The 144,179-nt window shown below is 40.8% G+C and overlaps 2 protein-coding genes across 5 annotated transcripts; one reads left to right on the top strand and one right to left on the bottom strand.

Annotated features, from left to right (window-relative positions):
• Positions 1-23,009: 23,009 nt before the first annotated feature.
• On the top strand, positions 23,010-111,043 carry NRPC1 (nuclear RNA polymerase C1). Of its 4 annotated transcripts, XR_015693542.1 has the most exons (28): positions 23,011-23,218; positions 23,294-23,426; positions 36,152-36,307; positions 36,689-36,848; positions 39,917-40,119; positions 40,223-40,335; positions 40,425-40,524; positions 40,657-40,875; positions 41,917-42,062; positions 42,197-42,341; positions 42,428-42,568; positions 42,670-42,858; positions 61,601-61,799; positions 95,180-95,273; positions 101,252-101,486; positions 102,376-102,567; positions 102,663-102,761; positions 102,849-103,052; positions 103,200-103,475; positions 103,629-103,776; positions 105,371-105,522; positions 105,644-105,799; positions 105,890-106,006; positions 106,188-106,255; positions 106,458-106,662; positions 109,627-109,829; positions 110,041-110,784; positions 110,857-111,043. XR_015693542.1 is itself a non-coding variant. In XM_087695706.1 (27 exons), the coding sequence occupies exons 1-27, from the start codon at positions 23,106-23,108 to the stop codon at positions 110,090-110,092; spliced, it is 4,218 nt and encodes a 1,405-aa protein (XP_087551832.1). In that variant the 5' UTR covers positions 23,011-23,105; the 3' UTR covers positions 110,093-111,043. The 4 variants fall into 4 exon arrangements, 3 of the variants coding, with proteins under 3 accessions (XP_087551833.1, XP_087551832.1, XP_087551835.1); XM_087695706.1 differs by having other exon boundaries at positions 110,041-111,043; XM_087695707.1 differs by lacking the exons at positions 110,041-110,784; positions 110,857-111,043 and having other exon boundaries at positions 23,010-23,218; positions 109,627-109,833.
• Positions 111,044-136,147: 25,104 nt separating this feature from the next.
• LOC148022774 (pentatricopeptide repeat-containing protein At2g33680-like) lies at positions 136,148-139,628 on the bottom strand. The gene is made up of 4 exons (XM_087695259.1): positions 137,339-139,628; positions 137,006-137,076; positions 136,385-136,459; positions 136,148-136,339 (listed from the first exon to the last, which is right to left on the bottom strand). Exons 1-4 carry the CDS (start codon positions 139,626-139,628, stop codon positions 136,148-136,150), a joined length of 2,628 nt encoding a protein of 875 aa, XP_087551385.1.
• Between the last annotated feature and the right edge of the window lie 4,551 nt (positions 139,629-144,179).

Here is a 144,179-nt window from a genome sequence, read left to right as displayed (position 1 = left end):
CATGAGCACTGGGGCTGAAGTAGAGGATGTGACTATGTATAGGCAGATGGTTGGCAGACTGATTTACTTGACCATCACTAGGCCTAACTTGAGCTATGCTATAGGGCTCATAAGCCAGTTTATGCAGAAGCCCAGAAAGCAGCATTTGGATGTAGTTAGATGCATTATGAGATATGTTAAGGCCATTATAAATTATGGGCTGATCTATGTCAGAGATAAGCCCTTGAAACTGATTGGATATACAGATGCAGATTGGGCAGGATGCTCATATGATCTACTTGGGTTCTCATCCAGTGGCATTTCCATCATGGCTTTTGTTTCTTGGTATTCTTGTCACTTTCTCCATAATGGTTCTTTGTGGGGTTGGTGGTTTTGTGGTGACTTGGATATTAAACGCTTCTAGACCTTGACCTGTGTCATTCTACATCCACTTGTCACTTTGTGAGAGTATATGCTCGCTTGCGTTAAGTACATCGGACAATCATGTTAAGACATAATTTTTTCAGAATGCCAAGATGCCTATCCCATTACTTGTTAAGGTCGCATACATTAACGGTAGGTGAAGGAAGTGTGTGTACAAGTGGGGATCGTCCCCCTTTACCTACAAAAACAAAAAGTTATGGCATGATGACTTGCCAAGCTACTTGTACATCATAGGGGCTTAGTCGATAGGTACTAGGCGGGGTGAGTCCAGTTGGCTAGGCGACTGGGGATGTGCTAGTGAAGGGTTCATGTGAGGTTGGGCAGGGAACATGACGGCCGGGACATGAATGGTGTAGTCCCGGGCCGCGACTGTTTTCAAAATGTCCTTAAATAGTTCATTAAAATCTTCCCTATCCCGGGCTGCCCTTTCTGCCCTTGAACATCTGGTGCCCGAGCGTGCGTTGGGGGTCTGTGCAATTGGCGTTGCCACATTTTGTGTGCCTCTCTGACCGTCTGCTCCCCTGGCCCACGGATTTTTCGGCCTTTGTCCGGGTCGGTGTCATTTGGGGCCGCGTTTCTTGGCGTACCTTTGAAGAGTGGGCACGTAGCGCTCCGGTGGAGGGGCGCATGCCACATGCTCCCGTTGTTTGCGAAGAGCATCTTTGCATGCTAGCTGCCCTTGGTTCTCCATGCTTTCCTCGCAGGGAGACCTGTAAGATGCGAATCAAGGATTAGGATTTGTTACATGACAAGACCATTCATATGTAAGGGATTATAGTGCAGGTTATCAAGCGCATAGGACGAGAAGGGTGAGGTGGGACATGCAGTGCTGTTGTAGAGGGATGGCCCCCGTGATGTATATTTAGCCTCATGCCATTAGCGGATCTTGGTTCATGCTGAGTTATGTTGGCTGGCGGTCATGGATTTAGGCAAGGCTCCTCCTCGGAAGGATAGACCGGAAAGGGAAGAAGGTGTATAGAGAAGGGACTACACCCTGTCTACACCATGTTGTTGGTCAAGGCTTCCTATGGCGGTCATGTGGGTTGCATGCCCTTCACTTGGAGGTGGGGATGGTTACACGACTTTTAACCACGTGATGAGAGGAGGACTTGAGGAGCTTAGTCCGTCAGACCCAACTCTTCTCCCTGCGCTTGACTATCATTACTTGTGTGTGTTGATATTGTTTATACACAGTGACCCAAAAATTAGTGTTTATTTATATACATAGTTATGAATCTATGTCACTTCACGGGGATAAAAACCAAGTGTAGAACTCGGGGTTGTACCGGAGCGTGGCACATGCATCTAGTATTCGTGGCAACTTACTTAGTACCAATAGATATTTTGCCACATCGAGTAGCATGGACCCTTGTCCGAGTCTACTGGCAACATGTAACTCCTCCTTAGTGAGAACCTTATCAAACAGAGAGTTTTCTTGGCTGGGTTCAGCCAAGTCCCTACCCCGAATGGCAGTCAGTACCTCGAAGGGAAGTTGGTGCCACATATGTTGGGTCCCTTTGGGATCGCCATTTGGCCAATCGCTCCTTAGAGACTGTCATGATCTAAGCTCCTAGTTCGGCCATTGCAACGCGGCGTTCACACCAACGCTGCCCAAATTGACTTCGGCCCTCTGTTAGTCGCTCTAGTTGCTCTATGTCTATGAGATTTGGTCGGTAGAGCACTTCATTGAACGTGACGGTTAAGCGCAGTTTGTTAGCCTCCTCGTCAGAGATGAGTTGCATGCGTTCATGTAAGAGCTTGTTATAGTGCTCGTCAAGATGTTCTTTCTCTTCCCAAGATAAGGGGAATGGCAACTATTCTTCAAGCTGCTCCTTAGGGCATGCGCCCATGTCCGCAAGGACGTAGATACATGCGAACACTTTGAGCTTAGCATCCAACTCAATTAAGCATTCTGCGACACTTCTATGTTCAGCGAGGGCTTGCTCGGTTGCCATCTCATGCAAGGTTCTAGGAGTTTGCCTGGGCTTTAGCATAGCTGGGGGCTCAGGCCTAGATGAGCAAGATTGGTCAACGTTGGGATTGCTCATGCCCTTGGGGTTCTCACGTTTCTCCTGAGGTTTTGCTGCTATTTTGTCATGGTCCTTCTCGGATGTGACTGGTATGACCTTGTTACCCTATTGTGACAGCGTTGTATCCACTCTTAATTGATCAATGTAAGTTCTATTGTCAGTGGATAGAGTGTTGCAAGCAACTGTTGATGGCAACGGTTGCTTTGGTTTTTCAGAGCACACGAATGTGTTTGAGGGTTCACCGCTATGAGGAGAGGCATTAATGGGTTCATTGGTGGATGGACTTGATGCTTTATTCCCCAGCTCTCCCTCGCTCTTGGTCTCAATGCTCTTGGGGTTCACAACCACCTGCAACAGTTGTTGTTTTCGCTGTTTTCTCCTCTTTTTCTTGGTCAGCGCGGGTGCATCTAATGGCTCATGACCCTGGGCTAGGTCGACCGCTGATGTGCTTGGTTGGGCCTCAGCATTCTCCTTCTCTAGAGTATCCTTACGGGACATGGCCGTGGCCTGCTGAATAGCCTTGCTAGGTTGTGAGAGCACAACTACCTCTCTTTTCGGCGAGTCTAGCTCTTCAGCCAACTCCCTTGTGTTTAACTCCTCCAGCCTAGGCTTTAGGCACTTTGAGAGTGCTGGAGTTGTCGAGAAAGTTGGTTGTGACACCTCCTCCATAGGTAAACTACTAAGGACACGTTCCACAAGGGACGTTGTCACAGCCAAGGGCTGTGACTGTTGTGAGGAAGTAGTGGCAGCTAGTTTAGTGGGCTGGCTACCCTTGGTGGATTGCGGTGTCAAGTCCCTAAGGCGATTGGAAGTGGCTGTGTCTTTTGTTGCCCTTTGAGCACTCATATGTGTAGATCGAGCATGAGTTGATCTAGTCACATTAGGTTGCTTAGGCATATCCTCGTGTCGAGAGCTACAGAGGGTGTCATGTCCCACTTCTTGGACATTTGGAAGCTTAGATGGAGATAGAGATTGGGGTTGAGCAGTCGCCATTGACGACCGCTGTTGTGCTTCATGTGTTCGTTTAGGGGAAGAGGGTGTAGGAGACTTGGGACTCCTAAGTGGCTTTGACACTGGCTTGGAGATTTGCTCATGGCTGTTAGATGATTTTGCTATTTGCTTTGTTGAGCATTTAACCTTGCCATGAGCAATGTTGTGCCTACGATGCCTGCTATCCTCTTGGGGAATCAAAGGCTCCTTGGGCACTAGTGGCTTTTGCGTATCCTCAACGATTACATCTGATGTCTGCTTGTCAAGCACACTAGGCTGAGGATCTACCCTCCAATTGGTCCCGTTGGGTTTCTTGATTTCGACCATGAGGGGCTCGGTCACTCCACTGTTTTTGACTCGGGGCTTGGTTTTTCGTTTAGATCTCCTCCTACGCTTCTTTGCTCTTGATACGTCCTGGCCTTCAGTCGACAAAGGAGGTTTAACACGGGGTTTTGGTACCCAAATCCATCGGTTGCCTGCATAATACCCTTGAGCACGTAGCAACGCTTTGGTTATGCATCGCGGCATTGTGTTGACCCTCCATCGATGCCTGCATCTATAAGGCTTGGGCTTCTTTTGGGTCTTCTACAATATTTGTAAGTCCAAAGCCCGTCCTTGGCATTGTCTCTTGACCTTCTTGTTTCAGGCATGGCCTCACTCACTGGTTCTCATTGTTCGACCTGTGCTTGTATCAACTCTTTCAACAAGTCCTTGCCCTTGTTTGTAGGCTTGACTATCATGTCATAACCTTCCTTGCCTTTCCCTCGAGGTTTGATGAGGTCACCCTTGCTAAAGGTGGTGACTATCCTCACACCTGGTAGTGTCAAGTGTATCCTTTGTGTTACATAGTCGGCCTCACACTTGGTAGCCTTTTTGAAGGGTCTTCCTAGGAGGGTTTCTTTACTGCAGCTAGCACTTTTTGAAGGAACATGAAATAGGATAGCCAAGTTTTCCGTTTCAATTGTCGCAAGGATTTTGCACTTCCCTATGAGTGCTTGTGGATGTCTCCCATAAGGGCTAAGAGTTGCACTAGTCGGTGTGAGCTCTGGTTGGCCTAGTAGGGTCCATGATTCATAGGTCAAGATATTAAAATCTGCTCCTTCATCAATTAGAGCATCGATAGTATGCTCTCTTTTCACGGTGAGCTTGACCCTAAGATAAGCAGGTGGTACTATGTCTTCATCTTCCAGGTCTTGGCTTGTAAATTTAAGCCTTCTGATAGATGCCCTTGAGTCCCTAACTGCACAGTCAGATGTGGATTCTCTAATGAGGTCTTGGGTTGTTTGTGCAGCACTGCTCAAGGTACATCTCTCGTCAAGAGTGTCATGTCTAGTCATCTTGGCATTTGAAGCTTGCTGATGTTGCATTTCGCTCTGACTAGACATGGTATGAACACAATGTCTTTGTGTTCTCGTGGCGTGGCCTTTTTGCCCTTGATGGCTAGATTGGCCCATTGATGTTCTAGGGTCTCTGTCTCTCTCTGTTTGGGTATGAGCTTTTGGTTACTCTTTTGCAAGTGAGAATCCATGCTCATGTAGATCCATTACTACACTAGGGTCCAATTTGGAGGACCTGTCACGGTGCGCGTTTTCTCTCCAACCTACTCGGGGGAGGTGCGGAGGGGGCAGGGAGAGCCCCCTCTGCAGGGGTCCGGGGGGCAGTCCCTGCAGGGCCGTTACGGTAAAAGCCATGCACAATTTGGAGGACCGTTTATAGCCAAATTTTGAACTACTTGCTCTAAGTTTCAGCCCAGTGATGGATCTGTGATGTGCATTTAGCTCTACGTGATCTTTGGGGTCAATTTCGGGGTTTAGATGCGTCAGAATTTGTGTTTTGGATACCTATCCGATTTTGACAGTTTTTGGTCCGATTCTAAGGTGTCCAATTTTTAGGAGTCCGATTATCAGAATCGGACATCAGATTTTGGGTTGGTCCGATTGGACCAATGGTCCGATTTTGGTCATGTCTAATTCTGGGAGTCGGATCAAAGCAGTGGTCCGATTTTCAAAGTGGTCCGATCCTGAGAATCGGATCGGACAGGGTGGTTCGATTCTAGCTGGTCCGATTTCGAACTGGTCCAAGTGTCCGAGTGTCCGAGTCGGACGGGTTGGTCTGAATCCGAGTGGTCCGATTCTAAAGGTAGTTAGAGTGCCACGTGGCACGTCGGGTCGGGCTGGTCCGATTCTGGTAATTGAACCAGATTTTCTGGTCCGATTCACTCTCAGTCGGACGGTCTGACTCCAGAGCATGAGTGGTCCGATTTAGGGTTTCAGACCACTGCGAGTTGGTCCGACTGTGTCGGCGGCGGGCGCGATTCCCGCGCGTTTGAACCGCAATTCCGATGCGTTTGAACCCTCCTTACTCTCTGCTGCACACAATCACCACAGACTTTCTAGATCTGATTAGAGCACTATTGGAGGACACCGGACTCACCTGGAGCAGCACGAATCGCTGGCGCCTAGAAATCGTAGCGCTTCCTCGCCTTGTGAACCAGAAGCTCTCTCTCTCTCTCTCTCTCTCTCTCCCACAAAGACCACCGAGGAAATGGGATCTGCCCTGGCCTCCCCTGTCCCTTAAGGTCCTTACCCAGCACTGACAACCCAATAAGGGTCTTGTGGCTACATAATTGTTAACAGAATTTGAATGTCGATTTGAGCAGTTGGATCTTGCAAAACAACATGCTCTTGTAAGTCAGAAAATTGAATTATTTCTACAGGCAACTGATCTTGAGCTTCAAGAGAAGCTCGATGATTTGCTGGAGGATCAGACTATAGAGACATGTCTTAAAATAGAGTGGAGACATGTCAAGGAAGCTGTTACTGCACTTGTGAAGAAGCATAGAAGAAGAGAAAGATTGCATGTCTCTAGCCTGCCCAATGTTACGGGCAAGACAGTTGATGTATCCAATAAGCCACCCACTTCTGTGGGTAACCCTATGGTTGTATCTGCTATTGTTCCCTCTGTTAGGGAAGATGTCTTAGATGAATTGGTCAAAGGGATGCGAGATCTTCAATTGAAGGTTGCAAATTTGGATGAAAAAGGACAAGAGGAAAGGGGACGGGTAGCAGCCTCTAAGCTAAGAAAAAGATGTATGTGGTATGATAGTTTGTAGCATGAGAGAAAGGATTGTGCTGCCTATTAGGAGGCCTTGGCACGACAGCTCATCTTTTGGAAAGATGGCAAGATCCATGCACAAGAAATGGGATTGCCTCTTGCTTTGAATTTTGGAAAGGGAGGTATGCAAAAGTTGTTGGAAGATTTGGCTGTTCGAAATGCTTATGCGGCAGTACATGCTTCTACTTTTGGTCTATAGTTGGGTAGAATGCATGGCCAAGTGATGGTTGGAGATATGGACACATGCTTTACATGTAGCTGAAAAGAGAAAGGTTATTGATTGTGAAATGTCTCATGTAGGGCAAGACATTTGTGACATAACTGGTTGGGAATCACCGGTAGATGGATATTCAGTGTATCCATATTTAGCAAAGGTACAAAACACGGATGTACTTGTGGAAGAGAAACAAAAGAGAGATGAAGATAATGCAGGGACATCTAAAAGAATGACAAGAAGAAGTGTGGATAAGCCTAAAGCTACAAATCAGCCACCCCCCGAGCATGTTGTGGAAGAGATCAGTCAGGAGCAAAAACATGATAGCAAACAAGAGGGCAAAAAGAAGGGTAAGCAGCCAGAAAAACCTCACAGAATCCACCGTGGCACGGAATCCACCGTGGAATATGCCTCCTGGCATCATAACCCCGGGGTGGGATAGCAATTGACCTCAATTGCTATTAGCTCAATGTGGAGCTAACAGAGTGGGGAAAGCATTTAAGTCTCTAGCGTGCATCCATTGTGCTTCCTCGACAGGATGGTTCTTAAATTTTACTAGATATCTAGAATACCTTCGGCTAGTTCTAGTGGTCATATAGTCAGTGTCTATGATGGCTTCTGGTTCAAGTATTTCAGTCTCTTCCTCTAATAAAGGTGGGTTTTCATAAACAGGGTGGATAGGTAATTGGCCTCTAAATGGTCTCAATAAACTAATGTGAAATGTATTGTGAATTTTTCAATGAGATGGTAATTCTAACTTGAATGCATTATCATTAATCTTATGAATGATTCTAAATGGTCCATAGAATCTAGGAGCTAATTTGACAACTGGATGTCTATCTACACTTTGCAGTCTACGTTTTTCTATTCTCAGCCAAACATAATCATCAACTTTAAAATTCATAGCTTGTCTTTTCTTGTTGGCTTGTTTGGTATATGATTGTTGGGCTTTAGCAATCATATCCTTAACCTCATCAAATATACTGTTATGCATACTAGCAATATCATCAGCACTCTGAATTCTATTAAACAAAGATGCAACGGGTGTAGATAATCTATATCCATAAATGACTTCAAACGGTGCTTTCTTTGTAGATGTGTGCGGTGTATTGTTATATGCAAACTGTAATAAATGCAAATGAGTGTCCCATGTCTGACGTTTAGAGATAGTATATGCACGTAAAATATCTAGAATGGGGCTGTTTGTGGCTTCTGTTTGTCCATTTGTTTCTGGATGAAATGCAGATGAGAAATCAATCTTTGTGCTTAGATTAGCAAACAGGGTAATCCAAAAATTGTTACAAAATCTAGAATCACGATCTGAAATGATAACTTTTGGCAATCCATGGTTAGTAAAAACAGTTTTCAAAAATAACTGTGATGCTTGTGATGCTGTTAAAGTTTTCTTACATGGAATGAAATATGCTTGCTTACTAAATCTATCTACAACTGTCCAAATCATATCATGGTTAGATTTAGTATTTGGTAAACCAGTAATGAAATCCATAGAAATTTGTTCCCAAGGTTTAGATGGAATAGACAAAGGCATTAGTAATCCATACTGTTTACCATGATGTCTCTTAACTCTTTGACAAATCAAACATTCAGAAACGAAATTAGATACATCTGCATCCATATGCGGCCAATAAAAATCTTCAGTTAACATACGTAATGTAGATATGATACCTCTATGACCTTGATATGGGGGACAATGAATTTCATTCAAAACAAAAGATCGGAATGGAATAGTAACACACAGTCTCTTTTCATAAAACATAAATCCATCATTATATGACAATGAATCAACAGGAATGAAATTATTTTGAACTAATTTATTCCAATCAGAATGAAAAGTAATATCCTGGTGGTATGTATCTTTCATAGCAATCAAAGAATCAAAAGATATGACAGAAATATTATGAACTGCAGGTCTTCTACTCAATGCATCAGCAACTACATTTTCTTTTCCAGGTTGGTATTGAATGATAGGATGAAAACTTTGAATAAAGGAAGCCCATTTGATATGACGGTCAGAAATTTGGGGTTGGCTAAGTAAATGTCTAATACTTTGCTGGTCGGTCTTTATCATGAATTCTGAACCCATTAAGTAGTGTTTCCACTGTCTTAATGCTTGTACAACTGCTAATAGTTCTTTGTCATATGTGGAATATTTCAGCTCAGAGGGTTTCAACTTAGAACTAGAATATGCTATTGGATGATTGTCTCATTCCTGATCCGCTAGCATCAGTCACAACTAGAAAGAATGGTCTATTAAAGTCAGGCAACTGTAGAACAGGGGCATTGGTTAATGCATGTTTCAGTAAGTCAAAGGATTTCTGTTGATTTTCGGTCCATTGATAAACAATTCCTTTCTTGAGAAGTTTGGTTAATGGTAAAGCAAGTAATGAAAAATTACGTACAAACTTCCTATAGAAACTAGCAAGACCAAGGAATGAGCGTAACTCATGCACATTTTCAGGAACAGGCCAATTCAATATTGCATCAATTTTCTTAGGATCAACTTTAATTCCTTCAGATGATACAATATGACCTAAATACTCAATTTCTGTCTTAAAGAATTCACTCTTTTCAGGATTTGCAAACAATTGATTTTCTTTCAATAATTGAAAAACTAATGACAAATGCCCATAATGCTCTTTCTCATTTTGACTAAACACCAAAATATCATCAAAGAAAACAATCACACAGTACTGATATTTCAAAAAGATACGGTTCATCATTCTACTGAAGGTAGCAGGTGCATTAGTCAATCCGAATGGCATGACTAAGAATTCGTAATGGCCAAACTGTGTTCTGAATGCAGTTTTAAATATGTCAGATTTATCTAGCCTCACCTGATGATATCCAGACTTAAGGTCAATTTTACTAAATATAGAATATCCTTGCAGTTTGTCCATAAGGTCATCAACTCTAGGTATAGGATACCTATTCTTTACAGTGATCTTATTTAAAGCTCGGTAGTCAATACACATACGATAGGTATTATTCTTTTTCTTAACTAAGAGTACAGGTGCACCGAATGGAGAACTGCTAGGTCGAATTTAGTAATTCTTCAACTTGACTCTGGATTTCTTTTTGCTCTATCTGGTTGTGCCTATATGGTGCTTTGCAAGGTGGTTGTGTGCCAGGGATCAAATCAATCTTATGGTCTTCTGGACGTGAAGGAGGTAAACCTGGTGGTAGGTCTTCTGCAAAACAATCCTTAAAATATGCAAGAAATTCCTTATGCCTAGGGTGCATATGATTTTTCTTTGCTTGCAATTCATTCACCCAAATGAGATATGATTTACTACTCTTGTGTAATGCACGTTTTGCTTGAGTATGCGAAAGAAAGCAGTGGAAAAACATTAGATGCATGCATACCATATAATATAATAGATTTTCCTTGAAAATTAATATTCATTGTGTGTGTGGAATAATCTATATCTGGATTATGCTGGTGTCGCCAAGGCATTCCTAAAATAATGTCACTCGACTGTAATGGAACAACTAAGAAATTTCTTCTTTCAGTGTATGAACCAATTTGAATCTCTAAATCTTGTACTTCTTGTGTACCATTATACCTAGTGCCTAAAAATGCAGCTTTTATGCGATAATGCGTAGGTACAGTCTGTAATTTCAATTCCTTTACCAATTTTGCTGAAATAAAGTCATGAGTACTACCGTCATCATGCAAGATAGTCTTTTCCTTTCCATGCACCAAACATTTCATAGTCAATAATGAATGTGGAGTAGGCATACCTGGTAAAGTGTCGGAAATAGTAGTAGTGTCATCTTCATCTTCAGTGAAATCAGGCATATTCTCATGCTCGTCTTCGTCCATGGCTCCAAGATAGTTGATATGTGCTGATGGCTTTTTTGAATGACAATTTGCTGCGAGATGCCCAGGCTGGTGACATTTATAGCATACTATTGGCTTGGCTTTGGTTACATTATTTGCAATAGCTGGAAGTCTGGGTACATTTGGATTTGCTTGTGGAATAGGCTTAGGATTTGGATTGACATTGGATGGTAATGCAGGTGATTTAGCCCAATTCTTGCGGAAAGATAGTGAAGAGAAACGACCTAGATTAAACCTTCTAAAATTGGAATTGAATTGTTTAGATCCATAATTACCATTGGCTTGGAATTGCTGTGGTCGTCTGTCTCTACCGCGTAACTTATCTTCAGTGTCGTGAGCTAGTGAGATGGCATCTTCAAGGGTAGTAGGCTTGAACATGTTCACTTCAGCGTAGTAATGTCCAAGAAGTCCAGACATATACTTCCGCTTATGTGTCGTCTCTGGTACGTCTTCAAGCATGCGTAGCTGTAGGAGTGCATTCCAAAAATGCTCTGTATACTGAGGTATAGGCTCACGATCCCGTTGTTGAAGTAGATCCCATTGCTTGATAGCCTTCTCATGAAATTGCGGTGGAATATGCCATTGAAAGTGCGAAATTTGAAACTTTGTTTACTTATCTTTGATTCCTTGCGAATGGTTTGAGCTTCAAGAGTGGCGTCGATGGTACGTCGAATCAAATCTTCAGCTTGAGGTTCTTCTTTGTCGGTAGACGCTTTTTGTAATTTTGTCAATTACGCTTGCAATGCTTGCCTAGCCCTTCGTTCTTCTTCCAATTGCATCATGATTAGGTCCAGCTTTTGTTCCATGGTAGGCTCAGGTAGGTCGTCTTCAGCCATAGGATCATCCATATGTGGTTCCGTCATCCTGTAAAACTCAAAAGACCTTTCTCACTCAAAATCAGGTTAGCGGGATGAGCGTAGCTCAAATTCGGGGTTACAAGGCTATGTGTTTTTGGGTATTTCTTTCTCAATTTTCAGAAAATCTGCGATATTTCCTTCTTCGTATGCTGAAAATACTTCAACGAGCCTGTGGATGGGTAGAACACTTTGCCACGAACAACTTTGCAGTTCAGAGTTTTTGTGCAGGAACAGCCCTTCTAAGAGTTTTGAGCACTAGTCAATTCTGACTCCAGTTGACTAGTCTGACTTGCAGAGTTGCAGACTTAGCCGACTTAGTGAACTTGCAGGACTTGATTACAGTCGACTTGCAGGACTTGATTTTGGAAGTGCAGGACCCGGAGTTTGTTAACTTGATTGTCTTGTCTGACTTGATGAAAGCTTAGTGTCTTAAGCTTAATAGCTTAAGCTTATGAAGGAGGGGCTAATCGTGGAAAAATGGCACAGTACATGAGGACGTGGGCAGCCGTTTGATGCCGTCGCGGAAATTTCGGGCCCCCTCTTATACCTCGATGTTAGATATTAAAGCTTATGAGGCTTCCCTTAAGCTTTTAAGCTATCTTACTAAGCTTTTGAAGAAGGTAGATATGGAAGATCTTACTGTATATCCACGACTTTGGTGAAGGAGATGATTGCGTGGTCCTCCGCCTGTATAGCCTAGTCCTTCGCGATCTGAAAGTAGAAACAGGGGTTCTTGATCGCCAGAAGTTTGCCTGTATTGACGGTTCGCGACGAGATTGACCGTAGAGCCCGATCGTTCCAGGAGCTCCGCCTTCGCACGAGATGGGTAGCGATTGGAAGCTCTTGATCTTAGCTCCGCTCTGATACCACTGGTGCGCAGATCGGTCGCAGTATGCTCACGTAGTGAAACCTGGAAGGTCCCCAAGAACAATGAACTCTACCTTTTTACACAAAAAACAATGTAAAAGCATGAACGACAAGAGGCAAGAGACCAATTGGGTTCAATCTCCCCCATGCCTTGTGTGAGCGCTTCACAAAGCATGTATTTTATGTATATTTCCATCTTCATGCTCAATAATAGCCCAATTTACAAAAATATGACAAGCTTTTAGCTTTTGAGTTTGCTTTCTACAAAAATAGGAAATAAAGCTAATGGACGGTGCCCATAGAGTCTGGCACGCCCAATCTCAATGTCCCAAATAGAAATAACATATCCGTGCGCATAGACGCATACAAAATAATAATCAATAATCGATGCCTCAATAGACATAACAAAATCAATGCCTCAATAGACATAACAAAATATAGGCGTGGCGCCTATCAAAATATAATCCATAGGTCGAATACTCGCTAGACTCCAATGCTTTCCTCCGCCACTGCTGCTATCTCTACACATCAACTGAAGCATTCACAATCGTTAGTAAAATAATACAATTAAACCGACAAAAGTGAATACCTAGCAGTCTTCAGCTACATAAATAAATCAACTGGTTAGAAATAAATCCTAACCTTAATTTATTACGAGTGCGCACTCTAAACTCATAAACGTTTATTAATTTAATATGTATTTTGCGGAATCACCCGCTATGGAATCACCCATGTACACACTAAATTAATGAAATGCCCGAAAAGGACAGGCGTTCCCATCAACTTCTCGCACAAAGAATCCTCTTTGTGTATGAGCCCCGGTCATCTAAGTTTACGGAATCCACCGTGGCACAGAATCCACTGTGGAATATGCCTCCTGGCATCACTAGCACTAGCAACTACACCATTGTAACATGGTCTTGCACTTAGACACACTTATTTAACTAATAGATTAGCTCCATCTTGTATTGAACCACCTTACACTTTAGAGCTCAGATGCACATCAATAAGAATATGTGCTTGCATTTTCATGTTCTCTTATAGTTGCACTAGTCGACATTGCAGTTATAGTACTATGCGCATTAGTGCTTGTACACCCATGCATTAATGCACAAAGTCTTGACATCTTACTTAGCTTGCAAATCGCCCACATGCATAGTGACCCACACATCCCTCCTAGGAGTCTTACCCTAGTGCATACCCACACCTTCACCTTGTATACACACTGACACACACATAGGCATAGGGTGGCATACAAGTTAGATCACACCATTGCATGTGCAAACATATTTGCACAAGTGAACTTTGAGGATTGAACATTGAATCAAAACCTAAAATACAAAAAATCGTGTGAACTAGAAGATGGAGCACAAGAGATAAGGAAAGTAAAAGGTAATACTCATTTGGACAATTGAAATGGCATTGATTGACTTATGCTTGGATCGTCTAGTGTGCTATAAGTTCCTTGATTGATGAATTCACGAGTTGTTGAAAAAAGAGAAAGCTTGCTTGTGCACTCAGCATCTGAATACACTGGAACATACTTGGAATTAAGGAAATGTGCAATCATTTCTTATGATGGTCCATGCATGTTTTAAAAATTGTCACAACAATTCATTGAACCTAATTGAGCAACAAAAAGAAAGAGACCTAGGGAGTAGGATAAGAATGGACTGAAAGGCCAAAAAACACTCAAAAGATCAAGAGGAGGTCTAGGACTTAAAGCTCTAATCCTAGATTCGAAATCTTGCCCCCCATCAAGAGCAAAGACCCTAGCCTTAAAAGGAAGCCTTGTCCTTCTTCAACACATTGCCAAATTGAATATCTTTATTATGACTGGAGATGCGATGGGACACAACCTTGTAGAATTAGTAAATATCAATGATGATACATGGTAGCAGCTTGCACACGTATAAGCTACAATGTCTAGTATCCATAAAATGATTTTGAATGTAGAAGCGTTAAATTTCTTGCGAGATTTGCCTTCAAACCTAGGTAGAACAGACAAAACTCAAAACCACTAGGACTAGGCCAAGGTTTCTTTGGAAGCTAAGAAAATTAGGAAAGATACTCTTAGCCGCTTGGGATTGAGCATGCATGTACTTGGTGACAATGACAATCTCAACTTTTTTAGAGAGCCAATACAAGCCTTAAAGCTAAGCTTAGGTGAGCATTTAATAGGAGCTAAGGATGCATGTCTAGGCACCATCGAGCAAACATATCTTGCAACTCTCAACAACCTCTCTATCAAACAATTTAAGGAAGTTGGACAAAAAGGTGAATGCCTTAGTCAACCAACTTACATAGAATGGTTGATTGAGGGTGCTACACCATCCAAACATGAGAGTGCTAAGGGCTTTGATGTTCCCTTAGCTGCATGTGAGAGCACTCTTAAATTTCAACAAGAAACCCCTATTTCTTCAATTGATCAAGTCTTGGAGAGAGCATACATGTTTAGAAATGCTAAAATTCTTATGCAACTTTACAAAGAGATGGTACAACTACAAAGTAGAATAGAGGATGTGTTTGAACAATTCCAAGGGAGAGTACAAAATATAGATATCTGAACAATCTGGAAACACAAGAGATGCAGAAAAGTCCTTAATCAAGGAGAAAGGCATACAAGAGAAGCGCAAATTAATGATCATGTAAAAGAGCGCAAGCCAGGATTTATTTTAAAGAGTGTCGAACTCTCACCCGTGCAAATTGTAAAGGTAGATGAGCGGTAGGAAGGAAGCTAGGAAGATAGGAGGGCAATGGGAAAAATGGCCTACATGTAAAAAAGGGGATAAGGGGATGACCGCCCAAAAGGGATTTAGGGTTTTGTATATAAAGTTGAAAAGTGAATGAGAAGCTCATTCTTCTTCTTCTTCTTCTTCTTCTTGCTAGCTTGAGCTTGTGCTTGAGAGAGGGAGTGTGAGAGTGTGAGGGAGTAAGTGTGTGAGAGTGAGGGACCGGGGAGGAGAAGCTTTCCATCTTCTCCTCTCTTATCTTATCTTATCTTATCTTATCTTATCTTATCTTATCTTCTCTTCTCTTATCTTATATTATCTTATCTTCTCTTCTCTTCTCTTCTCTTCTCTTCTCTTCTCTTGCTTGCGGCAATGGAACTTGGAGCATGGAGCTTGAGGATGGAGCTTGCTTGTAGCTTGCACTTGGGTCATGGAGCTACCAGAGCGCTCAGGAGAGGAGGAAACTCGATCGGGCATGGAGGTAAGCTCACTACACCCGTAGAGATGGATGGTGCGTCGTCTATGTGAGAGGTAGCCATTAGTGCTCGGCTTGGAACACTTGAAGCAATAAGCGGTCCGTGGGTCTTGGCGATTGAGCGAGAGATCCCACAGAATTTCTTGGTTAGATGGATCCGCACAGTTGAGCTTGAGGGGAAGTGTTGAGATGGTAAGCTCCACATGTGCAGACATTGATGATGGACTTTCTTGGTTAGATGGGTCCGCATATCTACACTTAGCACGTCGGTTATCATTATGATCCTTACATAGCCATTGAATTACCACTTATTATATTTGGTTTGCTGCACCTATCTATAGCTAGCATAGTTATAACGCCCATCTATTAGTATAGTTAGTTATGCACTGTTTGACTTAGCAAGCCACTTTGCTTTATGTTCTATTTTATGTATACTTTGTATACATTGTATTGTGTGTGAAAGAAGAAGAATAAACTAGCAAGAAAATGTTTTAGTCTCCATCTCTCTTTTTGTGTTCTTGAGTGAGATTTCTCTTATTGTATGGTGTGTGTTTGAGGTAGCAGCTCAAACAAGTCCCTCCACCATGTAATTCATGACAATGAATAGTGAAGCATGAGGACATTTATATGTATGTATCGATAAATGATAACTTGTCAGACAAGAGGAAATACTGGGTAACCAAAAAATTAAATGAAAATCAGCTCACAATGATTAATAATCGCAAAAACAATGTCTACATAAACTAATGAGCATATATAAGAGACTCTCCTAGTCTCTAAAGCCAAGCTCTATAATAAAATCTTAAAGTTATCTTACTAGAAGCTATCTTACTGTAACAATGACTTTTCATAGCTCATCCAAGAGAAAAGCAAGCTAAATACATTTATATTGTAATATCCAAAAGCCCAAAGATTACAAATCATACATCCTAGAGTATGTAAATAGCATAAGCATCCGAGCTCATAAATAAGAAATCACTAAACCATACGACCTCTGTAATATATGGATATAAGATAGCTTAGAATCAAAGCTCAAGTCTCAAAGGAGAGCATGTCCATACATGACTAGCAGTGTCAAAGCATATACATGATTAAAGAGCATTCCTAGATGGCATGTAAGCATAAATTACGCTGATATTCAAAGCATATGCTTGTTGTCCACTATTTATGATAGCAAAGATCCTTCCAATGGCTAAGCACAATGAGCGTTAATCAAACTGTAAAACATCCTCAAGTATCAATACATTATCCAACATTAAAATCTTAGTGAATAAGCATAAATATTCAAATGCTTGTGTTGAATGATGAAATGACTAGATTTTTTAGTTGATTTTTGTTGCTTTTGAGACATGAATGGTTGATTTTTGATGGATTTTCAGTGATGATTGATTGTTTTGGATGTGTTTGAAAGTGTTTTAGATGAGATTAATTATGTTTTGGAAGCTCATGATGATTCTCAATAGAGATACGAGGCTTTATGATGTTCTGATAAGTTATATTGATATTCTGATTGGTTCTGTTTAGCTTCTGTTTTGTTTTGATTTTCTTCTGTATGAAGCATGGATTGATGAAGTTGAGATATTTTGAAAGCTCATTGAATGGTTTTTGATAGTTTGGAATGGTTCTAGTATGAGTTATGTGGTTCTAATGCTTTCTGTTGACCTTCTGTAACCCTCTGTATGCCTTTGTTTTGTTCTATATGCCTTTGTAAGTGTTCTATAGAATGTATGTGTGACTTTGGGAAATTTTTCTAGCCTTGGAAGGCATCCACGACCAAATAAAGATTATTATGAGTGATTATAGAGTATTTTAGTAAGGATATGATGTGCTATTGATTGAGAGAGAAAGAGAGAGTCAGAGATAGCCAATTCTGTGCCAAACAATGTATCCATCTATGAAGGACTGTGAAAGAAAACTATGAAGACAATGAAAATGAATCATATGTGATAGTTTTTCCATTCAAAGTGGTGTTTCTTTTGTATTATCTTTGTTGGTTGATGAATTTTATGAAGAATATGAAGAGAATGATGAAGTTTGCTGAAGTTAAAGCTGTGGGAGGATTGTTTCTATGATGTTGCGTGATGATTTCTTACTAGTGGTATTCTTTTCCTTGTTGTGGTTCTCTAAAGAATGAAACAAAAGCTTGTTGATATTACAAGATAGATTTTCTTGTAGTAGAAACCCCTTTCCCTTGGTGTCTCTCTTGGGGCTCCATGCTTGCTATCCCAAAGTGTAAACAACAGGTCTATCCACAAATGATAATCAATTGCTAATGATTTCTTTCCTAAATGATACCAAAGATGAAGTTGAAAGTACCAAGAGAAGTGCCAAATAGTTGAATAATGACAAGAAGAAGTGTTAGAGCAAAATGACTGATGTAGGAAGAGTAGAATAGGCCCTTAAAGATGCATTGAAAATTGTGGGTTAGTGCCTAGAACCTTCTCGTACTACTACTAACCCTCTTAGTTCACTTGGCAATGACCAAAGGTCCTTGGGAGATTGAGTAACAAGCTAGGGAAGATGGAGAGCAGATCCTTATCTCAATGATTAAAGATATTACTACCATGGAAGCCTGGGTTGAAGCTCTATTTCCTAAGTTGAAGTGGAATAGTTGAAGCTCCTCAAATGCCCACTTTGAAACTGATTAAAAGGGTGAGTAGGATGAGACAGAAGAGCACAAGCAAAAGCAAGAGTTACTACAATGGAGGTTTGAACCAAAGAGAGAAAGAAGGGTATGTGGGAACTTCCAAGAGTCACAATGTGTCACTTGCCTTCCCTTACTCCAAGCCATAAGAAAAGGAAAGAGGAGGAGGAGGAGAAGAAGATTAAAAAATGGAGATGAGCTTCTCCAACCAGTCCCTCGCTCTATCTCTATCACTCAACCTCTTATCCTCTCAAGCTATGGAAACAAGAAGATAAGAAAGAGTTTCTCTCCCACTAGTCACTCACCCACTCACTCATACTCTCCCTCACTCTCAAGCGAAGGTGCAAGAAGAGAAATTAGAGAAGAAGAAGCTCAAGTTTGCATACACAAAAATACCTCTCTATTCATTTTTACACATTACATATGTAGAGTTTTCTTTTGGGTGGTACCCTCAATCCTTTGGTGATTCTTTAGCCCACTTATAATATCAGGCCTTTAAACTAGGCCTTATAGTTTGCATATGGAGGGGGTATTGAAATGTATGTACAAAGCTTTTCCAATTAGCTCATGAGGCATTTGGTATGTACATGAGCACTAGGACTTTCAGTTTTACTCCTAATTTTATATAATTTTTCCAAAATTGAGATTGACACCCAAATTTCACAATATACCCATCATTTACATGATGTAGGTATTTTACAACTTACTCCAAAATATAATCGACTAGATTCAATACTAGAAAATTACTAGAGATACACTTTTAAGAGACATCAATGCCTTGTATATCCTTACAAATTACTCTATTATTTTTCTAGGCCCCAACTTAGTCGCCTCTTTCTACTTTCAACTATCAACACAATCCCATGCTACTCTTACATGTAACTTTTATGGTAGTTTCCATTTGTAATAGTTCTTGAATTAGGTTAGCATTTGCCTCCTCCTAGATGAGTGCCATTCCCTTGGCAATTGATGTCAAAGGTAGCATGTTACAATATGCAACATAAATGTTGAATGTTAGGATTTGAGTGGTGTATTCCATTGGAGGAGCAATGGCTATGGTTGATGGACATGTAGTGACAAAAGTTTGGAATGCATTCTTCCTTTTAGATGGATGATGGTTAAAGTCATGCATGGCAAGGTTTTACAGAGGGCTATGTGTTTGTCAATTGTGGTATGCTCGACTACTGTATCCTTCCATAGGGATTGTGAGTTGGAGTGCTAGGAAGGATGAAATTCTCATAACAAAAGAATGAAGAACTCAAATTGTAAATAGAGATGAAGACCCAATGTTCTTCACAAGCTTCAATATATGCGAGCAAATAAGCTTGTCATTTCCTAAGGGGATCCCTAGTCTTCTTGTGCATAGGACGCATGTTTTTGGATTGGCACACTTGAAGACTATATTTGATTACGCTTGGTGGTGTAAGTAATATGTGAGTGCACATATCTACATAGGTTAAGTAGAATACAAATTCTCCGATTTCCTTTGATAGTCGTGGAGATGCTGGACCTGTCAATCTTAGAGACGATAAGAATTGGAACTTTTGGAGATGTGACCTATGTCTAGTGGTGTAGAACAAGCATACCCGTTGTGGAGATGCTCTAAATTAGGCTACAAAAATAACCTCATTATTTGACTTAGGACATGGAGCAATGAGAAGGGAAACATACAAAGGATTATGTGGCCAAAGAGCAAAGCCTATACAAGAGAATCCCACTCATTGAAAGCTAACCACACAAGCAATAATAAAGGCCTTCAAAAAAGGCATCCGAAATGAGAGAGTCTACAAGGTCATAATCAACAACTCCGATCCAATATCAATGAGGTGCTTAATGAGGAAATTAGGATAGGAAGCCCTCAATTAGCATTGTTACCTCCACCCAATCAAGGGGGCTGAGATTAATCCATGAGGGGTACCTAAACCTCTAGGTCCAATCATAACCTATCAACAAAAGCAATGATTAGTCTTTATGGAGGATCTCCATATTCCTTGTCCTAATGCCCATGGACAATGAAAGCTTAGTAACCATGTGCTACATGTTACTTGATTGTGAGAATGTAGGAAAGAAAGTCCTACTTGGAAGACCCTTCAAGTACACCACTGTGTGTCAACTACAAGGCACAACAAATACACTTAACAATACCAAATGTCAAAACCATCATGGCTTTCAATGCAAAGAATTTTCCAATTCCCAAGGAAAACATCATTTGCAGACTTGGAAAGAAATAAAAATTGACATTAGGCATGCTTCTTTTGTGATAGAATGGTTAGACTTATTACAAATGGCTTAAAAAATATGCAAGGAATGAAAATCAACATAAGATTATGACTATTTCCTTTAGAAATGGCAAGGATTGAGTATGTGCATTGAACATTAGGAGAAATGAATTGTTAATAGAAAAAGGGTAGAATGAACTACAATCCTTTATAGACTTGTAAAGATTGAAGGCTTGAGGCACTTCCTTTGTGACGGAATGGTTAGACTAATGACAAATGTATTTAAAAGTATGCAAGGATTGAAAATCAACATAAGATTATGACTATTCACTTTACATTGTAAGGACTAGCATTCTACGCGCGCTTCACGACCTCGAAGCGGTGAGCGAAGTTGCCTCAACGATCCATTTCTCATATTTCTCTCTCCTCTTTTTCCACTTTGTTTCTAATTTTTTAATTTACTCTCTCTCACTCTCTCCCCCCAAATTCCCTATGTCTAATTCTCTCTCTCTCTCTCTCTCTCTCTTTCTCTGCCTTCTATTTTAATTTATTTTTTCTCCTCCTGGTTCTCTCTCTCTCTCTCTCTCTCTCTCTTTTCTCTCCCTGCTTTTCTTCTCTCTCTCTCTATCTCCCCTTTTATTGTCCCTATCTCTTCTCTCTTTTCCTTCTCGCTCCCTCTCCTCTTTTTTCCCTTTTTTTCTTCTTCTCTCTCTCTCTCTCCCTCTCTTCATTCTCTTTTTAAATTTTTTCTTTTCTCTGTCTCTTTCTTCTTTTTCTTTCACTTTCTCCCTCCCTTTCTCTCTTAAAGTATGTAAATTTTATATTTTCTCTATATATAATTCTTTCTTTATGTTTATATATTCTCTCTCTCTCTCTCTCTCTCTCTCTGCCCCCTTTGCTTCTCCCCTTTCTCCTAGTTTTCCTTTTTTCCTTCTCGCCCTCTCTTTTAAATTTTATACTCTCTCTTCTCCCCTTTCTCCTAATTTTCTTTTTTTCATTCTCTCCCTCTCTTTTAAATTTTATACTCTCTCTCTCTCTCTCTCTCCTTGTCTCTCCCTTCCTCTCTCTCTCTAAAAAAATATTTAAATTAAAAAAATAATTTTCTCTTTTCTCTTTTTCCCAATTTCTCTTCCTCTTTTCATTTTTTCCTTTCTTCTTATTTTTCTTCTCTCTTTCTTTCTTTCTCTGTTTCTCTCCCCCTCTCTCCTCTCTTTTCCTTCTCTCTTCTCTTTTTTTCTTTTTTTTTCTTTTCTCTTTCTTTATCTTTTCTCTCTCTATAATTCTCTCTTTGTGTTCAAATTCTTTCTCTTCTTCTTATTATTTTCTCTCTCATTTTCTTCTCTTTGTCTCTCCCCCACTTTTCTTCTTTCCCCTCTCGTCTCTCTTTTCTTTTTTTCTTTTCCTCTCTCTCTTTCTCTCTCTCTCTCAAATTGTATATTTTCTCTCTCTATAAATATCTCTCTCTCTTTCCTCTCTCCCCCTTCGTCTTCTCTTCTTTCTTTTTTGTTCTTTGTATATTTCTTTCTCTCTCCTTATTTTAATTACAAAAATTTATATTAAAAAGTTTAATTTGAGAGAGAGAGAGAGAGAGAACCTAGGCCCTACACATGAGAGAGGGAGGAGGGGGAGAAAAAAAAAGTTAATTTAAAAAAGACTATTTTTTTTCCTATTTTTCTCCCTCATCTCTTCGTCTTCTTTTTTTTAATCCTTCTTCTTCATGATCAACATCATCATCATCCCAAGAAGCTTTTAAAGAGTTCCTACATAGGAAAACTCTTGGAATGTAAGAAATTCTCTAAGTTTTACTAGGTAGGTATATATGGATTCCCTATGGATAACTAGGAAACTACATTCCTTGCATCTCATGGTACAGAATCCTAGACATGCATATATCCCTTTCAAAGTGTGTGAAAATTTATGTTCGAAAAACTTTAAATTAAAAAAAGCTTTTAGAAATGTTTAATAAAAAAATTAAATAAAAAAGTTTAATTACAGAGAGAGAGAGAGAGAGAGAGAGAGAGAGAGAGAGAGGGAACGGGGTTTTATTTGAAAAATAGAGGTAATGAGAGGGACGGAGGTGGGGGAGGAAGCTTTAATGAAAAAAGAGAGAGGGAAGAGAAAATGAGAGATTATACGTGAGAAAGAGGGGAAAGGAGGGGGTTTTGATTTAAAAAAGGAGGTTTGAAAAATGGAGAACGGTTTGGGAAGCCCTCTAGAGGTTCCGAGCTTTCCGAACCTATAACGAAAATAATATAGTAGTAAGATTGAGAATGAGCACATTGAACATTAGGAGAAAGGAATTGCTAATAGAAAAAGGGTAAAATAAAAAGAAGGGATTTATCCTACCCGACCTAAAAACTCCTTTAGCTGAAGAGAGAAGTTATATGAGGAAGAAAATCGAACTTGAGTGTTGCATAATTTGAATGAAAGGCTGCATTCCATGGTATAAGTTGTACTGGGCAAAACTCATATCAAGAATTGAACCTGCGTCATTCGAAAAGTTTTGATACTTAGGGCTGTCGACATAAACCAGCACGCCGGTAGATTCCGGAAAGCATCTCCCATTCTACTCAATTTCAATTTAAGAGTTTCATTAAAACCCTTGAAAACCCTCGCATAGAATTTCCTGGTTCTGGCGCAGAGAAAGGAGGCCACATCGTTCGTCATCGCCATCAGCGATGGGGGCTGGAGGGGCAGCGCCTCAACCTTCTGCCTCCTCGGAGCAGCAGCGCATGTCTGCTATCAATTTCTCCAAGCAACCCTACATCGAAGATGTTGGCCCACGCAAAATGTACAGCTTTCCTCCTCTGTCGTGTGTCTGCTGTGCTGGAAAACTGGTTTCTGACTCTTCTCTCAATTTTTGCAGCAAAAGCATCCGTTTCAGTACCATGGCCGCAGAGGAAATATCCAAAGCTGCGGAGGTTCAGGTAGTTGAGCGGTCATTGTATCAGCTGCCAGAGCGGACTCCTGTTCCTTACGGCCCTTTGGATACTCGCATGGTAATTATGCCTTATTTTACTCTCTTTTAGTCGTGGAAAAGCTTCTGTAGTTGAATGCACTTTATAATCAAAGTGTGATCAGTCTTCTGAATTCAATAGGCTTTGCTACATCATTTAGAGTGAGAGCAATCATTTTGTTCACAGTCACTTGTCAATTGGAGCTAGAGCGATTATGTCTTTATAGTTATTCCCAAGATACATACGTTGAGCAAGTCCTAATATCAGCTAAATGAGGTATTCTAGAAGCACAAGAGTAGGCATGATGAGAGTATACTTAAAGAACAGGCCGTTTTCCTATAATGCCACCAGACTACTTGTGGATCCTCCAAGGATCGGTTTTCACTAAGTCTCTCGAGATCTCACTCTTGTAGACACGGGGATTAACATGATTTTTTGGGTTAAAGGTAGTGGACAACTATAAAAGCATATGAATTTGGAAATTTCTAGGGATGCATGATGCTCGAGTAAGAGGATTAGGATAATTGATCACCACATAGCGGGAGGTGGTTTGTTGGTCTAAACGTGATGTTGGTACTGCATTCAAAGACTTGGTGACTTATGGACTTAGGGGAGTGCTTCCTTCTATTGGATTCTTGTGGCACACACTTTACTCCTTATTTGGTTCATCCAAGGATGAGGATGTAGATAGATAGCACCATATATGGTGCATCAAAGGCATCAAAGCATTGTTTTCTATTTTATACACAACTTTTTTATAGAGATATTGAGGCATATTCTAGGACAATTTGCAGGCCTTGAAAGTGACCCTTTTTTGATTGACAGCTCACAAAGATGTCATTTCACTAGCATGGGGTTATCTTCTATCTTATTGATCCAAATATTGGCATTAGAGACATTGCATTTAGGATTACCTTGTAGCTCAAAAAAAGGCTCTAGTATCAAGAGGTGATAGTTGCTTCATTAATGAATGCATGACACTCTATATTTTGTATGAGTCCCAAGACTAAATAAAGCAATGCAACTATCAAAATTTTGATGTACTCTTTGGTTCTCTTAGAGTAGTTTGGGAGATTATTAACAATGTAGTGACTTTGGAATGTCTAGAGAGGGTGTGATAAAGTGAGATGATTATATATGAGAAGACTCCTCCAACAAAAACCATTTCACATTTGGTTATGCATTAAGGCACCCCTTGAGAGGTATATTCGTTAAGGAGACTATGAAAGGATGAAGGAAAGCTTCTTGTCTATGTCATTATGGTGCCTTTTCTGCTGTATTTTCTTTGGTGTACCCTACTCATTAGAGTTGCATAAAGGGGTATTGAAATGAATTGCTTGTCAGAATGGTGTGGAACAATGAAAGCAAAGAGATAGAGTTGAAAGTGTAAAGAAATGCTCTAAATGCAAAAAGCACAAAACCAATCGTACGACAAAGCACAAACTGATAAACTCAAAACACAATTAGGGTTAGGGTTAGGGTAGCACAAAGATAGTGAACACAATGAATAATAAAGTAAATAAATAATGAATATACAATGTTCATGCAACAAACACACTATGCAGTGACATTCTCGTATCTTTGGGATCAAGGTATAGGTTATGAGCTGTAGAGTGTGTTGTACTCTGAACGGATTCCAAATTGCAGCAAAGGCAGCCTCTTAGTGTCGAACACTAGCAAATACAGCCAACGAAGGTTGGATTTGATACAAATAATAATGCAAGAGAGAGAAATATTAAAAATGCAGATACCTGAGGAGAGATAAAATTTGAATGACATCTATTAGGTGCAAATGCAGCAGACAGAGATGAGAGAATGTTAGGGTGGCAGCCAAAAACTGCAAATGGAGCATTTAGAGGAGAGAGAAGATTGGGGTGACAGGTCCTAGTTGATGGCGACAATACCACCCAACTATAGGCAATAGCTCCTGGGACCTGGCGATAGCTACAAATAGGCGATGAAGGCTAGAATCAGGCGCTAGATGGTAGCAGATGGTTGATTGAAGCTTTGATTGCGATGTCCTCCGCGAATGGGGTGTGGGCAGCAGAGATACGGCTCTTAAAACTTGCAAAAATGAGATTGAGGAAGAGTAGTGGAATGCATGCCTATTTATAGAAAATTTGGGACACCGAAATTAGAGTTTTGTATGTGAGACATAGTAACTCTCTAGGATCGTGTTTCTTTTTAAAATAAGGGGTTTTCTTTATTAATTAAGCGTATTTTGGGGCTGTTTAAGTCAGGTTAATGCATTTTTAGCTCAACAGAAAGAACTCAAAAAAATCAATTAGAGGGACAAGAATACATGAACTTGGTAGGAAAGAATCATGAACTTGGAAAATGGAATCCATATACCAAGGCACAAGAGTGTCTATGAGCCCTTTTACCTAGGATTTGTACAATGTTAATACCCTGTCTCCAATCATGGGCGATCAGCATAGTCATGGCTGATCAATACAATAAAATATGCAATGATGAAAGGCACACCATTGTGCGCACAACAATGACATTGGACAATGATGAATGGCACAGCATTGTATACACGACAACATCAATTAGATAGAACTATGGACACCTAAATAATGGGTGATCAAGCCACCACCAATGTACCTTGGAAAGACACTATTATGGAGGTCGATTGTGACCAATCCTTGACCATAGAGAGTAGAAATAGCTCAATCTCGATGTTGTCATGAACCAATTCTATGGAGTTCACTATCATGACTGTCACGGGGACGTGAAATTTTGAGATGCTTTAATCTTGCTAGTAACATTTGATTAAGTTAATAATCAAATGTGCAAGGTTGTTTAGCACATGTGATGCACATGGCAGTTATTTCATGGGAACGGGCCAAGGACCCTAAGGATGCAGTGGATGTTAAATGCAAAAGTTGTGTTAAGTTATGCCAACTGGGTTTTGATGGTCAGTTGGTGCCAGGTTGGACCCTAGGACAATTGTTTGGCCATTAAGTGTTAGTGGTGACACTAGGGACTAGCATTAATTAATTAATTAATGCTAGTCTAAGGGTCAAGAGAGGTTGGGAACCACTCTACCAAGTTGCAAATGGCCTAGCCAATTTCATTACAGATGGGCATGTTTAGTTTTGGGTAGGGTCAAAAGGGCTGAAATTAATTTTCCGAATTAATTAATTCCGAAAAATTAATTTAATGGCTGGAAATGCATTAGGAAGGCTGCCACTTGGCAAAACTTTCCCATGCAACTAGGGAGAAGGCTGTTGGAGGGAGAGGAGGTGATCAGATTTGGCTCTGAGAGAGGCGACGATGACTGATCGTGTGCCGTGACAGGACAGGGGGCAACATGATTTCTCTTCCGCCTCAAGAGAGGCGGTGTTAGAAGAGGAGGGCTTGGCAGCTGAGCTGCTGTTTTACCCCCCTTTTGAAGCTGTCGGTGCCATCAGATTTGTCATCAGAGCTACGAATCAGAAGATACATTTCAGCTGATTTTCTCTCTTTCTACAGCATTCTCTCATCTCCTCCAGTCTATGCAGAAGTATTCTCAGCAATTCTCAGCCATGGGTAGCAGAGTATAGTCAAATTTGGTGGAAGCAGAGAGTTTAGTGCTGTAAACCCTAAATTACAGCAATAATTAGGGTTTACTAGCCACCTTGGGACCCGTGCCATCAATCAAAGGCATTGTACACTGAAATCAGCCCCAAAAATTCGTGGAATTGTGAGGAATTCAGATGCCAGCCCATCTATTGTGAATTTGGGGCAGCATTTGACCAGTTGGGGTTCCATTAGAGCAAGTCGTGGGTGAAAATCAAGGGGCAATTTGCCTGAATGCTTTGCTGATTTTTGGAACAGCAAGGGGCTTTTGAATCAGCCAAGGAGATCATGAAATCTCGGCTTGTAATTTATCCATCAGCAATTGAAATTAAAGAAATACCGAAAGGGGCGCCAGTTTTGGGGCCAACAGGGTGTCCACAGTCCAAGTTTATGAAGGTAAAGTGAGCATTTCAGTTTATGGTCATTTGCTAATTGCTGTAATTAAGTGCTTAATTAGGTTAAACCATCCTATCCGAGAAGGAAGGCTGGTTTAATGGTTCCATTGCCGGGATAATCACTCAATCTCTTGATTTGGTGAGCCCGAGTCACCTGATTGCAAGCCAAAGCTTTGTGCTAGTGCTGATTTTTGTGCTCAGCTGAGAAATTATAGTAATATGTCTTCATACAGTGAATAGGAGGGTCATATTGCCAAGAACTGCCCCAATAGACAGCAAGCTGCAAAATCAGAAAATTCAGGAGATCCTAAGGGTAAAAGACCCAAAACATCAGTGGGATTGGTACCCAATGGTTTTAGTGATCAGCCCAATGATGATGCTACTGAGTTGTGTAGAGCATGGGGCAAAATTAGGGATCAGCATGCGTTGATCTTCTTTGATAATGGCGCACGAGCCAACCTCATCGCTACTGACATGGCTACCCGTCTAGGTATCAAAAAGGATGAGAAGGGAGCCATGGGGGAAGTTGGAATGGCATGTAAGGGTCATGCAGAACCTGTCACACCACTCATTGGAAAGCTTCGGTTGCACATACAGGGATATGTGGACAGCGAAGAGTTTTACATTGCTCCACTTGAGGGTTGTGATGTGTTGCTTGGTATGCCATGGCGCCATCGTTGCAGTGATTGATTCATATGCAAAAGAGATCACTATTCAACATAAGGGAAAGACACTCACACTTGATGTAAAGTTGAAAGGGGAATTTGTCCCTGTTGTATCTGCAGCTGCTGTTTCTAAAGTAATGAAAAATCATCTTTCAGCGTATTTAGTTTTTGCTAAGGATAAGGATGATAGTGAGAATGTTGGGAATATGTCTAAATTAGAGAAGGATCGCATGTCATTTCTGAAAATGTATGTTGATTGTTTCTCTTAGTCACTTCCAGGGCAGCTACCACCTAAAAGACCCAAAGATCATGGCATAGACCTTATCCTTGGAAGTAGCCCTCCTAATAAACCACCCTATAGAGTCAGTGCAGCCCAACAGGAGGAGATTACGAGTTAGGTAAATGAGCTGTTAGAAAAAGGACCGATTCAGCCCAGCTCATCTTCTTTCTGTTCTCCAGTGCTTTTGGTGTAGAAAAAGGATGGTTCATGGCGTATGTGCATTGACTATCGTGCTCTGAACAAGATCACGATAAAGAACCGCTTTCCGATTCCTCGGATCAATGATGTTATGGATAGATTGCAGGGGGTAGCAATATTCAGCCGTATAGATTTGAAAAGTAGGTATCATCAGATACGCATTAGACTGGAGGATGTGCCTAAGACAGCTTTTAGGATATCTTTTGGGTTATATGAATTTCTTGTCATGCCTTTTGGACTTATGAATGCTCCTGCCACTTTTAATTGGATGATGGATCACATCTTTCGGCCACATAGAGCATTTGTGGGTACTTTCTTTTATGACATGATTGTCTATTCAAAGAATGAGACGGAGCATAGAAAGCACTTGGACATTGTTTTCAACGAGTTGCGTAAGCATAGGCTGGTTATCAATGACAAGAAGAGTGAATTCTTTTTGCATGAAATCCACTTCTTGGGACATATTGTATCGGCCGATGGTATTTGTATGGACCCTGCTAAGGTTGAAGCAATACATTCATGGCCAGCTTTGAAGAATGTTCATGAGATCCGCAGCTTCTTGGGTTTATGTTCTTACTCGAGGAAATATGTACACGGTTTTGCTGAAATTGCATCTCCATTGCATGCTTTGCAAAAGAAAGATGTGCCATTTAGATGGACAACAGTGGAAATTTCAGCATTTGAAAAGTTGAAGGAAAATATGACTTCAGATCCTGTGCTTGTGTTGCCTGATCTAAGGAAGTCATTTGTGGTTCAATGTGATGCATGTGGTTACAACATTGGGACTGTCCTTATACAAGATGATCGAGTTGTGGCTTATGAGAGCCGAATTCTCCATGATGCAGAGAGGAATTTACAGGTTTATGAGAAAGAGCTCTTGGCTGTAATTCATGCACTCTCTATGTGGAAATATTATTTGTTGGGGGCTGATTTTACAGTGTAGACAGACCATCAGACTTTGAGGTACTTTCTGACACAAACAAAGTTGTCAGAGAAGCATATGAGATGGGCAAATTTTCTCTCTATGTTTCATTTTCAGATTGTACACATTGATGGTAAAAAGAATATTGTGGCTGATGCACTGTCACGTAAGCCACAAATTTCAGCCGTCACTATGGTTTATCACACTGAGTTGGATGCCATGAAAGAGCAATATACTGCTGATTCGGACTTTGCTAATGTTTATGATTAGCTTTGCAATGGCCAAAGGCAAGAGCATTTTATGCGAAGAGATGGATTTTTGTTGATGCATGGACGACTGTGTGTCACAAGGCAATTGAGGCCTACAGTGATCATTGAAAGTCATGCTCCTTTATATGTAGGACACAGAGGTATTGATACCATAGTCAAGGCAGTGGAGCATTTCTTTTATTGGCTAGCTTTGAGGCATAATGTAGAGCAGTATGTTAGGGCATGCATCATATGTCAGAAGGTAAAGCATGATAGGCAAAAGATGCCGGGCTCGTTGCAACCCTTGCCTATTCCAGATAGGCCTTGGCAGAGCATTGCTATGGACTTCATCTTTGAGCTTCCTAGGAGGGGGAGGTCTGTCATGGGGACGTGAAATTTTTAGATGCTTTAATCTTGTTAGCAACATTTGATTAAGTTATTAATCAAATGTGCAAGGTTGTTTAGCACATGTGATACACATGGCAGTTATTTCATGGGAACGGGCCAAGGACCCTGAGGATGCAGTGGGTGTTAAAGGCAAAAGTTGTGTTAAGTTATGCCAACTGGGTTTTGGTGGTCAGTTGGTGCCAGGTTGGACCCTAGGACAATTGTTTGGCCATTAAGTGTTAGTGGTGACACTAGGGACTAGCATTAATTATTTAATTAATGCTAGTCTAAGGGTCAACAGAGGTTGGGAACCACTCCAAGTTGCAAATGGCTTAGCCAATTTCATTACAGATGACCCGTGCCATCAGTCAAAGGCATTCTACACTAAAATCAGCACCGGAAATTCGTGGAATTATGAGGATTTCAGATGCCAGCCCATCTATTGTGAATACTTACTTGGAGGTCTTGACTCCTTGAGCTCTTAAGATTGACATTGGCAAGATTAAGGAGCTTTATGGCAATCCTCTCCTTTTATAGGTGTTGGAGGGCACCTAAAAATCTTCTAGAATGTTCCATGATGACATCATTGATGATGTGCGTGATGACATGGCATATATTCTAGAATGTTCTATGATGACATGGCAAGGGTAGGTTCGCATGGTTGGCTTGAGGATATTCTGTTAAGGGTGCGTTCTCATGGGGTGTGGATTCATATGGCATGAGCAAGAATTAATCTGTACACTTGGTCATGGCATGTCTGTGACATCCCCCTCCTTCCTTTGGCTAGGCTGCCAAAGTGCCCCCTCATATTCATGCCTATGCTCACATAGGAGTGTCGGCGATCCGCAGTAGACTCAAAACGCAGCCTTCCTCCTTCTCGAACAACAAAAATCCGTAGTAGAATCAGTAACTTTGCTCCTTTCCTGCACCTCTAGGCTCACCTCAGCCTTGTTCCAATGTGGAGCCCTCTTGCTCACTCTCGAATGCTGAAAACACAACTTGGTGTTGTGCTGAAAACTCCTCTTGAGGACTACCCATGATCAATCAGTCTTTGTGCTGCTTTGATACCATGTTGTGGAGCGATGTGGAAGCGTATGACCGAGATTGAGAGATAGAGTGAACACAGAGAGAAGAGAAAGATGACAGAAGAACACAAATCTGCAATATGAAGAATGCTGAATAAAGAATACAGTTATGTACACGGGCACAATGTGTATGTGTGCGTATCTCCACCTTGATGTCACCTTGCTATACATCTAAAAGTCTGGAGCAGTCTCCATGAACTCAGCCTCGAAATCTGTGATTAGAAGTGTTTGAATGTGTGGGGGATGGCTGGAATATATAGCCCATAAAAAAAGAATAAATTTGCACAGGTCTTGGCTGTAGACTGTGCAGGGAAACTGTTCGACTGCAGAGCAGCCACTTGTCATCTTGTCCGACTGCTGATGTGGCACTCCAGCAATAAATGCGATGACTATACAGGCTGTACAAACTGCAGTACACAAACTCTTACAAAATGCTCTCAAATGCATGGACACATGCATGTCCAGATGACCATATCTCTTAACACTCATGGTTGATGGAGCCCGAACATACTGCGTGTTGCGAAGCTAATCGTAGTTCTGTGTCACTTGAAGAATGAATGAACGAATCATATTGCCCCCCTTGAAATGGAGGTTTTGTGGTTGACCGTAGAGGGTAGTAGCTCTCATGGTTGATTGAGCCTCGTGCATAAGTTAAAGCTTCTTCCACACTCTTGGGAGATGTCTTGCAAGAGGTAAGCATCTGTAAGAGTTTCCCCAAGGTGCATTGAAGCAGTGCTGAATATGCATTGGCATCATTGTTTTCCCAATCAAGGACTGCTTCCTCATAATTGTCTTCATCCCAATTGGATGGAGTAGGGGAGGGTTTTTGAGAACACAAGGTAAAACTTGAAACAGTGTACAAGAGTCGCTTTTGCACAAACCAGCCTTAAATCACCATACTCTAGGTTAGATATTCAGGGCCTTTAAGCTCATCATAAGTGCTGCAACATGGAGGAGCCATTTAGATTATATGCAAAGAAGATAAGTAGGGGTTTGAGAGAGAATAGGCACTTATGAATAACAGCCCAATATGAAGAGTTCTACAGTTCAAGAAAAAAAGAAAGGTTAGTTTCCAGACAACACAGAGGAACAGAATGTTATATGACTGAAGTGAGCAGAGGCAGGACAAGGTCACGTGTCATCCTTCCCTTGAATGTGTCAGTCAGGCTGAAAAGGAAGAGAGTGAAAATGCAGGCAAATGGAATCTGACACCTGCAAGAAAAAGTGAATATTGGCTGTGCAGTGAAAATGCAGGCTGCAGCAGACAAAACACAGGGTTAGCACTGAAAACGCAGAGAAATCAAGCTGCACAACTGTCGCAAAGTGCCATCGAGCTGCCAGATCAGTTGCCCAGACCAACTAGACTAGGACAGCAGCAAAACACAAACTTTAGTGCAGTCAGAAGACCTGAAACAGCAATCCAAAATAGCAACCAGTATCAAAACCAAGATACTTGGGGCTGACTAGTAGATGCATCATTATCGTTCAGCACTTTCTTCTTTCCTTTGTCTTTACTTGCAACACTTGTAGATCCACCTGAAGATGTGGGGTTACTCCTCAGTCTCCCAAACCAAGGGCAAACTGTAGATGTAGTACCTAATGATATTTTTAGTCCACTAAGGCTCCATGATTATTTCTTTTCTTTTTGCACATAACTATCGTGATCATTATCATCGTCATCATTAAATGCATCACCAGTAGATACATACCAACTGCTCATCTCATAAAAAATAACATCCCTGCTCTCTCTAATCTCACCTGTGACATGGTTATAACAAGGATATCCTTTCTACTCTAAAGAGTATTCAATAAAAATACACTTTTTTGGCCTTTGGGTCAAGCTTCTTTCACAGCTTATCTGGCACATGAACATATACAATACAGCAAAACACTTTTAAGTGTGACACATTGGGCTTCTTATCTATAAAGCATTCTCCAGGGGTCATCTCATGAACTATAGTTGTGGGAGCTTTATTCATAATATAGACAATAGTATGAACAACTTTAGACAAAAAATGTTTTGGGATATTCTTTTCTGCCACTATCCATGCCCGTGCAACTTCTACCATATGTCTGTTTTTTCTTTCTATGATCCCATTTTTCTATGGGATATACCTGTAAGTAAATTGTCTCTATCTCGTGAGACCTCAAGAAACCACAAAACTCATTAGAGAGGTACTCTTCCCCTCTATTTGATCTCAAGAACTTAACTTTCAAGCTTGCTGTTTCTATTTTAATAGCAACCTTGAAGGTTTTGAAGTGCTCAAATCTTTTTCTTCATGAAATATACCCATAGCTTTCTTGAATAATTATCAATAAACATGAAAAGTATTTGCTACCATGTTAGAATGGTGTGGAGCAACGGAAACAAAGAGATAGCTATACACACAAAGAATTGAACAAAGGAATAAGACACATGAACTCAAAGAGAGTGAACTGGGGAAATGGAATCCATATACCAAGGCGCGAGTTTGTACAAAGGCATGGGTTGTTGGCAACCGGTAGATGTGTTGCTAGTTGCCCTCTTTGTAGCAGGATATAGTGTGCTTGTAAGAATGAATGATGAATTTGGAGAAGAGTGTTAGGGATTGGATTTTGTCATCTATTTAGTACTATTTCATACCTTAGTACTTGTATGCATTTAGGTTTATGGTATTAGTATGTGTAAAGTGACTTTAGCTTTCATATGATGTTTCACCTGAAAGGCAGGTGCAGGTAAAAAACGTGAGGAAGTTGTATTCGTTGAGATCCTGTATATCAGGAATGAGAGATTCTTCAGGCAGAGCGTGTAGATGATTGATTCTATCTATCTGTGTCTATAGCTTGAATATTAATGCTGTCTACTTCAAGTTGTTTCATCAAGAATGGTTGTGATGATAGTAAACTGTGTGATATCTTTTTGGACAACAATTCTGCATTCATGAATATGATACGTGTTTCATCTCTGAGTATGTTTCCTGAATATTCTGTGCGTATAATGACTGTATATTCGTTTAAGAAGTTTCCTGCAGTATTAGGGTTATTTCAGGCAGACCGGTGCGTCCTGTGTTTCTGTTTAGGACTTGCGAAGCCAAAACACTTTGGCAATCCTGCCAATTTCGTGAGAAAAGTTCTCATGAATAGGCTTCAAGACTGGGAAGGAGAAAAGGGATATGGTTTGCCAATGAATCAAGAAATTATTCAAGGTTAGCTTGTCAATGAGGACAATACTGGCAGTTATGTAATTGCTGATCAGAGAAATCTGATCTTTTTCAAGAAGATGTGGGAGATATGGTTGCTTTTTTTATGGAAAATATAGCATGTTTTGTCAAAAATTCAAGGCGTTTTTGCATCTTTAGGCATTTTTTCGCACTTCTACAAGTTGCAGGTATCACGTCATCTCTGCGTAAGACACATCCTGCAGTCACATTGTTTGAAGGACATTTTGAAGTTCTTATTCTTGAAGAATTCGATTTCTTTAAAAGTTTTCAATGCTGTGGATTCAAGGTAGATTTTTTAGGTTTTATCTTCCAATTTGAAGTTTTTTCTTCTAATTCAGGTTGAAATTTTCAGATCTCTTATCATTTTGAGAGTTTCAAGATGAAGCCATCATATCAAGATTTTAGGATGGCATATTCATAAAGAAAGGCGGTCATGAAGTTGCTACAATCAAGTGCCACGGGCCCACCAATTCAAAGGATTGATGGTATCTTGGCAATGGAACCATGAAACCAGCCTTCCTTCCATGGATGGGTGGTAATACTCTGATTACAACTTAGTTACAACAACAACATTTATTACTAGAGACAGCTAGCAACATGGGTACAACTATCTGGAGGAGGTTATAAAAGTACATAAGCATCACGTAGTGTTTCGGGTACTCACAAATAACACATATGATATCCATATTAAAGAAGATGCTAGCTAGTTGTACCTATTTTTAGAAAAGAGAGAGTGCATAAACATCCTTCATTGCCTACAAATACATGTATTAGGTGTATGTGCACATGCTTCTCCAACCAAAGGAGAACATGGTCATACATCTGGCCAAGTGGCATTGTCCACTGCCCTGTCACCTGTGCTGCTTGCCTTGGCTGATTGCCGTGGGGCCTGCCTGCCCACTATTCAGCCTGGTGTTCAGACATGCCGTCTCTTATCCCATCTCTAGTTCATGCTTCAGCACACTTTTATGTTGTTTTTAAGTGCTGATCTATGTTCAGATGAGTCACATGCAGGAAACTGGCTCTAATTGAGACTTTAGCACACTTGTGTGTTGCTTTTGCATGTAGTTGCCTCATGTGCTGAGCTATGTTCAGGTAAGTTGCATGTATGAACTTTCCATATTTAGTGAAGCTGCTTCTTCAAGTGGGAGGGAGAATATCAGTGAAGTTGCTGCTAACAAACCAGGGTTTTGTTTCCATATTCATGGGCATTGGCATTGAAGCATGTGAGGCTTTAACTTGGACTGTGCTGGCATGTCTCTGAGGTTGGTGAAAGGCTTAACGTTCAGATGTCCAGTTGGTGCAAGGAAGAGCCCACAGCCTGCTGGTGACCACCTGCAAGGCATCTTGTTGCCATAATAACCACATGCTCAGAGAAAGGATTTTTGAAAATATTTGCTAGCTGCTGGGGAACAGGTGGAAGAAAGGTTCACACAACTGATGGGGTTTGCAGTGAGCTTCACTGTTTTTTAAAGTTCTGTCTCATCAGCCGAAATAAATTTCAAAAAAGTTGTTTTGCAATGAGATTGTATACAAACGTAAGTCCATTTTAAAAGAGGTGAGGTATATTAGTGAAGTTGAAGCATTGGAAACACCGTTGTTTTCTGGGTTGGTACACAAATGTAAGTCTGTTTTAAAAGAGGTGAGACATTAATGCAGTTGAAGCATTGGAAACACTGTTGTTCTTTGTTCTGTTTCATTTCATGGTCCTCCCCCCTCCCCACCTCTTCTTCTAATTTGTGCCCCGGTTGGAGGGGGGTGCCCCTTTGCTTTTACCACTATAAATGACATATTCCATGATTCTTATGCCATTGTACATGCAGGGTACCACAAGGAAGAAGAGGGATGCCCAATGCTCAACATGTTTTGGCACCTTGACAACATGCCCTGGCCATTTTGGCTACCTCAAGCTAGAGCTTCCTGTATTCCACATAGGTTACTTCAAGAGTATCCTAAAGATTCTTCAATGCATCTGCAAGGTACTGTCAAATGCTATGATTTGCTGGTTAAGAACAACATGATAGCTGTTTGTTGTCAAGTGATTCATTTTTTCATGTTCACGTAAGAAACTGCTGCTCTCTTGAGATAGCATCTAGTTAAAGCTGATAACATGCAAATGGAAAGCTATGGAATTCGCGGTAGATTGGTGGTGCAGAATTTGAACGTGTGCTAGTATGTGCAGAATCTTGAAAGTTGTCTAAGACTATGTTCACATGCTAAATCTGCATTTCTATGTTTGATTTAAGTAACTCGCCAGTGTTTATGTGGGTTTTATGTCTCGTAGTATGGGGGTATAATTCATTTTAGGTGCAATTTATTTAAATTGCTAGCAAAGTTCACTTGGCATTTTGCTAATACAGACTTGTGGAAGTGCGTTGCTATCTGAGAAGGATCGGCAGCAAAGTCTGCGACGTATGAGGAATCCACGAATTGAAGTCCTTCAAAGGAGGGCTGTCTTTAAAAAGGTTGTGGAATCATGCAAACGTGTAAGATTTTGCCCAAGGTGTGGCGATTTCAATGGTAAGTAAAGATTCAATCGCATAATCATTCAAGAAAATGCAATAATGTAGACGTCAAGTTTCGATGAGTATACAGCTTTTCAGATCACTAGATTTGTTGCATAGTAACTTATCACTTAGGACATCTTTTTAATATGGGGGAATATGCTAGCTTCATTAGATGCTTAGTACACTTAAAATGCCCGAGTCTCAAGATGGAGGGAAAGTTGGATAATCTTTTTGCTTGCTTTCTACATGTTACAATCCATATTCCTTATTTAAGTTGGATAATCTTTTTCCTTGCTTTCTACATGTTACAATCCGTATTCCTTATTTTTTTGTGGTTTTTTGATTTGTTTTTTTGTTTTTTTTGGAGGGGTGGGTTTGGAAGTTCTATGGTTAATTTCTCAAATTGGCACTACATTAATCACGAGAGGAAATAAAGGTGCACATGGGTGCCTTGTTGCATTGCCCTATTGCAGATTTTGTCTTTTAAACTTGTTCTATGTTTTTTTCAATGCCTTTTCACAGAAAAAGAGAGGAAAAAGAGGCATAAAACAAAAAAGAAAAGCTCAGAAGCTTAAAGAGAACAAAAGTTTCACAAAAAAAGAAGTGAATGACCCTATCTCTTCCGAAACTTCAGTAATTTAACCAAGAACTTTTGAGATACTTCAAGCATTAATACAACATATGCCTGTGAGAGTGCGCTGCAGAAGAGAAACATGAACACAGAGAGAAGCAGAAATAGAGAGAAAGAGAGAGGAAGTAGAAGATGAGGGAAGAATATTGCACTGACAGAAGAAGAATGCTGATTCAATGATGATGGACTGATCAATTCCTGTAGGCAGCCCGAAGCGTTAGTGAGGGCACCAGATCAGGCTGATGATGATGGCAGTACCGAAGTGTGCAACCTTACAGTACGACCCAACTTATGTAGCCTCGATCTCGTATAGGGCGTTGACCACCATTCACAATTGACCTCTAGAAAAGCACATCATGACCCACCCCTATTTAGATCGCATGTTGATTGAGGAGGAGTTACACATTGTTAGTCAAAAAGACTCCAACGACGTTAAATGGATGTCCTCACTTACCTCACTGGCGTAAGCATCCAACTTGTCAACATGGACCACTATGCTTAAATAGAGTTCAACCCAAACTTTTACACTTGGCTCATGCGGAGGTGAAACACTGTGAGTAGAGGTTGAATGTACTTGAGAGATTTTGCGACAGGAGTTTGACATGACAAATTTAGGGATCCTTCACTTCTTCCTTGGCACAGTCCATCCATAATGAGCAGCCAAAGCAACCATAGACCTGATGGTCGTCATACGGGAAGTAGGAGCAAATGTCGCCTCATAGTCAATGCCTTTTTTTTCTGCATAGCCTTTAGCTACAAGCCTTGCCTTGTATTTGTCAATGGATCCATCTGCATTCGGTTTCAGCTTGTAGACCCATTTTGTTCCAATGGCTTTCTTCCCAAATGGCAAAGATACGAAATCCCATGTTTGATTCTTAGTGATAGAATCCAATTCAGCTTTCATTGCTACCATCCAATGCACACTCTATTGTGCATCCTCAAAACATTCAGGCTCCTCTTCATCAAGGGTGCTTGCTGCCATAACAAACTCCATGGTATGTGCAGTATCATGTATACGAGCTTGCCTTCTAGTATGACCAGCCATGGGTGCATCCAGATGACTATCTTTCATAGTCTGTAAATACCATCTAGGCATTTGTCCTGCCTCCTGACTGTGCATAAGCTCTTGCTGAATTTCAGTTTCAGCACTTTGCTGAATATTCAGATCAGCCAATGGCTGATTTTCTGCATTTTCCAAAGGAGTAGCTAGCTGAACATTGAGTTCACTTGCTGAAACTCCAGCTGAATCACCAAATGTAATGGGTAGCAGCCCTTCAAATACATCACGGGAAGCCTGATATGTGTCTAAACCAACTAGGGACAATTCTAATTTTTCATCAAATAGTACATCCGTACTGACAAACACCTTTTTAGAAACAGGTTCACAGAGTCTGTAGCCTTTGCTCTCACTGCTATATCCCACAAGAATGCATTTAACAGCCTTGTTATCCAACTTTTTCCTAAGTATCTTTGGAATATTTGCATATGCAAGGCACCCAAAGGTACCAAAGTGTCGAACAGAAGGTTTCCCGCTGTTCCAAGCCTCAAAAGGTGTAATTTTCTTCAAAGCTTTGGTGGGGCATCTATTCAAAACATGGCAAGCACACATGACTGCTTCCATGCAAAAACTGTGAGGCAAGCTTTTTGCCTTCAACATACATCTGGCCATCTACATGAATGACCGATTCTTCCTCTCTGCAACCCCATTTTGCTGTGGAGGTTGTGTGTTTCATTTCAGTTGATTGATCCAATCAGGTCCCCAGCTTCATAGGAAGCAAAGCAATTTTGATACACCTTATGTAGTACATGATACCAGAGTTAGGACATTCTTTCATACTCACAACCATTTGGAACAGTGCTTAATTTTAGATTTGCAGAAGCAGTGCAGAAAACTTACAAAATTGGAGAGAGTGAATAATCTTGCCTTGTATGCCCAACATGATCTTTGGCATCAAAGTATCCTCACTTGGATGAAGACCCCTATCTTATGTAAAATGTATATTTGTTTAAGGTCTTGTGTCAGGAAATAACATGATGCATAAAACGTCCAAACTTTAGAACTGTCTTAAAGCTTCTATGAAGCTTCAGGACATGTTGAACTGTAACTTTTTTTAACTTTGGAAATGGAAATTCAAATGATTTCACAGCAAAAGAACACTCAAATGAGTTATTTCTTTCTTTTAAGGAGGCAAAGGTGAAAGGAATTTGATAATTCACAAATGCTCGAGCAGTTTACCTGATGTTGATCTGTGAAGAGAGTGATACTTATGGTTGCAAGCTATAACAACTCGTCAGAGGAAAGCAAGCTCATAGTTCTTTTAGGATAGGAACAGTGATCAGAATGAGCATTGGTCTTGCATATGTTCTTGTCTGGTGATGATGTTGATGAATATGATCAAATGTTGTATTCTGTACGAGATGCTTGTGTGTCTCTGCTTACATTGTTTCAGGAACTGTCAAGAAGATTGGCTATACACTGAAGATAGCGCATGAGAAGTATTCTAAGGCACCAGCAGATGTTCGGAATGAGTACCTTACTCAGTTTGATGAAGCAGTTAAACATAATAAAGAGTTGAAGTCGTACTTAAACAAAATTCAAGATGACCTCAATCCAGTCAGGGTATTGAGGTTGTTTGAGAAGATATCTGATGAGGTGTGCTTTTGTTGTACTGTCATAACAGGCCAATCTCTTCTTTTTTAGCATACGGTTTGTTATTTTGATTGTGTGTTCTTATCCAGAGTTGATTGGAAAACAGGATTGTGAAATCCTGGACATGTATGGTAGGCCAGAGAAGCTATTAGTCACACATTTGCCTATTCCACCTTGTGCTATTCGACCTTCTGTGGAAATGGATGCTGCTGCTGGAAGGTGCAGATTCTGAAGCATTACCTTGTTTCTGAGAAAAGAAAGACCTTTTATATATATAAGGACTAAACGAAATTGGACGTGTTTTGCAGCAATGAGGATGACATCACAGTGAAGCTACTTCACATAATTGAGAGTAATCTATCTCTGAAGACCAATTTGGAAAATGGAAATCCTTTGACCAATTGTATGGTATGTGTTATTATTTATACATTCAGCCAGTTGTGAAACAAAATGGAAATATCGCTCCATTTAGTTTACTAAGACACACACATGCATCATGAATCATGCTTCAACTATTTAATCAATTTTTCCTTATTGCAGGAAACATGGGATTTTCTTCAAATTCAAGTGGCAATGTATATCAACAGTGAGCTTCCAGGGCTCCCTCCTAGTGCACAACCTCAGGGAAAGCCATTGCGTGGGTTTGTGCAACGTTTGAAAGGGAAGCAAGGTCGTTTCAGGGGCAATCTCTCAGGAAAACGTGTCGACTTTACTGGCCGGACTGTCATTTCACCAGACCCCAATTTAAAAGTGACAGAGGTAATGCTGAACTGGTGTTTGGAGCTTTTCATTTCCACTTCTATTCTTGTTGAGTGCACAGGAAGGAATCTCATACCTTAATTGACTAGATTTTCCTTGCTTTTCTTTTTGTGGGCTTGGACTTGAGGAATTATAGGTAACACCCCCTTACAATTGTGATAAGTGCCCTAGCAGTAAAAAGTGGATCTAGTGCTAGTCAATATCATACTTCTCCATCAGCTTTCTTGATGTCCCTGATTATATATGACATCGAGACCTGACTTGAGGAGGGATTTGGGGAGGTAACATGATGATACATCTCATGGGGTTTCACATTTTTAACTGGCCTATGATAAAATAGTCTTGATAATGGAAGGACATAATCTTGTTGCTGTCAGAAATCCGAACACTTTCTATATAAGTTCCTAGTTAAGAAGCAATAGGGATGGAAGTTTCAAGCTCTGCTTCTCTCTCTCTCTCTCGTTGGGTGTAGGGTTTTTTTGGGTGTGGGTGATTAGAAGTGAAGTAAGGATTCGTCTGAAAGTATTTATATAACAGAACCAAGTGCAAGAGTGGGCTCCCTCCCTCAGCAGAAAGAGGACTTTGTTGCTGCACAGTGCATTCTGCATTCTCTGTCACTTTAACAAAATAATATCAAAGGTTTCAACAGAAAGAAATATGAGCTAGACCATCAGTCCCTCTGCAAGGTGGCTAGTCTATGCAGGAGGGGAACAGGTCAAGGGGGAGATTGTTGCATAATGAAGGTCAGTGAGACGCCAGTTTTTGTCATACTGGTTCATTAAAGCTGTGTACAAGCATTGGCCTAGAAATCATTTTGTCTGCTTCACTAATGTTTTCCATCCATTAGCTGGTGCTATTGATGGCTCTATCCCCAAGCTTTATATGCAGGAGCATAAAATAGAACACAGTTTGGTGGCCTCAATGTAGTGAATGTTTGGGTAGGCTTAATAATGGTAGAACAATAGGTCATTTTTTGAAGGTTTTGGCATGCAAGACCTAAAAATAGGTAGACTGTGTGCTCTGACAATTTTATTCTTGCAGGTTGCTGTGCCAATTCTAATGGCTGTGAATCTGACTTATCCAGAGAAGGTATCAAGGTATAATATTGAGAAATTAAGACAACGAATTATCAACGGTGAGAAATACCCAGGGGCAAACTTTCTGGTTGATGCTTCTGGAAACAAAATGTGAGTGCTTGCTACCTTTTGCAGCTTTGAAACAGTTTTGTTCAGGCTACTCTGTCTGTTTTGATTTTGTATTCGTTTTCATATCTGTTAATCTTTCTGTAATAATGAACATTAATTAACTTATGATTTTATAGATTCATAAAGTATGCAAGGGATCGGAGGCGTCTAGCTGCCGAGCTAAAATTTGGTGATGTTGTGGAGAGGCATTTAGAGGATGGGGATATTGTTCTATTCAATCGTCAACCTAGTTTGCACAAGATGTCCATAATGTGCCATAGGGTAGGTGTCCTTTTTAATGGCATGTGTGTCTTCTTTTTTCTTCCTCACCTTCATGTCCTCCAACATTTTTGGTGTGGTGATGTCAGGCCAGGGTTATGCCTTGGAGGACTTTGAGGTTCAATGAATCAGTTTGCAATCCTTACAATGCAGATTTTGATGGAGATGAAATGAATCTTCATGTGCCTCAAACAGAGGAAGCCCGAACTGAAGCACTCATGCTTATGGGGGTCTGTTGTTCAAATTACAATTGCATAGATTACTTTTGGAACATTGTCGTGGGAATAATCATAGTTTCTTGCTAATTATTTTCTTTTTTGTTTCTGTGTAGGTGCAAAACAATTTATGTACACCCAAAAATGGTGAAATTTTAGTTGCTTCAACCCAAGATTTTTTGACATCTTCTTTTCTGATCACTCGGAAAGATACATTTTATGATCGGGCTTCTTTTAGCATGATGTGCTCATTCATGGGAGATGCAGCAGAGCAAATAGACTTGCCTACGCCAGCCATTTTAAAGGTGCTTCGTAAAGTTTTCAATAATTACTGTAAGGTTTTTAGTTCAATAATTATGCCAAGTTATACACACATATTCAGACATCCTAACTGGAACTCTGAATACACAGCAGTCTGTGTTTTTGCTGGGCGAGCATAATAAATTCGGATGAAGTAATTTAAGTGATTTAGGACCCTGATACAAAGGAACAAAATATGGGAGACAGAACAACCTCTCAGGATGGTTGCTTTCTTTCTAGGGATCCTCTCCTGGGAGAAAGAAGAAGAAAGAAATTCATCATCTTCAGAACGAAAAAATGTCCTATGAGACCACAATGATAATTGCAATCAATCCATGGTATGCCTCTTCATGGAATAATAAATAAACAACAAAAAAATAAACTCATAAATGCACACAAGAGCACCTAGCTCTCCTATCATCTAAGATATCGAGCATGAGGCTACTATAAAGGGATCATAGTACATCCATGATTCTCATTTCATAAGGTGATGCTCTCTGCGAAATGTCCAACAGTGATGGGATTATGGATATGATGGCCTGCATCTGCAACACCTAGCACCAGGGTGCAAGGCCTCCTAGCTCTAAATAGCTCTGTGGATCTATAAAGGGTCACCCCGGAGGGTCCTCCACTAAGTAATGCAGGTAGTGGAGCATCTATGGGTGGTAGTGTGGCCTTGGAGAAGCAGTCTGAGTGTATATTGTCTATGGTCATGTGCTTGCAGCTTTGCCCAAGGTTGGGTCAGTGAATCTTAGTATCTGCTCCAATAATGCTCAGCAAGCTGCCGCACAAGAAGAATCATTCCCAGATTGAAGTGTAGGTATCTAACAAGGATCCTGTGAGGGACCCAAGTAAAAAGTTCATGAGGACTACACTGTGATAAAGGGCCGTGACGTATCTGAAATTCATGGGGTTTGTGTAAATTATAAGTGCACACGAGGCTTTAACAAAGACCTTGTAGCTAGCAGTAGTGGTATCCAAGTGAATCACCGTGTCAATGTAGTCTACAGATGTCATCTTTGACATGGAAAATCTGATCCATGTGATGCCAGTCTGTGTGCCCCTCAAATAGAAATGTATGGTGTCTGCATCAAAAAGGAAAAGGAATGGTGCTAGGGTGTCCCACTGACCTCTGGATAGTGAGTTTGTGATCTCCATCTTGTCTGATCAAAACTTGACCATGCACTGAACGAATATAGAACTGACATTTCCCTAATCTACTGTGTTGGAAACCCCGTCCAGAGCATGGTGCTGTACTAAACACTCCGAATCCACCTTCTCATAGGTCTTCTTAAAATCAAGAAGGATAACAATGAGATCCTCCCTCTTGGGTCAGGCTAGTGCATTTGATGGTGACAAAGAAAGATGGTTCAATGGGACTTCGTGTTAATTATATATAGCACTTAACAAGATCAGAATAATTAATATGTTTCCAATGTCTAGAAAAGATGAATTATTTTGTAGCTTTTTTGGGCACAATCCCAAGAGTGTACAGGGTTTCCCAATTCTAGAACTAAAAAAGGTACCAGGTCAGGGAGTTAGAAGCCCAATGCTCTACCAACTAAACCATACACCCAAGTATTATTATTACTATTGTTGGGTATTTGACTCACGCCTCACTTACGCCTACGCTCATATGGGAGTGTCGGTGATCAATAGGACACTGGGACACTTTTTACTCTCGGTAGGAGAGGTTTTTTCCCCCAGACTTATAGTCTTATTGTTGTATGTGCTTATGTGCTTATGTTATACACTTATGGGCACTTAGTGTGTGTCGGGTGTGAACACCCCTTACAACCCTAAGTTTAAGGGTTGTACTTTGTACTTTCTGGTTACACTCTTTCAGTCTATTCTTTTGGGTGTCGTGCTTCACTCTGTCTCTCACTCTCATACTGTCTACTGAATCTCAGCTGCACCTTGATCCTTCCATCTCACATTTGGTATCAGAGCAGTCTTCTGTCTGCTGTCTGCAATCCCCGCCAGCTCTGCCCAGTCGCCACCAGTCTGCAGAGTTCAGCAGCTCGACCTGCAGCTCGTCTGCCCGCCAGCACCGCCTGATCCTGCTCGTCAGCTCCACCTGCCTACCTGTGGCCAAAGTGCCCCTGCACCTGTTCGTCCGCCAGCGCGCAGATCAAGACGCAGCCTCCTGCCTTCAGCACGTTTGCCTGCAAACGTTTGTCTCCAGCACGAGCAGTCGCCAAGAGGCCTGCTCGTCTTCAGCCTCTAGTCGCCAGCGTGCAGCTAGCGCAAAGCTCCACGTCGTCAAATGCCAGGGCCACCCATTTCCTGCGCTGCCTGTCGTCAAACGTCAGTGCCAGGGTGACCCGTTTCCTGCGCCGCCTGCCTGCTACACGTCAGCACTGTTGTCTGCATCTGACCAGCGTCAGCAGTCCACCCACACCGTCTGACCAGCGACCAGCAGTCCGCCCACACCGTCTGACCAGCACGTCAGCCTGCAGTCCACGTCAGGTACATTTTTTAACAAAATTTTTTATTTTTAGTCCAGAACAAAGTTCTGGAAGAGGAGGTTCATACGCGGCAAGCACAGCACAGGATATAGGTGTGCGATAAATTTAATGCAAATTTCTGGACTGGATCATCAGAAATTTTGGGGCTTTTGTGTATTTTGAGGACAGTTGCATATGAACTGTTGATACAGTCACAGAAAGCCTGTTTTGACAGACATTCTGGCAAAAATTTTGGGGATTTTGATATAACAATGTTGCTGAGCACTGTTTGCACCTTGGGAAGCGTGCATTAAAAGATAGTTTTCGACAGAGTACGCCCTTGCACATTAATTGCAGAAGTGTGTTTGCTGCAATTTCTGGAAATTTGTAGATTTCCAGTCCATACTGCTTTGACATTGCTCATTTTGTCTTTGGAAATTTGTCATCATGGCAAATCAGGGAGGTGATGTCTTTACGTATGTATCCAAGGAAGACAGATTGGACGGAAACAATTATTCGCTATGGTCATTTATGATGAAGAATGTATTAGTGGCCAAGAATTTATGGGATTATGTCAGTGGAGAGGAAACTCGACCGGGAGTTGTAGCTCCCGTCACTCCTCCTCCCCATGGCACACGTGGACAACGGGGACCTCAGCCTGCTCCACCTCAGCCACTTCCTCCAAGAACTGCAGCTTAAAAAGCTTGGGATACACGTGATTCACAGGCCTTGTCTCTGATTGCTCTGGCAGTTCAGCGGTCCATCATCCCTCACATTCGTTCGGCATCTTCTTCACAAGATGCATGGTTGACTTTGGAGCATATGTTTGCAGGAAAGAATGAGACTCGGATCTCTTTCTTGAAGAAAGAGTTGGAAACTTTGAAGATGCATGAGGGTGATTCTATGCAGGATCACTTAAATAAGATTCGGGACTTGAGGGAGCAGCTCATGAATGTAGATGAGTATTTTTCGGATGCACAGTTGATATCCACCACCTTGAATTCCTTACCTCCTTCGTACTTGTCTTTTCATGCTGCATTGAACCTCACCATGAGGATTGCTAAGCACCCACTCACTTTTATTCAGCTGGTTAGTTTGCTTCTAGAGGAGGAGCAAACAAGGAAAAATAGTGGTGTGGATGCTATAGTCTCTGAGCAGGCTTTTGTGGCAAGACAGAAAGGCAAAAACAGCAAGGTGAAAAATGCTCCACAGAGTTCTGGCACTTCGGGCACATCGCAGAATCAGACACAAGGAGGGACGCAAGCTAAAAAAGGAAAATGTCATTATTGTAAGAAGCACGGCCACTATATCACTGAGTGCAGGAAGCGCATTGCCAAAGAGAAGAAGGAGGAGTCAGGAATGTCTGTTTCTACTACTCCTTCCACTGCTAGTGAGTCCGCGTCCTTTGTTGTGGAGAGGGACTATTGTTTTTACACTTGCAGTTATGACATCTCTTGGGCCGATAGAGCACTTAGCTCTACAGAGGATGCTGACACTTGGTTCTTTGACAGTGGTGCTTCTAGGCATATTACATCTCGCAGAGATTTGCTTGCTTCAGTTAGTGCACCTCCCGTTGGGAAATTGGTACAGTGTGTCAATAATGCATCATACCTTGTTCGTGGTATTGGGGAGATTCAGCTCACAGCCATTGATGGCTCTATTCTCCGCCTGCAGGATGCTTTGTTTGTGCCTGGAATCAAGAAGAATTTGCTTTCTATTTCTTCTTTGGCACGTTGTGGTTTGCAGGTCACATTTGATGATGACCGTTGCATGGTTAGAGATAAAGAACGCATGACTTTGGTCTTGACAGGATCTTTGTGTCATGGTTTATATGAGTTGGATGCTCTTTCAGTAGATCAGACAGCATACTTGACATCCACTCTTACTCCTGCTATGATACAGGTGGAGTTATGGGATGCTCGTTTGGGGCATGTAAACTTTGGCAGCTTGATGCTTTTGCAGCGTACTCAGATGCTGGATGGCTTACCTCTCTTGGAGAGACCTCCTGAGCACTTATGCGAGGGATGCATTTTAGGGAAAATGCATCGTTTCTCATTTCCTCGTGATGTTGCTTTCAGAGCAACAACCAGATTGCAGTTGGTGCATTCAGATGTTTGTGGGCCTATGCAAACCATGTCATTGGGCAGTTGTTATTATTTTGTGACATTCATTGATGACTTTACACGTTTTTGCTGGGTCTACTGTTTGAAAAAGAAGTCAGAAGTGTATGATGCATTTTTGGCTTTCAGTGCACTTGTTGAAAATCAATCTAGATGCAAGATTAAGACTATCCGTTCGGACCGAGGGGGGGAATACATGTCCTCTATGCTGAATTCCTTTCTGCAGCAGAAGGGCATAGTCCATCAGTATACTATAGCCTATACTCCACAGCAGAATGGGGTAGCAGAGAGGAAGAATCGGTCACTCATGGAGATGGCTAGATGTATGCTGAAGGCAAAAAGCTTGCCTCATAGTTTTTGGATGAAAGCAGTCATGTGTGCTTGCCATATTTTGAACAGATGCCCTACCAAAGCCTTGAAGACCATCACACCTTTTGAGGCTTGGAACAGCCGTAAACCTTCTGTTGGTCACTTTCGTACCTTTGGGTGTCTTGCCTATGCCCATATTCCACAGGTACTTAGAAAAAAGTTGGACAACAAGGCTGTTAAGTGCATTTTTATGGGATATAGCAATGAAAGCAAAGGTTACAGACTCTATGATCCCGTTACAAAGAAGGTTTTTGTCAGCAGGGATGTTGTTTTTGATGAAAAATCAGAATTATCCTTGGCTGGTTTGGACACATATCAGGCTGCCTGTGATGTTTTTGAAGGGCTGCTGCCCATTACTTTTGGTGATTCAGCTGGAGCTTCAGAAAATGAACCCAATGTTCAGCCAGCTGCTCCTATGGAAAGTGCAGAAATTCAGCCATTGGCTGATCGAAATATTCAGCATCATGCTGAAACTGAAATTCAGCAAGAGCTTGCACACAGTCAGGATGCTAGACAGTTACCTAGATGGTATTTGCAGACTATGCAAGATAGTCCTTTGGATGCACCCATGGCTGGTCGTACTAGAAGGCAAACTCGTTTGCATGATTCAGCACATACCATGGAGTTTATTATGGCAGCAAGTACTTTTGATAATGAAGAGCCTGAATGTTATGAGGATGCACAACACAGTGTGCATTAGATGGCAGCAATGCAAGCTGAATTAGATTCTATTACTAAGAATCAAACTTGGGATTTGGTGTCCTTGCCATTTGGGAAGAAAGCCATTGGAACGAAATGGGTCTACAAACTGAAAAGGAAAGCAGATGGATCCATTGATAAATACAAGGCACGGCTTGTAGCTAAAGGCTACGCACAGAAAAAGGGCATTGATTATGAGGAGACATTTGCTCCTACTTCCCGTATGACGACCATCAGGTCTATGATTGCTTTGGCTGCACATTATGGTTGGACAGTGCATCAGCTAGATATCAAGACTGCATTTTTACATGGGGAACTTCAGGAGGAAGTTTATGTACAACAGCCCATTGGTTTTGCAGTTGAAGGCTCAGAACACTTGGTATGCAAGCTCAAAAAGGCACTATATGGTTTGAAACAAGCTCCTAGAGCTTGGTATGCAAAAATAGATGCCTTCTTGCTTGGTCAGGGGTTTCTAAACAGCTCATCTGAGTCTACCCTTTACGTATGTAAAGAAGGGGGATCTATGTTGATTATATGTCTTTATGTTGATGAGATTTTGCTCATTGGAACACATGCTGATCAGATTTCAGCATTCAAACAAAATTTGCAGCAAACTTTTGACATGTCTGACTTGGGAGTTTTGCATTACTACTTAGGCATCCAGTTCATACATGATGCTCGAGGTATTGGGCTATCACAGTCAAGGTATATTGGGTAGCTTCTTGAGAAGTTTGGCTTACAGGATTGCAAGCCAGTTTGTACTCCCATGGAACCTGGACTGAAACCGTCATTACATAATGACAGTGATTTGTTTGATATACATACATATGCTCCTGCAGTTGGATGTCTTATCTATCTATGCAACACTAGGCCGGATATACAGTTTGCAGTTTCAGCTTTGAGCAGGTATATGCATCAGCCACGTATGTCACATTAGCAAGCTGTCAAGCGTGTTTTTCGTTACTTGTAGGGTACTCGATCTCTTGGATTGCTTTATGCCAAGGCGGGACCACTGGAGTTACATGCTTACAATGCTTCTGTTGGTGATTATGATTCACGTCACTCTGCTAGTGACAATCGTTTCTTTCTTGGCTCGTCTTGCATATCTTGGCTTAGCAAGAAACAGTCCACTATTGCCACATCGTCATGTGAAGCTGAATACAAGGCAGCTTTCACTACCACAGTTGAATGCGTATGGATTAGACGATTGCTTGCTGATCTGGATGTATCTGTTACGGAGCCTACTCCTTTGTTCACTGACAGTCAGAGTGCCAATGCAATGGCACGGAACCCAGTGTTTCATGCACGCATGAAACACATTGAGATACATTATCACTTTGTCAGAGAGAGGCTACATGCAGGTGATATCAGCCTTGTCTATTGTCCTACCACCAGTAATGTGGCAGACATCTTCACCAAAGCTCTTCCTCGTGACTGATTTGAAGTATTTCGCCATGCTTTAAATCTGATCTCCTTTGGTGGTGGATTATCCTTGTACTCTTGATCACTCTTCACTCCAGGGGGGTTTGTTGGGTATTTGACTCACGCCTCACTTACGCCTACGCTCATATGGGAGTGTCAGTGATCAGTAGGACACTGGGACACTTTTTACTCTCGGTAGGAGAGGTTTTTTCCCCCAGACTTATAGTCTTATTGTCGTATGTGCTTATGTTACACACTTATGGGCACTTAGTGTGTGTCGGGTGTGAACACCCCCTACAACGCTAAGTTTAAGGGTTGTACTTTGTACTTTCTGGTTACACTCTTTCAGTCTATTCTTTTGGGTGTCGTGCTTCACTCTGTCTCTCACTCTCACACTGTCTACTGAATCTCAGTTGCACCTCGATCCTTCCATCTCACAACTATTATCCATTCTAAGATAAATTTTTAATGTAGTAATTGAGCGACAAAAAACAATTCCCACTTCACCGAGCATAGTGACAAGTGGGACAATTCTTCACAAAAATAGATTTGAGATTTGGTAAACAATTCCCACTTCACCGAGCATAGTGACGGGTTGAGGATGTTCCTAAAATAGCATTTAGTAGACAAGTGTGGGCATGTCGAGTTTTGGTTATGCCTTCTACTCTTACCAATGCATCCACCTCATCCACCTCATATATGAAGCTTATAAATAGTATCTAGGTCAATTTTCATAGTAGGTCCTCCTTGATATGTTGATCTATAGCAACTCTAAGGAAGAACATTTGGGACATTTTAGCAAACTGTTCTAGTTATTAAGAGCTTAAGGGTATATTCTTTGCCAAAGAATCCAAACATCAATTCTTTTTAGAAGAGGTCAAATAACTTGGCCATATCATTCCTAAAGATGGAATCAACATGAATCTAGAAAAAGTATGGACAATGGCCCCCTTCATGGAACTTGGAAATATTTGTAGATTGCTTAGGTTTATGTGAATTGTATTGGATGATTTGTTCATGATTATGCGAAGGTATCTATTCCCCCGACCATTTATCTTAAATGGAAAAGGAAAGACTTTATAAGTGAATGAAAACTTTGAAAAGATCAAGGTAATTATTGCTGCAACTTTGATTTTGAAGTTGAAGTTGATGTAAGTAATTGCAAAATAAGTATGGTCTTGTGATAAGATCAAAATAAGAAACTTGACCATCCATAATAGACTTTAAAAAATGTGATGATACTATATGTACGATGCCAAGTTATGATAGGCTTTGATCAAGAAGCATCATGTGACTTACTAATCAAACATATTTAAAAGGGCTATAAGGCTAGACATGTTGAACTTCTTGGAGAGTTCAACTATGAATTAAGGTAGAAAAAAAAATAAAATCGTAGCATAGTATCTTAGTAGAATACCATTATTAATAGATTTAATTTTACTCAATTTACTAATATCTACTTGAATTACTAAAGGGAAAATGTTAGGTTTATCATATATGTGTTGGCCTAGGTGTGAAGTAATTGTGTGATTAATTGATAGAGAATGAAAGAATTAATCGATGCACAATAATATTTGATCACAAATGAGAAGTGATCTATGAATGAACAAGAGAGAGTAAAATGCTCCAGATGATCACAATGACAATGCCACACTTATGTGTTAATGATGCACAAAGTGTATTTTTATAGTAAATGAAACCCTAAATGGCTTAACCATCATAGGAAACCTTAACTAATACCCTAACCCTAGTGTCACTTAGTGTCTAGGACACTATAGGCAACAACTGTATTTAATGATAGTTTAAATGCCTAGGGAGCCCAGATCATGGATCAAAGGGCATCAATGTGTAGGCCATGAGATGACCTTCAAATCCCCCTCCATGAAATGGGCATACTAATCTATGAAAGATGACAAAATCCTAGAAAATAAAAATGAGATATAAGGTCATGGTTGCACAAGTTCATCTAAATGGATATAGCAACCTACGACAATGCAATGAATGATGGATCATGTTTTAAAAGGTATCACATGTAGAAATAGCCCAATAGCTCGAAACTTTGGAGGAATGGCCTTCATAAAAAGATTTGTCAAAGTGTCCTTTGAATAACCAGCCCAATAATGATCCATGAATCCATGCACAAGTGAAGAAACAACCTTGTCAATGATGATACTTGATTGGGAAACTAAATACTTTGTTGGTGATGGAAACATGTCTTCCTCAATGGTGACAAATTGGGCAGCCAAAGGTGGACAAAGAACACCAATATGAATGACAAAAAGTGGCTGCTGGAAATGATGCTGTAATGTTGCAATTTGGACAACATTGATCCCAATAATAACCAAATCATCAATATATGCAATAAAATATAGCAAATTTGAAACATGTGGCATTAAAGGAACATGTGCCATAAGAGGATCACTCATTTAAGGATCATGATCAATAGAAATTTCGGCATGGTGTTGATCATAAGAATCAAGACAATAGAGCTCTGATGTGAGAGTGCCGGTCAATACAATGGAAGAAGGTACTTGATCATCATAAACTGCACACTAAGGGCCATCAAAGAGAACATGAAAGCCCGAAAGTGCAATGGTTGAGATGGAAAGAAGGTTCTTCTTAATGCATGACACATAGAGGACATCTTGCGATGTCATGGAAGTGCTAGGTATAGTATTAACTTGCACATTACCAATGCCTATTTGATGAAGAAGATGAATGATGAGCATGGGTATTTACTGGTTTTTGACTAGTGTGCTTGTTCTTCGCTCGGTTTTCACCTTGGTGGGTAGAAAAGGCTTGTTCGATTGCCATGGAACATTGTGGTTGTGATGGCTTTGTTGTTCTTGCAATAAGAGAGAGAGATAAGCTGGTCTAAATTGTAGGTAACCATTCCATTGAATTGAGTGGGCGGCAATGTGGAAGTGGAAGATGATTCGGCATCACGAGAGCCACCTCTCAATGTGGAGGCGAGAAGTGGTGCAAGTGTTGAAGAGACCGGCCCTTGCTTGGTGCCATTCACAATATGCCATAAATTCTTTGTGACAAGAACATGTTGCATCATGTATGCCCACATAGGATAATTGGTGCAATTGAGCTTGTCATTGGTGCTAGGCATGCCCAATAAATCATTATTATTGCTGGCCATGAGTGAAAATCAGCAATAAAATGATAATTTCCAAGTGCAGAGAGAGAAAATAAATTCCTGAATAATGATGAATCACCGATAAAAGAGTAGTTGGTTGCTTCAATGGAGATGAATAATATGAAAATAATATTTTTCTCTCGTTGTTTTCCTATTGGAGAGAGAAAAAATGCTGACAATAATAATTGTCTGGAATAAAATATTATCCGAACAATGCAGCAATCAGCAATATTCTGAAATCAGGGATCCATGGCTGAGAATGCTTTGATAATGCGAATGATAGTAGAATTTTTGAATATTTGCCCAAAAAATGCACCCAAATAGCAAAATTTTTCTTTGATGTTAGGGAAAACAGGACCAGCAAACCAAATAATATGATGTTTGTGCACATCAAGGCTGAAGAAGATGATTTGAGGCAAAAGCCTCAAATTATAAGTGTCTTGGTAGTGAAATTGGGCAAAACCCCTAAATTTTACCCAAAATTTGAAGAGAAATTGAAGAAATCAGATGAAAGTATTACCCAATTGATGGAGAATACTGCGCCTCAAGCTGAATTGAGCCTTGATTTTGATGAAATTTGTCAAATTTTAGAAATGCCTTGGATTTTTCGAAGAAATTTGGATGAAATTGCGCTCCAATGGCGTGAAGCCCCAACTTTAACTAGGGAATTAAAGAGAAATTTGAAGAATTTTGTGAAATTTTAAATTGGGCCTCTATTTAGATTAATTCAAGAAAATTTGAGAGAAGCCCCAAATTTGATGATGGACGGTGGCAAATGTCCCCAGTCCGGTGATGAATTTGGGGAGATTGTTGAAAAGCCCCAAAATGTGAATTGGGGCCAAATTGAGAGATTTGTAAAAAGCCCCAAATTTGGGCCAATTTGTGCTTGAGAAGGGTAGGGCTTGTGTGGTTGAGAAATTAACAAATAATAAAGCTTTGGAACAAAACTTTGAGACAAAAAAGAAAATGATGCATTGGGAGAAAAACTATAGGGTGACAAATTTGAAACGTTGACCTCTAAAGCTTGTCATAATGAAAATGTCACGCTTATGTTATAATGATGCAAAATGTGTCTTTTAGCAAAATGAAATCCTAAATAGCTTAACTATCATAGGAAACCCTAACTAAAGCCCTAGCCCTAGTGCCACTTAGTGTTTAGGACACTAGGGGCAACAACCGCATCTAATGAGAGTTTAAATGCCTAAGAAGCCTAGATTATTGATCAAGGGACTGTTAGATATGCTCAATGCCCCACCCTCATAAGGTGCTACCAATGATCCATGGGGCTCAAAGTTGTAAGGCCCCATTATGAGGAGAAGCCATATGTGAGCCCGAATATTGGTTGAGTCCTGACTTGTATGTTAGATGAGGTCTATGTGATTGGATGGCAAAAAGGTGACCGTTGTGGGTCTAATCTCTGGGTTAGACGGAGTAGTTAAGTTGGTAGCAACTCGAGGCACATTGCATCGAGTTGTGGGGTAAGGGAATAATTAGGGGCCGTAGCCAACGGTAAAGGGAATATTCCCTAGCCCACTAGTGGAGGTGCACATGGAGGGTCAATAGACACATGCATATGGAAGGTCAACAAACATATGGGCACATGGAAGGTCAATAGACACGTGTGCATATGGAAGGTCAACAGACACATATGCGCATGGAAGGTCAATAGACACAGGTGCATATGGAAGGTCATCCATCATGACCCCCTTCACAGGCTATAAAAGCTAAAACCCTTCACAGCCATCAATCATCTATCTTTTACCCAGTCAGAGTTGTTCCAGCTAGCCTTAAGCTCTTCACCTATCTTCTGTCTAGATCGTCATCTAAGCTTCACAGTGGAAGCGCACGGGTAGACAGAGCCATCTTTGTATCAATTGTTTGGAGCTAAAGAAAATTTTTAATTCTCCTCTTATTTGTTGTGTACTCTCTATCTCTTTCTCAGATTCTGTTCTTTGGGTGGTGTAATTTTTACATGGTATCAGAGCCTAGGGGGCTCTAGGGATCGAAGAGTGCGCAAGAGGCAAAGGCTTCAATAGCAAAGAGGAACAATGTCGTCTTCCGGAAGCGGTTTTGGCGCATCAGAAGCGATGTAGGAGGTGGTGCTATTGTATCGACTATTCAAACAATGAGGATTCGTCCACCAACCTTCAGTGAAGGCAAGTTAGATGGTACAAACTACACCTTGTGGAAGTTCAAAATTACAACTATCCTTGATTCTTATGAGCTTTTGGAGACTATGCTAGGGATTGACGTAGAACCACAGCCTACCCCCGATCCATCAAATTCTAGTGTGATGATTTATTTGAATGCAGATTTTCTACGAGCTGGAAACGAAGGAATGTAGATTCATTGTGTGCCTTAGTTACAAGCTGTTCTGATAGTGTTTTGACTTTGATTCAGCATACAACCAAAGCATCAGAGGTTTGGAATGTACTGAGGAGTCAGTATGAAATACAAAATTAAACGAGGATTCAAAACTTGGAGAATCAACTAGCAGCAGATAAGTTTGCTGAAGGAGAGACGATTGAAGCATTCATCATTCGGATTAAGAATCTATGCGACCAGATGGTTGGCGCTGGGATACAAAAGACTAGCGAGGAGCTAGCTCGGAGGTGTCTTCGGATTTTTCCACAAAAGTTTGATGGACTAGTAACTCTCCTTAATACTTAGGTGAGATCTCAAGCTTTGACTTTTGAGGAGTTTTGTGTATTTTTAATAGAGGAGGAGTTGAGGCTGAAAGCTTGAGAAGGAAGCAACAATGGAGATGCTGTATTCTCTGCCAATGCAAAAGGCAAAGGTGGTTCCTTCACCAAAATGATGTTGTCAAAAAGAAGAAGGGCAGTAAGATGAAGTTTCAAGGAGAGCGCTTTTTCTGCAAGAAGAAAGGATATGCAATCACAGATGTCGTGTTAAGAAGGCAGATGAAAAGAATGGTACCCTTAAAAGTAAAGGGAAAGAGACAGCCAATACGGCCAAAGAAAAGTTGGAGTTATTCATGGCGACCATTGAGGAAGTGTGCTCCTCGGTGCAAGAGGAATCTACCATTGACTCATGAGTATTGGATAGTGGGGCCTCCCATCACATGATCAACAAGAAAGGTCTATACAGCTCTATGTAGCCTCTACACGAATCCATCATTGTGAAGGTTAGAAATGATGCAAAATGCCCTGATGCGGGTATATGTACTATTTCTTTTGTTGCTACAAATGGTGAAGTCACAAAGCTTTCAAATGTGTTGTATGTTCTCGAAGTCAGGAGAAATCTGTTATTAGTTGCTACCATAACTGATCTTAGTCATGAAGTGAGATTCAAGAAGATATGTGCAAAAATTCTCAATAGTGCTGGCTGTCGAGTCTAGAGGGCGCGAAGATTGAGACACGCCATCATTTTTAGATGGATATATATATATAAACCACTTTAGGTTTTTGGATAGATATATATTTATGAAAGTACAAGTGCTAAGAGTTTGTTTACACCCAAGCAAATTTAAAAGGCACGAGGGCCTTTATTTCCAACAACCTTCCACCTAAAGGCAATGTGCCTTAAGAGGAGAAAAGAATTAGCTAAGTCTAGGTATGTACAAAGCTGAAATACATATATCTATCCAACTCCCATCATCTATCGGCAATGAGCAAACCGCTTTGCTGGAAGACCCTTCATGAGAAGGTCTATCATCTGTATGTACTTTGATAGGCTCAATGCTCTTGCTGTCAAGTACATCTCTAATGAAGTGGTACTTCGCCTGTATGTGCTTTGTCTTCGCACGAAAGACGGGATTCCGTGCTAGCATGATAGCACTCTGACTATCACAATGGAGAACATGTAACTCTGTAATGCCAAGCTCTCCTACTAGACGTGAAAGCCATAAAGCCTCCTTGCATGCCTCAGTGGCAGCCACATACTCTGCCTCTGTAGTGGACAATGCAACACACTTTTGTAGCTTGGAGATCCAAGAGACTGCTCCTTCTGTGAAGGTAAATACATATCCAGAAGTGGATTTTCAGCAATCCGCATGACCAGCATAATTTGCATCCATAAAGCCAACGACATATGCCTTCTGCTTTCCAAAGCAGATGCACAACTCCTTTGTGCCTTTGAGGTATCTCATAATACGTTTCACTGCTTCCCAATGCTTTTTACCAGGATTTGCTATGTATCTGCTAACCACTCCCATTGCAAAGGCAATGTCAGGACGTGTAGCAACCATAGCATAGATCAAAGTGCCAACAGCTGAAGCATATAGTATCTTGGCCGTTTCAGCCGTCTCATCATCAAATGTAGGGCTGTCCTCTGCACTGAGTTTCACGTATGGAGGCAATGGAACCCCAATTGTTCCCCCCCTCTCCATATTGAAATGCTGCAAAACCTTGGAGATATACTCCTGCTGAGATAGATAGAGTAATGCTTTTAACCTATCTCTGAGTATTCGCATGCCAAGAATGTGATTTGCATCACTAAGATCCTTTGTGTCAAAGCTGCCATGAAGACTTTGCTTCAATGAGTCCAAGGCATGAGTATCCCTTCCAGTAATCAGCATGTCATCAACATACAGAACCAAGATAATCAGGCTGCTATTTGTTGCCTTCTTGGTGTACAAGCAGTGATCCACTTGACTTCTATGGAAATCTTGAGCTTGCATAAATGTATCGAACTTATGATACCATTCTCTTGGTGCTTGTTTCAGCCCATACAAACTCCTTTTGAGTTTACATACCACCTTCTTTTTCTCTTTTTCCACAAACCCTTCAGGCTGCTGCATATATATATCTTTATGCAGATCACCATGTAAGAATGCAGTCTTTACATCCATTTGTATGAGCTCCATACCTTCAGCTGCAACCAAGCCCAAAATGGTTCCCAATGTAGTCATCTTGACTATAGGAGAGAAGATCTCATCAAAGTCAATTCCATGTTCTTGCTTGTACTCCTTTGCAACCAATCTTGCTTTGTACTTTGGTGAGGAACCAGAAGTGACCTTCATCTTATATATCCATTTGCATGGAAGTATTTTCTTCCCTACTGCACCAAGTCCCAAGTGCCATTTTTCTCAAGAGATTCAATTTCTGACAACATGGCTTTATACCATTTCTCATTGTCCTGTCTGTCCATTGCTTCCTTGAAGCAAGACGGTTCACCATAGTTTGTCAACATGACATAATCAACCACATTGTTTGCACCAGGAATAAATCTATCAGGTTGTCTAGTGGTCCTAGATGATCTCCTAACCCAATGATCATTGTTTGTTGGCTGTTGAGCATTTTCAGCTTGCTGTCTTGGTATTTCAGCCTGCAAATTAGCATTAACAGCTTCCTGTCTTGGCTGTTCCTGCACATGTAGTGGCTCATTATCATGGGCAATAGTTGGCTGATCATTTCCAACATTATTTTTTGCATTTACAGGTTCATTTACAGCAGGTGTTTGCTGTTGTACAACGGTGATATTTTGCTGTCCAAAAGGTATTTCTTCCCGGAATACAACCCTAGGGACCTCCTTAGTCTTTTTGGGATGGGCTAGCAAAGCGGAAGGTTATTGGCACCAAGTGGATCTAGAAGGTAAAGTACAAGGATGATGGTACCTTAGAAAAGAACAAAGCCAAACTAGTTGCACAGGGATTTTCACAGGTTGAAGCGTTTGCTCCAACTGGTAGAATGACCACTATTCGCAAAGTACTTGCAGTGACTGCCCACAAGTAGTGGCCAATTTACCAAATGGATGTTAAGTCAACGTTCTTAAATGGTGATCTCAAGGGGGAGGTATACATGGCTCAGGCACCAGGGTTTGAGGCCCCCCATCCTGAGAACAAAGTGTGTAAGCTGAAGAAGGCATTGTATGGGCTGAAACAAGTCCCCAGAGCATGGTACCAGCGGATGGATAAGTTCTTTTTAAACTTGAACTTTAAAAGATGTGCCTCAAATGCTAACTTGTATGTTTACAGGGATGGTGAAAAGTCTATAGTGATTGTTCTATATGTGGATGACCTTCTTATTACAGGTGACTATGAAGATATGATCAACCAAACCCGAAAGGCTTTGAGTTCTGAGTTTGAAATGACAAACTTGGGCTTGTTGCACTATTGTTTGGGGATTGAAATCTGGCAAGAGCCAGGAAAGATCATCTCTCAGAAGAAGTATGCATGGGAGATTCTAAAGGCATTTGGCATGACCGAGTGCAAGGAGATAGCTATACCTATGGAGGTGAATGCAAAGTTATCCGTTGAGGATACATCATCACTAGAAGACATTGGGAGGTACAGGAGGTTGGTCGGCAGTCTGATCTACTTGTGTAACACCAGACCAAATATCAGTTTTGCGGTTGGTGTTTTGAGCAGGTTCTCAAACAAACCTCATGAGAGTCACTGGAAAGCTGGGATGTGGGTGCTCAAATACTTGAAGGAAACTCTTGACTATGGTATCACATACAGTTCTTGAACTTCTCTTATGGGGAATTGTGACTCAGATTGGGCAAGAGTTAGTGATCCCAGGAAGTCAGTTTCTGGTTATTGTTTCTCTTTGGGTGTAGGAATTTTCTCTTGGATTAGTAAAAAGCAGCCAACAATGGCATTGTCTTCTACCAAAACATAGTACAAGGCAGCTTGTTTTGTTGCATATAAAGCAATATGGTTGAGAAGGATCCTATGGCATATGAGAGTGCAGGATGATGAACCAAATGTGTTGAGATGTGACAATCAGAGTTGCATCGCCATTGCTGAAAATCCAGTGTTTCATGCGCGCACCTAACATATAGAGATCCAGTATTACTATGTGCATGATTTGATCGAGGATGGGATAGTGGAACTAGTTTATTGTCCAACAGAGGAGAATGGAGCGGACATCTTTATCAAAGCACTTACAAAGGAAGCTTCAAGTTCATCTTTAGAGACTCGGTATTGGATCGAGGAGATTGTTCAGCGGGTGGACATTGAGGGGGGGTGTTAGATATGCTCAATGCCCCACCCTCATAAGGTGCCACCAATGATCCATGGTGCTCAAAGTTGTAGGGTCTCCGTTATGAGGAGAAGCCATATGTGAGCCCGGATATTAGTTGAGTCCTGACTTATATATCAGATGAGGTCTATGTGACCGGATAGCAAAAAAGGTGACTGTTGGTCTAATCTTTGCGTTAGACGGAGTACTTAAGTTCATAGCAACTCGAGGCACATTGCATCGAGTTGCGGGCTAGGGGAGTTATAAAGGGGCCTAGCCAACGGTAAAGGGAATATTCCCTAGCCAACTAGTGGAGGTGCACATGGAAGGTCAATAGACATGTGTGCATATGGAAGGTCAACAAACACATGGGCACATGGAAGGTCAACAGACACATCAGAATATGGAAGGTCAATAGACACATGTGTACATGGAAGGTCAACGGACACAGGTGTATATGGGAGGTCATCCATCATGACCCCCTTCACAGACTATAAAAGCTAAATCCCTTCACAATCATCAATCATCTATCTTTCACCTCGTTAGAGTTGTTCCAGCTAGCCTTAAGCTTTTCATCTATCTTTTGTCTAGATCGCCATCTAAGCTTCACAATGGAAGCGCACAGGTGGACAGAGCTATCAAAGTATTAGTTGTTTGGAGCTAAATAATTTTTTAAATTCTCCTCTTATTTGTTGTGTACTCTCTATCTCTTTCTCAGATTTTGCTCGCTGCACTGTGTAATTTTCACAGGGGCATCGACTTTGTGCCCATGAGATGGCCTATAATATGTTCCAAAATATGAGGGTTTCCTCGTGTAGAATGAGACCTACCCACTTTTGTTTTTGAGAACAAAAACATCTCAAGGGGGAGATAGTGTCACATCAACCTATGACATGATAGGCAAAATACTTCAGGCACTTGTGTTGACATGGGTTAATGCCAAATAGTGTACCACCAGCTAAAGCCAATTAACGAGTTTGAACAAGGGCATAGGCCTTAAATGTGGGGGATATTGCAGATATGCACCTAATTTACAAAAAACTCATGAATTAATGCTAGAAGTTTTGTTCAAAGGTTGGGTCTTCTCATGTTCTCTCTGTCCATGAGTGGTTGTCTCTCCTCCACTATCTGCTCCAAACCGTAGTTTCTTCACAGTTCAGCCTTCCCTATTGGATTCCTTTCAGCAAACTTGAGGCTTAGGCCTCAAGAGGGCTGTAACCAGCAGTAGACAGGTGATTAGGCAGGTGGGAGAAGAGGAGGTATGGGGAGTGAGTGGAAGGTAGGAAGAGTAATGGACTAGAGGTGGCGGTGAAGCAGTGAAGGAAGGGAAAAGGTGACCTCAAAGGGAGGGAAGGACAAAGGAGGGTGGCAAAATGACCCTGTGAGGAGGCAGAACAGGTGGTGACTAGGGTTGGCAGGTGAGGAGATCAGAATGTGTATATGCTTCATACTTGAAAAATGTGCATGTGTTCACTTTCGTTCAGTGTGTGTTTGTGCTGGCAAATTATGCAGTTCATTGTTAGTATGTTAAAATATGAGTTGCCAAAATAAAGTTGACTCTTCCAGCTGTTCCTATCCTGCTGATACATGATATACTGATACTTCTGTTTTTATCATCGCAGCCCTTGGAATTATGGACTGGCAAGCAACTATTCAGTGTTTTAGTTCGCCCCAATGCGAAAACAAGGGTTTTTGTCAACCTAGTTGTCATTGAGAAAAACTACAGCAAGAATGGTGGTGAGACTATGTGTCCTAATGATGGCTATGTGTATTTTCGAAACAGTGAGCTTATTTCAGGCCAACTTGGCAAAGGAACATTGGGTATGTATTTTTTCTCATAGGATAGTAAAAAAATTAATGCAGAAGGTAGATGCTTTTCTAGATCTGCAACTGCTTCTCACAGTAGAGCATGGTGTATATGACTATAGGACTAGTTTGCATATTGCAGGGAAACAGACATACAGTGGCATTCTGCAGCTATTATAATCTGTTTAAAATGGAGAGGACTAGCGTCTCTGTAGAGACTAAACACATTGTCGTCCATACATTCCAATAGCATTGAAACATGCAATGCTGCTAATGTCTAAGAAGGTGACTGAAACACCAATCCGTTTCCACTTGACGGAAAGCCACGAACATTAAAAATTAGGATCAAAAGTTGTTTTAGCTGGTGCTCCACCTGTGGTAAACACCTATCTGTGAAGGGATGAAAAATTTCACATGTAAAATATTTCTTGTGACCTTATAAATATGGAGAAATGCTGTGTGAAGATTGCTTGTTGTGGATCTTTGGGTATGGAATAACGGTGATAAATGATGCTTTACTTTTCAGCTCTACTGCGACAATTTGTCCACTTAGAGATCAGCTACATTGCACTTTAGTTTTCCACATAGCACAATAGCTTTATTAGATAGCTTTGTGGATGTTCTTTTCAGGTGTGGAAAGGGAGGTGATCACTATATGAGGACTAGTCACATGGTCCTCCACTGTTAGGCCAGCTTTGGGCTATGGGGATCATTAAGCAGCAGACATGACGATTTCTAGAAGTTCAATTCTCTGAGAGCCACTTTGGACCTCTCATTAATGGGGTGGCAGATGAGCCAGAGATTTGAGATTGTTAGCAGTATAGTATGTGACATAGCTGAATGGCCAGATGCGGTTGTTGAACTAGCAGATGACTCCGATGGCAAAAGGAAATTTAGATGTTTGGCCTGATATTATTCACTCCTTAGAGTGATTACTAGCCTTTTGGGAATATGCATTGTCACCACATTCTTTTTCCCATCTATATGCACAATCATATTATCAAAGAAAGTGCCCATAAATCCTATGTGGCTTGAAAATGCAATCTATCATCTTATTAAATGTGGTAGGAGCATTCATAAGTCCAAAAGGCATGACAATAAACTCATAATCCAAAAGATGTCCTAAAAGCTATCTTAAGCACGTCCTCCAGTCTAATGCAAATTTGATGATACCTACTTTTCAAATTAATGTGGTTGAATATGGCTTCCCTCTACAATCTATCTATAACAGAATCGATCCGAGGAATCAAAAATGGATTCTTTATCATGATTTTATTCAAACCACAATAGTCAATGTACATAAATAGAAGAGCAAGATGTCTGACATTGAAAGCTCTATGGTAGAGCATGCGAGCTTATCTAACTCATCACACACATTTCGATCCATGGTTGCTCGTTTTACCCCTTTTGTTTGTTATGAGGACGTGTATTTTTGAAACCTTACTTAACATGTGGATTAATTTTTAATCACATGATTAAGTAAATGTTGCACATGTGAGGTGCAACTAGGGTTAAAGTAAATTTACGAGTCTGAGACCCGAGGAAATCACGGGATGTCAAAGGCAAAAGTTGCTATAAGTTATGCCACATAAGTACTTGGTAGTATCTGGTGCCAGTTGTTGGCCTAGGTCATTTATTTGGCCATAAGTGTCGGTTGGTGACATTAGAGAAGTGGCTTTTAATGGTACCCAATGCCAATATGATGATCAAAGATGACGCAGAGACACTCGGGAATGAAAGTTGCCTAGCCAATTTAATTATTGTCCAGTCAGATTATTTTTAGGGTACCGAAATAATTATTAGATTAATTTTCAGTATTTAAAGACTGATAATTAATGTTTAATTATGACTAATGCTGGAAAAACCATTTGGGAAGGCTGCCACTTATAAAAAATGCTCATGCAAGACTGAAAAACGTATTTAGAGGTTGGAGAGAGGCATTTTTAGTGTATTCAGCTCGCAGGAGAGAGGGAGGAGATGCTGCTAGTCTAATTTAGCTTCTGAGGCAGCCAGGGGTAGGAGAAGACCAATTAACAACAAGTGACAGCACCTATAGGCTGTTGAGACAGGGTAGCAGCAGTAAATGATTGATTTTCTTTAGTTCTTTGCATCTACAAGCTATTATGGTAGGGCAACAGTTGCATTTGACTGATTTTCAGTCATTCTTCGCGACAAAACTCTGAATTTTCTCTCCCTACAGCTTTCTCTCTCATCTCCCAGCCATTTCACAGCCTTGCTCTAAAGATCTCAGCATTCGGACCCTTGGAGGTTGAGAAATTGTAAATTTCTTTGCTTAAACCCTAATTTGTGTTGCAAATTAGGATTTAGCAACAGTCTCGGGAAGCATGCAAGAAATTGGAAGCTCCAAGACTTGGATTCACTAGGGTTGAAGGTGATTTTAAACTAAATTTAGGCGGAGGACTAGCCAACCATTGAATTTGGGGCATTTCCATCGTCCATGAAGTGGGTGCCAATCAAGTGCCCGAATCAAGGGGCAAAACAAATTGAAGACTTATTGGTCACTTTGGATAGCAAGGGGAGTTTGGATTGCGAAGGGGATTAGGAGAATCCTATTGTAAATCAACTTTTTCTTCAATAAAGCCAAGGAATACCGAAAGGGGCGCCAATTGTGTGTGCATTGTCCAATATCAATAGGTAAATTTGTATTTTCAGATTTGCATTTATTGTTTGCTGCTGTAATTAAGTTGTAATTAGGGATTTACCACCCATCCACAGAAGGAAGGCTGGTTACATTGTCTTTATGGGTTTAACCTTTTTCTTTTGCATCAAGACATTATAGCATTTCTTTTGCCATATAGCAAAGTTGTGTGCACTCTCAAGCTTCTTAATGTGCAAAAGATTGCCGCTATCACTGCTCCCAGCCACGATTTAGTGCTAAAAAATGACTCAAAAGTCAACAAATGTGAGCCCAACTATTCACTCAAATAACTGAGGTACAAAGCAAGTACCAACCAGCAATTAAAAAACAAGTAATTACAAAAATTTCAGATGTGTAAATCAATTTTCAGAGTCATAAAATATGTGCTATAGCACATCACAAGTAATTGCAGCTGTGCCATGGGCTAATACATCAATTTCATGAGAAAGCCCCAAATTTTAGCGGCAATTTCTACTCCAAATACATCCACAGGGAAAAATTTGACTCACATGGTCAAAAGCTCTACTCAAACTGCTCAAATTACATCAAACATAACTCCTGAGTAGATTGCTCAAGCCAATTCTGCCAAAATTTCACAAATTTTGCAAAAGTCCCAAATTTGTCCGGGGTCCAATATGCTCAATTTGCATAGACATTGGACTGCAAGTACATACCAAGACCAAATTTGACACAAGTTTTGCAAATTTTGCAAAAGCCCCAAATTGTGAGGGGTCCAATGTTTAAAATTTTTAGGAAATTATACTTGTCCCACTGCAAATTTCACAATTATATGAAAAGCCCTAATTTTTGAGACCCAAAAGTTTACAAATTCCACAAATTTTACTTATCCGAGTAAAATCTTAAAGCATATGCCAAAAGCCCTAGTTTTCGGGAGTAAATGCATGCTTAATCTTTCAGATTTGTCAAGCTGTGCTTGTAGACGTGTGATGGCCCGCAGAACTTTAACCAAGGATAAACTCTTTTTAAAAAAATGTGATTTCTTAAGAGAAAAAGGGTTGGCTGCCGACCGGTTGACAGCTGCATACGATTTGTGCCGACTTGGTATGATTGCCCTATAATCTGTGCTGAACTGCCCGGTAACTTGTGTCAGCCTGGCCGAAACGTGTCGCCTGACTGTCTCGTAACCTGCATGAGTCCTATGTTGACTGCGACTAACTAGAAGGACTGTCGCCTACATGTCGGACAGCTTCTCGTGACTTATGACGTGCCTGCATCCTGGGCCTGACTCAAATTGACAACCTGTTGTTGGCATAGTTTGGATTGGCTCAGGGAAGTGCAGTTGGGATAACCTTCAGCTCTGATAACAATTTTTAGCGATGTTCAGCAATGGAGAGAGAGAGAGAGAGAGAGAGAGAGAGAGAGAGAGAGAGAGAGAGAGAGAGAGAGCCTCGTGGATACAGGCATTTATGGGAACAACTTTTGATGGTGATCCAGAGCAGACAACCCTTTCCTGCCCTTGCTTCGGATCGTCCTTGGCAGGATTGGGACTTTGAAGGCCGGCTGAGTTTAGGCAAAGCTTCCGCTAACCAGGTCTATCATCTTCTGATTAAAGATCATCATTGGCTGGTCATTAAAGCTAATGCTCTATGGGGATTGCGTAAATCCCGGTCATGGTGGAGGGCAATTGTGATGGAAGGGTGGCTAAACAAGACACCCTTCAAATATAAGGTCTTTCTTTGGAGGGTGATGATTGGGGGTCTTCCGCTTGCTTCGGCTCTTTCCAAGCGACGAATATCCAATGGCAACTGTTTCTTTTGCACCACTGGTGTCGAATCTGCCCGTCACCGATTTATTTCTTGCCCTATCGCTAAGAAAATATGGTCGTTCTTGTCAGCCGTTTGGAGAGCGGTGGTTGGTTTCTCGCTAAGGCCCTTTGATTGGGTCTTTGTGGAGCCCAAATACCCAACACCGGCACAGCCACATATGAAGCTCGTGTTTCACTTTCTTCGATATTGGGGCTGTTGGCATAACTGGACCATTCGGAATGCTTTTCTTTTTGATTCCGCCTGTAATGTTCAGCGGCATATTGCTAGGCTTAAGGGTCTCTTGTATTGGCAGATAGATCTTCTTCAGCATTCTGACTTACTTTCCCGGGAGGACTTGCGTCCCTGGCATATGGCAATTTCCTCTACATCTTTGCCATGACCTTGTAACTCTTAGAACTAGAACCGTTTCACATGATGGCTTAGTGCCATCATGTGTCTTGTAATCAAGTAAACTTGTACTTTTTTCGTAATTAATACAATTACCTTTTACGAAAAGAGAGAGAGAGAGAGAGAGAGAGAGAGAGAGAGAGAGAGAGAGTATATTAATGTCTCTAAAAAGCCAATGTGGCCTATGAGACTAAAGCAGTACATAAATGATCGTGTGTTTCTCATCTGGAATGAGAAAAAGATGAAAAACATGCCTATAAGACTGAAAAAGAATGAAATAGTGTCCTATAAAAGGGAAACATGTCAGTGATCTGAAAGTGAGAGTAGAGAAAGGAAAACTCTCCATCAATGATATGTCTGTTCTCTAGGGAGGTGTATCTCTGCATGGCTGAGGCGTCTCGGCATTTGTCTCTTGTGGCGCTCAATGATGGCTTTAATTTGTCAGTGGTATGGATGTCTAGGCTTTCGTCCGGATGGACGTGGGCGCCTAGACCGGCTATGTGCCGCTGCTCTATCCAAAGGGACACCTACAGAAGATGAGGTCCAATGATGATGTACTCCTGTAAGCTGTGTGGCAGTAGTAGTGGTATCTACCATACTCTGTCGTGTATCAGTGAAAAAGTCAGTGACTGCTCTCTGTCTATGTGAGCCGAGCTGTGGGGGCCTCCTACTTCGTAGAATTGTTGCTCTGCGCCTCTGGAGCTCCAAGAGGAAAAATCCCAAACATCTCTGATCCTCAAACTGCATGATCCATCTCAGGGGTCCAAAACCCTCTCGAAACAGACAGTGGTATCTACCTCGTATGTCATAATATATAGTGCATCGGCAGATGTAGTGTTCCTTTGTCTCTAGCTCTCTGTCGCATAGTGGGCATATGCGTTCTTCTGTCTGTATACCCTCCCATCTGCCTGTCTCAATCCTCAGGTGGTGGGATGAGGTGCGGATTTGACCAATAACTGTGCGTAGTCCATGAGGCAGCTGTGTGTCCATGTAATTGGGTCGGGTGATGAAACCATCCTCAGATACTTGAAGGAAGTAGGTCTGGTAGTGTGCCATCCTCGTGCCATGGAGGGAGGGGGGTCGGGATCTAGGTCTTCTCTGTATCTAACTTCAGTATGTTTGCTCTGATCACATGGTTTAGCTCTGATCGGCTTAGGTCAAATGTTGGGCAATCCATGTACTCATCTGAGCATACCAACAGTGTCTGTCACCGTCTGTTGCTAGTTGTCTAGAAGAGGCTAGGGCTAGCCGTGGGTATCTGTCTTGGGGGAGCTCCCATAGTCAATGTATGAAAGTCACTGCCTGGACCAAGGTCTCAGCCACCATGGGTGATGCTCCCAACTCAGCTCTGATAATCTCATGTGGGGTCGAGCTCTCCGCTCGTATCATACGTGAGATCATCATGACCAGTGGTCTTTCCATATACTCCCATCCGTCATAGTATTCCTTCTCTGGTCCATCCTGGTCTCCCAAAGGCTATCTCCTCGTGTGAAAGAGACTCGGACCCCAAATAGCTGCCCCATATAGGAGTGTGGGTGTAACCAGGGTGTCAAAAAGCCACAGTTTGGTGCGCGGCTCATGAAATTGCATGTGAGCACATTGCCTCTCCAATGCACCTAAGGTTGCATATGATTTTGCCAAACGAGCCTCTGATGTCTCTCTCCAAGAGAACTGTGGTCCCTTCAATGTGACCCCCAAATAGACATACTGCCTAACCATCTCCACTGGCTCTCCATCAAAAGTAAACTGGTGCTCAGCTCTTGTCACCCAAGCAGCTGAAGTGTTAAATACCAGAACTTTAGTTTTCCCAAGGTTCACCTTAAGATCTCTATCTCTGCAAAAGGCTGATAATGCATCCAAGTGTCTATTTAGTCCCTCAGGTGAGTCAGATATAAGTACAATATCATCGGCATAAAGCAGTAATGGTATCAGGACTCCAGCTAGGCTGGCTTTGGCCCCACCAGTCCTATCCACATATTCTGAAATTTCATCTATATACAGCCAAAATAGTGTCGGCGAAACTGGACAGCCTTGTTTCACCCCAATGGTGCTATTGACTATATCTGAGATGCCCTCAGGTGTTCGTACTCTGCCTGTCACTGTCTCATACAAGGCATAGATACTCCACTGTATCTCTACGGGCACATCAATGTTTTGCATTCTTCTCACGAGTCTTGCACGTGGCACTGTGTCAAAGGCCTTGCGGAAGTCCACAAAACAACAATAGATCTTTTTCTTGAACGTGGCACTGTGTCAAAGGCCTTGCGGAAGTCCACAAAACAGCAATAGATCTTTTTCTTGAATGCCTTGCCTTCTTCGATGATTGCCCTCAATGTAAAGATATGGTCTAGAGTTGTATATCCCCTCCTGAAGCCAGCCTGGCCTTTTGATCTTAGGCCATGCATCTTGGCCCATTCACTCAATGCTTGTTCCACGATAGAGCCATATATCTTGGCCAGCATGTGTCCAATCATGATAGTTCGATAGTTACTAGGTAGCGTGGGGTCTCCACTCTTAAATAACGGCACAATAATATGGTCTGACCAATAGGTTGGAAATCCCTCACAAACTGCCCTATTAAAGATGTGAGCTAGTGTTGGTGCCAGAATATCATAGGCACGCGTGAAGTGTTCAGCTACTAAACCATCATGATCTTGGGCTCTTCCATTTTTCAGTTTCCATATGGCATTCCTCACTTTTTTTGCTGTGAAAAATCTGCAATTTGCTAGTCTTGAGGTTGAGGGGAGTGGCATAGGCTCTTGGCTAGGAATATCATAGGGTGTGCAAGCATATTCATGCCAATCATTCGGTCTAGTAATTTGTAGAGGTGACTGGTTCTCGTGCATCTTTTTCCATGCTCTCTTGCTGTCCTGCCCCAAGAACATGGAATACATTTCTGTTTCTAGTCTACTCAGGTATTCCCGCTTCTTTTTGTGTACCAACCGTCTGAAGAGTGTTCGAGCATGCTTATGTGTACATATGCCAAGTGCCATCTCTCATTGAAAACGTGCTCGTGTCTCTCTGCACTCATCATCATACCAGCCATTCTGTGGGGCATTACCTCGTGGAGGTTTATCTGACGGTATATATATATATATATATATATATATATATATATATAGAGAGAGAGAGAGAGAGAGAGAGAGAGAGAGAGAGAGAGAGAGAGAGAGAGAGAGAGAGAGAGAGAGAGAGAGAGAGAGAGAGAGAGAGAGAGAGAGAGAGAGAGAGATGCATGATGTATGGGTACAATGAGTTGTACCTCTTTTAGGTTTTTGTGATAGTTATATGTAAAGTACAAGTGCTAATGGTGTGTTCACACCTGAGCACGTATAAAAGGCACGGTGGCCCTTTATTCCCAAGAGGATCAAAGTCATTATCACAAGACACCGAAGATTCACCACGAGGCATATCAGTGGAGCAGTTAGGGACTGCATCATAGTTGAGATCATGTGTAGACATTGAGATCAGCTAGAGCCTATAGTCTCCACCACATTTTTTTGAATGTAGTTGTGTCAAATTTGGGTTTTCTTTTCTTTCTATTGATGAGACAACACTAGATATGATTTCACTCTAGCATAGCTACATCGTTTTTTTGCAAATAAAGTGTGGCTAATTATATTACTTCAGAAAAAATCCTCCTAAACCCAGAACACATGAGGGTCCCATATTACAACTTGTCAGGGATAACTTATTACAACTTGTGGCTTTGGCACCAACTGGTATCTTGGGGTGTTGGGTATTTCACTCATGCCTCACTTACGCCTACGCTCACATAGGAGTGTCGGTGATCAGGACACTGGGGCACTTTTTACTCTCGGTAGGAGAGGTTTTTCCCCCTAGACTTATGGTATTATTTTGTATGTGCTTATGACACACACTTACGGGCACTTACTGTGTTCGGGTGTGAACACCCCCCTACAACCCTAAGGTTTAAGGGTTGTACCTTGTACTTTCAGTTTTACACTATTTCAGTCTATCGCATTGGGTGTCGTGCTTCACTTTCTACTGTCTACTGGTTTTCTGTGCGCTGAGCTTCGATCCTATCCTCCCTCACATTTGGTATCAGAGCAGCATTGGCCCTGCTCAGCTCTGCTCAGGTTCTGCCCAGTTCCGCTCAGCCTCTGGGAGCTGTTGGGTATTTCACTCACGCCTCACTTACGCCCACACTTACATCGGAGTGTTGGTGATCAGTAGGACACTGGGGCACTTTTTACTCTTGGTAGGAGAGGTTTTTTCCCCCAGACTTATGGTATTATTTCGTATGTGCTTATGACACACACTTACGGGTACTTACCGTGTTCGGGTGTGAACACCCCCCTAGAACCCTAAGGTTTAAGGGTTGTACCTTGTACTTTCAGTCTATTGCATTGGGTGTCGTGCTTCACTCTCTACTGTCTACTGCTTTTTGTGTTGAGCTTCGATCCTGTCGTCCTCTCTCACATTTGGTATCAGAGCATTGGTTCTGCTTTGCTTTGCTCAGCTCAGATTCAGCTCAGCTTTGCTCAACCTTCGGGAGCTTTTGCTCAGGTCTCAAGTTCTTGCTCTGCGTCCAGCCAACTTCGTCAAGTTGCGTCAGACAGCCCGTCAGTTTCCTCCACACTGCCTGTTCTTGAGAGCGCAACCCGCCAGTCTGCTGTACACCAGCTGACTGCCAGCTCCGTCAGCAATAACCAGTGCCAGAAGTGCTGCTTGCAGCGCCCGTGTGCCAGCCTGGGAGCCCGCCAACCTACCTGTACCTGCAGTTGTGCCCCTGACCAGTGACCCGTCTGACGCCTCCTGTTCACCCGTCGACTGTGCCCCTGTGCCATGATGAAGAATGTACTTGTGGGCAAAAATCTTTGGGATTATGTTAGTGGAGAAGAAGCTCGACCTGGAGTTGTGGCTCTAGCTACTCCTCCTCGAGGAGGACGTGCACCACGGGCACCTGAGCCTCCTCCACTTCAGCCACTTGCCCAAAGAACAGCAGCTCAAAAAGCATGGGATACAAGGGATACACAGGCTTTGTCACTGATTGCATTCGTAGTTCAGCGGTCAATCATCCCCCATATTTGTTCAACAGCTTCTTCACGAGAAACTTGGCTAACTTTGGAGCAGATGTTTGCAGGCAATAATGAGACTCGCATCTCTTTCTTAAAGAAAGAGCTGGAGACATTGAAAATGGATGAAGGTGATTCTATTCAGGATCACTTGAACAAAATTCAGGACTTGCGAGAGCAACTCATGAATGTTTATGAATACTATTTGGATGCACAGATGATATCTACCACTTTGAAATCATTACCTCCTTCGTACTTGGCTTTTCATACAGTCTTAAACCTCACCATGCGGATTGCTGCGCAGCCAATCACTTTTCTTCTGTTAGCCAGTTTGCTTCTAGAGGAGCAGCAAACACGGAGGAATAGTGCTGTGGATGCTATAGCCTCTAAGGAGGCTTTTATGGCTGGACAGAAGAACAAAGGTAGCTAAGTGAAAAATGTTCTGCAAAGTTCTAGGACTTCTGGCATATCACAGGGAAACAAAAACAAGGGGGCACGCAAGCCAAAAAGGGAAAATGCCATTATTGCAAGAAGCCAAGCCACTACATCACTGAGTGCAGAAAGCGCATTACCAAAGAGAAGAAAAGGGAGTCAGAAATGTTTGTTTCTGATACTCCTTCCACTGCTACTGAGTCTGCGTCCTTTGTTGTAGATAGGGACTATTGTTTTTACACATGCAGTTATGACACCTCTTGGGCAGATCGAGCATTCAACTCTACTGAGGATGCAGACACTTGGTTTTTTGACAGCGGTGCTTCGAGGCATATTACATCTCGCAGAGATTTATTTGCATCTGTTCATGCAGCTCTAGTTGGCAAGTCTGTACAGTGTGCCAACAATGCATCATACCCTGTTAGAGGTATTGGGGAGATTGTGCTCATAGCCATTGATGGCTCTGTTCTTCGCCTACAGGATACTTTATTACTGCCATGTATAAAGAAGAATTTGCTTTCTATCTCTTCTTTGGCATGTTGTGGATTGCAGGTCACATTTGATGATGATCGATGCATGGTGAGAGACAAAGAACACATAACTTTGGTCTTGACAGGCACTTTATATCATGGATTATACGAGTTGGATGCTCTTTCAGTTGATCAGTCAGCATATTTGACATCCATCTTACTCTATGATACAGGCAGAGTTATGGCATGCTAGGATGGGGCATGTGAACTTTGGTAGCTTGATGCTCTTACAGCGTATGCACATGCTAGATGGATTACCTGTACCGGAGAGACCTCCTGAGCACTTGTGCGAAGAATGTATTTAGGAAAAAATGCATGATTTTTCATTTCCCCGTGATGTTGGTTTTAGAGCAACAACCATGTTGCAGTTAGTGCATTTAGATGCATGTGGACCTATGTAAACAAAGTCATTGGGAGGATGTAACTATTTTGTGACTTTTATTGATGACTTTACTCGATTTTGCTGGGTCTACTCTTTGGTCAAAAAGTCAAAAGTGTATGATGTATTCTTGGCTTTTATTGCACTTGTTGAAAACTAGTCTGGTTGTAACATTAAGACTCTCCGTTCGGACCGAGGGGGGAATACATGTCCTCTATGCTGAATTCCTTTTTGAAGCAGAAGAGTATTGTTCATCAGTACACTGCTGCTTATACTCCACAGCAGAATGGGGTTGTAGAGAGAAAGAATCGGTCACTCATGGAGATGGCCAGATGTATGTTGAAGGCAAAGAGCTTGCCTCACAGTTTCTGGATGGAAGCCGACCAAAGCTTTGAAGAAAATTACATCTTTTGAGGCTTGGAATAGTCGGAAACCTTTTGTTGGACACTTTCGTACCTTTGGGTGCCTTGCATATGCACATATTCCAAAGGTACTCAGGAGAAAGTTGGATAAAAAGGCTGTTAAATGCATTTTTATGGGATATAGCAGTGAGAGGAAAGGCTACAGACTCTATGATCTTGTTTCGAAAAAGGTGTTTGCTAGTAGGGATGTACTATTTGATGAAAAATCAGAATTGTCCCTGCCTGGTTTAGACACAAATCAGGCTGCCCGTGATGTATTTGAAGGGCTGCTGCCCATTACATTTGGTGATTCAGCTGGAGTTTCAGCAAGTGAACTCAATGTTCAGCTAGCTACTCCTTTGGAAAATGCAGAAAATCAGCCATTGGCTGATCTGAATATTCAGCAAAGTGCTGAAACTAAAATTCAGCAAGAGCTTACGCACAGTCAGGAGGCAAGACAAATGCCTAGATGGTATTTACAGACTATGAAAGATAGTCATTTGGATGCACCCATGGTTGTTCGTACTAGAAGGCAAGCTCGTATGCATGATTTTGCACATACCATGGAGTTTGTTATGGTAGCAAGCACCCTTGATGAAGAAGAGCCTGAATGTTTTGAAGATACACAACAGAGTGTGCAATGGATGGTAGCAATGAAAGTTGAATTGGATTCTATCACTAAGAATTAAACATGGGATTTCGTGTCTTTGCCATTTGGGAAGAAAGCCATTGGAACAAAATGGGTCTACAAGCTGAAACGGAATGCAGATGGATCCATTGATAAATACAAGGTAAGGCTTGTAGCCAAAGGCTATGCACAAAAGAAAGGCATAGACTATGAGGAGACATTTGCTCCTACTTCCCATATGATGACCATCAGGTCTATGGTGGCTTTGGCTGCTCATTATGGATGGACTGTGCATCAGTTGGATATTAAAACTGCATTTTTACATGGGGAACTTCATGAGGAAGGATATGTACAACAGCCCATTGGTTTTGCAGTTGAGGGCTTGGAACACTTGGCCTGCAAGCTAAAAAAAGCGTTGTATGGTTTGAAACAAGCTCCTAGAGCTTGGTATGCAAAGATAGATGCTTTCTTGCTTAGCCAAGGGTTCATAGATAGCTCATCTGAGTCTACCCTTTACGTATGTAAAGAGGGGGGATCCATGCTAATCATTTGTCTTTATGTTGATGATCTCTTGCTTACAGGGACACATGTTGATCAGATTTTAGCATTTTAACAAAATTCGCAGCAAACCTTTGATATGTCAGACTTGGGGTCTTTGCATTATTACTTGGGCATTCAGTTTATACATGATGCTAGAGGTATTGGGTGATCACAGTCAAGATACATTGGTAAACTTCTTGAGAAGTTTGGCTTACAGGATTGCAAGCTAGTTTGTACACCAATGGAACCTGGACTTAAACTGTCATTACATGATGACAGTGATTTGTTTGATATACACACAAATGCTCTAGCAGTTGGATGTCTTATTTACTTATGCAACACTAGGCCAGACTGTCACGGGGACGTGAAATTTTGAGATGCTTTAATCTTGCTAGTAACATTTGATTAAGTTACTAATCAAATGTGCAAGGTTGTTTAGCACATGTGATGCACATGGCAGTTATTTCATGGGAACAAGCCTAGGATCCCAAGGATGCAGTGGGTGTTAAAGGAAAAAGGTGTGTTAAGTTATGCCAACTGGGTTTTGGTGGTCAGTTGGTGCTAGGTTGGACCCTAGGACAATTGTTTGGCCATTAAGTGTCAGTGGCGACACTAGGGACTAGCATTAATTAATTAATTAATGCTAGTCTAAGGGTCAATAGAGGTTGGGAACCACTCCAAGTTGCAAATGGCCTAGCCAATTTCATTCCAGATGGGCATGTTTAATTTTGGGCAAGGTCAAAAGGGTTGAAATTAATTTTTAGAATTAATTAATTTTGAAAAATTAATTTAATGACTGAAAATGCATTAGGAAGGCTGCCACTTGGCAAAACTTTTCCATGCAACTAGGGAGAAGGCTGTTGGAGGGTGGTGGAAGTTGAATGGCAGCCATTCAGAGCTTGGTGGAGGGAGAGGAGGTGATTAGATTTGGCTCTGAGAGGCGACGACGACTGATCGCGCGACAGGATAGGGGGCAACAAGTTTTCTCTTCCGCCTCAAGAGAGGCGAAGGAGAGGAGGGCTCGCCAGCTAAGCTGGTGTTTTACCCCCCTGTTGAAGCTGTTGGTGCCATCAGAGCTACGAATCAGAAGATACATTTCAGCTGATTTTCTCTCTTTCTACAGCATTCTCTCATCTCCTCCAGTCTACGCAGAAGTATTCTCAGCAATTCTCAACCATGGGTAGTAGAGTACAGCCAAATTTGGTGGATAGCAGAGAGTTTACTGCTGTAAACCCTAAATTACAGTAGTAATTAGGCTTTAGTAGCCACCTTGGGACCCGTGCCATGAGTTAAAGGAATTGTACACTGAAATCAACACCGGAAATTCGTGGAATTGTGAGGAATTCAGATGCCAGCCCATCTATTGTGAATTTGGGGCAGCATTGTTGGGTATCTCACACGCCTTACTTACGCCTACGCTCATATGGGAGTGTGCGGGTGATCACTAGGACACTGGGGCACTTTTTACTCTCGGTAGGAGAGGTTTTTTCCCCCAGATTATGTGTACTATTTTGTATGTGCTTGTGGTGCACACTTACGGGCACTTACTGTGTTCGGGTGTGAACAGCCCCTTATAACCCTAAGGTATAAGGGTTATCATTTGTACTTTCAGCTAACACTCTATTCAGTACTATTGCATTGGGTATCGTGCTCAACTCTGTCTCTCACTCTCACACTGTCTACTGCACTTCAGCTGCACCTCGATCCTCTCCCATCTGACATTTGGTATCAGAGCTCAGCTCAGAGCAGTCTTCAGTCTGCAGTCTGCAGCCCCCGCCAGTTCTGCCCCAGCCGCCTGTTCCTGCCCAGTCCTGCCTGCGCCTGTCAGTCCGTCAGTGCGCAGCACCAGACGACTCCTCTGCCCAGCGTGCAGCTCCAACAATCAGCGCGCAGCACCGCCCTGCCCAGCGCGCCACCTGTACCTGCGTGCTGCCACCTCTGCCCAGCGAGTCCTCTGCCCTGTGTCTGCCCAGCATGCCCCTTCGCCTGTCAGTCTGCCTGCGCAGCCTCCCTGCGCTGAGCTAGCCTGTGCTGTCAGCTCCAGCTGCCAGCGCGCCACCTGTCTCCACCAGCCAGTCCTGGGTGCCGCCTCCTCTGCCCAGCGTGCGCCCAGTCCTGCCTGCGCGTGTCACTGGACCTGCACGCCTGTACCTGTGCGTCAGTCCGACTGTACCCAGCAGTCATTACCTCGGGAATCGTGCCCGTCGTCAACACGCAGAGGTAACATTCTGCACTTTTCTTTTACACAGGAGTTCCTGCAACAGGTTCAGGTTCAGCATTGGGAAACGTGCTGAACAGCAGGTTCAGTTTTCAGCATTGGGAAACGTGCTGTGTCTGTCTGTGACACATTGAATGCACATTTTGGGGCTTTTGTAACAGACATTTGTGACAGAAATTTTGGGCAGAAAATTTTGGGGCTTTTGATGTTTTAGTGCTGCTGAGCACTAATTGCACCTTGGAAAGCGTGCATCAGTGACAGTTTTTGTGACAGAGTACCCTTTGCACATTAATTGCAGACTTGTGTTTGCTGCAATTTCTGGAAATTTGCAGATTTCCAGCCCGTACTGCATTGACATTGCTCAATTGCCTTTTGGGAAATAATGGCAAATCAGGGAGGAGATGTATTCACCTATGTGTCCAAGGAAGACCGATTGGATGGGAACAATTATTCCCTTTGGTCTTTCATGATGAAGAATGTATTAGTGGCAAAAAATTTGTGGGATTATGTCAGTGGAGAGGAAGCACGACCGGGAGTTGTGGCTCCCGCTACTCCTCCTCCAGGAGGACGTGCAAGAGGGCAACCTCAGCCCCCTCCACCTCAGCCCGCTCAGCCACTTCCCCCAAGAACTGCAGCTCAGAAAACTTGGGATACACGGGATGCACAGGCTATGTCGCTGATTGCATTGGCAGTTCAGCGTTCTATCATTCCTCATATTCGTTCAGCAGCTTCTTCACAAGAAGCTTGGTTGATATTGGAGCAGATGTTTGCAGGAAAGAATGAGACTCGCATCTCTTTCTTGAAGAAAGAGCTAGAGACTCTAAAGATGAATGAGGGTGATTCTATGCAGGATCATCTCAACAAAATTCAGGACTTGCGGGAGCAACTCATGAATGTGGATGAATACTACTCAGATGCGCAGCTGATTTCTACGACATTGAATTCACTGCCTCCCTCTTACTTGGCTTTTCATACTGCCTTGAACCTCACTATGAGGATTTCGAAAGAGCCCATCACTTTCATTCAGCTTGTCAGTTTGCTTCTAGAGGAGGAACAAACTAGACGGAACAGTGGTGTGGATGGTATAGCCTCTGAGCAGGCTTTTATGTCAAGGTAGAAGGGTAAAAACAGCCAAGGGAAAAATGCTTCGCAGAGTTCTGGTAGTAGTAACACTTCACAGACAAGTCAGAAACAGGGGGGCACGCAAGCCAAGAAAGGAAAATGCCATTACTGCAAGAAGCCTGGCCACTACATCACTGAGTGCAGGAAGCGCATCGCCAAAGAGAAGAAGAAGGAGTCAGGGATGTCTGTTTCTGCAGCTCCTTCCACTGCTAGTGAGTCCGCGTCCTTTGTTGCAGACAGGGACTATTGTTTTTACACTTGCAGTTATGATGTCTCTTGGGCTGATAGAGCATTTAGCTCTACAGAAGATGCTGACACTTGGTTCTTTGACAGTGGTGCTTCACGGCATATCACATCTCGTAGAGATTTGTTTGCTTCTCTTGGTGCACCTCCCGTTGGGAAGTCTGTTCAGTGTGCTAATAATGCATCATACCCTGTTCGTGGTATTGGGGAGATTCAGCTTACAGCCATTGATGGCTCTATTCTCCGCCTACAGGATGCTTTGTATGTGCCTGGCATTAAGAAGAATCTGCTTTCCATTTCTTCTATGGCACGTTGTGGTTTGCAGGTCACCTTTGATGATGACCGTTGCATGGTCCGTGACAAGGAACACATGACATTGGTCTTGACAGGTTCTCTGTGTCATGGGTTATATGAGTTGGATGCTCTTTCGGTAGATCAGTCTACATATTTGACATCCACTCTTACTCCTGCTATGTTAGAGGCAGAGTTATGGCATGCTCGTTTGGGGCATGTAAACTATGGCAGCTTGATGCTATTACAGCGTACTCAGATGTTGGATGGATTACCTCTCTTGGAGAGACCTCTTGAGCATTTATGCGAGGGTTGCATTTTGGGCAAAATGCATCGTTTCTCTTTTCCCCGTGATGTTGCTTTTAGAGCAACAGCCAGATTGCAGCTTGTGCATTCGGATGTTTGTGGGCCCATGCAGACACAGTCATTGGGTGGTTGTTACTATTTTGTAACATTTATTGATGACTTTACACGTTTGTGCTGGGTCTACTGCTTGAAAAAGAAGTCAGAAGTGTATGATGCATTTTTGGCTTTCAGTGCACTTGTGGAAACTCAGTCTGGTTGCAAGATTAAGACTCTCCGTTCGGACCGAGGGGGGGAATACATGTCCTCTATGCTGAATTCTTATTTGCAGCAGAAGGGCATTATCCATCAGTACACTACTGCATATACTCCACAGCAGAATGGGGTAGCAGAGAGGAAAAATCGGTCACTCATGGAGATGGCCAGATGTATGCTGAAGGCAAAGAGTTTGCCTCATAGTTTTTGGATGGAAGCCGTCATGTGCGCTTGCCACATTTTGAACAGATGCCCTACCAAGGCCTTGAAAACCGTCACACCTTTTGAGGCTTGGCACAGCCGCAAACCTTCTGTTGGCCACTTCCGTACTTTTGGGTGTCTTGCATATGCCCATATTCCACAGGTACTTCGAAAGAAGTTGGACAACAAGGCTGTAAAATGCATCTTTATGGGATATAGCAGCGAAAGCAAAGGCTACAGACTCTATGATCCCGTGACCAAGAAGGTTTTTGTCAGCAGGGATGTTGTATTTGATGAAAAATCAGAATTATCCTTGGCTGGTTTTGATACATATCAGGCTGCCCGTGATGTCTTTGAAGGGCTGCTGCCCATCACATTTGGTGATTCAGCTGGTACTTCAGCAAATGAACCTAATGTTCAGCCAGCTGCTCCTATGGAACATGCAGTAAATCAGCACATTGCTGAAACTGAAATTCAGCAGGAACTTGTACACAGTCAGGAAGCAAGACAGGTGCCTAGATGGTACACGCAGACTATGAGAGATAGTCATTTGGAAACACCCTTGGCTGGCCGTACTCGAAGGCAAACTCGACTGCATGATTCAGCACATTCCATGGAGTTTGTTATGGCAGCATGTACTCATGATAATGAGGAGCCTGAATGTTTTGAGGATGCACGACAGTGTGTGCATTGGATGGCAGCCATGCAAGCTGAATTGGATTCTATTCATAAGAATCATACTTGGGATTTGGTGTCTTTGCCAGTTGGCAAGCGTGCCATTGGTACGAAATGGGTCTACAAATTGAAAAGGAATGCAGATGGATCCATAGATAAGTACAAGGCACGGCTGGTAGCTAAAGGCTACGCACAGAAAAAGGGCATTGACTATGAGGAGACCTTTGCTCCTACCTCCCGTATGACGACCATTCGGTCTATGATTGCCTTGGCTGCACATTTTGGTTGGAAAGTGCATCAGCTGGATATAAAGACTGCATTCTTACATGGGGAACTTCAGGAAGAAGTGTATGTACAGCAGCCCATTGGTTTTGCAGTTGAAGGCTCAGAAAATTTAGTATGCAAGCTGAAAAAAGCTCTATATGGTTTGAAACAAGCTCCACGAGCTTGGTACGCAAAGATAGATGCTTTCTTGCTTAGTCAGGGGTTTGTAAACAGCCCATCTGAGTCTACCCTTTATGTACATAAAGAGGGGGGATCCATGCTGATTTTGTGTCTATATGTAGACGACCTTTTGCTCACTGGAACACGTGCTGATCAGATTTCAGCATTCAAAAATAATTTACAGCAAACTTTTGACATGTCTGACTTGGTATTTTGCACTATTACTTGGGCATCCAGTTTGTACATGATGCTAGAGGCATTGGATTATGTCAGTCAAGGTACATTGGGCAACTTCTTGAGAAGTTTGGCTTACAGGATTGCAAGCCAGTTTGTACACCCATGGAACCTGGGCTCAAACTGTCATTACATGATGACAGTGATTTGTTTGATATCCATACTTATGCTCCAGCAGTGGGATGTCTCATCTATCTATGCCACACTCGGCCAGACATACAGTTTGCCGTTTCAGTTTTGAGCAGGTACATGCATCAGCCTCGTATGTCGCATTGGCAAGCTGTGAAGCGTGTGTTTCGTTACTTGCAGGGTACTAGAGCTCTTGGATTGCTTTATGCCAAGGGGAAACCACTGCAGTTACATGCTTACAGTGACTCTGATTGGGCTGGTGATTTTGATACTCGTCACTCCACTAGTGGCAATTGTTTCTTTCTTGGCTCGTCATGCATTTCTTGGCTTAGCAAGAAACAATCCACTGTTGCCACGTCGTCATGTGAAGCTGAGTACAAGGCAGCCTTCACTACTGCAGTTGAGTGCGTATGGCTTAGACGCTTACTTGCTGATTTGGATGTATCTGTTACGGAGCCTACTCCTTTATATACTGACAGTCAGAGTGCCATTGCAGTGGCACGGAACCCTGTGTTTCATGCTCGCACGAAACACATAGAGATTCACTACCACTTTGTCAGAGAGAGGCTACATGCAGGTGATATCAGCCTTGTCTACTGTCCTACCACCAGCAATGTGGCAGACATCTTCACCAAAGCTCTTCCACGAGACAAATTTGAAGCATTTCGCGATGCTTTGAATTTGACGCCCTTTGGTGGCGGATGATCCTTATACACTTGATCACTCTTCACTCCAGGGGGGTTTGTTGGGTATCTCACACGCCTTACTTACGCCTACGCTCATATGGGAGTGTGCGGGTGATCACTAGGACACTGGGGCACTTTTTACTCTCGGTAGGAGAGGTTTTTTCCCCCAGATTATGTGTACTATTTTGTATGTGCTTGTGGTGCACACTTACGGGCACTTACTGTGTTCGGGTGTGAACAGCCCCTTATAACCCTAAGGTATAAGGGTTATCATTTGTACTTTCAGCTAACACTCTATTCAGTACTATTGCATTGGGTATCGTGCTCAACTCTGTCTCTCACTCTCACACTGTCTACTGCACTTCAGCTGCACCTCGATCCTCTCCCATCTGACAAGCATTTGACCAGTTGGGGTTCCATTAGAGCAAGTCCTGGGTGAAAATCAAGGGGCAATTTGCCCGAATGCTTTGCTGATTATTGGAACAGCAAGGGGTTTTTGAATCAGCCAAGGAGACTGTGAAATCTTGGCTTGTAATTTATCCATCAGCAATTGAAATTAAAGAAATACCGAAAGGGGCGCTAGTTTTGGGGCCAACAGGGTGTCCACTGTCCAAGTTTATGAAGGTAAAGTGAGCATTTCAGTTTATGTTCATTTGCTAATTGCTGTAATTAAGTGCTTAATCAGGTTAAACCACCCTATCCGAGAAGGAAGGCTGGTTGCATGGATCCATTGCCGGGATAATCGCTCAATCTCTTGATTTGGTGAGCTCGAGGCACCTGATTGCAAGCCAATGTTTTGTGCTAGTGCTGATTTTTGTGCTCAGCTAAGAAATTATAGCAACATGTCTTCATACAATGAGATGGAATCAAGCAGTGATGATGCCTTTCAGTATGGACATTTTTATGAGAATGAAGGAAATGCAATGCCTAATCTTGGACAAGGCTCTCATGATGGACAACAAGCTGAAAATGTTGCTGTTGGGCAAGATGCAGGGCCTTCGAGTAGTCATGAGGTAGATGACCAGCAAAGTGAAGAGGAATTTGATGACCAGTTCTAGAATCGGATGAGGACAGCAGCAAATCTCTTTGCTGAATTGGCATAGGATCCTCGGTTCACCCGATTTTTGAATGCTCAGAAAAAGGACAATAAGGGCAAGAATAAGAAGTCAACTTCTACGCCTTCGGGACAGTAAGGTGCACCGAAGGTAGTGCCAAATCCTTCACTTGAAGCTCCTAAAGAGGCCAATGAAGCTAAATAGTTGGTACCTATGGGGCAAGGAATGCAAATGCAAGGCCATTATGGAAGTGCCAATCCAATGGATTTTGGACAGCCGGGCATGCATGCTATGATGGGGCAGCCAAGATACTTTGGTGATAGCACGATTTTTCATGCAATGGTTGGCCAAGGGCCGCATACGGGAATGCATGGCACAAATCCCTATGGTATGCAGCAGCCAATGCATGGTGTGCAAGGCCCATTGTTTTTGGGTATGGCTGGAAATGTGCAAAACCCTATGTATGGTAGCATTGGCTTGATGCCTGGGGCACAAAGTGGAATGTTTGGCAATGCATCTGCATCCCCGACTGCTTATGGGGCTCAAAAAATGATTGCTGGTCGTCCAAATGCTTCATTTGGGCTTGGTCATGATGTAAATACAGTAAATGCACCCTTTTTGCAGCAGCTAGTGTATGACAACTTGACTCCCAAAGGGGAAGCAAAAGACTATGATGAGGTTGGAAAAGCAATGAAGTTTGAGTCCTTCAGTGGTGCACAAGATAGACTTAAAGCTTTGACCTTCATTCAACAGATTGATGCAGCCTATTCAAGGGGAAACTTCACCGAATCCTCTAAGATTCGAAAGGCAGCCACTTTCTTGAAGGGGAATGCATTGCAGTGGTGGTCCACGCTCTTGATGCAAGGTAGAGCACCGTCAACATGGGTACAATTTAAGCAAATGTTTGCATCGAATTGGTTGACTAGTACCTTTGAGGTGGACATCATGACAGCTTGGAACAGGCTTGATGCAAAGGAATGCAAGAATTTAGAGCAATACAATAAGAAGTTTTGGGATGCATTGCTGCCCGTCACCTCTTATCGTGCCGTACCCCTTCATGAGCAAGTGGAAAAATATGTATGTGGGCTGCCCAAAGGAATCAGGGATTTTTGCATAAAATCCACCGTGTCTAGCATGTCTCAACTCATAGAGACTGCTGCTACAGCCGATGCTTTGCTGCGTGGAAAGGATTCGGGTTTTCAAGAGAGCGGGGAGAAGCCGAAAAAAAAGTTTTTTAAGGTTGAGAAAAAGGGCATATCTTAAAACGGGCCTGAAAAGAGGCCAAAATAGCAAAGAATGTGCTCGAAAACATTGGCACAACGTAGGGAATTGATGGCTCCAAATAAATGCTTTATTTGTGAATAGGAGGGTCATATTGCCAAGAATTGTCCCAATAGGCAGCATTATACACATTAATGGTAAAAAGAATATTGTGGCTGATGCACTGTCACGTAAGCCACAAATTTCAGCCATCACTATGGTTTACCACACTGAGTTGGATGCCATGAAAGAGCAACATGTTGCTGATTTGGACTTTGCTAATGTTTATGATCAGCTTTGCAATGGCCAAAGGCATGAGCATTTTATGCTAAGAGATGGATTTTTGTTGATGCATGGACGACTGTGTGTCACAAAGCAGTTGAGGCCTAGAGTGATCATTGATAGTCATGCTCCTCCGTATGCAGGACATAGAGGTATTGATGCCACAGTCAAGGCAGTGGAGCATTTCTTTTATTGGCCAGCTTTGAGGCATGATGTAGAGCAGTTTGTTAGGGCATGCAACATATGTCAGAAGGTAAAGCATGATAGGCAAAAAATGCTGGGCTTGTTGCAGCCCTTGCCTATTCCAGATAGGCCTTGGCAGAGCATTGCTATGGACTTAATCTTTGAACTTCCTAGGACACCTACGGGGAATGATGGGATATCGACCATTATTTGCAGGTTTAGCAAACAAGCCCATTTTATTCCGGTAAGGAAGAAGATAAAGATTGATAATATGGCACGATTATTTATGTAGCACATTTTCAAATATCATGGTATGCCTGAGTCGATCATCAGTGATGGAGACCCTCGGATGACCAGTCTATTCTGGAATGGGTTGTTTGAAAATATGGGTACCACGCTGAAATTCTCATCATCCTTCCGTCCGCAGACAGATGGTCAGTCTGAGGAAGCATTCCAAAGTGTTGGATCTTTTGAGCTGCTATGTTTTAGATCACAAGACACAGTGGGAGCAATATTCGCCATTGGTTGAGTTTGCATACAATAATACGGTGCATAGTTCCAATGGCAAGGCTCCATTTGAGGTGGTTGAGGGTGGCAAGAAGGTTCCACCTATTTTGCACACTAAGGATAAGATCTTTGAGGCTGATCGCTTTGTGGAAAGCTTGGATGCAGCCTATGCAAAGATAAAGTATGCACTTCAGAGATCATAGGACAAGCAAAAGCGGGCAGCTGATCGTCATAGACGTGCTTTGCAGTTTGCAAAGGGCGATTATGTATTGCTGCGTTTCGAAAAGGCAAGGCTGAAAAAGATGAAGGGAAGAGAGAGGTTGTATCCGAAGTTAAGCATGAGATACTATGGGCCCTTTCAAGTGTTGGAAAAGATAAGCGATGTTGCATATCGGCTGAAATTACCTCCACATTGGCAGATACACAATGCCTTTCATGTCAGTTTGTTGAGACCTTTTCGTGGTGATGTGCCAGAAGATGTATATGCTGAAATTCAGCTAGAGGTTGAGGAAGTAGATGAGATCTTGGTACCCGAGCAGATTTCGGCACATAAGGAAAGGAAGGTTAAATGTAAAGTTTCCAGAAGATATTTGGTGAAGTTTCAAAATTATTCACCAATGGATGCAAAATGGATGGAAGAGGATGACTTGACAGACCATCCTCAGTTGTTGCAACTTTATCTCGATGCCTTTCAGTTAGAGCCGACTTTGGATCGGGCTTACTCAGGTTCAGCAGAGCGGGCATCCGGAGCATTGCCTGATGCTCAAGGGGGAGGTAGCACTTCTACTCCACCGGTTTTGGACAGCTCTCGTATGTAGTGGATCTCGGATGTATTCAGCATGCATCCAAGGTGCTGTGTTGACAATAGGTCTGCCATGAGGTCACTGCTCGGTGTACTAGTCACTGTGAGATACATGTATATGAGTATGGTATTTACCGTGGCTCTGAGACTATACTTATACATGAGTTTTTGGACCAGTTTGGCATGAGTTTTTGCCTCAATTTTGAGATCAATTTCTGATTAGTTTCAGCTCAGTTTTTGATCAGTTTGAGAACCGTTTATAATCACTTTGGAATCAGTTTTGCATAAGCTTTTGCATCAGTTTTTGATCAGTTTTTTTACCATCAGCTTGTGATCAGTTCGGAGTCACATTTGCAGCCATTTGTGATCAGTTCTCATATCAGTCCATGATCAGGTCATGCTCAGTTTTTAATGGTTTACAGCTGATTCCATGGACAGCCGCATGTAAACGAATGTCATTGACAGTTTCAGCCATGGTTTATGCTGAGAATATGCTTTACTGTGGTTTTGAAGTTAGAATGGTTGAGAAACATGAGTTATGGATGCATCCAATGGTTTCTAGCAACAGCTTTGGATTGTTTTCAGTTTTTTATTATGTTTTGCTGGTTGGGAATTTTCAATAAGTTTTGCGCATATACAACGGTTTGACAATAGTGGCCAATGTTGTGGTAACTGTCATGCCAAATTGAAATTCCAGTGCAATATACTTTTGCTTTGGCCCAATGCAGTGCAATCGAGGAGAATTACAAGGTTTTCAAGGGGGAGGTCTGTCACGGGGACGTGAAATTTTGAGATGCTTTAATCTTGCTAGTAACATTTGATTAAGTTACTAATCAAATGTGCAAGGTTGGTTAGCACGTGATGCACATGGCAGTTATTTCATGGGAACGGGCCAAGGACCCGGAGGATGCAGTGGGTGTTAAAGGCAAAAGTTGTGTTAAGTTATGCCAACTGGGTTTTGGTGGTCAGTTGGTGCTAGGTTGGAGCCTAGGACAATTGTTTGGCCATTAAGTGTCAGTGGTGACACTAGGGACTAGCATTAATTAATTAATTAATGCTAGTCTAATGGCCAATAGAGGTTGGGAACCACTCCAAGTTGCAAATGGCCTAGCCAAGTTCATTCCAGATGGGCATGTTTAATTTTGGGCAGGGTCAAAAGGGCTGAAGTTAATTTTCAGAATTAATTAATTCTGAAAAATTAATTTAATGGCTGAAAATGCATTAGGAAGGCTGCCACTTGGCAAAAATTTCCCATGCAACTAGGGAGAAGGCTGTTGGAGGGTGGTGGAAGTTGAATGGCAGCCATTCGGAGCTTTGTGGAGGGAGAGGAGGTGATCAGATTTGGCTTTGAGAGGCGACGACGGCTGATCGTGTGCCGCGACAGGACAGGGGTCAGCAGGTTTTCTCTTCCGCCTCAAGAGAGGCGGCGGTAGGAGAGGAGGGCTCGCCAGCTGAGTTGGTGTTTTACCTCCCTTTTGAAGCTGTTGGTGCCATCAGATTTGTCATCAGAGCTACGAATCAGAAGATACATTTCAGCTGATTTTCTCTCTTTCTATAGCATTCTCTCATCTCTTGCAGTCTATGCAGAAGTATTCTCAACAATTCTCAGCCATGGGTAGCAGAGTACAGCCAAATTTGGTGGACAGCAGAGAGTTTACTGTTGTAAACCCTAAATTACAGCAATAATTAGGGTTTAGCAGCCACCTTGGGACCCGTGCCATCAATCAAAGGCATTGTACACTGAAATCAGCAACGGAAATTCGTGGAATTGTGAGGAATTGAGATGCCAGCCCATCTATTGTGAATTTGGAGCAGCATTTGACCAGTTGGGGTTCCATTAGAGCAAGTCGTGGGTGAAAATCAAGGGGCAATTTGCCCGAATGCTTTGCTGATTATCGGAACAACAAGGGGCTTTTGAATCAGCCAAGGAGATTGTGAAATCTCGGCTTGTAGTTTATCCATCAGCAATTGAAATTAAAGAAATACTGAAAGGGGCGCCAGTTTTGGGGCCAACAGGGTGTCCACTGTCCAAGTTTATGAAGGTAAAGTGAGCATTTCAGTTTATGTTCATTTGCTAATTGCTGTAATTAAGTACTTAATCAGGTTAAACCACCCTATCCGAGAAGGAAGGGTGGTTGCACAGATATACAGTTTGCAGTTTCAGCCCTGAGCAGATATATGCATCAGCCACGCATGTTACATTGGCAAGTTGTTAAGCGTGTCTTCCTTTATTTGCAGGGTACTAGATCTCTTGGATTGCTTTATGCCAAGGCGGGACCACTGCAGTTACATGCTTACAATGCTTCTGATTGAGCTGGTGATTATGATTCACGTCACTCCGCTAGTGGCAATCATTTCTTTCTTGGCTCATCTTGCATATCTTGGCTTAGCAAGAAATAGTCCACTATTGCCACATCGTCATGTGAAGCTGAATACAAGGCAGCTTTCACTACCACAGTTGAATGCGTATGGATTAGACGATTGCTTGCTGATCTGGATGTATCTGTTACGGAGCCTACTCCTTTGTTCACTGACAGTTAGAGTGCCAGTGCAATGGCACGGAACCCAGTGTTTCATGCACGCATGAAACACATTGAGATACCTTATCACTTTGTCAGAGAGAGGCTACATGCAGGTGATATCAGCCTTGTCTATTGTCCTACCACCAGTAATGTGGCAGACATCTTCACCAAAGCTCTTCCTCGTGATTGATTTGAAGTATTTCGCCATGCTTTAAATCTGATCTCCTTTGGTGGTGGATTATCCTTGTACTCCTGATCACTCCTCACTCCAGGGGGGTTTGTTGGGTATTTCACTCACGTCTCACTTACACCTACGCTCACATCGGAGTGTTGGTGATCAGTAGGACATTGGGGCACTTTTTACTCTTGGTAGGAGAGGTTTTTTTCGGGTACTTACCATGTTCGGGTGTGAGTGCCCCCTACAACCCTAAGGCTTAAGGGTTGTACCTTGTACTTTCAGTTTTGCACTCTTTCAGTCTATCACATTGGGTGTCGTGCTTCACTCTCTACTGTCTACTGCTTTCTGTACTGAGCTTCGATCCTGTCGTCCTCTCTCACAGTGGCTTCTTGCTCAGTCACCCTCGGCCTTGATAGTGCTGCCTGCCTCAGTAGCTCGACCTGCTTCTTCCCACGTCAAACGGTCACCAGCCTGCCTAGGCCCTCGCCTGCTACACAATCCTTGTCTAGTCTTCAAACGCCCCATCAGCTCTGCTGCACTCTCCGCCCATCAATCACGCTACATGTGCTAGAGAACGGTGCCTGCTTGCAGTCGCTAAGCTCGTCTACAGCAGCGCTTGTATCAGTTGATACTCGCTTGAAACCTCTTGCTCGCTCGTCGACTGTGCCCTTGTGCTGTTCGTCACCTGTGCTGCTTCTGCCCTACGACGTCAATCGCTTTGCCTGCCAGCTCGCTTGTGACACCCGCCGCCAGTCAACCGGTCGAACATGTGCCTGACGGCTCTACGCCAGTAAACCGTAATGTTTATTGTATTTTTTTCAATTTTTAATTTTCTGCAATTCCTGGAAGCAGGGGTTCCCACGCCACAGACATAGAAGTCAACAAACGTGTCTGGGAAATTTTTTGGGGCTTTTATGTTTTCTGGGAACATTGGCATACGCATTGCAGTTACAGTCACTGACAGATTGTTTTGACAAAGCCGAGGCAAGAAATTTTGGGGATTTTACTGGTACAGTGTTGCTAAACACTGATTGCATGTTGGACTGCGTGCATAACAGACAGTTTTGACAGAGTGCACTTATGTACACTAATTACAGAAAGTTATTTTCTACAATTTCTGGAAATTTTCAGATTTCCAGTGTAGTCCTGCTTTGACATTGCTCTTTTGCATTTTTTGGTAATTGAAAATCATGGCAAATCAGGGAGGAGATGTTTTCACCTATGTATCCAAGGAGGACAGATTGGATGGAAATAACTATTCACTTTGGTCCTTCATGATGAAGAATGTACTTGTGGCAAAAATCTTTGGGATTATGTCAGTGGAGAAGAAGCTCAACCTGGAGTTGTGGCTCTAGCTACTTCTCCTCTAGGAGGACGTGCACCATAGGCACCTCAGCCTGCTCCACTTCAGTCACTTCTCCAAAGAACAATAGGTCAAAAAACATGGGATGCAGAGGCTTTGTCGCTGATTGCATTGGCAGTTCAGCGATCAATCATCCCTCATATTCGTTCAGTAGCTTGTTCACGAGAAGTTGGCTAACTTTGGAGCAGATGTTTGGTGGCAAGAATGAGACTCGCATCTCTTTTTTAAAGAAAGAGCTAGAGACATTGAAAATGAATGAAGGTGATTCTATTCAGGATCACTTGAACAAAATTCAGGACTTGCGAGAGCAACTCATGAATGTTGATGAGTACTATTCGGATGCACAGATGATATCTACCACTTTGAACTCATTACCTCATTTTCGTACTTGGCTCATAGTTGCCAAGTACGAAAAGTACAGTACGGTACGGTTCGATTAAATACGGTACTAAATGGTAGCTTAAGATTTTATAAGGTACGGTATGATATTAGTACGAAAAAAAATTAACTTCATTATTTTGAACTTCATTAAGTCTAAATAGCAATGCTATTGGAGTATATAAGATGAATACTTGAGGGTAACACACCAAAACCTCTATGGCATATGCCGCATGCGCAACATGCGCTACAACTTACAAGTACATACATAGGAGTGGATACATCATACATGAATGATCATACAAATAAGAGGCATGTATGCTTGAGAGAGAAAAGGTTGTGTGTGTGTGTGTGTGAGAGAGAGAGAGAGAGAGAGAGAGAGAGAGAGAGAGAGAGAGAGAGATGAAATGACATGAGATGCTTTATTAACGTCTACAGGAGGCCAAAACGACCTGTGAGACCAACAGTTACCAAACAAACTAGCAAAGGTTTTGATAAAAGATTTATGAATTTTGTTATGGTTTTGTTTGGCAATGCTAAGGCTAAAGTAGCTATTGATGTTATATTCACTAATTCGTGTACTCTCAGAAGGTACATTAGGCCAAGCTATCCTTTGGCCTAGTTTTATTAGCAATGTGTACTAATGCTTGGGGTTGAGTGGTGCAAAATGAGCTGTGAAAAAAAGTAAAATCAATAGGATTAAGCTACTTGATGATTCTCAAATGGTGCTGAATTTATTTATTGATGACGCTAACATATTGTGAAAAATGATGGGACATCAATTAGAAACGTTTGGAACTACTTGAATACCTTATGTATGGCCCTTGGCTCTACGATAAATCCTAACAAAACATGTATGAGGAGTCTAATCAAGCTTCCATCCCCTTTCTTGGTTGATCGATCAAGGCTACAAAATCACTGCCACCACCACCACCACAACAACAACAGTCAACAACCCAAACCACCACCAATAACAACAACCATGCCAAAAAAGAAGAAGAAAAAAAAGTGCTTGTTTTTTGGTACGAATTCGTACGGTACGATACTTTACGAACCATATAGTACGAACTAGCTCGTACTACGTACAAGTGCAACTATGACTTGGCTTTTCATACGGCCTTAAACCTCACCATGAGGATTGCTGTGCAGCCAATCACTTTTCTTCAATTAGTTAGTTTGCTTCTAGAGGACGAGCAAACATGGAGGAATAGTATTGTGGATGCTATAGCCTCTGAGTAGGCTTTTATGGCTAGACAGAAGGGCAAAGGCAGCCAAGTGAAGAATGCTCCGCATAGTTCTGGGACTTCTAGAATATCATAGGCAAACAAAAAACAAGGGGGCACGCAAGCCAAAAAGAGAAAATGCCATTATTGCAAGAAGCTAGGCCACTACATCACTGAGTGTAGAAAGCGCATTGCCAACGAGAAGAAAAAGGAGTCAGGAATGTTTGTTTCTGATGCTCCTTCCACTGCTACTGAGTTTGCGTCCTTTGTTGTGCAGACATGAACTATTGTTTTTACACATGCAGTTATGACACCTCTTGGGCAGATCGAGCATTCAACTCTACTGAGAATGCAAACACTTGGTTTTTTGATAGTGGTGCTTCTAGGCATATTACATCTCGCAGAGATTTATTTGCATCTGTTCATGTAGCTCCAGTTGGCAAGTCTATACAGTGTGCCAACAATGCATCATACCGTGTTAGAGGTATTGGGGAGGTTGCGCTCATAGCCATTGATGGCTCTATTCTCCGCCTACAGGATGCTTTATTTGTGCCAGGCATAAAGAAGAATTTGCTCTCTATCTCTTCTTTGGCACGTTGTGGATTGCAGGTCACATTTGATGATGACCGATGCATGGTGAGAGACAAAAAACACGACTTTGGTCTTGATAGGCACTTTATGTCATGGGTTATACGAGTTGGATGCTCTTTCGGTTGATCAGTCAACGTATTTGACATCCACTCTTACTCCTGCTATGATACAGACAGAGTTACGGCATGCTTGGATGGGGCATGCGAACTTTGGCAGCTTGATGCTCTTACAGCGTACGCAGATGTTGGATGGATTACCTCTACTGGAGAGACCTCCTGAGCACTTGTGCGAAGGATGTATTTTGGGGAAAATGCATCGTTTTTCGTTTCCCCGTGATGTTGCTTTTCGAGCAAGAGCCAGGTAGCAGTTAGTGCATTCACATGAATATGGGCCTATGCAGACAAAGTCACTGGGAGAATGTTACTATTTTGTGACTTTTATTGATGACTTTACTTGATTTTGCTAGGTCTACTCTTTCGTCAAAAAGTCAAAAGTGTATGATGCATTCTGGGTTTGTAAAATTAAGACTCTCCGTTCAGACCGAGGGGGGGAATACATCTCCTCTATGCTGAATTTCTTTTTGAAGCAGAAGGGCATTGTCCATCAGTACACTACTGTTTATACTCCACAGCACAATGGGGTTGCAGAGAGAAAGAATCGGTCACTCATGGAGATGGCCAGATGTATGCTGAAGGCAAAGAGCTTGCCTCACAGTTTCTAGATGGCAGCCGTCATGTGTGCTTGGCATGTTTTGAATAGATGCCCCACCAAAGCTTTGAAGAAAATTACACCTTTTGAGGCTTGGAACAACCGGAAACCTTCTGTTGGATACTTTCATACCTTTGGGTGTGTTGCATATGCATATATTCCAAAGGTACTCAAGAAAAAGTTGGATAACAAGGCTGTTAAATGCATTTTTATGGGATATAGCAGTGAGAGCAAAGGCTACAGACTCTATGATCCTGTTTCGAAAAAGGTGTTTGTCAGTAGGGATGTACTATTTGATGAAAAATCAGAATTGTCCCTGATTGGTTTAGACACATATCAGGCTGCCCGTGATGTATTTGAAGGGCTGCTACCCATTACATTTGGTGATTCAGCTGGAGTTTCAGCAAGTGAACTCAATGTTCAGCTAACTACTCCTTTGGAAAATGCAGAAAATCAGCCATTGGCTGATCTGAATATTCAGCAAGTGCTGAAACTGAAATTTAGCAAGAGCTTATGCACAGTCAGGAGGCAAGACAAATGCCTAGATGGTATATACAGCCTATGAAAGATAGTCATCTAGATGCACCCATGGTTGGTCGTACTAGAAGGCAAGCTCGTATGCATGATAGTGCACATACCATGGAGTTTGTTATAGCAGTAAGCACCCTTGATGAAGAAGAGCCTGAATGTTTTGAGGATGCACAACAGTGTGTGCAATGGATGGTAGCAATGAAAGTTGAATTGGATTCTATCACTAAGAATAAAACATGGGATTTCGTGTCTTTGCCATTTGGGAAGAAAGCCATTGGAACAAAATGGGTCTACAAGCTGAAACGGAATGAAGATGGATCCATTGACAAATACAAGGCAAGTCTTGTAGCTAAAGGCTTGCCCAGAAAAAAGGCATTGACTATAAGGAGACATTTGCTCCTACTTTCCATATAATGACCATCAAGTCTATGGTTGCTTTGGCTGCTCATTATGGATGGATTGTGCATCAGTTGGATATTAAAACTGCATTTTTACATGGGGAACTTCATGAGGAAGTATATGTGCAACAACCCATTGGTTTTGCAGTTGAGGGCTTGGAACACTTGGTCTGCAAGCTGAAGAAAGCTTTGTATGGTTTGAAACAAGCTCCTAGAGCTTGGTATGCAAAGATAGATGCTTTCTTGCTTAGCCAAAGGTTCATAAATAGCTCATCTGAGTCTATCCTTTACGTATGTAAAGAGGGTGGATCCATGCTGATCATTTGTCTTTATGTTGATGATCTCTTGCTTACAGGGACACATGCTGATCAGATCAAATGGCAGAGTGAAATTAAAAGATCCACTACTCATCACAACTTTACACTACCTAGATTAAGAGTTTAAGGCCATGAGCATTTGGATGCAAAGTTTGTAAATGAGACAACTATCTTAGGTTCCTTGAAGACTTGAGTGAGATGCATTGGTTGTCATGTGGGCATTAATATCACTTCAGAGCAGCAGCTAGCACTCTTGCTCATGGGCATTACTTCTTATTAGACCTTAATCTAGGTCACGTGTTGGCCAGGTTAGGCATCTCCTTAGGAATCTCATTTGGTAAGGTGGAGACGCAAGCCTGGCAAGTGCTAAAGTAGCCTGGGATATTATTATACAACCCAAATCTAAGGGTGATTTGCAGTTTATAGACCCAGATGGTTAGAGCAGAGCATTGCTAGTGAAGCTTATTGTGAGGGTCCTTGTTCTAGGTGAGGAGCCATTGAAGAAGTTATTTCTATGGAAACAAGAGATTATTGCTTTTGCTGATGGACCATGACAGCCCAATATTCATTGGATTTTAAAAAAATCTGAGCTACAAGTTTTGGGAGGTTTTGAGGTTGAATTGGCAGCTGCTATCAGTATCTACAAGACTTCACCAGATTGCTTCAACCACCATTGAAGTGAAGATGAGATGATGCCTACTCTTCAAACATCGGAGCCACAAGGTTTGGGAGAGGTTTTGAGGTCAAATTTGCAGCTGCTATCAGCATCTACAGGACTTCACCAAATTGCTCCAACCAGCATTGAACTGAAGATGAGATGATGTCTTCTCTTCAAAGAACTACTTAAGATAGAGACGCATGCCACACCATCAGATAGAGGCCGCACTTATGTTGGGGGAGGTTCTCTTCACAGATAGCTTCGACAATGGGGAGGTTTATTTTTCTTGCGCTATCAGCTCAGTAGACAGATGTATCAGAGCATTAAAGGAGCCAGAGACATGATGGAGAGCATCACCTAGTTGGCACCCCAAAGTGGAGGACTGATATGCACATCTCTCAGACGTGGATTGGGCTTTTTACGAGAGGAAACCTTCTTCTCACAATGGTGGTGACCAGTGAAGAGAGAGTGCTTGCATTTCCAGTACAGTAGAGTCTATGATTGCGACATGGAGCAGTCACTTGAGTCATGGCAGCTTATGCACTGAGGACAAAGAGGGGAGCCGTGCTTATCTCGTCTTTGTTTAGATCTTTGGTCAACACTTAATCAGGATTGCCAAATCGGATTTGTTGTAGTCCCTATGGACTCATGGGCACTGTCACAGATGGGAGCTGATAGCTAGTATAAAGCTTGATATATTTGGAAAATGCCAGTCTTTTGATCCTTACCTGATATTGCTTCAATATGTTGACTCTAGATTATGTCTAGTTTTGATTGATTGGATGTTTGAAATTGTGCCATTTTCATGCTTCTCTCATCCTTTTAAAAATCAATATATATTCGATTGGTTTTATTGCAGGAAATGGTAATAAGAATGGGCTTTTCACTATTTTGTTAAGAGATTACAGTTCACATGCGGCAGCATCATGTATGAATCGTCTTGCAAAACTTAGGTAAGATTGAAAGCTTTAGCTGATTTCCCTTTAGAAATCTTGTAGCTAGCAAGGAATTTTGCCTTTCAATAATATTTGATTTCCTGCTTCAGAAAGCTTGTAGCTAGCAAGAAGCAACTTAAGGCATTGCAACTTCACAATGTGAAATTTTTTTGTCTATCACTTATGTTATGGTTTCCAAACAAATGTGTTGCAGAATTTATACTTCAAAAAGGTCCCACATGCAGTTAAGTCTGGATGAACTTTTTAGATATGTGGAGAAAAGCTTGATTTAAAGTGAACTAGTCCTTGGTTACTGTCATGTTTTGTGCACACATGATACATGCCTAACATGCAGTGATTGCCCCTCCCTTGAAGACTTAGAGACTCCATGTGTCACGTTTCTAACATGTAGTGATTGCCTCTCTTTTGAAGATTTAGAAACTCCATGTCATCACATTTTTTCTGAAGCATTCGTTACGTGTGGCACTACAGGGAGAACATCGCCTGTTATACAGTAGCTTAATCTGAACACTTTGTATTCAGAGTGTCCACCAAATCAGATGGCACTTGGATGTAAAGAAAGCCCAATCAGATCATGTTTGCATAGCTTACATGACTTACTTTTGTGCTGCTCAGAGTATCTCATTGGTGGCTTGATGGAAAAGGATACATTTAGACAGCCTACTGTTTGTTATGATGAGGCAATTATGGCTGCCAGTCTGCATTGGCCAAGCCACGAAAAGCTATATTAACATCAATGAAGTGGAAAAATGATAGATTTGGGGCAATTGATTCTGTAGCAGATGAAACAGCAATACATGCAGCATTTACAATGACCTAGCTAAATGAAGTTTTATCAATGAAGTAGAAAGGTTCTTGTTGAAACAAGCTTATGGGTGAGTTCTTTCAGACATTTGCTAGTATCCAGGAAAAAGAGAAAAGCCACATTGTTTCCAGAAACGCAATATGTGAATGTCCTGAGTGATACTTCATATCCTGAATGCTGGTTATATACAAGCTTCTATCAAGGATGATATTTAGAGTGGCTCTAGTGCACTGAAATAAAGTGTACAGAGTGATTAGTACATCCATAATAAGATAAGACTCAGGAGAGCTTGTTACTATACTATGCATATAAGTAGATGGTTTGACTTGGGAGGAGTTGGTTCCAATTGTTGTATACCAGAGGACTCATATTTAGAGGTACAAAAAATTAGCAAAGTGTGCATATGTGGGAGGAATGAAGATATTGAAGCTGAGCTAGACCGAGCGTGTTGAACTTAGCGAGTTTGGAGAATTTGAGCATATCTGAAGAGGCCTAGACAAAGGGTTCGTTGGCATCTACAAGAGTTTGTATGGAGAGATCTTTTTTAGGTTAGGGCTTCGGATGTTCCTTTGTTGAGTCCATGACCACACTAGGGAGGAGAACTCAAATGAGTATGATTGGGACAATATTGCAAGTGACTCAGTATTGGTTCTGTCAAGTACCACCATCCCTTGTGAGTTTGCTATCCTCTCCGAGTGAAAAGGAGTAATACACCTCACTATGAGTGGCAATGACCAATAGTAAATCGTCTCCTCTAGAATAGGCCAATTCAAGCCTAAGAGGTGGCTGTTCATTCTCCAATCCTATGGTACCCTTGTCAAGAAAACATGTATGCTCTGATACCATGTCGAGAAAAACATGTATTTTGTGACTAAGGTATGCTCTGATACCATGTCAAGAAATGACCGAGCAACCAGAGAGAGAGTAGGGTTTGCAGGGAGAAACGCAGAGAGTGTACGGCAAACATTGAGAAGAGGAGCAGAGAAACTTGGATGAATGAAATGAAATAATGAAGTGAATCTGATATAAGGGTGCCGTAGCACGAAGGATGTGTAAAGATATTCTAGGGTTTACACTGAGGAAATATAGTATATACGACTAAGACTAAAACACAAAGACTCAGGCAAAGAAAAGCCAAACACAGAGAGAAGAAATTTTGAAGTGAATGAATGCTATAAATGAATGTAAGAGTGTAAAGAATGCCCAAGGACAGAGCAATGCATTGTCGGAGAGTGATGTCCACTAGAGACAGATCCCAAGTGCTGTGACCACCAGTTGGAGTGCGGGAAACACCAAATGTTGCTCACTAGAGTGTCAGGGAACTGAGGTGACAACAAGAGAGGTGTTAGCTGATGTAGACGGCTTGTTGAACAATGAAAACGCAGGTAGTGCAGCAATCGCGTGGTGGGAGAGATGGAAGCAGCTTGTTGCATGGCAACAGATGTTGGAAATGCAGGTTGATTAGGTGCTATGATGACACACCAGATGGAGACCTCCAAACAACAAGACGATGGCTGAAAATAGGCCGCCTAGGGTTGGATAGTGATGGCCTGCAATCGGTGATGGTTGGACAACAAATGGTAGGTGGTTGATGGCTGAAATCTATACGGTAGAGTGAGAGACCTACACAAAAGGATAAGGCTAAATGGTGGGTAGCCTGTCTATTTATAGATGATGAAGGGTGCCCCAAAAAATTAGGGTTTTGGGGGATCACCGAAACACTCTCGAATTATGTACCAAATTTGTGTTTTTCATTAATTAAGTGCGTTTTGGGGTTGTTTAAAAACGCTAGTCAGCTATAAAGCATGTTTTAGCTCAACAGGATGCCTTGGAGTAGGGAGACTGCCGAAGAAGCCTCTGAGTTTGCAAACGCAGGGATGACAAGGTTTTCCCTAGAGCAAGGAGACTGTCATCAAAGAGGAGCCTTTGAATCTGCAATGCAAGGATGATGACTGGTGATGCGTGGAGTAAGAAGATTGCCATCGAAGGATGAGGAGCCTTTGGCTATGCAAATGTAGGCGTGAAGAATGGTGTCAACTGTTGATTTTTTTCCATCCTTTATGATTCGATCAGCTAGCATGTGTGGGAGATTTTTGCAGGTTTTTTTCGAATTCTATAGTTGGGGAGTGACGTTGGAGAAGACGAAAGAGCCAGAAACTGAAAGCACAAATGTAGCATCCTTTGATGATGGAAGCGCCAGCTGTGATGTGATGCCAGTGGAAGAGGATGAGCTAGACTGCCTAAATGCAAACAATAGCGGTCTTTGGGGCTGCGAGGAGGTCGCCTACTGTAGAGGAACCACTAGGAAGTCAAAATGCAACCAAGGCTTGGAGATGATGTCGCTAGCCACATGATGTGATGTTTGATGGTGGAGGAGCCGCTAGGGTGCAAAACGCAAATACTAGCAGAGTCTGATATTGTTGCCAACACCGGTGTCGGAGGGGTTTTTGTCGAAAGGTCGAATCCATCGGGAATCAGAAGTAGAAGGAAGTAGAGATAGGAGATGGAAGAGAAGATAGAGAATACCCAAGTGGTAAACACTACAAAAACAAATCACAATGAATTGAATCAATATGTATTGAAAGAACCTGGAATCTTCGCACTACTTAGAAGCAATCTCCAGGCATTAGATCTCTTGGAGCTTCTTTGTAGAACAAAACGTGCATAAAATTTACAGCTCCTTCTCTGCTGCTCGGAATCCAAATTTGATAGCTCCGTTGGCTCCGAAAGGGGAGTAAAACCCCAGGACACCTGATCATGGATCTCCCAGATCACTTCTTCTTTTTTCAATTCAATCTGCAGTTTTCAGCCTGTTTACGCGATCGCGACGCACGTGATTTTGTCAATCTGTCTTTTTTATTAAAAATCTCCTAACTGGCTGAAAAAGCAACTTGCTTTTTGCTTGCCATCCTAATCTAGAAGCTTTTCTCACTTTTTCGGATTTTTACAATAAATAATATCAAATATTGGCTAAAATTATCCAAAAATCTAGTATTTTTGGATAATCCATGCAACTCACACTAATACTAATGACTTAGATCACATTGACTCTCTTGATTAATAAGAAGTCGGATGATGATGCATTCCATACTTTTTCACACTGTGTCCTCATAACATCACGACACCGGTGGGTGATGACACCTGGAAGAGGTGGAGCTGATGCCAGGTGGCAGATGCTAACGCCAAGAGGTGGAGTGCTGTCGCCAAGGTGTGGATGGTTGCCAGCTGGGGAGGAGAAGTGAGTAGTACCACCATAAACGCAGCCCCAGGAAGTTGGAGACTTGTGTCTGGCAACAGGGATGGAGACGGTGGAAGGAGAGGAGAGAGAGATGAAGATCTCAGGAAGTGAGTAAAAGAAGTGGGTGTGGCTGGTCAAGAATGAATGGGAGGTGCCTTATATATGGGCATGAACAGTCTCGAGTCTTGCCCATTGAAGAGCTTTTTGGGGGTGGAAACTGAAACCAAAAATGGGAATGAAGAAGAGAAACTATATGGAATGATTATTCCCACAAGCTAAAGGACTTGTGCCAATTTATGAGGGTACTTGAAGTTAGGTAAAATACTCTATAGCTATAAATTCAATTAATGGAGCCATTGCAAAAAGAAAAATATTAGCATTTGATGGTGAAATAAGCTCTTTCAAGAGCAAGTTCAAACCATCCACTAGAGGCTATAGCAATCTAAATAGTTCCTCCACAATAGGCTACTTTTGATATTGCATTGAAACCATGACCTTACATTTGGCTAGTAATAAAAGCTACTCATGGTAGAAGTGTATGATGATTTTGAGATTTTGACCAAAATGCCAAAAAGATAAAAGTTCTACCTCATAAACCGAAATAAATTTCAAAAGCTACTTGAGCGTTCTAAAAACTTGCATTGTCTTTGCTGGCACAAGGTATGCTTTTGATTCTACATTTGAAGTGTATTATTTTAAGTCCCAACATTAAGTATAGGCCTTAAGTTATATGCACAATTTTTTTCCCTGGACGTAGCATCTGATGTAGATCCAAGATTTATTAGTTTGATTAGTTCCGTACTAGTATCAAATAGTACTAATCGAATTCCATTGGACATGACAACGATGGTTTGTTGGGTTGAACCTGTAGTTATGTTGTGTAGGATGCTTTGCTCCTGTAGAGAAGCTTAAAGCAAGATATTCTTAGTAATCAAAAGTCCATGGACATTTATGCCAAATCCCCAAGAGGTGTGCACCAACTTTTTGCTGATGATGAGTGTGAATCTCTCGTAAATTCTATGCTCATGCTAGAATGGGTGTGGCTGAAATGCAAGATTTGTGTGCTGAAATACAAGAACCTTGTCCCCTACTTGCTCTTGGATTCATGCTGCAAGATTTGTATTTGTATCCATCTTCTAATTTTCACTGACTTTGTTGTAGTTCCAGTGGGGCATCCATACGTTGAATCATAAAGCCACCGATCATACAACACCTCAATCTTGTGGAAAACTTCTGAGATTGGTGATTATTTGGGTTCAGGCATTGTTGATTATATGTCTAATGTTGCATTGGTATTGCCATGAAACATGATGGTGAGCAAGTATATGGACCACAGATTTTTAAATAATGTCTAAAACGAAAATCCTCCATTTGATAAAACATTGAAAAGAAAGCTTTGAATGCCAAGTTCTTGTCAGTGTACTTATGTTTTTCTACAAGAACGACCCTTTTCTCAATAGCCCTTGAGAAAGGAAGCCTTGAAATGTCAAGTTAATGTATCACGCTGCTACACCATTCACGCATATATTTTTACTTGCTAGTCTAAAGCTGCTTCCATCAATAATTGGTAGATCAGTCTTTGAAATTTTGTATTTGTAACCTCGAAACCTCAAAACTATTTGTCAATTGGGCTGAAGTAATTTGTGGTTATCCAGGATTCATCAAGCTAGGAGTGGCCCATTTAGAACTGCTATTGCTTCAGTGGTTTAAAAAGTCGTCGTAAGATTTAAGCTGACATCTATAATCAATTTGACTGGACTTTTCATCATTCCCTTTTTTTTTTGGTGGGGACTTTCGAACTGAAAGAAGGTTGAGGCATTTTCTGTCAGCTGTATGAGATTTTGTAGAGTCAATAAGTCTTTCTACTTGACACAGTTCTCTGCAACCTAACTATTGTAGATATGTCATTCTAGTTCCTTTCCTTTTATGTAGTGCACGTTGGATAGGCAATCATGGATTTTCAATCGGAATTGATGATGTGCAACCGGGTGCTACTCTCACTGCAAAGAAGGAGGAGCGAATAAGGGAAGGTTACAGTATGTGTGACAAGCACATAACTTTGTACAACAAAGGAAAGCTCACCCTTCAACCAGGGTGTGATGCAGCACAAACTTTGGAAGCTGAGATAACTGGTGAGCTAAATAAGATTCGAGAGATTGCTGGAAAGGTGAGTGAAGCTTTTGGTACCAATTACCTCTTGGGAGTACAGTCATAGTTGTTTCATTGCTGTGTTTGGTTTGTGCCTAATTGAATTGAAATGTTTGGCTGCTTCTTAATCTCTGAATGCATCCTGTACATGCTTACACTTATATAGTATATGAAGATTCATGTGTTATCACTGTCAGAGATGTGTGGTATGGACATGTGCATATGCTCTTTCTGTATTTGGAGGAGACATTGATTTGGGATTCCCTTATCATGAGACTGTGTAAATGCTCCTCAAATTTGGCACATTCAAAGGCGGCTTTCCAGATGCTCCAAATTTTGATGTCTGCGACTCTGCTGTAACCTCACAAGCAAAGAACATATTGCCCATAGGGTGTTGCTAGGAGCATTTGCAAAAGACATATTTTGTCCAACTGAGCCTTGATGAATAAAACTTGGTTGTTACTTTGGCCCTCTTAGAAGCTCTTTTGACCTCACTGAGCAAACCAGTCAATATGTATAATTGCTCAGCTATTTTGTGTTAGCAAAAACATTGGATGCTGTAGGTTGAAAAATATACACAAGATAGAGGATGAAGTTCCTCTCGATATTAAATGGGGGACACTTTGGCCAGTGCTGATATATATCAAATACTGTCAGATTTTCTTGTAATGCCAGAAGTACTTGATACTGTCAGAAAGTATTTGATACGGTCACAGAGAATGGAATGAAGTATAAGGAAGATTAAATACCTGTGGATGCAGACAGTTAATAGTAGTGATGTGCACTTGGCCTTGTTTGAAAATAACAAAACAACACTGGAGCTCATGTCAGCAGATATCTGTTGGACATTTAAGGTCTGGGATTCTCATGATTCATGAATGACACAAGGGTTTTCTTTGTAAAATCAGGTCTGCTTGGAAGAACTTCATTGGCGGAACAGTCCACTCATTATGTCACAGTGTGGCTCAAAGGGATCCCCTATTAATATTAGTCAAATGATTGCTTGTGTGGGCCAGCAGTCAGTGGGAGGAAAGCGTGCCCCAAATGGTTTCATTGATCGCAGCTTACCACACTTTCCTAGGCATGACAAAACCCCTCAGGTTCTATTGTGCTCCATGCTTTTTAACAGACTGCCTTATGTCTCCTTCATGTCTAATCTGCTGACATGCTGCCATAATGGAGATGCTTGTTACAGGCCAAGGGTTTTGTTGCCAATTCTTTTTTCACTGGTTTGTCAGCAACAGAGTTCTTTTTTCATACTATGGGTGGAAGGGAAGGTCTTGTTGACACTGCGGTAAGGAAAGTACATGCTGAACTTCTTTTCACTACATGGCATTTGACAGAGCCCCCTGTACTGAGTCCATGATACTGCATGATGCAGGTTAAGACAGCAGAAACGGGTTACATGTCTCGTAGACTCATGAAGTCATTGGAAGATCTGTATATGCACTACGATGGCACTGTGCGGAACTCGAGTGCAGGTATTGTCCAGCTTCTCTATGGTGATGACTGTATGGACCCTGTCAACATGGAAGGCAAAGATGGAACTCCACTGAATCTTGATCGGCTGTTGATGAAAACAAAGGTATGTCCTACTGAGCTATGCTATTGTATGGATGGTTCAACCATGTCACCAAATTTCAATTTTTCTCAATGAGAATATTAACTTGTCTTCCAGCTGTGCTTCTACTTGGTTGTTTTACATGTTGTTGTCTTTATTTGTTTTTGGCAGGCCATTTGTCCTGCTTTTGGATCGCCTGTCCTTTCTATTACTGCTCTCTCTGAAAAAGTATCAAAAAGATTTTCTAAGCATGACATGAGTCAAGAAGGTGGATGCTCAATGGCATTCAAACAGAGCCTACAAACATTCATTGATAAAATCATCTCTGCAATTAAGAAGACCAGATCAATTCTTGGTTTGCCTGAGGAAGCGGATCCATTGGACAGCAATCTGGTGACTGAGAAAGCTGCTGCAAGCATATCAGGTTTAACTGCACGACAATTGGAGGTTAGTTTGAACTTATTCTGTTATGTAAACTTGCAGTTTGTGTTTCATAATATACTTTGATAATGCGATTGCTTGTGTAGTAGAGAAATGTGTAAGCTCAGGAAACTGCTCTAACCTCTTATATGCTTCTCACAAGCTTTGACACCATTATAGGTTTTCCTTGAGACTTGTATCTCACGTTATCACAAGAAACGAATGGAGGCTGGATCAGCTGTTGGAGCAGTAGGTGCTCAAAGCATAGGAGAGCCAGGGACTCAAATGACATTGAAGACCTTCCATTTTGCAGGTGTTGCAAGTATGAGTATCCTTCACAGACCATTGATAATGCCTAAATTCATCAAGATACTTAATAAGCTATTTAGTTATCGTATGTCCTTCAGGGTGAGGGTCTATTTAGCACCACTTGACCCACTGAGCAACTTCTCCAACCCTCTGTTGAGAGCAGTATAATTACTTTGTCAGATCTAAATCTCCTCTCCAAAGCTTGGCATACTCACCAATTGTGAAATTGTGGGTCTTTTTTCTGCCAACAATAATCACAGAAGAAGTATGTCCCCTCCAGTGAAGAGAGCGGTCCAAATCAAGAAGTCCTTGTGTTCAGCCTCCAAATTGGCGTTTACTCTTTGGCCATTGTCTCTACCATGATATAGCCTCCTTTGATGTCCTGTAATATTTGTCTCTGTACCTTTAGAGGAGAATCCCGAAAAGCAAACCACTCACCAAAAATCTCTACAGAAAACATCCCAGCAAAAATGCCAGTCAGATGGCTTGCCCTACATGTCGTCTTCAACTCAGGCAGGAGCTCAACTTGCTATTCTCAAGTATTTAAGGTGCATAGATAATAGGTCCCGTAAAGGAACCAAGATTTTCCCTCCAGGCTTTAGCTTGGATCAATAACTTGTCCTCTTGAACCAACGGTTGGCTTCCAAGAGGAGCAACTCTTGCCCTTACAAGCCTTTGACATTTGTCACAAAGAGTCTCAAGACTTTGCACATCAACCTGCCCCACTGAATGCTGCAAGTGCTGCTTCAAAACCAGCTTTGTGGTGCTTTTTCCTCCACATAAATCTTCTTCATAATCACTTTCGCACATTTCTTTAGGCTTAGTTTTGTTTGATTTCCTCATTTCACTCCATTGTGAATCTTGAGCTTCATAAGGTTAGTATCCAGTTGACCATTACACAAATTTTGGTTCTTCCAGTATTATACTATTCGAGCACTTTTTTCAAGTAGCAACAGTCTTGTCTCTAAGACAGCAGTTCATTTCAGTGAGGCTCAACTCCCTGTTTGAGGAGTGGTTTACACACAATATCCAACCCGGTTGAAATTAGGGTCTCATCTTAGGTTTTTGCTCTACTTCATCTTCAAATTTTGAAAACCGTTCTCACCAATTCTCTGTCCTTGGTGGGAATAGCTTTGTCTAGAGGCCTATAAACATATGGATGATTCAAGTTATCCTTGCTGAGATACAAGCTGTGTGTACAACCGTAGACTTTTATTTAAGCACTAGATGTTCATGATTAGTTGCTGCAGTCTAGTTGGGAGATTTAGTAAAACTTACGTAGTAGGTAAGTCCTACAATTACAAGGAAAAACCACTTTTCCATACGAGCTGACATCATTTGCTGGTGATACACCTTAATGCTGAACAAAGTTAAGATGACATGTTTCATGCCAAAACATTGTATTTCATGAGCAAAACATTTTGTCCTTAAATAGCTGAACATTGAAACACCAGGTGAGATGGCTGAAAGCAAATCGGAGCATTTCAGTGAAACACTGAAATGTTTCGTGCTTTTCAGGAGTTTCTCATTCCAGGCCACCTTTCACAGTTTCCCTGCATATATTTGCAACTGTGATAAACATAGCTTGGTACTTCCTTAATGAGAATGAACAGATGTAACGCTTGGTGTTCCTCGAATCAAAGAGATCATAAATGCAGCAAAGAATATTAGTACACCAATTATCACAGCAAAATTGGTATGTGAAACTGATCTAAAAGCAGCTCGAATAGTCAAGGCACGCATTGAGAAAACGGTGCTTGGTGAGGTAAAAGAGCATATACCCTTATATGATCCACCTTTATGGCAGGGTTACTGTTGTGGCCTCTGTTGACATTTGCATATATTTATCTTTACATACATCGGACATTGGCATGGACTATTTGCAGGTTGCAAAGAGTATCAAAACTGTGCTAAAAGCAGGGCAAGCATTGGTTTCCGTGAAGCTAGATGGTAAAAGAATAGAAGCTCTGCAACTTGATATATCAGCTTATACAGTTGCAGAGTCAATCATGAAAGCTCCCAAATTAAAAATCAAGCAACAGGTTTCTATTCCTTACCATTTCTATGTCAGTCAATCCTTAACTCTTAGTTTTCCACTCACACATCATAACTCTGCATGTTTTCATGATCAGCACATCAGAATACTGGATCATGAAAAACTGGTGATATTTCCTGCAGAGTCTGATCGAAAGAAGCTTCACTTTGCTCTGTATAACTTGAGAAATATGTTACCCAAAGTCATTGTCAAGGTCTGTACCATCTTTTTGTATTTTATCTGCTTCATAATGTCCTGGTAACAACACGTCTGTGCTTTTCTTGCTGGAAGGTAACTCTTATCTTGTATGTAATCAAAATGTGTTGAGACTCCTATAGGTTCCCAAATGTAGGTAGCAGCTCTAAGTGCTCTGACATGTTTAAAACTTAATGTAGGGGATTCCAACTGTAGAGCGGGCTGTCATCAATCAGGACAAAGGCAAATATAATCTTCTGGTGGAAGGGTATATTTTGTTGTCAGTTCAATCCATGTCTTTGAATATGAAAGGGCACAGCTCTAAATGCTGTCTAAATTATCATCAGAAAATTTGCAACTCATGTATTCTTCCTATCTGAAGGAGGTTTATTTGTAGGATTAATCAAAGTACTTCATTAGTCAAAGGAAAGGTAAGTTTTCTTTCTAAAATTTATTGCTTCTTAGTGCAGAACCAATCTTGCAGCTGTGATGGGCACTGATGGTGTGGATGGAAGAAATACAAAAAGCAACCATGTTTATGAAGCTGAACAGACACTTGGAATTGAAGCAGCTCGGAAATGCATTATTGATGAAATTAACTACACTATGGCAAGCCATGGAATGAGTATTGATATCAGACACATGATGCTTTTGGCTGACGTCATGACATATAAGGCATCTCTCTCTCTCTCTCTCTCTCTCTGGATTTTGAATTAATGAATAGAAATATTTACAAAGGATCTTCTTGCCAACCAAGCGGACTCAAAAGACAGGTAGAAAACAACACAAGAAGCAGCAAGGCCACAAACAACACAGGGCTACAATTATAGTAGAAGGGAATTATTAAGCCGACACAGCTGGTGGTGATGATATCCATCCACACATTGCACCAATAGAAACCATGGACCTAACTTGCCACAATAATAGTCACTGAACATGACCCGCATGATTACGCATACTTGAGACCGAATCAAATATGAATGCAATGTGTTTCCCCCAAATATGCCAAAGACCAGTCCACAAAGAAAATGAACTTTAAAGTGGCTATGGACGGCATCTCGCCCAAAGCCCAAGAATGGATGAATGTATGCTGATGTATTATTAAAATTCATACTCAAAAAATGAAACTTTAGACTTGTCTATCAACTGGGCAAAAAAGAGATCAGCAGAAAAGTCTCATCATGTGGTACAGAAGACACATCTGCCACAGGAGATCTTGTGATATGGTGGAAACAATAAACTTGACAATAAGAAGTTGCCAGTTAGAATTTTTCCTTGGACCACTTAGCTTTACTATCCTTGGATATGGCAGAAACAATAAACTTGAGACTAATTCGGAATGATAACATTTCTTACAATCTTCTAACCTAATCGTGCCATCCTATTAAACTTATCAGTCCATGTGCTTATAGGCCAATCAAGCAACCTGAACGTGACTCAAACCTCAACTTGCATTGCATTAGTCTCCTTTATAGAGTTGAGGGGACACCGAGTAGTGAAGTGAACAATCTTTGACCAGGAAGCAAAAAGTGGGAAGAAGGAAAGACAGTGGCATTTTAATTTCTTGAGTCGAATTTAATACATGCCACAAGGAGGTGTGGATTCTAGTGTGACCATGTGAGATGCCAAATTCCTCAATGAAAGCTATAGTAATGTGTGTCCAAGGGTGGTGGTGTTTACAGAAGGACTGTAACAGGGCCATCTGTAAACTGTTTACAGTCCAACAAGGTAGCACTGCCAATACACTTTGGCGTAATAACATGTTGCCAAGGGATCCATACTTGATCCAAACAAATTCCTGCTTTTTTCATGCCATAAAGAAGATGGGCTGGACTGATTCTTGCAATGACTTGTAACCAAGGAAGCAAACACAAGAGGTAGGAGATCATACTTATCATCACTGTTTGTACAACTTTAAGGCACACATGTAGAGAGTAGTGCTGAGCTTTCCAGTACATAAACTTGTAATGAATGTGTGAAGACATCCAATCAACACTGAAGGGGCCAATCCACCCCAATGGGATATCCCAAGTGTCCAGTGATCTCCCCCCACCGTGTCAACCCAAAGCATGTAGGTTTCTGTCTGTACAGTTGGTGAGAGTGGACTTTTGTGCATTATAGTTGAGGCCTGTGGCTAGACCAAACAGTCTCCAAATGGCTATTGCTCTATCCAGATTCGACTCTCGCCATAATTGAATCATTTTCAAGAAACCATCCAAGAAACTTAGCCCCATTGGGAAGAGCCAGACCTATGATTTCACTATTAGCAGCCAGCTTATCTTATAGGGAGAGAATTAGATAAAGAGATCAAGTGGGAGCAATCTCTTTGGTTACTCCCTGTTAAGCACTACATACACGTCACTCCATCAGACCTGATTTTATGAATAAGAGACCCTTCAACCAGCACTCTATGAAGATCCTATCGCATGAGGCTTCAATGCTGGGTTGCAAATCACATCAATTGGCTTCAATAATCCAGTTCACGAAAAGGAGACCCCACTTATGTCCCTCTCATGTGTTAGTGTTTGAAATCAGAGGTAAAATGTGATTCGTACAAGTCCCCATTGCAATCAAGAATGACACTTGGTTCTTCTTTTGTAAGGAACTCCGAAAGCCATGCCTAGTAGGACATCTTGTATGGTATAGATCCATACATTGGACAAGAGCTAGCACTTCGCTTTCCTATGGACATTGGAGTAATCGTGGGTTTCTTGGAAAGAGTTTCCTTGTCTTCGAAACTTTTGGGTCCTCCTTTGTGTGAGGTCCATGGTGCTTGTCTTCTCGGGGCTTCAAGGGTATGTGTTCCAGCCCTTATCTGAATTCTAGCCTCCAAAGTAGCAAGGATCCCCACTGTGCGTCCCCACTCTGTCTCACTCTAAAGGACCTTGAGAGCATACTTGAAGAGATTCACCGTCCATACCCGAGGGATTGTTTTCCATTGTAGCTGGAGTTTTAGGTCTGCCAAAACAATATCGTGTCTGCAAAGGCAAGGTTAGTCTCGCTATAGTTTGTCGCATGTGAAGTAACCTTCAAGTTAAAGAGGAACCTTGGAAAGAGCTACAGGAGCCATTGTCAGGGGGGCCTATTAACTTCCTCTTTCAAGAGCCTACCCACTTCTTACAAGAGAATTTAGCTCAGTCAAAGCTGCATGTAGAAGTAATGTAAACCTGTACAAAATTCAATTTAATGAATTTTAGAATGATTAACAAAAGAGGATTGGGACGTCCTTGGATTTTGCATGCCATCATGACCTGATGTATTTTGTATCTGCTTATAAGGCTACATATTTATGCCATGGTACATATGTCTGCCTTTGAGTTCAGAATGCACCATTGTTATTTACTTGTAGTGGATTTGTATCAAGTGTGTTGTTTTACTGACTGTCTTTTCAAAGCAAAACAGACATTTCACATTATTTTGTCTGCATTCTGCAGAAGCATACTAAGACAGATTGTTTTGAATGAAACAGTCTGAACCACGTTCTTGCATTTTTATAAAGAATTGTGTCACAGTGCTGCTCCATTTTGTTTGGAGTTATTCAAAGTTGTTATGACTACAGAATGTCATCAACCATCAGTATCCTTATTGTACTGTTTACATGAGAGTTGTGTGTTGACTGATTTTTATCTACCTTTACAGGGTGAGGTACTGGGGATCACAAGGTTTGGTATTGCAAAGATGAAGGACAGTGTACTTATGCTAGCATCATTTGAGAAAACAACAGATCATCTCTTTGATGCAGCTATTCATGGTAGACTTGATCAAATTGAAGGTGTTAGCGAGTGTATCATTATGGGAATACCCATGCCAATTGGCACTGGTCTATTGAAGATAAGACAAAAGTAAGTAGTTTGTGTGTTTGCCATTAACATCTTATCAAAGAAAGGCTCCAAATGCATGTTTTCTCCCCCCCAATGGCTAGAGGCAGCGGCTTGTGCATTCCTTCTCTGAAACATTGTGATGGGCAGGTGGCGAGGTTCCATGCAAATAGAAAAGTAGTGGATGTGTCAAACTGATTATTGTAGCTGCAAAACTCATCTAAGCTTCTTGCAGGGTGGATGCATTACCAAAGCTCGACTACGGCACACCATTACTGCTGCAGTAGTTTGTGAAAGAAAGTTGATTTAATTTGTGGCAGACAATCTACATTTTGTGAAATTAATGGGAGTGCAGTCCAAATCGAACAAGATCACACTCGAGAGAACCCAATGCCGTCCCCTATTAGTATTTACCTGATTATTAAACAATATTTATGGAGGTTACCAGTTGTCTTTTGCAGTCAGCTGGGGCATATCTGGCCCAAGGCATCAAGAAGTTCTAGCTTCCATGATTGGATGTCACCTTTGCGATATGTTTGGTGCTTGAAAGTATTGAGCAATGTGGTTTACACGGACTGACTCCATTGCCATTAGCAAACTGCAAGAATGCAAAACCAGCTTCATGGAGCTGCTGCTGGCTGACCTGTCATGTTAAAGATGCTCTCCTTGGAATACGGTTAATACCAGCTCTGTTCGGTGCTCCTTGCAGACGTCCTAAAAGGAAATACTATCTGGGGCCCATTACTGCTATAAAATTTTTGTAGGGAATTGTTATACTCGCTCCATCTTTTGCTAAGCAAGTTCATTCGTTATGAATTTGATGATGGATGTTTCAAGGAGTCCACATCATGTTCATCTTTCAGAGAGTCTCTGTGTAATTTATAGAAGTAAGGATTTATTCGTCGACCTCAACCATATTATGGCTCTACAGGCATCTCAGAAGAAGGACGGGACTGTCCGAGATACAAGCTGTTACATGGTGAGGTCTTACATACTTTGAAGTCAGGGGTAAAATGCCACTGTTTGTTTGGTGATTACTTCAGATGTGCAGATGCGTGAGACATAAGAGCCTGCCTCTCAAATGGATACAACAGAAGTGTATTGTACACTGACACAAGCTAGATCAGGTAAGAGGTATTGACAAAGAGATCGGCCATTGGGACCCTGGACTTTTATGTCCCAATTGTTTGAGTTTCACTTTGCAGACCTTGGAAGAAATATGAGTACTTTGAGATCTCTCTCTCTCTCTCTCTCTCTCTCTCTCTCTCTCGTCTGTCTCTGTCTCTCTCTCTCTCAGCGATGGGTAATTGATTTTGTGAAAGAAGACAACCAGAGGTCACTTGACCTAGTATTAGCAACTTACATGAGCCGGTTGAAGGGTGTCCCTCGTCATAAAGACCAAGGACTTAGAACTGGCAAGGAACTGAAGAAAGTGCTGCAATCCAAGGATTTGCATGCTCCTTGGTCACAGTACCGGTAGTGACAATATGAAGGCACTTGCCCAAGTAGCATGCCAAGCGTTGAATGTATTCCTCTCACTCCATTGCTGACGTGAAACATAAAAGGCATTTTGTCTCTTCCAATTGTGCCACATTTCCCAGCATTGTAGTATGTCACAGAACCTGGGCTCAAGACATTTCAATCAAAGGACCAAATATGACTCAGGAAGTTGTTCAAAACGCCCAAATTCTAATCAAAGCAAAAGAGTATAGAAAGCTCCTCAAGGCATGCAACAAGATCCCCAACAGCAAGAAGGTGTTTGTCAAAACTTTAGAAAGAGAAACAAGCTCTAATATACATTGCCACACCAACACAAAATCTTAAAATTTGGGGGGACTATTTTCAAGGGTGGATTGCAATAGCTACAAATAGGATGCTATAAGGTTTAATGATTGTGTTTTTGTCATCAATAATAATGTTTTGTGATTATTTTGAATGTATTATGCTATGAAATTATTGCATTTGTCAAGACCTTTTTATCTATTGATATATACTTTGCTTGGACATACATGTGTTCGGTGGAAGCCACCCAAAGGGTGATTAACATTTGGAAAATTCAAGGGATGTTATTTAATTGATGAAGATAAGAGGGTGTGGAGATTTAAGCCTTGCAATGTAACTTTTCATGTTGAATGCGTGCTATCTAATTTTTTGTGCATTATATTTGACATTAAATTGCACAAATGAATCTATTATCTAATCAATCAATGTTAAGGGCATTGAAGGTTAACTAAAGTGATTATTGGTAAAGGAGTTGATAAGAATGATTAGTAACAAAGCAACATGGTGGTTTTGATGGCAAGAAAAAGAAAGAAGATATGGCATGTGGATCAAGCTGTGTGAATAAAAATAGAATGGTCAAATGTTTTGCACAAGTTGAAACTGACAAAGATTAGATTGTTCAATTGATGATGATGAAAATGCCCATCTTAAGTGGCCAAATCAAGCACCAAGCTTAATCACAATCGCCACTTGCCTTTGTGGTTAGGTTGTTATGCTTGAGATGTCTCTATTACCATTAATTCATCATGATTTCTCTATTTAAAACCCTAAAAGTTTTGGGTAACAAATATTAGGTGCAAAATGCTTTTGTACTGATCGAATATCGGGGCTTGTATCAATACTTATAGTCAAGAGGCGCCCAAACCCTTTATTACCAACTTGACAATTCCTATTACAACATCCATCTTGGTGACTAGCCAAGTCAAGCCATTTACCCTTTTAACATCACATAAGGTGCCTTCACCGCCCCTTGGAGATTGGAACTTGTGACCTTGGGTCTAACACCATTTCACTAACACTTAAAGTAGTTTTCGATTGGGCGATAGATATAAAATTGGATCATTTTCATGTTGTTTTAATAGCTTTCATTAAAATTTAAGCATTTTCGTAACCTATACAAACAGTGGAATGGAAAATGATATAAATAAGCCCATTAAAATTGAAACGTACTCTTAACCTACAAAGTGGATTGGAAAGATGGTTGGAGTATGATGTAAATAAGTCCACATGTTGCAAGTTCAACTTCTTTGTGTTGACTATTAGAAAGCAAAATATTTCAAGTGGAGTGGATAGGTCAGTCACCTTTGTAAACAAGTCAACATGTGCAAGGTTTAACTTCTTTATGTTGACTATTAATAAAAGAAATATTTTGGGTGGGCTAGGTCAGTCAATCACATTTGTTTAACTTCGGCAATTTTTGAAAGAGCTTATATGTGTCACATTAGCACTATGTCTCTCATTGGGATTCATTTAGATGTGTATGCAATCAATCTAAGAAAAAAAAGAGCCACACTTTGAGAGGTGTCTTAATTTTTATAAATGTGATAATAAATGTGATTTCAAGCAAAATTTTGAAGGCTTCCATAGACATTGATTTGCAACTCAATGGGATAAGTTTATGTTGGAGGTAAATGTGCCTCCGTCTAGCCGTCCGTGTATTACTATACTGACAGTCACTGTCACTGCACACTGCAGGTGGCGGGTGTTCGTCACCGTCACTTTATTCTTTATTTGTTTAGTGATAGTTTGAAGAAAGAAAGGCCCGATCACACATTGTGACTGCTGGAGTTCTTATTTCTAGTCTATCCCTTGCTCTTGCTCTCCCGCCATAGCTCTCGAGTCCAACCTTCGATCCGTCGCTCCCTTTCAATTGGTATCAGAGCTTTGCTTTCCGACTCTTGAGCTTGGTTCGTGGCATTCTCAGCATCCCATTGACTCCCTACTTGCATTGGGTCTCCTTCTTGACAGTCATATTTGAATCCTTCGAGCTCTCGTCACTCCTCGGCTTTTCGAGCACCTTTCCGACATTGTTGGACACCTTCAGGACATTCAGAAGTATTTGATCAGTTTTTTTAGAGTTTTACTTCAGTTCTTAGGTCTCACAGGCTGTAAACAAGTTGTGGGCAGTCATAGCTCACACCTCTTGGAGCTTCCTTCACCTGGATCTTACTTCCAGTTTATCAAGGCTTGCCAAGGCTTGGTGTAGGTCTTCTTTGGCCCTTATTTGTACCCCCTTTGGGTCCCATTGTTGATACGTGGGACATCAAACCCCCCTAGCCAGCTCACGTTTTTTTTTGCGCATGTTTCAAAATCTGGTCCAAAAATCACTCCTTTTGTCATATCTTGGGTATTCGGAATCCGATTCAGACAAAGTAAGAGTCTAAGTTGGGGTTTGGTATGCTCGGACGCGATGGTGATGTCAGATTTACCAAATTCTGATGACATAATATTTTGCAACAGATTTCAGGCCTGAGACAGTATGTATTTGTATGCCTATGTTTGTTTGGGAATAACCGGTTTGATGCCTATTGCATCTCGATTGATTGGGGGATTAAAGTTACATGTAATGCTATGATTTTGGCCTAATTTTGGGACTGAAAATACACAGTTTATAACATCAAATGCATGTTGAATACTCTTGGACTGAAGCTATCTTTCATGCTTTGACATATACCTATTGGTTTCGGATGTATGTCTTGGATTATGCTATGATGTATTGATCATCGAGGAACGACTTTGAGCTTGTCATTGAATCCAGATGCTTTTGGAAGCTTGATCTTATTTCAGCCCGTACTTATTGACATTGGTATATGCTTTGACAGTGATGTTTCTTGGGTTTATGCATACCCGTTGCCTATGGCTTAATGCTCATGTCACGGTTGATTACCCTATGCATATGTTGAGCTTGAGTGCTCATTGAAGCTCCACCTTGGATGCATTTTGGATTATCTAGAGTAGTCTTGGATGTTACTTGGCTTGTCAGAGTTTGGATTGGGATGCATTTGATGTCTTATATGCTTACAGATGCTACATACGAATGCTCTACCGCTTACATGTTCGGGATGTACTATTAATGTATTGTCTTGGACTTATATAATTGGCAATGTATCTTGCCTTGGCTTGAGCTCTTGAGCTCGTATATACGACTTTTGTGCTAGTGGGAGCATTCTTAAATGCTTATCAGACATTGACCAAGCGGTACTTTTATGCATTGAGCCGTTACATGCCATTGAGCAGTTGTAGACACTTAAGACTTTGGGACTTCTTACCTTTTGGGATAATACATCATATTTCTTGGTTCACTGTATGCTTATGAGCTAAGTCTTAGTTTTGGATCCGTATCTTTGTGAACTGACACCTACTTGTGTTAGGTTTTGGTAGTGGTAGGAACACTTTGCCCTGTTGACTGGGGAGTGTACCTACTCATTGGCAGATGTTTGTATGACATACTTGGGTGTTGGATTCATGCTTATCGGCCGTCATATGCTTAGGCTATGCCCACATGATGCCGACTTTGGTCTTGACAATATCTAATTGCCTTGGGATCCGATTTTGGCGTTATTAGCTCTCTTTTACTAAAATCTAAAATTTATTACAGTAAGCATATATGTATGGACTGACATGGCTTTTTCATGCTGAAACACTCTGAAATGATGTACTTTCACTAATACTTGGTGGGCAACAGCTTTGGTTTCACTTTTCTCGTTATTTTTTCTTGATTTTGGTGATTTTTTTTGTCATTTTCTACAGTAAACAACAAGTAGTTTTGAACAACATTTCCCAGCATTGTAGTATGTCAGAGAACCTGGGCTCAGGACATTTCAATCAAAGGACCAAATATGACTCAGGAAGTTGTTCAAAACGCCCAAATTCTAATCCAAGCAAAAGAGTATAGAAAGCTCCTCAAGGCATGTAACAAGATCCCCAACAACAAGAAGTTGTTTGTCAAAACTTTAGAAAGAGAAACAAACTTTTATATACATTGCCACACCAACACAAAATCTTAAAATTTGGGGGGGCTATTTTCAAGGGTGGATTGCAATAGCTACAAATAGGATGCTATAAGGTTTAATGATTGTGTGTTTTTGTCATCAATAATAATATTTTGTGATTATTTTGAATGTATTATGCTATGAAATTATTGCATTTGTCAAGACATTTTTATCTATTGATATATACTTTGCTTGGATATACATGTGTTCGGTGGAAGCCACCCAAAGGGTGATTAACATTTGGAAAATTCAAGGGATGTTATTTAATTGATGAAGATAAGAGGGTGTGGAGATTTAAGCCTTGCAATGTAACTTTTCATGCTGAATGCGTGCTATCTAATTTTTTGTGCATTATATTTGACATTAAATTGCACAAAAGAATCTATTATCTAATCAATCAATGTTAAGGGCATTGAAGGTTAACTAAAGTGATTATTGGTAAAGGAGTTGATAAGAATGATTAGTAACAAAGTAACATGGTGGTTTTGATGGCAAGAAAAAGAAAGAAGATATGGCATGTGGATCAAGCTGTGTGAATAAAAATAGAATGGTCAAATGTTTTGCACAAGTTGAAACTGACAAAGATTAGATTGTTCAATTGATGATGATGAAAATGCCCATCTTAAGTGGCCAAATCAAGCACCAAGCTTAATCACAATCGCCACTTGCCTTTGTGGTTAGGTTGTTATGCTTGAGATGTCTCTATTACCATTAATTCATCATGATTTCTCTATTTAAAACCCTAAAAGTTTTGGGTAACAAACATTAGGTGCAAAATGCTTTTGTATTGATTGAATATCGGGGCTTGTATCAATACTTGTAGTCAAGGGGTGCCCAAACCCTTTATTACCAACTTGACAAGTCCTATTACAACATCCATCTTGGTGACTAGCCAAGTCAAGCCATTTACCCTTTTAACATCACATAAGGTGCCTTCACCGCCCCTTTGGAGATTGGAACTCGTGACCTTGGGTCTAACACCATTTCACTAACACTTAAAGTAGTTTTCGACTAGGCAATAGATATAAAAATGGATCATTTTCATATTGTTCTAATAGATTTCATTAAAATTTAAGCATTTCTGTAACCTATACAAAAAGTGGAATGGAAAATGATGTAAATAAGCCCATTAAAATTGAAATGTATTCTTAACCTATACAAAGTGGATTGGAAAGATGGTTGGACTATGATGTAAATAAGTCCATATATTGCAAGTTCAACTTCTTTGTATTGACTATTAGAAAGCAAAATATTTCAAGTGGAGTGGATAGGTCAGTCACCTTTGTAAACAAGTCAACATGTTCGAGGTTTAACTTCTTTATGTCGACTATTAATAAAAGAAATATTTTGGGTGGGGTGGATCAACCAATCGCCTTTGTTTAACTTCAGCAATTTTTGAAAGAGCTTATATGTGCCACATTAGCACCATGTCCCTCATTGGAATTCATTTAGATGTGTATGCAATCAACCTAAGAAAAAAAAGAGCCACACTTTGAGAGGTGTCTTAATTTTCATAAATGTGATTTCAAGCAAAATTTTGAAGGCTTCCATAGACTGATTTGCAACTCAATGGGATAAGTCTAAAAAGTATATTTCACACAATTTGATGATACCTTGAATAATACAATTGTGTTAAAATATGGCATTCAAAAGATCACTTGAAGAGCAAGCCCATATAAATCTCATGGTTAGTTTGCTTGTGTTTATTCCGCATTGCCAAAGAGCATGGAATGAAACAATTGGTATCCTTCATCATATTGCAGGCAAATTTTTATTCCTTATCTTCTTTTGAACTAGATTATTCAAGATGAGGTGCAAATGTTAGTGTTACTTGAGTTGCGAGGTTGATGAAAATATTACTAAATTTGGGAGTTCACGTTGAGAAGCTTGTTGATGATGAAGGATTTGTGGGATGTAACTAAGGGGGATCAAAGAAGACCACTTGCATGAATAAAGAAGTTAGCCTTGACGGTATTTTCAAATAGGGATGATTATCAAGAAAAGAAAAAGGGAAGGAACATGAAGTAGAAAGTGTCTAATGATGACATAAGAAGCTAAATTTGGTTCAAAATACAATACATTTTTCAAGAGGAATCGTGGTATAAAGAGAAGGTAAGGAGAGTATGAGAGATAGGATCTAAAGACGTTTAAGATTAGCACCATTTTGCATATCAAGGATGCTAAGTCTTTGGAAACATGGGATATTCTAAAGAACATGTGTGAGGCAGCTATCTGTAACCCTCAAAGAGGTGTGTGATGAACTAAAGGGGAGTTTGAGAGCTTGTAGCCAATATGAATATGGTAAGTGCAATCCTTGGAGGCTTAACCTAGGCTATCACTTACATCCATCTTTGATGGTACATGATTGTGCTCCCTCATTTAAAGGTTATCAAAGATTCTTCTCCAAGAGAGTATTTTCAAACATGGATGATTAACAAGAAAAGAAAAAGTGAAGGAAGATGAAGTAGAAAGTGTTTGGTGATGACAAAAGAGACTAAATCTGGTTCAAAGTACAATATATTTTTCCAAATGAATCACGGTACAAAGAGAAGGTAAATAAAGTATGAAAAAAAGGCTCTCAAGACATTTAAGATTAGCACCATTTTGCATATCAAGGATGCTAAGTCTCCAGAAACAACATGGGATATTCTAAATAACATGTGTGAGGCAACTATTTATAGCCCTCAAAGAGGTGTGAGATGAACTAGTTGAGAGCTCGTAGTTGATATGAATATGGTAAGTGCAATCCTCGAAGGCTTAACCTAGGCTATAGACACTTATATACATATTTGATGGTACATGATTGTGCTTCCTCATTTAAATTTAGTCAAAGATTCTTCTCCAGGAGGAGTTGTCTTTAAAGGAGTGAGAAGCACTAGCCGTTAAAGAAAGAAATCAAAGAGAAGAAGTCATGCTCAAGAGAGAGATAATTTCAGAGGCACCTTCTTAGACCACTCTTATGTTAATAATCAAAGTTTTTTTGTGGTGGACAGCAATAACAACTTTTGATAGATCAAACTTTACTAGAGAAAGAGGAGGCCTCAAACTAGCAAGCACATTTCAAAAGTCAAAATAACCATATTGGCACTATGGTAAAGATTATCACATAAAAAGTGAGTATCGCTTCACGAAAAACCAATGACACTTTTATCATGGAGGAGGAAGAGAATGAGGTTGGAATAGTAAAAAGTAGTCCACCAATTTTATTGGTCACAAAGAAGGCAAGCAAGAGGCAAGAGACACTACAAAGGAGGATGATACCTACATCTAGATTTGGGAGCTTTGTCCCATCATATATCTTTTATAAATAGTGGTTTTTGGCGAAGTTCTTATGTGACAAAGGTAAGGTTTATGGAATTTCTCAAATATTTTAGAATTTGGCAGTGTGTGAGCCTTGCATGCTAGGCAAAAAAACAAAGCGTCCTTTAGGAAAACATGAAACATATAGAGCCAAAGAAGTATTATAGCTAATTTACAATGATATTTGGGTTCCTTCTCCTATTTCTTCAATTGATGGTTCTTCCTACTATATTACATTTATTAACCTCAATGATTTCAAGAATAGACCTCAAAAGCATTGATGAGTTTTGTAGAGAACATGGAATTCATCAAATCATGACAACATAAACTCCCCAAGAAAATGGTTTTGTCAAAAGAAGAAATAGGATACTTTGTGCAAGTGCTTCTTGTATAGCTTTATACAAAACATATTTTGGTAAATTCTTTTCAGCTAATGCTTGTGCAAGTTTTGCGATATCCCTATTTTTTCTTTTTGCAACCCCATTTTGCTATAGAGCATACATATATGTAAACTATCTATTTATCCCATGAGATCTCAAGAAGTCATTGAACTCATTAGAGAGGTACTATTCTCCTCCATTTGACCTCAAGTACTTAAGTATCAAGCATGTTTTTGTTTTAACAATAGGCTTGAAAGTTTTGAAGTTCTCAAACACGTCACTCTGTTTCTTCATGAAATATACCCATAGCTTTCTTGAGCAATTATCAATAAACATGATAAAAGATTTGTTGCCACCCAAGAGATATGTTCTATGTAGGCCCCCAAACATTTGTATGCACACAACATCAAGTGTATTCTTGCTCACATCTCTATTATGTAAAAAAGGTTGTCATGTATGCTTACTAAATTAACATGCTTCACACACTTTATGAAATTCTATAACTCTAAAAGTAGGTAACCTTGTAATGAACCATTTGGACTATATTAATTTTAGTCTTTGCACATTTACATGTCCAATATGTTTGTGCTATATTTTAATGTTTGCAATCGCTCTTTTGCCTTTAGTATACATACAACATTCATAGTGGAAATTCTAGCATCCAAAGTAAACATGCCACTAGCTCTACTTCCTCTTCTTGTGAGCAACCTACACTTATTATTAAAATATTTCACAAAATAAATTTTTGCATTGAATCGAACTTGCAATCCTTCCTCTACTATTTTAACAACATACACTAAATTATTTGTGATGGATGGCATATGTGTTGAGATGTCGAGCTCTACATGAGCTGGCATCCACTACGTGCCTTGGTAATATGGTACAATATTATTTGTTGGTGTGTTAAGTGACCAATATGAGGATACACCAATGATTCAACAAGTGGTTAGACTACATCCACGTAGTCCATCCTTGATAATTTTATATTCATTGCGCCACTTAGTGACCACGTGTATATATGTTGTGGTACTTTTATATTAGTATTTTATCATGTTGTAGACTTAGTTCTTGTATATGAAGAAGAAGAAAGAAGAAGAAGAAGATTTCATCTCGATCTCTTTGTGTTCTCAAGTCGTCATTGTTTTTGTGTATGTGTGATCTGGGTGGTTTACCTCTCTCCCCTCTTGTCTATTTTTATGGTATCAAGCTATCCCATTGCTACACAGAGCTTGATTGAAGGCTAAGGTGAAGGCATTAGATTATGGAAGTACAATGCAAGCTACAGGTAAGAAGCTCTTCCACCCTATTTGATTTACCGTAGTTTATAGTTGCAAGAGACTCTTGAGGCTAGTAGGGCTACATTCTCTGACTATAGTGAAACTTGGCAATCAAGAAAAATAGTGTATATACTGCAAAAAAGACCTTTATGGCTTATCCATTATGACTAAGGTCATTTTGACCTCTATTTTGGACCTACAAGTAGTTCTGATAGCAGTTTTTGGATATACTATAGTTTCGGTTGTGTCTATCGTTTATAGGTGCATATGTTACGAATTTCGAATATGTAAGGTTTCAAGTGTTTTCTGGGTTGCAGACACAAAAGGCCTTTGCATATGGATTGCAGATTACAGCTATGGCTATGTAGTTATTGAAAAAGTTTGTGTGTTTAGTTGTGGTGCACCTAGTATCATCTTGCTTATAGATTGCATGTTTTTGCAATGTTTTCTATTTTGTCAAAGTGTTTGACAACTTCAACCAGATTGTTAGCAAGAAGCTTGAAAATGACAATTATCCTATAAGGAAGTTCAGGATGATAAATTTCTTGAAGGGCAAAGATATTTGGAACTATGTTGAACGAGACATGGTAGTAGCACTTGAAGTTCCTGCACGAAATTCTACTGTAAAATAATTAAAGGCAAGATTGAGGGCAAACAAAAAGTAAAGTCATGTATTGGCTATTGGTCAGTGTCATAGATATTATGATGGGATATTGGTAAGAATTTGAAATTCCTACTATTGCATGGAAGAATTTTGCAAGGTTGTTCAAAGTAAACACAAAGGATAGAAAGCTAGAGCTCAAGTCAAAGATGAACCAACTGAAAAGAGGGTTCGTATCCATTAATGATTATGCCTTGAAGGTTAAGAGTATTGTGGAAGCTCTTGGATCTATTACTGTGGTAGTTGATAATGAGGATGATATTGTGTGTGCATGTTTAGGTGGACTTAGAGATGAATACAAGAGCTTTAGGTCATCTATGAATACAAGGGATGATATTCCTAATTTTATAGAATTGATTTCTATATTGATACTTGAGGAGAAGAACCTTGGCTTGGATTCCTCTTTTTCTCAAAGCAAAAATAAGTTTGAACAGGTGTTTTACTCTACTAACAGAGGTAGAGGTCATGGTTGTGGCAAAGTCCAAGGTGGTGGTCACGGTCAAGGTTATAATGTATAGCAAAATAGATGAGGACAATCATGAAGAATGGGGAGCCAAAGAGAACAAGTTGCAGATTCTAATAAGGAACAAAATTTTAATGATAACAAAGAGTGCTAGCATTATGGTTAGAAAGGCTAGATTTTTAAAAATTGCTTAAAAAAGAAGACCGAAATTAGAAATGAAAAAAAGCAATAAGGTAATAATGCATTTAGTAGCATAAACAATGATGATAGAAGTGAATAATTGTTTGTTATGTAACACTTTATGAATACTATGACTGTTGATAGTTCATCAAAGAATGATGTATGGTATGTAAATGCATGTGCCTCTAACCACATGACTTCTCATGGAGTGTGGTTTAGAGAGATGTATAGTCCAAAGTCTTCGAGCTATATGGAGACAAGGGATGATACAACTCATCTTATTACTCATGTTGGAATTGTTCCTTTGAGTATGCAGTATGGCAAATCTAAGTATTTGATCGATGTGCTACATTTACCAAATATCATAAAAAACTTGGTCTTTGTTGGTCAGATATGGTAGAATAGGGATTGCAAGCTCAGTTTACATATGATGGTTGTATATAGAAGATCTAAACAATGATTATAGATTGATTTCCAAAAGATGACATGTTAGTAGATTGTTTACTCTTGATGTAAGTCTATCTGAATAGGATGTTGCCATGTTTACACAAGGTTCACATGTTGTGGTTGATATTGAAATTTGGCATAAGAGAATTGGTCATGTGAATGTGCAGTGTTGATTGAAAGGCATGCAATCAAAACAGATTGTGGATGACTTGCCTAGGTTTAGAGTTGATGGGATGCACAAAGTATGTGAAGCATATCAACTTGAAAAGCAAGCAAGACACACATTTTCACATGAAAAGCTTGTATGCGAGAAGCTACTTGAATTGATATATTCTGATATGTGGGGTCCTACAAAGACTACAACTTTGAGTGATTGCAAGTATTATGTTTCCTTCATTGATGATCATACTTGCAAAGTATAGGATTACTTTATGCATGAGAAAAGTGAGGTCTTCACTTAGTTGAAAATCTTCAAGTCTTTGGTTGACAAGGAGACATCGTTGCGCATATTAAATGCCTAAGATTGGATGGAGAGGGAGAATATCTCTCCAATAAGTTTTCTGATTTTTATAGAAAAATAGTATATACATGTCAATATACATGTAGATATACTTTGCATCAAAATGGAGTTGCTACAAAGACTACAACTTTGAGTGATTGCAAGTATTATGTTTCCTTCATTGATGATCATACTTGCAAAGTATAGGTTTACTTTATGCATGAGAAAAGTGAGGTCTTCACTTAGTTGAAAATCTTCAAGTCTTTGGTTGAGAAGGAGACATCGTTGCACATATTAAATGCCTAAGATTGGATGGAGAGGGAGAATATCTCTCCAATAAGTTTTTTGATTTTTATAGAAAAATGGTATATACATGTAGATATACTTTGCATCAAAATGGAGTTGCTGAGTAAAAAATTAGGTGTATTGCAGAGGTGGCTCATGCATTGATGTTGGAAAGAAACTTGTCTCATTATTATTAGGCTAAAGCAGTTGTTACTATTGTATACATGATGAATGGGACACCCGCTGTTGTTGTATATGGTATGACACCTGAAAAATAGTTCGTAGGTATAAAGCTAAATCTATCCCATCTTGAAAGTATTTGGATGTATTGCTTATGTGCATACGCCTAATGAGTTGCATAATAAATTGGATCCCAAAGTAGAAAAATGTGTATTTGTTGGATATTCTCTTGAGAAAAAGAGATATAGATGTTATAATCCTATTATATGTGAGTTAAGAGTTAGTAGGGACATTGTTTTTGATGAAATGAGTAGCTTATATAGTAATGTGCAAAATACAGTTGGGCTTGATGAGCATGAGAGTATGGTTGTGCAAAAACCAAGTTGGTAATCACAGATTTTAAGTGGACCAGAAGAGTTTCCTATTCATGGTTTAATTGATAGACCTTGGAGTGGTAGATTAAGGCCATAGGTTACTCCACCAAGTACATCACATATGTCAAGAAAAGGTAAAGAGAAAGTTGGGGACTCACCTATTATGACAGATGTATCATCGGGTTTCTCTCATGTTGATGCTAATTCAAATGGCTCTTGGCAGAGATTGGATGTGGAGTTTGGGATTCCATCTATTAAAACACCTAGTTTGTAGAATGCATAAGAGGATTCTAAAATACATGATAGTGATGTAGATCCACACAAGTCAAGTAAAGTGAGAAAGCCAATGCAGTGAATGATTGACACATGGTAGCTATGTGCCTCATCACTATGCATACATGGCTAAGGATGTGGAACCCACTTGTTTGAGGATGTAGTGGATAATGAGTATTGGGATCGTGGTATGGGTGAAGAAATGCTTGCACTTATGTATAATGACACATGGGAGTTAGTGTCCTTACTTGAAGGCAAGAAAGCTATTGGTTGAAATGGGATTACGAGATTGAAGCATAAGTCAGATGGATCTATTGATCCCTATAAGGCATGACTAGTTGTCAAAGGGCATGTATAGACTCATGGTATTGATTATGGAGAGACCTTTGCTTTAGTGGCTAAAATGGCCACTATAAGGCCTGTCATAGTAGTGGTTGCAACAAAAGGTTGGATCATGCATCAAATGGATATTAAGAATGCCTTCTTGTAGGGGGAGTTGCAAAATGAAGTTTATCTAGAGTAGTCACTTTGTTATGTAAATGAGAATTATCCAGATTATGTATGCACTCTTCGTGTAAGGCCTTATATGAAGCAATCACCTAGGACATGGCATGATAGGATCACAGAATACCTTGCCAGCATTGGATTTCATAGAGTATATGTTGATTACTCAATGTATATGAGAGTGATACATGTGTTGTGGTCATTACTATATATATAGATGATTTGATCATTGTGGGTGATACTGAGATAAAGATTGACGATGTGAAGTCTTCTTAAGGTTGAATTTGAGAAGAAAGATTTAGGAGAGATGCTCTATTTTCTTAGCATAGAGATAATCAGGACTCCAAGATATATGGTTATCACAAAGACAATATGTATTGGATATATTAAAGAAGTATGGTATGGTTGGCTGATTGTAAGCTGATTTCTATACCTTTGGATGTTAATACTAAGCTTAACGCACATGAGGGTGACTTAATTGAGGATGTCACTATGTATCAGAAAATTGTGGGCAACCTTATCTATTTGATGATCACTAGGCCTGACCCAAACTACAGAGTTGGTTTGGAGAGTTAGTTTATGTAGCTTCTACGGAAGCCACATTTGGATGCAATGTAGTGCATATTGTGCTATGTCAAGTCCACATTAGACTATGCCTTATTCTATATTGCAAGTGCACCATTGGATTTACATGGTTATACATATACAGATTGGGTTGGTAGTATTTCGGATAGGAGATCAACCAATGGTTTTATGTTTTCCTTTGGAAGTGTTGTTGTTGCTTGGAGTAGTAAGAAATAGTCATTAGTTGACTTGTTTAGGATAGAGGCATAGTACTATAGAGGTATTGCAATTGCAAAATTATGTGAGATAGCTTGGTTACGCAAGCTACTTGGTGATTTGGAGATGTAGATGGATAAGAAGGTTAACATCTATTGTGATAAATTTAGTAGCATGCAATTGGCTAGAAACCTAGTATATCATACACAGACCAAACAATAGAGGTACATTATCATTTTATTTGGGAGTGCATTCTAGTAGGTGATATTTACTTGCTTTATGTTAGCAAAGAGGATCAAGTCGCTAACATTTTCACCAAGGCCTTGGGAGTTGAGAAGCTTCAATGCTTCAGGAGTATGCTTGGAGCTCATAAGCTCATGCTGAGCTCAAGGGGAACTTTTGAGATGTCAAGCTCTACATGAGCTGGCGTCCACTACATATCTTAGTGATGTGACATGATATTATTCACTAGCGTGTTAGGTGAGTGATATGAGGATATGCTAGTGATTCTACAAATAGACTATACTCACATAGGCCATCCTTGGTTATGATATATTCATTGTGCCACCTCTTCTTTTGTAGTGAGTTTACACTTAGCGACCATGTGTATATATGTTGTGGTACTTTCATATTAGTTTTTTATCATACTGTAGACTTAGTTCTCATGTGTGAAGAAGAAGAAGATTCCATCTCTATCTCTCTGTGTTCTTAAGTCTCCATTTCTTTTGTGTGTGTGTACTCTTGGGTGCTTCACCTCTCTCTCCCCTTGTCTATTTTCAATATGTAGTATATTTGATAAGCTCTTTATCAACCATCATGAAAGGACAAGGGAAGTTTTCTAATATGTGAAATTGAGTGTCATGAATAATCACCCATCTGTATATAACATAGATTTTGTAAATCTTGTATCTCTTCAAAACCATTCAGCATGGCTGGTTATATGATTAGATACACATGCATCAATATACCATGCACCATCATGTGAGCCCTTTTCTCAAATAGCATTCATCATATGCTACTACATAACAAACATATGCTCATCTTTTTCTTCCTCTTGTTGTGAAGACAATGCATAGTTTTCTTACTGTAATTTACAATTTGGATATAATCGTTCTTAGCGTAACAATATGCAATATGACATGTTTTGCCACAATAATGTGACAAAAAATACCAAATTTACTAGAATCTCTATTCTTCCATCCATCTCTTCCTCTAGATCTCCCTTTGGCTCTAAAGTTTCCATGGCCTCTAGAAACTTGCATATCACCAAATTGTTGATTTAACTTGTTTTACTGGTTATCACCCAGTGCATCCCATACAATGACCTCTTGAAGAGAACCTCCCATGTCCCATTCCTAGACTAGAGTAGAATGCTTGGTTCTATTTACCACTTTTTTTAAATGATTCACCTTGCATATTGATCTCTTCAGTGATCATGAGAGAGACTAACTCATCAAAATCTAAAAATGGATTTTGTATATACATGAAACTAACAAATGATTTTCAAGCCTTTTTATTATTAAGACCACCCAAAGTAGATGATACCAAATTATTATTATCAAGCATTGCCAAAGCATATGTAATGCTCCTCACCTTCAAAATATGCTCATTGATAGACATTTTTTCTTTCTTCAAAGTATTCAGCTCTTGCGTGGAGCTTAATCTTCCATACCCTTGTATTCACCAAAAATATATTTTCAAATGTGATCCATGCTGCATGATGTGAACTTTTTGCATTTCAAATATACCCTAGCATAGTGTTATCAATGACTGTAGATAGCCAATACACCACATTTTTATCTTTTGTATTCCATTCTTTCCATGCTTTTAATTCATCTGCATTAGTAGGGTCACTCAACTTTGCCTCATTTTCTTCACCGAAAACAAACTTAAAGATGCATTTTTCAATAAGAAAGTTTATCATAGGAAACTTCCATGACAAGTAGTTATTATTGTCGAGCTTCTCAATGATGGGTTTTTCACTTTCTCTGCACTATCACAAAATTGATACAAAACAACAAGTCTGTCTTCTATACCCTTTCACAATAAGTGCACATCAACACACTAAGCAGCCTTTTTTACTGACTACTCAATAGTACATGTAATATTCAATCTATTTGTAGTTAAAACTTGTTTTCTTCTTAGCAAACACCTCAGAACTTATGAATTCAAAATCTATAACCTGTGCTTCGCTTTTAGTTGAAACAACTGAAATCATAGTATACCTTGAAGCTGCTATCCCCGCAACCTTGTGGGTCTAAAATGGGGCATGAAACATCCCCAGATGGCCAAAAAAGTAGCATGAAAGCCCTAAAGGTATCATTTGCAAAATATATAGTGCTCTGCTCTTGCACACTAAATCTCACATCAATCTTAGATTTTTTCTTTACCCTGCTTTTTGTGTCTCCACAAGCACTATTCAAGAGAAAGAGTGGGGCTTATCAGTTTCTTTCTTGATCAAATCCTTCTTCTTCTTCACTTCATCCTCCAAAAACTAGCATCTATTAGTGATACAACTTTGATACCATATCATAAATTGCATGGTGGGGGAACTTGCTTAAGTTATTGTGCTAAACACACACCATAAATACAAGAGGAAGCTTGCTCCAAAATACAAAAAGAGAGATGGAGACCACATTTTTTTATTGCTAATTTTTTCTTTTTTTAAAAATATCTTTCTTAATGTGCACACAACATAGATAAGGTACAACATAAAGGCCTACTAAGTCAAAGAGTGCATAATGACTATACTAATCTACTAGTGCTATAACTATAACAAATGTAGATAGATGTAACAAACCAAATATAATAAGTGATAAATTAGTAGCCATGTAAGAGTCATAACAACCATTGAAGTGCTAAGTGCAGATGTTCAGACTCATATAACTAGGTGTTCCATTACACGTGTTGAGCTTTCCATCTCAATAACTAGCTGCCACTTCCTATCTTACAATGTGTGGGGACTGCACACATGGTGCAAAGATTCATAGATTGCCTTGTGAATAGAGTTCCCTCATCCTAATCCAACAATATTAACATCAACTTGTTGTACTGCTCTTCCCTTGATTCTCGATCCTCCACATTATTGATATGAGCCTAATGTGCCACTCTTCCCTGATTCTAGATCCTCCATTAAAACACAATTTTCCATTGAAGCATATGTATCCTCTTCCCTATACAAAGACATCACTCTCTTACCTCTCCCTATGGTTGAGAGGGTTGTCAAGGTACTCATCTCTCATTAGGTGGACAACATGTTCCTTGCCAATTGTCTTCTCCATTATTAGCAATGTCACTTGTGGAAAAGTCTTTACCAATGTAAGGATCAAATTCACACATGGTGCAGATATTCATACACTGGCTTGTGAATAGAGTCCCCTCATCGTGCTCTAAGAATATTGACATCAGCCTGCTGTGCTACTCTTTTCCTAATTCTAGACCCTCCACAATATGGACATTACCTTGATGTACTACTCTTCCCCTAATTCTAGACCGTCCATTGAAACATAGCCTACCATTGAAGTATATGTATTCTCTTTCTTGTACAAAGACATCCCACTCTTATCTCTCCCTATGGTTGAGAGGGTTGTCAAGGCACTCATCTCTCATCAAGTGGACAACATGTTCCTTGCCAAGTGCCTTCTCCATTATTTGCAATGCCATTTGTAGAAAAGTGTGATGCACATCATATAGGCCCCCACCACTGGTGTGATGCCTAGATGTGATGTGTATGCTATCCAATGTGGCCCTATGTAGTTGGGATCCAATCATCTTTTCAATTCTCTTCCTAGATGGCTTGTTGCCATGCCATCTCACCACTAACCTCTACAAACCAAATAGAGATTTGCATAATACAAAGCCCCATTCAAGCATGCACAACCATGTCACAATTGCTTCAAGGATTTCACATTGCTTTGTTTCTTGGGTAGCCTTGGAATTGTCTAAAACTGATTCTATCTTCTTGTTAGCAATTAAAGTAGACATTGAGACATAGTGAAACTTTGTTTAATTGCTATCCATAGAGGTTTGAAATGCTATGTATAATGAAACTGAATATGTCATAGCATTTTTCTCCTGGTTGGATGAAGAGTTTTCTTTTTTGGTGGTTGAGGTTCAAGCCTCACCCCACAACCGATACTGGCCCAAGAAAATTGTTCAAAGTTTGGAATTCAAGCATTGGGATAGTTTAATAGCTTGAGCCAAAACCGCAAAATTGACAGGAGGTTGTTGTGAAAAGAGAGCAAGCCTTGGCATATGCATTCTCTTGGCAACTCTAGCAAATTGCAAAGAAGCAAAACTCTTTGGTCTTCAACTGTGAACACGATGAATCTAATTGGGGATGGAGCTAGCTAGAATAGTGGATGGCTATCCATCCATGAGAAATTACCTTCCTAGACAATGAGAAAACTACACATGATCAATCAAAGAAGTCAAGGCATCCATTCGAATCATTTGTAAGGAGCCCTTCAACAATGCCCTCAGTCCAATACCCCTCCTAGTTCTTGTAGAAGCCATTGTGGCACATTAGCAATCATAGTGACACTAGTATCATCATCTTTTGCCTAGTTCCACTTCTAACCCTTCCTCCTGTCGACTTTAGAACACTTTATGCCATTGAAGCTTTACTCTGCAGATAGCTCATATGGTGAATGCCAAGTAATTTTCACATTAGCCCCCTTGAGAAGTTGGCTATCTTATCTAATTTTCTAATGTATCTCCACCATGTAGTGCATAACCTTCTAAGTATAAGGTTATATAGAAATTCTTTGCCTCATTATGGAGTGGGTAGAGGGTAAAGTACATCTCTAACTTGTTGATCCATCCTTATAACTCCGTTAGTGAGGGAGATCATGTTGAAACATGCCCTCTCTTCTTGGGTCTTCATGAAAGTTTTGATCTTGTCCATTGATTGCATTATTAGGCATTTTAGAGTTTTATGGATAAAACTGTTTATAGAAAGAATCACATCCATGAATATCATCTTCTTTATCAGAATGTTGAATGTTCTCTAGCTATCCATGATCCTTTGAAGAGTTAAAATTTGGTCTTCATCTATTCCATGAGTTGGAAGGAGGTTGAACTGCTTCCTTAACTCTTGCAGGACCACCATATTCATAGGTTGAGTGTATAAATGGATTGGCTGCCTTTGACTTCACTTTATGTTTAGAAGTGATGCCTCATTATCATTGAAAGATTGAGTACTTTGCTACTTATTGCCCAAGTAACACCATATTGGGGAATATGGGAATTTTCCATAAGTTTGGGACACGTGGTCAAATCTTTGCATTTGTCATAACTTGAACACTATAACTCCAAATTGAGTGCTCTATAGCTCAATAGATTCCATTTTTCAAGCACTTTCCAATGATAGGTCACATCATATGGTTTTGAGAAACTTATGGGCATGTTATCCGAGTGCCACCTTTTTAGTATTCAAAAAATGAAAATTGGAAGATTCCCAAACTCACTAATATTGTGTTAAGTTATTGAGAATGGTAATTATTTGATCAAACTGCGTGTCCAACAATTGATTATGTTGTCCAAACTTCTCAAATTGATTGATCATTTGTCCAAATTTATCATCAATCATATGGTTCAATTGAATGATACCTTCATTCATGCTTTCAATCCTATATGAAAGTTGTTGGTACTCATTTGAATCATGTGACACATTTACTTCAACCATATATCCCACATCATTAGGGCCTCTTGGCCATTATGATTCTTTATTTATGTTACCATTATCCCTACCATTTTGTCCATGATTTTCTTCCCTTAATGGATTAATATTTTCTTGATACTTAGTCAAGTCTTCATTTATATTCTCAAACACTTGCTCTTTTTTCTTATTTCTGGCCATTGGAATAAGTGCAGTAGAAGAAGATTACCTGCCAATAAATGAGCTATATTTAAAGTTTTACCTCTCTAATCCTTGTCTTTATTGGCTCAAAATGAATCTTAGTATGTGTAGGTAGGGCATATTTACTAAAATCACAAGTTGTAAGGGGTAGTTATAGATCAAAACAACATACTTTGCCTAGCTGTCCTCGAGCTACTTGGAAGGAGGTTGAACTGCTTCCTTGACTCTTGCAGGACCACCATATTCATAGGTTGAGTGTATAAATGGATTGGCTGCCTTTGACTTCACTTTATTTTTAGAAGTGATGCCTCATTATCATTGAAAGATTGAGTACTTTGCTACTTAGGGTGGGTTCAGACTCGGCAGACAAAGGGGCGTCCCAAACGAAGTTGACCAATCAAATTTCAGCATCGACAAGTGAACGTTCACACACATGGTGGAAGCCCAAAAAAAGTAGGGGCTCTTTTTGACACGTCACGGTCAAGTGTTTGCTCTTCTCTTTCGGCCTGGCCAGCATGGATATATCTCCTTCGCGCCATGTCTTCTCTTTGGCGCCTTCCATCTTGCCTATGAAGCAAAAGCTTCAAGACTGCCATTGCAGTTCTTGAGCTCTCTCTCTCCCCGCTATATATATGTGCTTCTTCGATCACATCATCAAACTCTCGAGCTTCAATCTACAGGTACTCTCTCTCTCTCTCTCTCTCTCTCTCTCTGTGGCACAGAGATGTCAGGTGAATCTCTCCCTCTCTCCCCAGTGGCATGTAATCTTCATTGAAAATCGTGTTTGTCTCTTTTCTTTTCGTAATAGTTGGGTGCATCTCTGACTCTCTCTCTCTCTCTCCCCGCTATATATACGTGCTGCTTCGATCGCAAAACTCTCGAGCTTCAATCTACAGGTACTCTCTCTCTCTGTGGCACAATGATGTCGGGTGCATCTCTCCCTCTCTCCCCAATGGAAATCGTATTCGTCTCTTTTTTTTTCCGTAATAGTTGGGTGCATCTCTCTCTCTCTCTCTCTCTCAATGTGTGCACAATTTGACCAGAATTTGCTTGATTTCTCTCTCTCTCAATTAGGTGCATTATCTATCTGAATCGGTGCATCTCTCTCTCTCCACTTCCAAAGAGGCATGCAATCTGCATTGAACTAAAAAATTGGGTGTATCTGTGTCTCTCTATGCATTGGATCAATAAATCAAGTCTAGACATTGGATTTGTGTTGAAATTGGCCTAATTTTCGTTTTTTGCCATCATGCGAGCTTTTATCAGGCCTCTATTACGTCGAAGCACCTGCTCATCTCGCATCACTTGGCATCATTGCTTAGCCAAAGGGATCACTCGGGTACGTTCAAAAGAAAAGAAATTTGTAAAAGTACTGCTTTTAGTACCGAGACTTGGTTTGTAGACGGATATTAGAACTCAATTTTGTAGCAAAACATTATTTAATTTGCAGCATTCATTGGTGTACATCAGAACTCAATTTTCATTTGTTGTAGCCTTCACACATGTGGTAGAAAGTGTGTGGAGCAGGATAAAATAAAAAAACAAAGTTAGGTACAATTTTGCTATTCTTTTCTCTATATATTTGTGAATGTCTGTCTGTAATCAAATGATTGTCTTATTTTGTAGGCTTGCAGCAATGGCTTTCCGCCAATATACGCAAGACTCTCAAGATGACATTGTCATGGAATCACAGCCACAAATCTCTTTGGATAGCCAAATCTCAAGTCCTTCAGGTTTGCTCCCAAACACATCGTATTATTTGCAGCATCTTCCACAAATGGGTATGCAATTCGGAATGCCTCCACATGGGTTTAGTGCTATGCTTAATGACAGCTCCTATTCTGAACACTTGCATTACACAACACCTCAAGCTACCAATATGCAAGGGGTTCAACCCTTCTCTACCCAAGGTCAGAATCTGGACCATCACGAGGCAAGTGTGCAATTACCTCAACGACCTCCAAACTCTCGAGGAACAAAGAAGCGTGTAGTGGCACCCAATAATGTGTCACTTACCCTTCCTCTCCCTAAGAAGAGCAAGACTAAGGGAAAGAAAGCCATGACCAATGACATAGACAATGAGGAGAATGGAGAAGAAAAAAAGAACAACTTTTGGAAGGATTTTTGGGTTGAGCAGCTAGTTCATGCTCGTGGTAGTATGAATGACCAGTTCAACAAGCCTAAAAAACAAGGTGTTGATCTTTGGGGAAAAATTGCCACACAGTTGGCTTCCATGTATTCTGATTTCGATAAGGACAGTGAGTCTTGCAGGAAGAAGTGGACCCGTGTGTATCAACAATACAAGCAAGATAAAGCACATAACACAATCTCGGGCAATGATAGGAAGATAACATGTAAGTGGTATGATGTAGTGGATGAGTACATGCATGGCCGAGCTCATGTCACATGCATCAGCCATGCTTCTTCCACCCAAGAAAACTTGAATGTAGAGGGAGAAGCATCCCCAGGGAATGTTGAAGGTAGTACATCTATAGAAAATGCACAAAAGATATTGGGATCTAATCGCACACGTCGCAAGCCTGCCGTTGATGACTATCTATCTGGAATGGTTAACACTGGACGAGAGCTGATCTCACAACTAAAAGATTCATTTGAGCGACGAGATGCAATAGAATCCCGCAAACTTGATATATTTCAAGCCATGCATGGTAGCATGGTGGCATTTCTAGAGCTAGCTAAGAAGCCTACTTAGTGTAGTAATGTTGAGTTGTAATGGGAGTTTGAAGATTAATTTTAATCTCATGTTGGTGTTCCAATCTCAACACTGTAAAATGTCTCTATATGTGTCTTCAAAAATGCATATGTTGGTTTCAAAAGTATACTAACTTAAAATGTGTTTCAAATTTGTCTTTTAGGATTAGCATATGTGTATCTTCAAATTTGTCTTTTAGGATTAGCAAGTTTTGATTAGATTTTGTATATGCAGAGTCTATGGCATGTAGTAGAGAGATGGCTTTGTATTGTGCTTGGGTGATGTCTGTTATGATGCTAGCCATGCTAGATTGTATATCGGAGGAAGTTGATGATATTGCAAAGGCATGGCTTTATGAGGCAAAAGTTGTTGCCAAGATGATGAAGGCAAAGACCCTAAATCATTGTCGAGGTCACCTTACTCGACGATGTTGGGCTTATCCACGCGCCCAAAATTTTTATCAAGCCACTTTAATGGGATCATACACAGCCCAAATGTTCAAGAAACGCCTTCGTGTTAGCAGGGATACATTCCACTATCTTTGTAACAAGTTGTCTGCTGTGTTTGGGAGGCAAAACACTCGCATGAGACAAGCCATACCACTTCAAACCCATATTTGCATAGCTTTGCATAGGTTGGCAAGTGGAACTCCGCTCGAAGTTCTTGCAGATCTCTATGGATGTGGGAAAGGTACAGCATGTCACATAGTGCTACAATTTTGTGCAGCATTGGTAGCATCAGGATTGAAGGATACATATATACGTTGGCCAACACCGTTTCGAATGCAAAAGCTTTCCGAACAATTTGAAGCTATCAGAGGCATTCCCTTTGTGATTGGTGCCATTGATGGAACACATATCCCCATCATAGCACCTAAGGACAATGCAACAGACTACTATAACAGAAAAGGTTTTCACTCTATTTTGTTACAATTGACAGTTGCACCTGATTGCACTGCTTGGGACTATGATGTAGGTTGGTGCGGGTCCATACATGACTCTGTGAACTTTGGCAACAGTGCACTTGGGATCCGATGCAACAAAGGTGACCTTGGCAAGTATTGCTTAGTAGGTGATTGTGCATACATAGCAAAACCATACATGCTAGTTCCTTTTAAAGGAAGCAAGGAAGGCTTGTCTAAGATGAAGTATTATTGGAATTTCATCCAGTCCAGTACACGGATGGCCGTTGAGAGGGCTTTTGGAATGCTGAAGGCAAGGTTTCGGATTCTCCTAAAACGCATAGACATGGATCTGCTTAATGTTCCTGACATTGTCACTGCATGTCTTGTGTTGCATAATATTTGCATACTACATGGTGACACCTTTGACATGGATTGGGTAAGGGATGCTGAAACAACCCTCAGGCAATCAGTAAACCTTGAGGTAGGGACCACAAGGACATCAACATCCACCTTATTTGAAGTTCGTGCAGTTCTACCAATGTCAGAAGCGGAGGTGGTCAATCGAGCACAAATTGAAGCGGATGATGTAGAGACCAACAATATGGGTAGAGGTACTGAACGCAGGGACAATTTGGCTCGAGTAATGTATAAGGAGCATTGTCGTAGAAACATCCAAATGGTTTTTGGTGATAGTGAAGATGAGCATCTAGGTGAAGACGAGTAATCTACAATATAAATCTACAGATTCAGATTCAACTTTGTACAAATCTGCTTAGCAATTTTTAAAAATATTCTCTGAAATTTATAATACTCTGTTACATGTTCATTTCTGTTCTTTTCTGTGTACTCTGTTATTCTGATCAAAATTAATGGTATATCAGTAGCAAATTTTGCAGTGTAGTAATGTCTCCCTTCTATTTTGAAGGGTATATAGTCCATAACACAATAACACTTTTGTTATATGGGACTCCTGCATTTGCTTGTGCTGCTATCAGCTTTGATGCTGTTTTAATTTGATAGCCAGAATATATGGTGATGTAGAATATATGGTCCTGTTTTAATTTGATAGCCACAATGATGCAGGAAATGCTTCTGCTATAGTTTTGAAGTCAAATATTTATGATGATGCTGGCATGTCTTGGTTTTAGATGACTTTAGTTTAGACGACTTTTAGTTTAGGGTGGTAGCTTTCTCTTAGCATTTTCATGGTTTTAGATGACTTTAAGTTCAGGGTGCTGCCATTCACTACAGGAATCCATGACAATTGGTAACAAGTCTACAATGTTAAATTCATGGTGTGGCTGCCATGCCTCTCCTACCAAACTGAGAAGGACACAAATTGGGGTTTGAATTTTCATTCTATTTATGGCATTCCTCATCTAGGCACAAAGGTCACCTCCAGTTTGAGGTTAAGGACACTGGAGAATCTCTTTGGAACTGGTGTATAGCGTACAAGAGGAGAAAGTTCTACAAGAACTGGTATATAGTCTAGCTGCCTGTTCGTGCCCTCTTTGGTACTGCATCAGGTACTGCTGCATCACCTGTTCTTGGATCCGACAATGCGACTTTCACATCAGAGTTTGCCTCAGTGCAACTTCTGAAGCCAACTTTATGTGGTAAATCAAAGCTTAAGCATAGCATTCTCTGTTCATGTGCATACGAGTCATTAAAAATTGCCATCTGAAAGTATGAAATTATTTATCAGAATAATGGATACTAACTTGCCTTGTTGGGAGCAACATCCCTAACTTCCCAAACATCAGGATGCTCAATATGTCCATTTAATGCCTTTTCTGCACGCTGTAAAACATGAAATGTTGACATTCACGCCTATATGCTGCCACTTAATTAGACTTTCCTTTACAACCTGTTAACTGCTTCCTGACTGCAGAATATATGTGGAGAAATATAAGGAAGAATGCCCACAACCTATGTCTCACAAAAAGACAAATCTGGTCTATACATGATCTACACTACAATCAATATGAAAAACCAAAATTTGAGACCTGAACAATGCATGAGTTTAAGAAGCCTGTAAAACATACAAATACTCTGCATTCTTCACTTTCTGTCCTCTCTAGCTGCCATTGAGGGGCCCTCTATCTGAATCTCTTTTTTTAAGAAAAGAAATTCGATCAATAGCACCTCGGAGGAAACCCCCTTCAGGCAAAGTACAAAGCACAAGGAACTCTGCAAAGAGTGGCTAAGTACATCACAAAAAGAATGGTTGTGTGAACAACCAATCTGGTGGGCTTTAATGCCAAACCATCTGAGGTGCAATATGGAAAAACATGCCCAAGTCCCAAGTCTGCAAGAGGGCCTTGCTCCTCATCCTCTCACAGTCACCTTGTTTCCTCTCCCATCTCCAGCCATAGTAGCCAGAAGTTTTGGAAACAGCAAGATCGGAAACGAGTTTCCTACAGTATTAATTTTAAGGAAACATCTAAAAATTTGTACAATATGAACATATAAACAATGCCAAATCTTCCAGAATATAGGTCATTTTAAAATCACATTACAATTCATTACTATTAACATCATCAAAACAATGGCAGTTGATACAATGTTTAAAAGGAACCTCATATCAAATATCAATCTAGAGCAAGGACATGTCACACATTCTAAAAGTGGCAAATATGAATAAAAGTGGCAGAAGTGTCAAATGAGTCTGAAGCTTGCCTCGTGAACCTTGCCAAATGTTCAATACATAAATGGAAACTACTAAAAGTAAATCATCAATCTCAATGAAGGCATGTCGTGGCTTCCTCCAGGCTTGTGTCTGTTTACGAAGCTGTTTTAATTTGTCCACTTCTTTCCACATGCCAGCATCAGCATAAATATTTGACATCAAAACTATAGCAGAAGCATTTCCTGCATCTCGTAAGCTGATAGCATCAAAGCAGCGTCTTCCTACTTCTACATCACCATATATTTTGCAGCTACCTAGCAAAGATCTCCAGCCTACCATATTCTCCTGGAATCTCATGCTTTGAAGCAGTTTTTCAGCTTCATGCAAGCGACCTGAACAACCAAGAAGGTCAATCATGCAATTATAATGCTCAAGGTTTGGCCTGAACCCAAACTCATTTTCCATTGAACAGAAGCACTGATAAGCTTCCTCAATCAAACCCAAATGGCTACACACAGAAAGTAGGGAGACAAGGACAACACTGTCTGGGTTCAAGCCTTCTTGTCTCATCTGCTTAAAGTACCGCAGCGCTAAAATGTAATTCTTATGAAACGAATATCCTGCAATCATTGCACTGCATGTGACAACATCATGCTTGAACAATGTTTCAAACACTCCATGAGCATCCTCCAAGCTTCCACATTCAGCATAAAGATTTATAAGGGCACTTCCAATCACTTGGTCAGTATGCAAGCCACTCTCAACAACACATGTGTGAATAAGCTTGCCCTGATGCAGAGCACCTGAGAGACAGCAAGCCTTTAAGATGCTAGCACACGTAACAGCATTAGGTGTCACTCTAGACTGCTGCATCTGCTCAAAAAGTGTCAAAGCCTCCTGGCCATTGAATCCATATTGCACATATCCATATTGATCAAATGCTCTTCTTGCTTCAATGAGACTCTCACACTTAGCAAGCATGTCAATAAGGGCATTCCCAATAAGAAGATCAAACCTGCAGTGGCTGCAAAGGATGCCAACATGCATCATTCTGCCCTGATATAGACAACATGCCTTGAGTACACCAGCAACAGTAATGTTGTCTAAACCCATTCCCTCCTGTTTCATGTCTTGGAAAAGCTGAAGTGCCTCTTGGCTATACCCATGTTGAGCATATGCAGCAATCATTACAGTCCATGTCACTGCATCCCGCCTCAGCAACCGGCCAAATAAACTGCCCGCATCTTTGAGAGACTTAGACTTTGTGTACATGTCTAATAGAGAGTTTGCAATTACAACATCAGACTCAAGAATAGTTTCAATAATGTAGGCATGAATCAGCCTACCAACATCTAGAGTTGCTAAACTGGCAACATCTTTCAAAGTGCAAATGCATGTCACTTTGTCTGGTGTTCTTCCTTCTTGGTGCATCCGTTGAAAAAGTTGAATGCACTCTACAGAAAGCCCTTGCTGAACATAACCTGCGATAACTGCATTCCATGTTACAACACTTCTCACTGGCAACTTTCCAAACAAATATTCAGTGTCCTTGAGTTCTCCACATTTTGTATACATATCAATGAGACTGTTGTTCAGGGAAAGATCTGACTCTAATGCAGCTTCAAGAATGTAAGCATTTAGTTGTCTTCCCGTATCTGAGGCTGATGTCCTAGAACATGCCTTGAGAATGCTAAAGAGGGTGACATTATCAGCCTTCAAATCCTCCTTTTGCATTGTGCCCAAAAGAACTAGAACCTCATGGAGATACCCCACATTTGCATATCCAGCAATCATGGCATTCCATGTCACTATGTCGCGAATCTGATGGTTATTGAACAAGGTGTGGGCATCCTCAAGATTCCCACACTTAGCGTACATGTCAATAAGGGTACTCCTGACATAGATGTCAGACTCGAGACAGTTATTAACAATGTCAGTGTGGATGAGTTTACCAGAAGTAAGGAGCCTTGCCTTGGCACATGCTTTGAGGGCAGCGACAAAGAGATAGTCGTCCGGCACGACATTGAACTGCTGCATTTGAGAATAGAGCTTGACGGCCTCGTGGTTGTGGTCCGAGTTAGTGTGGGCAGAGATAACAGCATGCCAGACAAATGTGTTCGCTTTGGGGGCTTTGGTGAAGACCTCACTAGCCTCAGGTAATCTTCCGCATGCGGCAAACATTCGGATGAGGCGGCTTGCCAGAGAATCAGAGAGCGCGACATCGTTTGTACAGATCGACCAATAGATTCGCCTACCTTTGTAGAGGTCTTTTGATTTGGCACAGGCCTGCAGAAGGCGGCAGCACGCATCGACTGAAGTGTAGGAACCATTCTTATTCATAAGCCGGGATGATTCATTGCCATGGCACAGGAAACCTGTCGAAGCTCAAGCCAGCTAACATGTGAGAAGGATTCATAGTCGTAGGCTGTACATGTGCCGAATTGTGATGCGAGAGTACTCAGAGATCAGAGATCACGAAGCCGATTACAGGTTTATGCAGATTTTGCTCCACTGAACGGAGCGAAACGCTCCACTGAACGGAGTGGTGGACAAGGAAAGGAGCGAAACGCTCCGTTCAGTGGAGCAAAATGCTCGTTTCGCTCCTTTCCTTGTCCACCACTCATGTGAATGAGAGGGCGGACAACTCTTTGGAAATCCTTGTGGCTGGGTGGAAAAGGGGATTTTTCACCCTTTTGTCCACCGGGCAAGTGTGAACCGGGCCTTATTGCCCAAGTAACACCATATTGGGGAATATGGGAATTTTCCATAAGTTTGGGACACGTGGTCAAATCTTTGCATTTGTCATAACTTGAACACTATAACTCCAAATTGAGTGCTCTATAGCTCAATAGATTCCATTTTTCAAGGACTTTCCAATGATAGGTCACATCATATGGTTTTGAGAAACTTATGGGCATGTTATCCGAGTGCCACCTTTTTAGTATTCAAAAAATGAAAATTGGAAGATTCCCAAACTCACTAATATTGTGTTAAGTTATTGAGAATGGTAATCATTTGATCAAACTGCGTGTCCAACAATTGATTATGTTGTCCAAACTTCTCAAATTGATTGATCATTTGTCCAAATTTATCATCAATCATATGGTTCAATTGAATGATACCTTCATTCATGCTTTCAATCCTATATGAAAGTTGTTGGTACTCATTTGAATCATGTGACACATTTACTTCAACCATATATCCCACATCATTAGGGCCTCTTGGCCATTATGATTCTTTATTTATGTTACCATTATCCCTACCATTTTGTCCATGATTTTCTTCCCTTAATGGATTAATATTTTCTTGATACTCAGTCAAGTCTTCATTTATATTCTCAAACACTTGCTCTTTTTTCTTATTTCTGGCCATTGGAATAAGTGCAGTAGAAGAAGACTACCTGCCAATAAATGAGCTATATTTAAAGTTTTACCTCTCTAATCCTTGTCTTTATTGGCTCAAAATGAATCTTAGTATGTGTAGGTAGGGCATATTTACTAAAATCACAAGTTGTAAGGGGTAGTTATAGATCAAAACAACATACTTTGCCTAGCTGTCCTCGAGCTATTTACTCTAACCACCAATAAAATGGCTATAACTTTTGCTCCACAACACTGATTACCAAAATTCTTAGTTATGATTGACGTAACTTCTCCCTATTCAAGTGGAGTACAGATTCTATGTCAAAATCAAAATATTTAATTCTAAAATCACTTCTCTATGACTATCTAGACTATGATGGCAACATGTTTGAACTTGTAATTACCTTGTTTTGTCAAATTTGATCATGGGTATGCATCATACACTTGTGGCAATTGAAATACAACCTATTTATCCTACAAGTATCATTTAGCCACTTGTATATGATGTATAAACCTGTAAATCCATGCAATTCTTTAGTGTTCATTTCCCTGCTTTACATTATTTCCCAATGAGCTTTAATTATTTTTCACTCTATCCCTAGTGGTCTTCGATGGTCCACCACCTATGGTGAGGGATAAAATGGAAAACGAGGCATCTAAGTGGGCTTTGAAACTCTGAAAGGTGTGCAAAGCTCCTTCTAAGCTAGGTTGTGCACCCCTACAAAGTCTTGAATAGCAAGGGAGGGTCACCTCTCTTTTGTCTTGCTATCTCATTCGGCTTTGACCTTTTTCATTGATCGGTATGTACACATGGTAGTGCTAGTGTTCTAGAAAACAAGGATGCTACGCATAGCTGAAATAAAGCTTTGGGGCTTCAATGATATGCAATAATTTAAGAGCTAAATGAATTAAAAAGGAATGAGAAAGGTTTACATTTTGTAATTAGTGACTCGGTGAATTACTAAACTCACCTTTTACAATTTCTTAGGTATCTCAATGTATATGAGCACAATAAATAAACAGTCAAAAATTAGGTAATCATATAGATAAGAATTCACTAAAATTTCAAATTGCAATGTACTAGTATGTATGTTTCAATCATGAAGGATGTCAATGATGAAAATCAAGTTGAAGGACTGAATTATCAATCATACTTTGATTAGAAATTAAATCAACAATGAGTAGACACTAAATTTCAACATAAGTTGACTAAAATTTTCAATCAAACAAATAGGATATGCCCAATTCAAAATCTCCTTTAGCAATTGACTATGCTGCAACTACTAAAATTGGAGAGATAAAAAAAGAGTAGATGATACCTTGTTTAATGCTTGATGTTATTGTACGATGCTAAGATTGATCAAATACCTTTATAATAGTTGATGGGAACTCTATATAAGCCTTCTATTTATAAAGAATCCACTTGAAAACTTCAAATAGCTTCAAGAATACTAATCTTGAACCAATGTTTCATCTAATGATTGAAGAGAAATCAAATCCCCATAAATCTAAATCAATGCCTTCAATTAAGACTGAAGATCAATCCAAACTTCAGGAGATACTTCAATCCTTGATTAGAAACAAGAATCCATAAGATTTCATATGTCCATAATTGTGATTTGAGAGGAAAAAAATGTTATGAACCATTATCTATTGCTTCAATGTTAGATCTGTCTTTATAGAATGGACTTGCCCTTGATTCTTTGGAGTAGCGTACTTCATAATCCCCATGATTAGATCACGAATTGACCAAAATTTTGAAGAATTTTACGAATGCCTTGTTTCCCCCAAATAAGAGATCAAGTATACTCTAAATGTTGTCTAAATGCTTCAATCTTGCTACCTTCTTACACGTTAAAGGCTTAGAGTTGTTTTCAGTAAGGATTTGAGTAAAATCCGTGTTAGATATGATCAATGCCCCACCCTCATTAGGTGCTACCAATGATCCATGGTGCTCAAAGTTGTAAGGCCCCCATTATGAGGAGAAGCCAAATGTGAGCCCGGACATTGGTGGAGTCCTGACTTGTATATCAGATGAGGTCTATGTGACCGGATGGCAAAAAGGTGACCGTTGTGGGTCTAATCTTTGGGTTAGACAGAGAGGTTAAGTTGGTAGCAACTCGAGGCACATTGCATTGAGTTGCGTGGTAAGGGAGTTAAAAGGGGCCCCTATTGTGGGGTGGGGGGTCCCAGGGGGGCCAGCAGCCCCCCTGGCGAGGGTCCGGGGGCAGCGCCCCCGGCCTGATGGTAAAGGGAATGTTCCCTGGAATATTCCCTGGCCGACTAGTGGAGGCTCATATGGTAGGTTGGTCAGCAGGCCGACCTAATGACCTTCGCGGGCTATAAAAGCTAAACCCCTTCGCAGCCATCACTCACTCATCTTTCACCCAGTCAGAGTTGTTGTTCCAGCTAGCCTTAAGCTCTTCACCTATCTTCTATCTAGATCGCCATCTAAGCTTCACACAGTGGAAGCGCATGGGTGGACAGAGCCATCTTTGTATCAGTTGTGTGAAGTTAAAGAATTTACTGATTCTCCTCTTATCTGTTGTGTACTCTCTATCTCTTTCTCAGATTCTGTTCACTGCGCCGTGTAATATTTTACAATCCGGCCCATGGAAATTTCAAGAAATAAGTAAGATTTCACTTGTTGTCTACAAACTCCATTTCTAGGGTTTGAGAGAAGCTTCAAGTTAGGGAAATGGCTCAATGTTTGGAGGAGAAAGGATAGTGCTTCTAGAGGCTTAGAGAAGTGAAAGCCCCATGAAATCTTGAAGAAATCGATAAAGATTCACTGTTGTCCAAAATACTCGGCAAGGAGGAGAGAGAAAATCACCATAACCAACCTTCAAACTTAGAATGAGCATTGCCCACTTGTTGAAGAGTCTTCCATTAATGGTAGGCACCAAAGCTTGATGAAAGAGAAGGATGATAAGTGTTGGAGATGTTTGCCTAAATCTTCTTGAAACTTTCACTGAAAATTGTACTAATTTTTGTAATTTGATCACATGGCTAATGTGCTTTGTACTCTAGTCACAATACAGCTTCAAATGCTCCCAAAGATGAGGATAATGTTATTCTACACTCAACGAAGAAAGATCTTGTCATGGAGCAAAGATCAGGCCAAGAAATCAGTCATGGAAGCTCGGAACAGGCTGAGAGAAGAGAGAGAAACCCTTGATTATTAAAAAGTAATCTTGTTAAGGGTTTTCTAAACCCTAGACCTAGAACCTTCAAAATGGGCCTTTTCTTGTCCATGAGGTGCTAAAATATCCAAGATCCCGCCATTTTTTCTTCAGAATTTCTCCAATAACTCCAAAATTAGTACAGACTAACTATAGGAAAATGGAGAAATTTACAAATTTGCAAAAGATACTTACAATGGCACACTCTTGCCTTTTATACTCTAGTCCCAATTAAGCTAATTCACCTACACAAAAGGATACAAAATTTATTTTATAGCACTATGCATTAACAACAAGTCCTCTAGCATGGAGGCTTATAGAATCATTATCCTGGCAATATTGATCAT

Source organism: Lygodium microphyllum, chromosome 16 (assembly GCF_053477565.2).
Source record: "Lygodium microphyllum isolate KBCC chromosome 16, Lygodium_microphyllum_v1.1.10, whole genome shotgun sequence".
NCBI lineage: Eukaryota > Viridiplantae > Streptophyta > Polypodiopsida > Schizaeales > Lygodiaceae > Lygodium > Lygodium microphyllum.
The sequence above is the reverse complement of the archived record's forward strand: the minus strand, read 5'-3'. Positions and strand labels throughout refer to the sequence as shown.

Coding starts and splice junctions, on each gene's coding strand:
- NRPC1 (XM_087695706.1), top strand. CDS start 23,106: ATGGGGGCTGGAGGGGCAGCGCCTCAACCTTCTGCCTCCTCGGAGCAG. Junction 101,487..102,375: donor TTCGAGAGATTGCTGGAAAG/GTGAGTGAAGCT, acceptor TTGTAAAATCAG/GTCTGCTTGGAAGAACTTCA. Junction 106,256..106,457: donor TATAATCTTCTGGTGGAAGG/GTATATTTTGTT, acceptor TTCTTAGTGCAG/AACCAATCTTGCAGCTGTGA.
- LOC148022774 (XM_087695259.1), bottom strand. CDS start 139,628: ATGAATAAGAATGGTTCCTACACTTCAGTCGATGCGTGCTGCCGCCTT. Junction 136,460..137,005: donor GAGATGGGAGAGGAAACAAG/GTGACTGTGAGA, acceptor CATGTTTTACAG/CGTGCAGAAAAGGCATTAAA. Junction 136,340..136,384: donor GGGATGTTGCTCCCAACAAG/GCAAGTTAGTAT, acceptor TCATACTTTCAG/ATGGCAATTTTTAATGACTC.